This window comes from Cupressus sempervirens, chromosome 5, assembly GCF_028749045.1.
Source record: "Cupressus sempervirens isolate cs-2001-9-10 chromosome 5, ASM2874904v1, whole genome shotgun sequence".
NCBI classification, from domain to species: domain Eukaryota; kingdom Viridiplantae; phylum Streptophyta; class Pinopsida; order Cupressales; family Cupressaceae; genus Cupressus; species Cupressus sempervirens.
In genome coordinates, this window is record NC_143122.1 from 139,986,142 (window position 1) to 140,130,320 (window position 144,179).

At 35.6% G+C, this 144,179-nt stretch overlaps 3 long non-coding RNA genes and 1 pseudogene across 6 annotated transcripts; all 4 read right to left on the reverse strand.

Annotated features, from left to right (window-relative positions):
- Positions 1-25,770: 25,770 nt before the first annotated feature.
- Positions 25,771-110,294, reverse strand: LOC149554885 (embryogenesis-associated protein EMB8-like; annotated as a pseudogene). The gene is made up of 9 exons (XR_016364451.1): positions 110,283-110,294; positions 109,524-109,991; positions 68,889-69,017; positions 61,945-62,076; positions 31,414-31,556; positions 31,211-31,308; positions 31,006-31,100; positions 30,810-30,863; positions 25,771-26,014 (listed from the first exon to the last, which is right to left on the reverse strand). The product of XR_016364451.1 is annotated as an embryogenesis-associated protein EMB8-like (transcript).
- Positions 26,438-30,800, reverse strand: LOC149554886 (uncharacterized). The gene is made up of 2 exons (XR_016364428.1): positions 30,214-30,800; positions 26,438-26,906 (listed from the first exon to the last, which is right to left on the reverse strand). It is a non-coding gene; the product is annotated as an uncharacterized LOC149554886 (long non-coding RNA).
- On the reverse strand, positions 74,387-75,856 carry LOC149554887 (uncharacterized). The gene is made up of 3 exons (XR_016364427.1): positions 75,172-75,856; positions 74,632-75,050; positions 74,387-74,519 (listed from the first exon to the last, which is right to left on the reverse strand). It is a non-coding gene; the product is annotated as an uncharacterized LOC149554887 (long non-coding RNA).
- On the reverse strand, positions 76,561-77,947 carry LOC149554888 (uncharacterized). Of its 3 annotated transcripts, none has more exons than XR_016364424.1 (3): positions 77,244-77,947; positions 76,803-76,858; positions 76,561-76,667 (listed from the first exon to the last, which is right to left on the reverse strand). It is a non-coding gene; the product is annotated as an uncharacterized LOC149554888 (long non-coding RNA). The 3 variants fall into 3 exon arrangements; XR_016364426.1 differs by having other exon boundaries at positions 76,803-76,904; positions 77,244-77,932; XR_016364425.1 differs by having other exon boundaries at positions 76,561-76,904; positions 77,244-77,928.
- Positions 110,295-144,179: the final 33,885 nt, after the last annotated feature.

Here is a 144,179-nt window from a genome sequence, read left to right on the forward strand (position 1 = left end):
AACTTAATCGATCGATCATCTTTCATATAATCTAGAAGTACCAATTTCATAATTTTCTCACCCACATTTACAGCAACAAATTCATAATATCAAGGTCATATTTAGGCATGGACCTAGATCTTTTCATTTGTAATGTCCCTGCCTACATATCACTAATTGGGAATTAGATGCTCCATGGTTCATATGTCAATGACATAGATAATTCATTCTCTCCTTTCATGTGAGGAGTCTAGGGTTTCCTTTAAACCATGATATCCATTATTTTTATAAATTTAATTAATAAATTTTTACAATAGATTGATAGTAGACACATTCCAATCAAGCATAGTTTCATGCCTTGATATTACTATATAAAACACACACCAAACCATAATTCAATATCAAATTAGGTACATGTGTAGAGAAAGTAGACATCTATACTTAAAAGAACTTGTTGAATTAATTATATTTTAATGAATTAAATCAACATGACCATTAAAGACATGTTATCAAGTTAGCCTAGATCATTCATATTTCTCACATGACAATTTTATCAGATCCTTATCTATTGGAAGGATATACCTCTAGGAACTAGGGCACCATTGTGTATGGCACCAAACTCTAGTTATTTAGTTCATATAATATTTGAAGTATTCTTGCACATTCACATTGAGGTAGACCATGATGATGGTGAATCTGAAGTTTTATGCAAGATTGAAGTAGACTCTTTATGTAACACCCCATTCAGGAGCCCAAAAGAAATAAATCTAATATGCTGCAAAGTTCACAAAACTATTTTTTTTAAAGTTTAAATAGCATCAAAGTAACAATGTGGAAGCAACATACACAACATTTACACAAATACAATTGCAATACAAAATTTATTTTTGAAGGGTGCCTTCATGTTGAGTCACATTTAAGAAAGTTTTAATAATAAGTTTTAAGTCTTGATTATAATTCTCATTATCATAAAATGAATAAACACATACATAATATCATATACACATACATAAAACAATTGATATGATAGAGTACATTCAGATAACATCATCCACTTCTCATGTCGTAGGGTATGCTATAATAAATACAATACATCAATATACAATACAATATGTACTGTAGGATCTCAAAATACATGATACATAGATACATCAAATGAATAGAAGTCTCCAAGATAAGAATAAGAATGATAATGGTACAACTATATCAATGAGTATCCAACATCTATCAATCTAAGGGGAACCCAAATGGTAAGAAAACACTACCTCTCGACTGTGTGGTCGCCTAATCAAGCTCCCAATCCCATTGTGCATGAGAGATAATGTATGATCAACACATAGATAATCAAGTCGTAAAACAATCCTAGGAAGGAATCTTGATAGCCAAATCTCCCTCAAGGGTATCACAAACTACTGATAAAGAAAAAATAACCAAAGTCAAAAAGACACTCATCCAAGCCAACATCACATACCAAAATCAACAACAGATACCAAGTACAAATCAAATATCAAAACCAAAAAGATACAACCACCTTCAAATCAATGTCAAGTGTCACAAGCACAATAACCAATAGATAACAACTATCTTCAATAAAAGAAAACCATCAATCACTAACTACAACAATAAAAAATATCACCAATGAATAACTGACATTCATTAATACAAGTTAACTTTCAATGATAACTGACATCCAATCAATAAATAATAACTCACAATAAATACACCATAAAAAGTAATATCCAACAAGCACACCACTAATAAATACACCACCAGAGGAAAATATAAAGAAAACATGAAGGAGACTCGGGCTACATACTATGAAGTGTTATCACATGAGCCAACTCTAAGTTTACCCTAGCAGTCTCTCAAGAACCCGGCCCCCTAGTGACTCTATGTGGAACCATAATATCCTCTCGTAAAGATGAGGAAACTAGTCATACCTCTTAAGGTATCATCGCATTCTTATCCTTAGCCTATACAAGCACTCAAGGAATGGATGAGAAAAAATCTTTAACTTATCTTTTTAATTTATCTCAAGGTGTGGGCGAGGAAAGTATTTTAATTATTATATTATCACTTGTTACACAACTTCCAATGAGTTACCCTGGCAGTCACTTTGGGCCCCGATCCCCATCACAAGCCACTCCCATAGACATACACCTAGACTACCTTCCCAAAAATCAAAAACCACAATTGTGTCCCATACCACAAAATTAATATTGATTGAATTTGGTTCCTTATTAGAAAATCCAAAAAAACATTGGTTTTCAAAACCCAAGTTCTCATAAATGCTTATCAAAAGAAATCTCATAAAAGAAATCTCAATTTAAATCATAAAGTACATCATGACATCTAGTCAAATAATTATAAAATAAATTTTAAACCCCTTTGGTGCATATCCTAACTTGGCCAACTAAACAACCTACAAAGAAAAAACCATCATAAAAATAAACATCACAAGAGTATAAATAGAATATTTAAGAAAACACGTAATTTTCATCCATATGATTTAATTCCGTCATTTTCTCTTGTTTAGTTTGAGCCATAAAGATGTGTTTAAAAATAAAGTAAGAATATACATGTTGATATATATAATTATGCTAATATACTTGTTTAAATCAATAAGTATTTGAATGTCAAATCTCTTTGTGCATATAAAATATAATGCAATATTATCATGTTATTGATTTAAATCATCTTAAATCATGAATGATTTAATTAATTAATACCACAAATGTATATTATTAGATTAAATATTAATATCAATTTTAATTCTAAAACATTATTTTGACTTCTATTTCAGTCCAATATTAATATTTACTTCCTTTAATTAATGATGCAACTAGAGATAACTCAAACATGAAATTATAATTTTAATTAAGTTAACTACAATTTCTCTCATAATATTAAACATTCAAAACTAGATGATTATATACTAAACTCCACTATAGCTTCTCTTAAAATATAACTAAATCACAATTGTAAATTTATTAATTTGTAACTCCAGTTGCATTAATAAATATATAATAAGTTATATCCCACTAAAAGTCTTAAAAGTAATTGATATTAAAAATCCACATATACTAAAATAAATAGTATTTTAAAATTTTATATATATATATATATAATATTAAAATTAATAATTAATCATAAAAAAATATATTATCCAATAAATTCAAAAATTATATTATATTTTTATAAAATAAAAATAAACATACAATTAATTTTTTCGCATGCCTTTGATCTCTCATATCATACAACCATACTACACTTAGTTTTCTATCTTTAGTATATTTTTTTTCACGTGCATACATAATTTTAGTTACAACATGCTTTCCTCTCAATTAATCTTTTATATTTCTAATAAATTTTGCAACCAAATCATTTTAGATATAAGAAGAATATTTATCTTTATTTAAAAAATTCATGATAATCAAATGGTCCTATTGACAAATTTAAAGTTTAAACCTTAGTTGTTCAATTTGTTTTCTTCCAATTTTCCATAATCAATTTTTTCTTATATTAGAAAGGATTTTAAAATAACACAATCATAATAATTTTCTAAATTTTTCTACAATTTTCCTCAATCAAGTTTTCTCGATTAATAAGTATTGCTTTTTCAAAATCTACAACATAATTCTTTGTCCAAAAGCCAATACAATAAATTAATAAGCATTATGCAAGCACTTAAGAAGACACAAAGTAGACATATCTTTCAATAAAATTATATAATGTGTTTTCAAACCCTACCTCAAAACCATAGCTAAATCTAATACAATCTGTGAATGCATGCAAATTCAAACCCTCCAAAACTTTCAACAATTCTTTTGATCCAATTTCTTTTTTTTTCCCCAAACCCTATGTGTGTAAAAATGAGCTCGAATCTCTTAATAAAAAGTTTAATTCTACCTAGGATTTTTGAATTTCGAACATGCAAAGGGCTCTCCTTAAAATAAACTTTTATTATATAATCCTTTCATGCACGCTTAAAGAACTTTTTAATTAAAATATTATTTTCTTTTCTTTTCCTCCACTTTATTAATTAGTGCAAGCACCAATTAAAGTGTAGCTTATTATATAAATTAATAATAATAATTAAAGCTCATTATTTAAATACAACTCTAATTTAATTATTATTAATTAAATATTTATAATAAAGTAATATCAAATCTTTAATCTTTTAATATTTTAACTATCTTTTGATCCAACTTCTTAAATTAGACTTCTTAAATTAAATCTTTTAAATTGAAGCACATATTTAATTAATTAAATATCATCATATTCTAATTTCTCTTTAACCTATTTTTTACATTAAGTCTTTTAAATTAAACATATTTAATTAGTTTTAAATTAATTAAATATTCTCATATTTAAAATAAAATAAAAAATTAAACCAAATAATATTTAAATTCTCAATATTATATGATTAACCCAAAGGTTATAGTTAAATCATTTAACAAATAAATCACATAGTCAAATCCACATAAAATAAACATTACCAAAACTGATCAAAACTAAAAAGTAAACAACACAGACAAAGATAAACTCACAGGTTTAAAATGGTGGAAAGTCAGATGTATGTCCTCCTCAGGACAAGTAATTAGGCTATGGTTAGGATTGGACTTGAATATTATCTCATCATTCTTATCATTGAGTTATTGCGACAAGTCACACTCATCGTGGCAATTCAAGGAAGTTCATGTTTGGTACCTACAAATTTGTATAAAATACAAGCATGTACATGTGCATATATATATCTAAGTTAAACAAACAATGGCAGGGAGTGGTACATCTGGTAGATCCCAACTAGCAAGTGACTACGACTCCCTTCCTCAACTATATCAAGCATGTCAAACATAAATGTAAAATAGAAACACACACCATACATATGCAAGTATGGGGCAAGTATAATAGTAAATCCTAAATAGAAATAACATCATATTCTAACATGAATATCTCATCATTGTGAGGACATACTAAACTTCTTCTAAGACACACCATATGGCATTATCATAAAAGTAATTTCATTAACTAAGAGAAATTAAAGCATCATCACTACCAGTAGGAAATTGTTACAACCTTAAGTAATCAATTACTCAACATATCAAAGTATTACATTTCAAATATCAAATAAGGGCTAATAAATCTATAGAAGATTCATATAGAACTTTAACAATTAAGTCTACAATGATAGCAAAGGAGGGGTATTACACTTCGAATCTTGAATTGTTGTTGTAGTGGATGTGAATTCAACTATCTTTCCTAGATCTATGAGATGGTATATGAAAATATCATTTTCTGGTAATTAGAAGTAATGTGAATAAAGATATACATACTTTGAAGGTGTCTTATTGCAAACTTAGAAGATAAAAGGAAATGATAAGCAATGGTTACTCACGAGGAATCACAAACTAACATTTTGGTTTGATAATAATTTCACATACTTTTTATGGAGATTATGTTGTTTGCTCTACATCCTCTCTCAATTCTTTTTTGAACAAATTAAAATAAATATATTTTATCTTCTCCTTTTTAACAATATACCCTTATTCTCTTGAATGGCATTGGTCTCTTCTTTATATATTTTCCCCTTTATGTGTGATCACTTCTAATCTATAGGTTGCAAGCTTTAAAATTAAAAAAAAATATTACTTGATCATTTCTATTAGGAAGAGATATCTGAGTTTTACATAGAATGGAAGACTTATATTATTTAGAAAAAAAATTCAAAGAGCATATCATTATCTAAATCATTATAATTGATAAATCCATTATGAGTAGTCTCCCATTTATTTTGATAAATATTGTTGGAAATATAAGATAGACAAGATGATGAGAGGGGGATGAATCAATATACTCCAAAACTTTTCCTTTTACCAAAAAACACTTTCTTTGTTCTTATTGTTACTTGGTTAACATTAAACATATAACATTTTTCTTGTAACTGGAAGTAAATCAACTAACTCAACTTCAACACATCAACTCATGAAAACATAACACATAACACATTCTTTTTGGTATTGTAGAAACCCTTGGTTAGAGGAAACATTATGGTGGGGATGGTACCCACAAATCCATCACTATTGTAGTAAGAGGTTTCCTTGTTAGGGCTACAATGTATTTCACTTATGGTGACTTACTCGGTTAGGAGTATACAATGAGATTTGTAAGGATCTACCTTTTCAAAGATTAAACAACACTCATCAAGTGTGTACTCGATTAAGAGATTTACATTCAAAACTATTAAGTCCATCTTTTTCAAGAATTTGTGAAAATACTAGAGTGGTTAAACAATATCAGCAGTGACCTAAAGTAGCAACTTAATTTGCTTGATTATTTCCTATTATGCTCTATAATTATCACCTTCTTGTGATAGATCTGCACTTTCTCTCTATTCTGTCCATAAGTCCAATTTCTAACCTCTTTTATGTATTGTCGCTTCCAATCCTTACTTAGCAACAATCACTTCTACAATTTTATATCCTCAACCATATCATGAGCAACAAAAACATTAAAATGTTCTCAACTCCTCCTATTATAGTATTCTTTTTTTGTTTCACAATTTGACTTAATTAGGGTTTTAGAATCTTCTAGAATAGTCCTTCAATCATGATCAATAGCTTAGGAAACATTCCTTCCTTCCTTCTATTTCACCTTTATTTTTATTGGTATATGTTGCATTGGAATCATCAACAATCACTTCACAATCTTCAAGAAAATCTTTTTTAAAAATTACCTCTATCTATGTGAATGATTTTCCTTTGCTTGGTAGAATTAGGTTGCATTTGAATCTGTACCAATTCAAACTTTGATGTTGTCTCTATGACACTCAATAAATACATTGTTCTTTCTTTGCTGACACTCAATTTATCTATTGCTCAGTGAATGATGACTTGCTTTGTGTATCTTGTAAAACCTTGACTCAGGTAAAGCTTCTACTCAGTAGCTACAATATTACTTGATTTCCACTAGAGCTCAGGTACAACTACAACATTCTTCCATTTCCTCCTTCATTGCTTGAGCAACATGATGACTCAATTGTTATGTTCATTCTAGCACTAATATGTAATATGATTCCACAATTGTCCCCCTTTGACTTTAGTGTCAAAAACATTATATACACAAAGAATTCATCCTTCATTCAAAACTCTACCCTTATACCTATGCTTCTTCTTAGTATAGCTTTTGTGTTTCAGAATCTTTTTCAATTTTCTTTTTTTTGTAGGTATACTTAGAATATCTCCTTATAGATACAAAATGCATACAAACAATTGTATATATAGGGACAAAAATATTATTCTATCTATTATCAACATATTATTGTTCCCCCTTTTTTGACACTTATGTCAAAATAATTCTTAACATAGAAAAACTCTTACTGGGCAAGTAAACCAAAATGTTCCAAATAATCTTTATGATTCTTCAATATAATTTCCAAATTTTTTTCCCAATTGGACTTGATCATGTCTCTAAGCTTTGTGTTTCAATCCTCATCTTGGCCACAAGATCAACCATATGATTGGCAATAGATAGGCTTGGAGCGGCTATGAGATCTTTTGCATCTCTAATGTGAGTTTATACAACCTCCACATGAGGTACAATAGAAAATCTTGAATCCCATTGATCTCGATTCTCATATTATTCTCATCTTGTATCAGTTCATGTTGAAGTCCTTGAAGAAATCTTATTTGAGTATAGTGTTGTGAAACTCAGGTCTTTGTGTAATGCATCTGTGTCGGACTTTATTTCTTCATCTATTTTCCTCAACTTATCTTTGACTTCTTGGGTGGCGAATGCAATATCACATAAATTTTGGAATAAAAATAAAACATTTTGACACACAGTCTCTAGTGTTGTAACAGAAGTAGATGGACTCAATTTTTCAATAGCAATCTCGGTAGAGACTTTCTCCAGCACTTTATCTTTGAACTTCTTCTTATTTCTCTCAAGTAGAAATGATCTTATGTCAACATCTGGATCATTTAACTTGTCTACAATCTGTACTAGATGGTCCAAGATAGGTGTGTTCTCATTCAAATCCATTCCAAGTGTATCCTCCATAATTATATCTTTGACATCATGTAGCACCTACTTTTGTTTCTACTCCTTTCTCAATCTTACTTGTTCCTTCTTCCTTTCACATAACTCTAAGTAAATAGCCATTCGCTCATCATCAAGAGTTTTAGGATCCCATCTTGTTATTATGATTTCCTCATCCAAACTGATTAGGTTCAACCAAAATGCATGGGATTCCTTCTTCTTTTTAGGCTTCTTCCTTTTGCTACTACTCACTGACACACTTTGTAGCTTTGGAAGTTGAATTTCTTGATTTGGAAATGTAATCCTTGTTTTTGTTTATGGAACTTTGTCTTGTTTCAATGATTCAACATTAGATATTGTCGGTGTAGGCACAAATAGTACAAGTACCATGCCTGGTGATGTATCTTTTTACTTCATTCTCCTTATTAGCCTCACTCAACACCTATATTTTCATTTTAGGTAATTTCAAAATAGTTGTGTGCAAATATATGGGATCAATAGAAAAACTAGATAGTGGACATGCAAATGAATTCATCCAATCCAATGTTCTATCCTTGTGCATTAAAAAGTCCCTGACTTGGAGGTCTATGGGTTGGTACTATATCACCTGTCACAGAGATATTTGCATTATGCTCCATGGATTCTCCTCTAATTTGAGCATGTTCAGTATCACTCTTCTCATCTCTAGTATTACCTTATGTGTTTTCCCCTTGTGACTGTTGAGCATGTTTCTCGATTTCACCTTCTTTTTGTTTTCCCTTGGTATTCACTGTAGTATCTACTAACATATACAAGGATCCAATGGGTATCTCACTATGATTTTGATCATTGGGTTTTTGGAACTCATTTATCTATTGAGTGACTAGATCAAATCCAAGTACATGAGCATGTGCCGGTTCATCTAATGTTGTTCACTTTTAATTTGGCTTGATAGGCACTATAATATCCTCATCTCTCTTTATCTTCTTGGCAGTGTCCTCATCATGAACATCTTCAATAGTAACTTCATCTTTTTTCCAATAATATCTCCAACCATTTCATGCACATTATAATCAAAATCTTGTGGGGATATTGTTTCGGGCTCATCATCTCAGTTATCTAGCTCAATTGTTTGATAGGTGTCATCAACATCAATTGTTTCATTTGGATTCTTAATGCTATAAATTTGTTTCCATATCATATTTGAATATTCATCTACTAAATTCAATTGACTAGATAAAACATAAAGAACTTTATGCTTAGAAACAAACCTATTCTCATGTCTCTTCAAAGCTATAGTTATATCCTCCTAACCAAATTTAGGCAAAATATTTTTCTAATGTTTTGCTCCTCATTTCCTTCTTAGTTTCAATGCAGATTTCCATCTACTATCAATCTTCTTATATAGTTCATTAGGAATTTGATTTCCAACTTCCAAGGGCACATACTTGACTCTTTTCGTCATTACTATAAATGCTTCTTCAACCTTATTCTTTTCCTCTTCACTCATCGATTCATATTTATAAAAATTGAAATCACTAAATCCTTTACCATTCATCATAGTGTTAGTTATTTCATCTATTGTATTTGGTCTTTTGGGTATAGGAGATTTAGATCCTCCTTGTAAATCAGATTTTGTTTATTCACTATCCTCTACTTCCTCTTCATCTTCTTTCAGAATCAACTTTCTCCTCCTCTGAGTTGGTCTCTTTACATTTGTACTTGTGGACTCAGGGGCTTGTCTCCTTATCTATGTAATCTTGGCTTGTTGTATAGTAGGCTTTATAATCTTCACAACACCTTTCTTCACTGTGGCTTCTTGTGCTACTTGGATTCTAGATTGTGTGACCTTGGGCTTGTAGGGGTAGAAACAATAGTCCTCTTCTTACCTTTTGATGGTTGTGGCTCAACAATAAATATTTCTTTGCCTTTTCCTTCTTCTTCAGCCCTCGTCTTCACCTTTCCCCTCGGTGATCATTAATAGTTTTTCTTTATCTTCACCGAATGTAATTTCTAACTTCCTCATTATTTTCTTTTCTTTTCTCTCCATCTTTGGTATCACAAGATTCACAGTGATCTTCTTCTTTACAACTTCATAAGTCCCAAACTTAGGTTCTTCAGGTTTAATTGGTTCACTAAGCAATGCTTCAATTGCTTTGGTGGCTTGATCAATATTTATCTCATAATCCATTGGTTGCAACCATGCAACTTTCAATTTAACTGCTTTCACAATTGGGTTACATGTATCAACTAACAAACAAATATCATCATGATATTTTCAACTAGGGTAGGGGGTATCTTGTATTTCTGGTGCATTATTTCCTTGAAGTTTTCAAAATATTCATTCATCACACTCAAAAAATTTACGCAATGTTTAAATGTACTCATTGATTTGGTAAGTGATAGGGATATTAGTTTTCCAATTTACTTCAATGATGCCTAGAAAATGATTTTGCATATTAAAGAATATACATACCAAAAGAGAACCAAATTTGTATGTTTTAGACTTCACAACTCAGATTGTCTTCATGTTATTTTCCAGTTGCCTAATTTGTAACTCGACAATTTCATATCTTTGACCTTTCTTTACAATCTTGTAACCTAAATCAATAGCCATGCAAGGAACATCATTGGGTCGGCTTGATTGAAATATCTTGTAAGAAATTGCATATACACCGAATTTAATTTTCAAATCCTCAATAGTGTCCACTTTCTTTCTTCTAGTGTCCCATTGTTCTTTTGTATTTTCTTTAATTTCTCCCTTGTGTGCCATTCTAATAGTTTTTACCTTGTTAATGATAGGGTATTCAGTAACCATATGAATCACATTTTTGGTGATTTGTATCAATTCATGCAACCATATATACATATCATGTACTCATCTCAGCACAACCCTAACCCAACTTGTTTTTAAATCCTTGGGAAAATGTAGGGTATACATGAGTCTAGTCAACTCAAAATATTTAAACTATACTTTCAATTTTCCTTCCATGTACATTTTTTCATAAACCTCATGTAGTTGTAGGTCTCCAACTTCCCTTATTTTTCAATGGTAAAATGATCAAACATCATTCACAAGTAAAACCCTAGGTGGTATAGAAAATAAGGAACCCACCTTTTTGATTTGCACTACAATCTTCAGATACAAATTTTACTTTGGCTCCTCATATGCTTCATTTTACAATCTAGATTGCCCTTTTCAAGATCGATAGTATTTGGTACACGTTGAGTGGTTGAAAGTGAGTAACACACCTTTCCAATGATTTCTATGTGTATTCCGCTTTCTTCTTTATGCCTAAAACCAGATTCTAAGAGTTTATTCTTTTCTTCACAAACATTCTTCTCCAACCAGATCAAGAAATGGTTCATATATGATAGAGTGGAAAACCATACACACGGAACTGAAAATAGAAACTGGCTGATGACTTCAATTGCATGTCTTCCAATTGAGAGCCACTTTTATGGTGTTGGGCATTTAAATTATTACACTCTGAACTTCTATACTGAAAGGTTGAACTTGACAATTTAAGCTAGGATCTGAATCTACAAATTGAACCAATGAGCCACCTTGAACTTCTAAAACACTTCGAACCACCGCACTTGAACTTCATCTTAATCTGCACCTCTACACTTTTTTGAAGTCATGGAACTAACAAACTAAACCTGGTGATTGCATTGGGATAGAATTCTGAACTTTCTAACTAATCTGCATTTTGAAATACCTTGAACCACTTAAAATAACCTTGAAGGTTTTCTATGATGGTATTTCACTTTTGGGCTGAGGGGCATCTCCAAACTATGACCTCTGAATGTTCTATCCCTGCATCTTGAATCATGGACTGGGGCCGAGCCTTGAACTTTTCTGAATTAATGAATCTACATTTTGAACCCAGGGTCTGAACTTAGCTTGCATTGAACCTGCAACCCAAGTCAATTGAACAATGGAACCACTTTGAACTACTTCGAACTTCAGTTCGAAGTGGTTCAAAGAGCTTCAACATCTAAAACTAAAAGCTTTAAAATTGTGACCATATTGAATACTAACAAGATGTTAATCAGAGATACCCAACTGATAAAAATTGATTGCAAACACAAAGCTAACATACATATTTCCTGACTATGTTTAAAATATAGAACTCCAACACTAAGAAATATAAAATGGGGATTTCATAAACCCTAGATACTCAACTTAATATCTCTAATAGTGACAACTAGCAATGGAAATGGTCGAAGACATACAATAAGTTCTGAAACCCTTCTCAATCATCCATCATGAACAATCAAAAACCTTTCCACACTAAAGAATTGAAGAAGCACTTGTTAAATAACATTGAGGCTCAATTGAAGATTTAGGTGATTTCTTAATGGTGGATTCAAATTCCTCCTATTTAATACATTCTACCTATGCTCATATACTTGTTGATATAGATTCTTCTAAAGGCCTTCCATTGAAGGTTAAACTAGGTAACCCTATTGGCTCTTGGACTTAGACATTATATTATGAGGATATCCCATTTAGATGCAAGAAATGCTTCAATACAAGGCATGTTGCAGAAAATTGTGGAGTTAGAAATCTCAAATCCAACAAGTCCACTTGGTGGCAAGGGGTTTTACAGAAACATTAAACAGTGGTCAAATCTGACGGTGATGATCCACAAGTTATCGTTACTATTCAAGGTCAAATAGTTGATGTACAAGTTGTTGAGGTTGGCCATGATGAATTAATGGCTAGTTATATTACTGTAGATTCTAATGTTTCTACTCTTGATGATTAGATTTTTGGTAATTCTATTGGATCAACCCAATAGGCTATTATGGTTGGTAGTGATGTTGGCCTTGTTAGTTGTGGTGTCGTTTTGGGTTGGTCTTGTGTTTGTGGAGTTTCTTCTACTAATCCTATCAGAATTTTTTCTTGTGTTGATAGCTATGTTGAATCTTTGGCCTAGCATTCTATGGTTGCTAATATCAAGGAGGGTTGGATAATGGTAAAAGGAAAAAATTCAAAAAAAAGTTCCCTCTCATTCTTCTTCTAATCCCCAAAAGTTGGGGATTAAGGGGGAATCTTAATTTTTGTTGTATTGATGGGTGGTCTGATTAGTAAGTGATTATCAATTTCTAGACCACCAGATTGTGTTGTGGGGCTTATTGTTCACCCCCTTTTATCATAGTTTTGTTGTGTTTTTGTCCAGTTTTAGTTAGTTGTGCATAATACTTATCTTTCGAGTTGGATCAGTGGGTGTTTTGTTTTACACCTTCTATTTGGATTTCAGGGCCCCTTCAAAACCTATTTTCTTAATTAAAAACTTTGAGGCCCAATTGTGTTCTTTGTGTAAAATTGCCAATGTATTCTATAGAATGTATCTTTCAACAAACATGAAGAGTGTTGCATGAAAGGGATTATGTCCTTAAAAATCAGCAAGAAGAAGCATAAACCTCCTCACAAAAATAAGCATGAGTGATAGAAAATTCCCAACCACCCAAAATGAGATCCCTATTAATGTGAATTTTAATCGAAACTTAGTATTCCATATGAAATGCCAAATATCCAAATCTCTTTTGAATAAGGATGCTCATATGCAAAAAAAATGTGTTTATGTATTGTATGATAAAATGGGACGACCCAAAGGTTCCTTCTTAATATGCACATTCACATAGTTGAAATGATGTGATATGTTGGTATCATAAAGGGTCTTACATTTTTCATTCAATGGATATCAACTACTTCAACCATTTTTTCATTGATTCTTGCATTTCTAGGACATCCTCTTCTTTGTCTCTTGATGAGATCTTGTCATTTGCAAATATTTTAAGTCTAGAATTATCCTCAAGCTTGTCCTTCCCTCTTCAAGTTATTTATCTTGTGCTCTAACATATTCTAATTACATACATTACAATCCATCAAATATTAATTTTTTTAACTTATGCTATAGACTATAAATTTATTGTCAAAAAAAGTAAATATCAAGACCATGATATGTTTACCTTTCTCATGAACATGTTTCATTAACTTTCCGAAGTAAACTTTCTCATTTCATCTCAAAATTTGACTTTCAATACTATATACCCTTATGCAAATGAGGAACCAAATGATAATGCATTAATTTAAGTTTCACCATTAAGTTCACTTAAGAACCCATCAAGTTTTAAATGCTCTGACATATGACAATCCCCTTAATTGCCAACCAATTATCTTATTGGTTGATGTCTAGATCTAGGCATTAATGTTTAAATCCTTGTAGGATATAGAGTCTAAATTAAATTTTTTGTGCCCATAAATGTGATTCACACCACCTATACTTTTAGTTTGTTGGAAACTATAAGGTTCCCAACCTTGTTTTGATTGTTCAAATGAAATCTGTTGGGTAATTTATTTTGATCTATTATGCTTTTAATTTAAACTACCTTCTTTGTGATTGTTTTGTGATTTTAAATGGTCTCTTATTTTACTATATATGAAACTAAGCCAAGAAACATATCCCTTCTACTAATGATCCAAATGCCATCCTTCAGCGTGGTTTCTCTTGGGAGGACAGGTTCCCCTTGATGGCCAAGCTTTGGTTTGTGGAATTTGATCTGTCGATTGAATCCTTTAACAAGATTCTTTTGTGGGTAAGGTTGTCTAATCCTCCCTTTCACTTATGGTTGGATTCAGTCCTGGAAGCTGTTGGGGAGGCCCTAGGGGATTTTTTATTGGCTGATACCACATCTTTCAATGTGTTTCGGATGACGTATATAAGAATTCTTTTGGAGATAGACGTCCTTAAGGGGCTCCCAGAAATGATTAAGCTAGCCTCTCCTAAAGGCTCTTGGATTCAGCTTCTTGATTATGAGGGCATTCCTTTCAAATGTCAAAAATTTCATAAGACTGGCCACCTCACAATGTGATGCTCCTCTGGGAAGGTTAGATCAAAGAAGTCACCTTCTTGGTGGGAGGGGGTTTCAGATGACAACTACACTATTTAGAAAGTTCCCTTTGTTGGGGGTGGATTAGTTGATTCCTCTCAGGATTCTTTAGAGGCAAACTCTGTTGTTGCTCCTCATGATTTAAATGTTTCCCCTATAGTGATGGCCAATACACTTGCCCCTCCTATTGATGTTGCTATTGTTGATTCAGTTGTTGCTCCTCATGTGGCTCTGGCTCTGAGGGGATCTATTGCCCCTCTTTCGTGTGGTGGTGGTACTTCTTCCTAAGCTAAGAGGGCTTTGGGGATTGTTTGTGGTGTGGATGACTTTGCTTGGCAGAAGGTTGCTGAGATGGTGGAGGATGGATGGACAACAATAAAAGGAAAAAAGGTCAAGCCCTCTATTCCATCATTTAATATATCTTTACATTCTCAAAAGACATGATCTAAATCTAAATCTTGAAGCTTGGATTACTTTTCCTACTGCTCGCCTAGTCTTTTTGAGGTTGCCCCTTTTGGTTTTGGATCTCCTAGTCTTTTTGGCTTGTTGTCTTGTAGTTTGACATGGTTTTGGATTAAATGTCTTCTTTTGTAACCATGGGGTTTCAGGATCCTGTTTAAAACCTGCTTAGGTGGTATTAGAGCATTGTGTTATCTGTGAGGCCACCCTGGTCACCTTGTTTTGTTGGGCGACCTGTTTCAACTAAAGTTTGTTGTTATTATGTTTAGGCTTCATTGAAAATTATAAGATTTGTAAAATGGATCCTTTCTAAAAGGGATGACTTCCTTTGAGGGGAACAAATGGTTCAAAAATTTCTTCCTTTTTATTCTCTAATGTCAACCAACCTTGATTAAACTCATGGTTCTATTAACAAAAATTTATCTTTCACTCAAGAAATAATGAATTCCACATCAAAGCGTATGGATATGATTGTCCACTTAGAATCTTGAAAGCCAATTAGAAAATTTTTGAAATAACATTGTAATTCTGAAAACCTATAGCCTTTTTTAGAAATTTTATCCCCACTGGGCAAGATGCATAATGGTTTTGGAATTTTCATGCCCATTGGGTAAGATTGCCAAGTGAATTTTACATTTAAATCAATCATTAGGTGAGATATAATCATGTTCATTTCAAAGATACACCTTTCATTAGGAAAAGCATCTTGATGTGTTTGGATTTCATGTGTGTATGAAGAACTTAGGGATTTTTCACCCATTTGGAAAAGCCTTCGTCATGCCAAATCAGAAACTTTTGAGGTTCATGTAACAAGATTACAATATGTCAAATTGGGGATTTCACCTTCATGGGGGAATATAATGCAACATGTATAGCTTAATTCAAATATTTGAAGTTTATTGGGAAACATTTACCAAGGTGGTTTCAGAGTTCAAGGCTTGGATGGGCAATTCTATAATCCTTTTCAAAATTCATATGCCCATTGGTCAAGAATAAACAACCCAAAATGTTTGGAAATAAAACCTCTATTAGGCAAACTATCTAGTGAGATTCAAAAATTCATTGTGTATTGGCCAAATTTCTTGGAGAATTCTTGCCTTGCCTCCTCAATGTTGATTCACAAATCTTTTGTGATGGTCTCCCCTACAATTGGAATGATCCAACAACTTTGTCATCCTAGGTTGTGGGTTCTTCCTTAGAAACTGGTATGGTCTCTAATGCTTCAAATATTGTTTAAAATCAGTTGTAGATGACAAGGATTCATGTCTCCTACCTAGAATGTGTAAATAATGATATATACAACTTCTTTAGGTAGGTATCCTTGATCTTTGTAGGAGAACATTGGTTGTGGTGACAATAGAGGACTCCCTCCTCTTTTCATGGTCCAAGGAACTCAAATATAAGATAAGATAAGATAGTAATATTAATGTCCAACAAAAGACCACAACGAGGGTCTATGGTACTGGAATCTTACACCAAGAAAATAGTAGACAAACGGAGCACCAAACGGTGTCCACAAAAGAACAAGCACAACAAAAGAAGAAGAAAGCAGGAGACATCACAGAAAAGATTAGGTTTCCGTCCTAACAAGGAAAAAGTCCAACAGTGACTGATTAGTGTGGCTACCAGAGGCCCTATGATGAAGTCAATATCGTATCTTAGATAACTCTACAAAGAATGAAGAGAAGTCTTCCCAAATTTGTTTCAAAATCTCATTCTAGATTAAGACAATATGCATTGAAAGGAAACAAAATACTATTGTGTAGAATGGTTGATATATAAGGCTTTAGGCCCTTTCAAAACCTAACATGCATATTCGATGTTATTTTGTTGATCAACTATTAATTTATTGGTGGTCTAATGTAATTGGACTTTAGGAATGTTGTAAATGTTATCATTAATGTCAAGAAGTAATATATTTTTCAATATGATGGCAACCATGTTTCTATTGATGTCAAAAGTATAGATAAGATAAGATACGATAAATTTATTAATGTCCAACAAGAGACCAACGAGGGTCTAAGGGACTGGAAATAGTACAAAGGGGCAAATGCTAGCAGAGGGAGCACCAAACGGTGTCCGCAAAAAGAATGTGAAAGAAAAACAACAAAATAACCAAGAAAAGGGAATAACAACAACTAAGAACTCCTCACATGCTTGTGGTAGTCCAGAATGGAAAGGTGGACATTAGGGCAATTAGGTACTCTGGAAGGTCACCTCTGAGGTCTACTAGAGGGATGTTATCGAGTGTAATCTCTGTGGAGTCTCACAAATCTTGTGCGAACCGAGATAGTGTAGAGAGGCCACTTTGATCCTCAGGCAAGAACTGTAGGACTGAAGAAAGAGGTGATAAGCAACATAGGGGTCGATGTTGAGCAAAGTTGGAGTTGCATAGTGTGCTCACGAAGCTACATGGTCTCTTGATTGATCATAAAACCATAATCAAAATTGAAGCAAATCAAATATAGAACATCTTATCAAAGCAAATTTGTAGAGAAGATTATGTCTAAAATTCATTGAAGGAGAATAATTTTAATCTAGACAAAGGTTTCATTGTGCTAGAGGTTGGTGCCTCATTTGTGAGGCCTCACCCGATCCGTCATAGTATAAATGAGATAATTGCATTACAATGAATCTAATTCAACGTTTTGATACACTTTTGAGACTATAGGGTTATGTCATTTTAATATCTGCATTTTGATGATCTGCACTTAGCTCTGCATACAATGACCTAATTGATGTATTTAATTATTCCATTTCGTGTTCTAAATTATTGACATTGCTTTAATATAAATTGAATGGTGGAAGTGCTTGTAATGAAAGAATGTAATGTTTAAGTGGAAATTTGAGTTAAAGGATAGATTGTGTTATGTACTAAGACCTAAACCGCATACCTAGGGATTCAATAGTTGTGAATTCAACATCTTGTCACAAGGATAAAAATAGATTATGAAGTTATTTAAAATATTAAATTGACCATGCTATGTTGATAAGCCAAGTTTGATATTATAGTATTCTGAGCATTTTGCGTTAAAATTGTTAGAAAAAAAACAAGTTAATTGGAAAGAATGAAGTATGGAACCCAAATGTTGAATGTGATATGCAAGTTTTGATATTTTAATATTTTGAATGCTATATTTGAAATGATTAAGAAAGGGAAAGTTAATGAAATATATGCAAGCGTAATGTTGAATGATCTATAATGATTTATTTCACATATGTACTTATTGCTTACATGATTTTCTTGGACTACTGATGCTCGAGTTTAGTGTATAGAAATTTGACCACGGGTTTAACGGGGAACCAAGGCTCAAACTACTACAAACATGATATAGCCAAGGTTGAATCAGTGGATAGTGTGTTTTGCTTCATATACGTGCATTCTAGGTGTGTGTAGTAGCTTAGTTCATGTATCATTAGAGACAAGTCACTTTTAATGTAATGTGTTTTTTTGTGTGTCACTTGACACTTGTGTTGTCCATGTGGAGATGCCATGTCATTTAGGGTTTAGCAAGAAGTAACCTAACCTAAACCTAACCCCAATGTAGTACCCAAGTTAACCTCACATAGAAAAATGTTATAAGGAGTCTCCATCAAGGGAAATTCGAATTCCAACTTCCTACTAACTTTTTAGGGTCAAAAAGAGGTCCTAAGGGGTTATTTTGGTGAAAAATAAGAGCTCTCATGATAGTACTATGGGTTGGGGGTCTAAATCTAACCTTTAATAGGCCTGGGTGACCTTGGGAACCCTCCAAACATGTCATTTTCTTAGAATTTCGAAATTGAAGAGTCACATGGTTTTCTTCCACTTGGTCAATGTGCAAATTTAGAAAGCGGCAAGGATGTAAGAAAAGGGAGGCTTCTTGTTTGGGCCATTTTTAGCTAAGTGATAAGTTGGAGGCTTTTTAGAGGGCTTGGGAGTAAATTTGGGGGTTGTCCACCCACTCTCTAACTTTAGAGACTCTTAGGGTTTGTAAGCTGGGGAGGGAGCTCTTCTTCAACCATTCGTTTCCATTTGAAAAAGAGATTCAAGGTTGGTTTTCTTCTTGCCATGTACTATTTTGTTTTCTTCAAACTTGCATAATGGTATTGCATTCATGAGCTTGTAGGAGTGTGAGTTCATATTGTGAGTAGATTTCATGGCATTGTGTTGTGATGTAGCATTCATGTAAATGGTTTGCATGTTGTTCCTACCATGTAGTTAGTGTGACACCATTTTGTATCTTGTTGTATTGTGTTGTGTGGTGTGAGTATGAAGTTTGGATTTTCCTTATTTTCTTGTTGTCAATCTTCCATGGTTTGTGCATGAATGTGATCATGGGTGTGAGGGCTTCACTCACCCTTGTGGGAAGGGAAGAGAAGTCCAGGGTGAATGGGCATAAGTTGGGCTTGCATGATTGAGGACCTTGGAGTATGGGCTCCATTGTATGCCATTTTCATTCATATTCTGCCTTGGGGTGATAAGGGAAAAATGGTGAAGAAAGGAAGTAAATGAAGTATGGGTTTGAAGGAAGCTAAAGTTGTTGGTAGTGTGTGTGGTGGAAGATGTTTATGAAGCCCCAAAAGGGCATGATATTTTGTTGATTGTGAAGCCCCGAAAGGGCATGATATTGCTGAATTATGAAGCCCCAAAAGGGCATGAAAGTTGTTTATGGCATATATGATATGATATGGCAAACCTCCTTGTGAGCACACCTTCACCCTATGTTCAAGGTTCCATTGGTGAACCTTTGTGAAATATCCTTGGGATGGGGTTGTTGAAGTTTTTGATATGTAATTTATATGTTTCTTGCAAGTGTGTATGTGAATCCTGATTTGAGCCTTGTTCCCCTAGCACAGGGGTGGTCTCTTTGGATACTATGGTTGGGTGGAGAGCACCCATGGTCCTTGTTTTTTCTTGTGATGTATTGCAGATTTGAACTCATGGGAGCAAGGTAAAACATGCTTGGTATGGTCATCTTGTAAATGTGCTTGAAGGACAAAACATTTTTTTTCTTTGTGCCTTATATACGTAATGGAGAACCTCACTCCATCTCATTTATGTTGTGGAAATGGAAGATTGCATAGTATTAATGAAGGAATATGTCAATTGAAATGTATTTAAAAGGATGGAATCCTTCTCCATGTTGTGGTATATTGTATTGTGCACTTTTGAACTCATGATGTAGTTTTTGTGTAATATATTGAAGATGAGATATTTTCATCTTGAGAACATGTTTTTTTTTTTTAAGATTGACTCCATTAAGAGAAATTATAAGAATTGTGAACAATATCATAGGTGATTGCATTGTAAAACTTTGTATTATGTATTTAGATGTATTATAAATAAATAAATAAAAAATGGAGTCTTCCTTCTAGATTCAGTTTGTGAAAGATATATCCATGAAAGGAATAAAGAGATCTGGATATTGTTCTATGTAATTGTATTGAAATATTCAGTGTCCATATAAGGAAATCTCATCTTGCCTTGGAAATATTGTTTTCATGTTTCATTACTGATAGAATAGCTTTACTTATTAGCTCATATTTGCCCTTGTTACAAAAGAAAGTTCATGTGTTGAGTATTATACAAGACTTTTGTAATAGATCCATTTCATTCGAATGTACATCAAAGTATCAAAATAACATCATACTATTATCAAGCTAAGATTCAGAATAACTTGGTTGCATAGAGAAAATGATTCAGATAATACTAGAACAAAAGAAAAGAAAACTAAAGAAAAAAAAATACATAGTCCTAGTCTATGAGGAAATATGTTGTATGAGTATAATTCCTCTCTGGAAAATATATGGGGAGAGAGGATAAATCACCTTCCATAATATAGAGGAATAAAATATTCAGAAAAGAATGTGCTAATGAAAATCCTATACATATAACAATAAAAAATAAGACATAGGGTAGAGCTTCACCCCAATATTAAATTTTAGGCCTATAAACAAGTAAAGGAGAAAGACTCATATGAGTTACGTGACCATGTCACATCCTTCCCAAATTAATACATATATTAATTTTGCTAAAAGATATATGTAAATATGTGACAATACTACTTGACCACCTAAAACACCATTTTGCTTAAGCACTAGGTATTATCCTAAGGATCATGTAAATGTATAATTTTTAAACATATAAACCCAAGAAAAATGGTGCCCATTTTTCCTTGGGAACAGCACTAGATGGGGGCAGCAAACTGACACTATGTCAGACCCAAGTTGCCTAGGCACCTAAAACTCATGATGAGCTTCCCCAAGCGTATCATGATTAAATGCATGTGATACTGCTCTCCTTGAGCCAAGTAATAGAAGCTCCTTTTGTGCCAACCTTTTGGCACATTAAAACATGCCCTGAGCTGGCCTTTCTCTAGCCGCCAACCACTCTTGATAAAGAGAACTAGGCCCCTTGGGTTAGGAAGTGGCAGTTAAGGGAAGGGTCTTAGCCCTCATTTAGCCTTGGATAAATGTTGGGTAGAGTTGTAGTAGTATCTTTAAAATAAGTATGGATTATGTTTTAAATGTTTTAGGATTATATTAGTGAGTAAGATTGAGGGGGAAAAAAAAAGTGAGTGAGTTTTATAGTCCACGACACTATGTCATAGTTTTTAGGTTTACATATGGTGACAGTGATATGGGACTACCTCGTACTCTTTTTCGAGAGGCGCTTAGCACTACAAACGAGGCATACATACCCTACCCCCCAGTGGGATTTGAACTTGTGACCTCTCTTTCAAGAGTACAAGTTCTCCACCACTAGGCCAACTCGGGTTGTATGGGCCTTAGTTAAGGCTATTTGGATTTAAGTGTGGTAAGGGAGGAATAGATAAGGGTAGTTAACAAATTATGAAATGGTAGTTAGTCATGTTTTAAAATGGATGATTAGAGATAGATAATTATTTAGAGTGCTTTGTTAGTAGGACTAATGTACGTAACATTTGAAGAAGAGTGTTATTGCAATCAAGTGCTAATAAGTGAGGTTGAAAGGATTAAGTATTAGACTTGAATAGTTAATTAGGATTAATGTAGAATGATTGTGAAGGAAATTTGCTAGCCTTCTCATTTCAAAATCTAGTTTTTTTTTTTTTTAATAATAATAATAATAATAAATTTAAATTTTAAAAAGAAAATTTATCAAAAGGTAGAATTGGAAATGAATTGGTTGGAAATTTTAGGTATTAGTTCTTTCATTGAAATTTAAATATAGGACAACTATAGTCTGGGATAATTTGCATCTAAATTCTTAAACCTAGAAGATGGTTAGTGGATCGGGAAATAATATAATTCAAGTTGGATCAGATGATGTAATGGGTCGGTTTATAACACAACATGATTTAGATGTTGTAACGGTTTAATGGTAAATGTTGTAATATTAATTAGTTCAAAAAAAAAAAAAGCCAAGATAATACCCAGACTAAGTATGTTATAATTTGACCCTTAGAGGTAGAATTAGACTCTCCTCACATATTGACTTAGCATAGAGTAAGAAGGAATAGCTATATAGTCGACCTAAGATTTGGGAACCCTAAAAGGTATATTGACTTGAGGGCATACCCTTGTAATTTGAACCTAATTATCAATAGATCGACTGATTCAACGGGAACTAAGGGTTCCCGTAACGTTAGGACTTAGGGGTATGATCCCAAATAGTATGTGGAAATGACAATCCTAAATCCTAATGGTATGTATCTATGACACACTTTAATCCTTTGACTTCTTTCCTTAACCCGATCAGTGTATAGTAGACCAAAAAGTTTATTTATTAAAAAAAAAATGGTTGTTTTTTCCTAGTCAAATTTTGGGCATGACATCATTTTAAGCACGTGTTCAATGGTGGTGATTAGTGTCTCTTGTGGGTAGGTGACTAGAAACTTGTTGTAAGATATCTTTATACAACCAATATTTTGTTTTGAAGTTCTTTCAAAAGAGTTTCCCCATATATATGGTGTTCTCATGTTACAAGATCATTATATCTTGTATGATTGATGTTGTTAGGAATTTAAGTATTAAATGAAGACAAATTGATTCCTTATCACTTAAAAGAATTCAATTTTTGTATACTACCAAACTAATATACCAAACCATATACCCCACTTTTGATATACCCATCTTTACATAATAATAAAAATCTTATTTTTTCAATGCATATTTTAGTGTGTGAAAAGAACATTAAAACATGTAATAATAGAGAGTCACATAACACAAACCACTTATGAAATTCATCTTATAAATAAGACTTACTTTGACTCTTTTAATGTCAAAGAGTTCACCACAAACAATTAGATAAATAAAGTCAAAAATATAATAAATAAATAATATCCTTATTTATCCTTAACAATTTATATGACAGCTAACCTGATTGTGGCAATCATGCTAAGCATTGAGCACAATAATTTAACTCTAACAACCTGCTCTGAATATTGTTATTTTTAAAAGTTTGGGGAAGAAAGTGTTGCAAAGTTTGTCATGATAAAAAATTATAGTTTGACTTCTTTACTAGGACAGCTTGGAAGTTGGACATTTTTTCTATTTTTTATTTTTTTGGCAAAGTTTGTCAGGATAAAAAAATTTGGTTTGACCTTCTTTACTAAGATAACTTTGAAGTTCGACATTTTTTTTTTTGAAGTTCGGAAACATTATCGAAATGAAGAATTATACTTTTGAGTTATTTGATAAGAATATTTGATAATTAAAATAATAATTCCATCCTACCACCTTATTCAAAATGACATAATATGAATTTTCACCTTTCAATAGTCTAATACATCCCAAAAAAAAAATTAACACCCAAAGCTGATAAAATATTTCCTGAAATTAAAATTGTAAACCCAACTCGAATCCTCAAAGTTCACAAGATAGCAACGGATGGGAGAAGACATGAATATCATTTATTATACATCTGAATGCATTGAAGACTAGATTTTGAAAGGCTATTATTTAGCCGATAGGCTATTTGTGAGGACTTTGTTTCCGAAAATTAAATTTTTGACGAAAAATTTGCAAAAGTTTGACCGAAAAATTGAAAATCCTTCCCGTTAATTATTTACCGACCAATTTTTAACTCTTTCCACTTTTAACTCTTGTTTTGATATTTATTAGTTGTTATCTCCACTTTTAACTATTGTTTTTCTTTTTTTATTTATGAGTTGTGATCTCTACATTAGCTCATATTGTAATCTATTCAGTTAACTTTTAATTTTTAAAATTGATTTAGATTTTAGTTTTCAAATTATTTTAATTTATTTTTTATATTAATTTAATTTTTTTTTTAAATATTATTTTTTAGTTTCTATAATTTATTTAATCAATAGAATATTTATTAGATATTAATTTTTTTGTATTTCTCTTATTAACTTTTCATAATAGAATTTTTGATGGATTTTTTTAAATGATTATTGTTTTCATATTTGATAAATCTAATTTAAATAAATAATATTTATCAATCTATTTAAAATATTTTAGTAAATATTATGTTATTTAAATTAAAAATTATTAATAATATAATTTATTCATATAAAATTACAATTTAAATATCCACTTTTAACTATTGTTTTTCTTTTCTTATTTATTTAAAAAATAATTACTTGTGATCTCCACATTAGATTATGTTGTGATCTCTATTTATTGAACTTTTGATTTTTTAAATTGATTTAAGTTTTAGTTTTTAAATTACTTTAAATTATTTTTTATACTAGTTTAGTTTTTTCTTTAAATATTATTTTTTCAGTTTCTATAATTTATTTAGTCAATAGAATATTCGTTAGAGATATCGTTATTTTTCTTTTCTTTTTTTTGTATTTCTCTTATTAATTTTTTGTAATAAATTTTTTGATGTTTTATTTTAATGATTATTTTTTCATATTTGATAAATTAAATTTAATTGTAAAATATTGAAATTATTGAACACATTTCTTAAGCAATATTCAAATTTCCTAAATATTGTAAATTTTATATATATGTTTTAATCTTCAATTTTATTTTTTTATTTTTTTCATTTTAACATAACTTATATTTACATTATTTAATGTTCATTCTACATTTTTCTCTTAAATCTCATCTCATCGGCACACTGTTGCTAGTTAATAATAATTTTAGGCACATTGTATCTTATACCCTTCTTCACAACTGTATTTGTGTAGATGAAATGACTACCCAACAATCCATAAGATCTCGGCAGGATACGATCTCGAGTGAAATACATCCATATCATTTAATTGTTTTGAATGTGAATTTTTTAAATAGCGAGACAAACAAATTCTGAAATAATAATACAAAATTATATAATTATAAGTTCAGCATGTTATAGCTAAAAATAACAATAATCAATGTCAAACAATAACATTCCATGATGAATGGCATTTATACTCGTCGAAAGAATCCATTAATATTGAGAGAAGAATTACCACATAGACGGTACCATATTCAAGAGAGGCTCTCCACGGGCTTTTTACTGTCGCTTAGATCTTGTTTAGTATCAAACGCTGTAAGTGTGAATACCATCAAGTGTCCTTTGTGATTGCCGTTCTCTTTAGCTGTTTTCCAAAATCTCCAAGTATTCGATGATTAGAGGATCTGTCCAAGGTGCTCCGAACGGAGCATCGTCTCCCGCAACCCAACCAAGATGACCACCATTTGGTGTAACCACCAATAAGCAATGAGGATTTGCCTGAAAAAAGCAAGAAAGATTACGTAGCAGATAAATTACACAAATATAATGCAGCATGGAAACCTATCCAAGACGACCAACATTTGGAATCGCCACCAAAAGCCATTGGATTTGCCTGAAAAAGTAGGGTACATTCTGTATTTGAAAACCAACCCGTTTTCACATAGGAGATAGATTTCACAGAAATAATGCACTGTAGAATTCTTAACAAGATACATATTGTATACATCATAGTTGGAAAACTCACCAAAGCCAAAAACTAGGCAAGGCATAGAAAGAAAATTTGGCAAAAACTCGGCCAGTTTTCAACAAAAAGTAATGAACTTAAAAATTTGATTAATTTTAATAAAAATGAAGTTTTTTTTTTTTCGCAAAATTCAATGGGAAGATGCATCCAATGAGCCAGTAAATGAGAACACAAAAGAAACAAGCTTATTCTAGATATATTTAAACATAAAGTGGGTACAAAATTGCATTCTCGTGAGGAATGTTGATGGCTGAAAGCAAATTGGTAAATAATTGATGTAAAACTAAATACATGATTACAACTAAATTATCCTCTCCCATCTCTTGTAAAAATTATGGGAGACGTAGAACTAGAAGGTCTAATCCTAGAAGTCTGCATTAGCATGATTGTGCCTCCTCACTCGAAATATCTGACTTAGTTTGTGGCTCATCCTCCAATCTAGATGTAGCTCTGCCTCTAACTTCTTAGAACTAGTATTGATTACTCATTCAACTGAATGCCATCTAGTGTGAAACCAAATCCATTCCCCTGCTCCATAGCCTGCCTCTCAAAATCATAGATGTCACCCTTCTCAAAAAGCACCTCAAATCCGCTTCAAATCGATAGAAATCAGTTTGCAAGTGTTAGGAAGACTATTTTCCTCCTCTAGCAAAATACAAGTTAAGAAAGGAGAAAGGAAATTAGCTTGGGCTATTTTTTGCAAGAGTTATTATAAAACTATGACCAAGTTTTTAACTAAAACTCGCCAAGTTTTTGGCACCAGTAAAAGTCATAAAAACTTGCCAAGCCAAGATAACTCTGCCAGTTTTTGCAACTCGGAGAGTACTCTACCAGTAGTACACCTATGATATACATCTTAACAATATACATGACCCAATTGTACCAAACACGAACCATTTTTGTCAAACTACTAAACCTAAATCTTGAACACAAAGAATAGATAATCTATATTTAAGTAGAAACAAGTCTAACCATCAATAATCACCAATTTGTTAATACCTAAAGATTGATTCTTTATCAAATTGAACTACTATTATACTTGTCGTTGAATGTTCCTGTCTGCAAATGAATTTCTGTGGCATAGGAAAGTTCCAAGGATTCTTAATGTTAAAACCAACCATACCAAACCCAAGAAATATTTTTGTTAAACCACTGAGAGTGAATCCCAAACACAAATAAGACATCAATCCATCTTCAATTACAAACAAGTTTGACCATAAATATAGCCCAATAACATATACATTTTTTAAAAAAAATCTTAATATACAACTATAATAAGAAATATATTCAATATCTATATATAAATACGAATACAAATATAAATAAGAAATCTACAATATATTAATAGAGAATTTTAAAACATAAATATAATAATGTAAACACAAATATAAATAAGTCTCCATATCAAGGAATACATATAGAAGCACTTTCAACATATCTATTTGTATGCGTGTAGTAAGAGAAATTCATTATTGTATTAAAGAACTATCAAGTTTTGCAAAGATGAATAGACTGTATTTCACCTGAAAGGGAATTCCCATGTGAAAATGTTATATATAGTCTTTGTTTTCGTTATTTTGTTTTCAGACTCAAATTGTATTGAACTTTTCTTTCAATTAATCAACCCTAACGAATTGCAAATCCATGGACTACTAAACAACAAAACAAGAGGGGCAACAAGAGGGGCCAAACAAAAATGCTAGCTACTTTTTCTCAGGATGGGCCACAATTCTTCATTCAAATCAAAGCTACCTAGAGTAACTTAGCTCACTGTAAAAACTATCTCGATGAGAAGTTATGCAGAGTGTTTTCCCTCAAAAGGGTTTCCACGTTAATCTTGTATTCTTACAGTTGGATTTGGATGTGGATTTAGATAAAATAAAATAAAAAATTATGTTGATTCACTAAACCTCACTTCTCAATACAAGTGTGTACTCATTGACACAATGAGAAATCAAAGGAAAGTAAAAGGTTGTAAATAAGAAGTGTTGGAGATCAAATAATGAATTCATGGAAAACAGTAACTCAAAGAGCCAAAATTGATTTTTTCAAATGAGAAATTCCCAAAAATAAATAATTCAAAGAACAAAAATAAGGTATTTAAGGAAGATAATATGATATGTAAGGGAAATTGATTGATCTAACAAGTTATAAAATTGAACTATACACTTGTTAAATAAGTTAATTACTTATATAGAAAAAGATTAAATGATCTAATACAAAATTACGCCTTCTTTATTGAGAAAAGAGAAAAAAGGGTAAACCCAGGGAATAATTATAATGCTGAGCAAATGGACAACGAGAGGTGTATACAAACACACATGACAGGTAAAGATGGTGAGATGACAAGGATTAGGATCAGAAACTTGAGATGAAAAGAAAAGTACTCAAGATCTTATCTACGATAGCAAAAATATACTTCGTACGGACACAAAAGAGAAGTCTATAGACATTGGAATGACTCTATTATATTACTATGATAAGCTACAAAAGATGAGCAAGCACTTATTTTTCAAGAAAAAAGTAGGACAAGGTTTTAAGCAAATTGTGCCAATATAGATAAGATGTCGTAATTAAATCGCTACCAAGCTGATAAGGAATACAATATTTCATGGACAAAAAATATGCATCAAGGTACATTACCACTATAATAAAAAACAAGTCTACAACGGATTGATCACGTTAGTTTTCTGCATGGAAACTCCTTAAATCCTAGAAATGACATTTGAATAGTAAAATACATGGAAGCAAAGCCAAGGAGATGAAAACAAGGCCCCAAGGCATGGAGACACATTCCCTTGAATTATAGGCACGGGTACCTCCCCCTATCCCCCTCCACACCAGGAAAAGTTTGGACCGGTTCGCAATTCTGGTCCGGTTCGGACTTGGTTCGACTAGGGTACTGTTTTTGCCTTGTAGGTTCGATAAGGTTCGAACCCAGGCGAACTAACACAAAAAAGTTTGAACCCGCAGCGAACTAGGCCCCGCAGACGACTGGAAAGTGCTTTTTGAGGCAAAAATTAAATGTTTTTTGGCATCCACAACCTTAACAGTTGTTATGAATTTCTTTTGATGGCCTCTCATTGTCATTTTATGTTTCCAAACAAGTTATTGTCATTTTATGTTTCCAAACAGGTTATTTTGTCTTAGGGGAGAGCACATGACTTAGAATATTAATAGTTTTTCTGATTTTCATTCCATTAGTTGAACAATGAACGTGAAACAATGATACTTCAACTTGATATTTATAATGTTATGAATCTTTGATTTTAAAGTTGATTGAACTATATGATGGTATGATCACTATGATTACAAGTTTAACTGTTTATGGTGTTTTTGTTGTTTAAATGTGTTTATGCTACGATGCTACATTCTAATTTTAACTCATTCTTCATATATATATATATATTTTTTTTTTTTTTCTTTTTTTCTTTTTTTATTATTATTATTTTTTTTTTTTTACATGTTTTTGTACTAACGAACCCAAAACACCTTCCAAAGTTTTGACGATCTTGTGAACTAGTTCTTGAACTTTGAACTTAGAACCGAACCCGAACCGGCAACTTAGGTTTATTATCAAATGCATGAAAAAGCAGCAAGCCCAAAATGGGATAAAATGAGGTATTCCCTGAGGAACCAAATCTATGAAAGTAATATTTTTAAAGATACAGGCATAAACACCTTTCATCTAGTTAATGGCAGATAAAAGACCCCGACATTTAAAGTAGTTGTCTTAAGTAGTTATGTTTCCTGCAAATCTCATAATAAACAAGACACGTCAAGGAGAAAAAATAGTCTGTCCCATTGTCTTGGGATATATAATGGCTCTTGTGCACACATAACTTCAACTAAAATTGAAGGTGATTCCTTATGTGATAAATCCATTGATATTAAAGTTAGTGATGAATGACAGTGACATCAACAATCTGCAAGAAATGCTTATGATACTTACGAACACTGGAGAACCAAGAAGAACCAATGACCATGAGACTAATCAAGCCAAATATGACTATGTCTCCAGATTTGAGGCTAAATTGCCCAAAGTCAGTGGTTGTGAATGAGTAGGTAAGATATGCATGGAGGTAGAGGATTTTGAAAATGGCTCTCCAATCTGGTATTTGGAATCAAAACATCAGGTTCATACTATATTAAAGCAAAGACTATATTTAAACGACATTACTAATGTAAACAAGAGAACACAGAAATTTGTAAGTGTGAAGTGTATTGATCACATCAATAATCCAGAATTTAAATTGACTAAATTTGGTATATTTATGCATATAAGTGATATGCAATTCCACATCTGATCAATACATGATCATTACTTTAATTATTCCAAAACCTTTCATATACAGCATAAAATATTGCACATATTATGACATTAACAAAACTTGTATAACAAATTTGACATCTACAACCATATTCCACATACCTTTAGGATTAGCAGCGAACGAAGGAAGTCCAGATTGCTTTCAATAATCTAAAAAAGTAAAATTTAATTACTAGTATTTTAGTACAGAAAACTAATCATATATTTATATCACATACCTTGATATCCTCTCGAGGTATGCCACGAGAGGGAGCTATTGGATCATTTTCTGCCTGCAACAAAGGTCAATTAGTAATAACTTTACAAGCATTTCAAATTCAAATACTAAAAAGTCGATGTAGAAAGTTAGTAAGTACCAATTGTATTATGTTAATGAAAAAATGATCCTTACTGAAACATAAGAAAGTCGAGTACCTGAATGCATAGTAAAGAAGTCTGGACATATTTAATAGACTGGGAGCTGCTAGCATCAGCATAGTAGTCATCCACTGATTTGTACCCAAAGGATACTATGAAAAGATTAAAATCATGCATTAGAATTTGACAATGATGTCATAAGCAACTATATCCCATTCAACATACATGATCTTGTACTAAAATCAGATGTAACAAGTTAAACCTCTTGTTAAGCCTGCATCAAAATCTCGAACAGTTGTTGCCTTAGCTACCAAGGCTAAATTGTTCTCGCCTCCTGTTCCTTCAAAGAGGTGTTCATGCCTGTCATTGTAGTGAAAGAGCTATGAGATAAACTCATACAAGAGAGATGAAAGTAAAATTTAATGCATGACATTTAAGTCCTGAAAAGATTACAGAATTCTTTACTTTTTAAATATCTTTCGGAGCCCTCTACCAAGAGCCTTATCATAGACGTTATTGAAACCCTTGTGAAAATCCTCATCTGCAATGACCAAGTTGAAAGGGTTGTAAAGAGAAACCGTGCCAGAGAGAGGGCAGTTACCAGCCTCCTCCAAATGCAATTTAGAACTCCACAAATTAGTTATATGTAGAAATGATTGGTATTAAGTAAGAAAGGCACCAAAAATAAATGCTGTTAAAGGATATTCCAAATATATAGATGGGTGAGAGCAAGAAAATAAAAGGTGCCAAAGACAAGTGCAGTTACAAGATATGACAAATATGGTCGTAAGTGAGAACAAGAAAATAAATCTCTGGAATGTGAATAGGTGTGAAGATTCTTACAACTAAAACTTGCATGCAAGAGAGGGTGCCGTCTATAGAAACTGTAACACCATTTCTTTACATATGGTGTGATGCGATAGCAACTCAAAAACCCTCAAAATCATGACTGTACTATTGTAAATACAAATCAATTACACTAAAGCTAATAGGAAATGAAGAAAGAAAAAATTAATGTCATACATACATGTCCAAATGCAGTCAATGAGATTGGAAATTCCAAGCTGTAATACATCAAGACAGTGCCTAGAGGCTGTGAAAAGCTATAAAAGGATCCAATTTTAATGTCCAGTATTTGTGGTCGCCCTAGCTTTTGCCCTCTGGAATCTATCTGTGTTTCATAAGTCTTAAATTTCCCTAAGAATACTTGATTCGATCATTTCTCCTGCTTACACATAAAGATATGACTAACTTCTATTTTCCATACCTCTACCTCCCTGGACCGGAAGGGAATTGTTTCATATAAATACCATTGATCACATTGCTAGCATTGAAATTGTCCAACACGGAGACAAAATCTATAAATTGTTTCACTTGTAGTACACAATGCCTAGAAGAGTAGTATACCCTTGCCATGCGAGAGGAGGGAGATGGCTATACAGCAGAAAAAATGCACCTGATGTAACCATTTGTTAAATTTATTAATTAATTTAAAAGTCATAGAACTACTGTTATGTGATCTATAAATTAATCAATCAATTCAGAAAACAGTCACATCAGTTGCATGTTTCCTGTTGTATAGCCATTTCCTAGGAGTTGTTCATGCACTTGAAGGATTTGTGAATCATGAAGTTGAAGCAATTAATGTTGATCACATTGATCTAGTTAAATCTTTTTCTTGCCATTGTTTTTCTTTCTTAAAATAGCATTTTCTTACAACTCTTTTTATAAGAAATTCAAATGGTTTATCACATTATTTACTTTTATCATCATGTTATGGAAGAATAAATTTAGATTCAAGTTTTAATCTAATCTGAAATTAACTAGCATAAGAATTCATAAAAAATACAATGTCACTATTCAAATAATTTCAATATTGTTGAGCTTATAATAAATATTACCCAATAAATTTAACATCCCAAAATAATTATTAGCATAAAATATCTTTAAAAAATGTTTTAATTTGATTATTTTAATCATCTTATATAAAATATAAATCCCAAAAGTTAAAAAGACCATTATTTTATTATAACATTGATGTCAAAGCATCATTTACCTATAAGCTGTTTAATGTTAAAAAAAAGAATTGCATTTATTTATACTATCTTCTTTGCATTGTAAGCATTTTTTCACGTTTGGAGTTATACATTGGACATTCATTTATGAGTTTTAAAATATTTAAAATGCTAAAATAATATTGTGTTGTGGCACTCATATAACACTCACACAGTCGTATCATACTTTTCTTACCCTATTAAATAATCTAAGTTGTGTGGCATGGAACTGAGTGAGTTATTAGCTTCAAATGTGTATTATACATTACTCCACATGGGTATACATGTTTGACATTTTATATTTCAATATTTTTTAACAATTCCTCATTTGATCCAAATTTTATCCAATGATGAAATATTTTTCAAAGGCTCAAGTCTATAAAATATTTATGTAGAAGTAGAATACATGTTGAAGTAAAAGATACTTTATAACAAAATTTCAAAGGATAAGACTTAATGTGAATTATGGAAATCATCAAGATTGAAAACCAACAACTAAGTAACATAACAAAAATGACATACAAATTATGTGAATATGAATATTATTAACTGATATTTATGATAAGAATGAATCCTTTTCACATCAATGACTATCTCTTGAGTGCTCTTGACATCAAGGGCAATATTTCCAACAGTCAGTTTCATTTTGTGTACCTAGGGGTTATCGTTAGGGTCATTGGGTTCATAAGATAGGTTGTCCAATTTCCACCATCATCACTATTCAATGATTGCATGTTTTGAGAATCTAGAGTTATTGAAACCAAAGCCTGTAGACAATTCTATATACCTATTTAAAATATCTTGATAAATAGTATCTTTAATCTTGTAATGTTGTCTCTTCATATAAATCTGACACTTTGCAAATCCAAGATATGACATGATAAAACTTGTCAAAAAATCCTGCTACATCAATATGCAAAACACTAATCATGAATCAGATGATCTTATACACAGCTCAATGCATATTGCAAATCAGCAATAAATTCACTCACAGCTATAGGTTCTCCCAATGCAACCTCAGAGGAAGTTCAAAAGGTCAAAAAAGCCTTGATGCAGCAACCATGCCCTTTGGAAAAGGGCTACAGAAGCAGTGCAAATAAGTAATAATCTATCCCATTAGCCAACCTAAAAGACATACATTCCACAAATGAAGAACATCCCTGTGAGGCTTAATGAAGAAAGTAAATTGCAAATCACTAGAAGAATTTTATAACTCCTAAAACACCACGCAGTTCTTATGGCAGAGCGTCTGGATAAAAAAAGAGATGGCATAATTGTGAAGATTTGGTATTATTCTGTTTGTTAAAGTTGACTAGATTTATAGCAGATTAGAATATGTGAATCTTTTAATTTTCTTGAACAATAAGTTTACTTATTGTTTCTTTTACAGATTATAATGAGAATAAAGATGAGTATATATTTCACAATATTGAAAGAGTTTGAAACAAGAACAATAATTCTGAATAATGTATTTATAATACCGAATATGAATATAGTGTCAGACTCTAGAAATGGCTCTGTACTGTTGTATGTGATTGCCATCTAGGCCAATCAGACAAGATATATATACCTTCACAAACTAGCGACATGCCAATGAATAGACATGTCTCCAAGTGGGTGGAGACATGTCTGTTCACTGACATGTCTCGCCATAAATGATCACCGTTTGTTTACCTTAACAATACCAATTAAAATCAGCACTCATGCATATGAAACTAATGCAGATTGTCATCGGTGATTTGCATATATATGATCCGACTCAGATCTGATGTGTTATTTATAACATTTTGTCATATATCAATTTGATACCAATACACACATAAATGGCAATATAGATCGATCAAAACAGATCAATATCTCAGATTTATACTTGGAAATTATGATCAGAACATTGTGGGTGATAAATGATTATTGTAATCAATAAAATGATTTTGTATTTAATATGTATGTATATGCATTAATATATCAATTTGATACCAATACACACATAAATGGCAAATATAGATCGATCAAAACAGATCGATATCTCAGATTTATACTTGGAAGTTATGATCAGAACATTGTGGGTGATAAATGATTATTCTAATCAATAAAATGATTTTGTATTTAATATGTATGTATATGCATCAATATACACAAAGTTTATTGATGTATATACATGCATATAATCTATAAATCATTGTATCGATTTTATCATCCATTGTTTATCTGACTGAAGCTATTATTTTAACTCTCCCTCTGAGCTAGGGAAGATAAAATCTATCAAAGTATAGATCACAACAATGTCCCCTTACTTGTGATACCAAAATATATGGTATGTTTAAGAATATCAAATCACATGACATTCTTCATAACACAAACATACATATTATGGTATGTGCACTGGCATCAAGTCTCATGATGTCTACCATAACAAATCATGTTATATCCATGGATGCAATGTCCACCATGATTATCTGTAATAACCCCCATAGGTTATAACTTCTTCAAACACCAAAAATCTTTATACTTCAGTTGTTTGACATTTCGTCAAACACTTTGCAAGCAAGAGTCATCTGACTGATATAACTTTTCAAATTGCTGCAGTGATTCTTGTTTGGATTTGCCTCAAAGAGAATGCTTACAAAAGACTCCCAATTGTCTAAACAATGACCTAACATAAATATGCAACTAATTTTGGCAATAGTGAATGCATATATGAGTTCTAATCATGAAAATAATCACCTACAGCCAACTGGTATTTTAACAAACAGTTGGTATGCAAGCTAACTGACTGATAAAAAATGATATATTAACGATCAAAGACAACTATTAATGACCAGCAATTGTATCTCCTTGATTGAGAATGAGTATCCAATACAATATTCATACTAAGTTAGCCAAGACTCTTGGCATTTACAAAGATATCAAAATATGATGATTGCTGGTAAAGTAATATGCACCTACAGCTGCCAATGAAAACTAATGCAATACTAAATATCTAACTTCAATACTCCCCTACAGCAATACGCTAATCACATGCATGATTAAATACAACTAAAGCCATGGATTGCTGATACCATTGTGAGAAATGTAAAAATGAATGATGTATCTATTAATGAATGATAGGTCTGATATGAAATGACAGTTACAACAGCACTCTATAGTGAAAGGCAACTATGAAAATACACATCAGACCTGGCATATGAAGTCACCTTAGAGAATAGATGTATTGTAATACCACTGAACAGAAAATAACCTCCTCAAGTGCCCAAGTCGTGCCTCTCTAGCTGCCGCCCCTGATTGTAGATGGCTGTAATAATTTTCTTTGCTTTTTCGAATTTGCTTTTTCAGATTGCTTTTTTCGGATTGCTTTTTCGGACTGCTTTTTTCAGACTGTTTTTTTCGGACTGCTTTTTGTACTCAAATATTTTTTTCTCAATGTAGCACAAATAGAAGACTGAAGTATCTTCCTCCCAGCTGCAATAATTCAAGTGATATTTCACACCCTCAAAATTGCGTACCAATTGAGAGTTTCGTTCTCAATGGCCAGTTGTGACTACTGCAGAAACCCTAGGCTCCACAATGCACATCAACAAACATCAACATCAACAACAACAAATCTGGATAATTAGAATGAAGCCCGGGGTGCCTATTTATTCTTTTTTTCTCCACTTTCTCCAGAAGCTTCTAGAACATTATTTTATTTTATCTATTAAGTGACTTTATAAAATATTTTATAATTCAAGTCACTTTATTAAATTAATTAAATATAAAGTTAACTTTTAATATTTATTTATTTGATAACTTTATTAATAATTAACTAAATATCACTTATTTATTTAATTAAAATAATTAATTAGTCATCCTCATAAAATATTCATTATTTTGGATAACCTAATTAATTAAATTAATTAAATCAAATTGCCTCCAAAATGGGGACATGACATTATCTCTTCAAGATCACAATGACCTTCAAATGATATCAAGTCTCATGATATCTATCAACCAAGAGATATTAACTATCATGACATGTCCATGGATATCAAGTCACATGATATCCATCATGATAGTAGAACAAATCATTGTAAAGTCATCACCTTACAATGTCAAATACAAGTGTTGATTGTCTAAAAGATTGTCACCTTTCAACAATGGCCACCAAGGCCAATAAAGTCATGGAGTCACCCACATGACAAAAGAGTTTATACATTAAACATCTTTTATATATTAGTACACATAAATAATAATTTGAGACTTAATCTCAAGTTTGACTTACAATTTCAACCATTTTTTTCCGGAATTGTTCAATTTTTACCCTGGAGAGAAGCTTGATGAGAATATATGTTGTCTAATCACTTGTACTAATATACTCCAATTGAATCATATTCCTTTCTACCATGTTTCTTACATAGTGATAAGGAAACTCGATGTGCTTTAATCTATCAAGAAACATTGGATTCACTGAAAGCTTGATACAACTCTAATTATCACAGTGGATAATAGTAGGATTCAAGGACTAGCCAAATAATCCCACAAGCAATTTATGGAGCTATACTGCTTCTCTTGCTCTCATAGAGGCTGCAATGTACTTGGTCTCAGTAGAGCTTTGTGCAACTAATGACTGTTTCTTGTTGATCCATGATATCATTGTTGATCCTAAACTAAAGCAACATCTTGATGTACTTTTCCAATCAGTTGCACTTCTAGCCCAATCTGAATCAAAGTATCCATGTAGATCTAGGTCTATATTTTTTTATTTAAGACCATATCCAATTGTACCTCGAAGGTATCTTGAAACATGCTTTCAACAACAAGATGTATCTCCTTTGGTTCACACGTAAGCTGGCTTAGAGCATTCACTGTATAACATAAATATGGTCTTGTGTTGACCAAATACGTCAATGATCCAATTATCTATCTAAAGAAAGTAGGATCTATGAATTTTGATTCTGTTGTTGCTTCCTTCAATTTGCACATTTGTTTCCATAGCTGTAGACATGGGTCTACAATCCAACATTCCAAATCTTTTCAAAATGTCAATTGTATACCTTAATTAAGAATGATGTCATCTGATTTCTGCCAGACTTCTAAGCCAAAAAAGTAATGTAGGAAGCCCAAATCCTTCCTATTGAATTATGAAGCTAGATCTCTCTTACATTGAGAGATAAGATGATATTCTCCTGTAATTAGCAGTTCATCAACATATAGAATAAGTATTAACATATCACTATTAATTAACTTAAAGTAGAGGTTTGGATATGCATCATTCTTGGAAAATCCTAGTCCCACAAGATAGTGACCAATACTCTCATACCAAGCTCTGGGGGCTTTTTTAAGTCTATATAAAGCCTTCTTTAGTTTGCATACATGTGATTCAGCATTATGTATTACAAAGCCTTCAAGTTTCTATAGATAAACTTCTTCTTCAATTGTCCCATTCAGAAATGCAATCTTCACATCCATTTGATGGATCTTTCAGCCTTCAGATGTTGAAACAGCTATCACTGCTCGAACTAAGGTGTAATGGGCAATAGGTGCAAAGTGTCTTCATAATCAATAACCTTTTTCTATGAGAACCTTTGGCAACAAACCAGGTTTTATGTTTCTCAATACTGCTCTCCGCAGCATGTTTGATTTTGAAGAGCCCTTTTGAAGAAACAACAGATTTCCCTTTTGGTATTGGAACTATGTCCCACGCATCATTCTTTAGAATGGATTGATACTCTTATTTCATAGCATCTTTCCATAGTTATGATTTGATGATCTCACTCATCAAGGCAACATAACTAGAGAATTTGTGGGGTCTCTTACTTTCTCTAAGAGTTCCTTTGGATGCTGCATTATTTTATGCTTCCTCAATCATCTTTCTACCCCGAAGTGGTCTATTTTTGTTATTGTCAGGTTCATCTACTGTAGCAGTCTGATTTTCATTTAACGTTTCTTTAGGAGACTCCCTCTGAACTCAAGAGCATGATCCTCTACCATATCTTTAGGAGGATCTTGTTGTATTTCTATCTCATGAGAGCTCTTGGGTCTTCTAAAAGAAGTGTCTTCCTCAAAGATGACATCTCTGCTAAGTTCAATCAATATCTACCCAAGTATGATATTTTGTAATCTTTTGATGTTTCACTGCATCCCAAAAATATCCCTTTCTTGCCAATGGGTTCTAACTTAGACCTCTTTTCTTTAGGCACATGAATGTAGACAGGACAACAAAAAATCCTTAGATGACTTATGTCAGATTTCACACTGATGAATGCTTCTTCAAGAGTTTTGTTATCTAGGAGTGAGTGAGGACATCTATTTTGAATGTAGACAGTTGTCTTAGAGGCTTCTGCCCAAAATGAGGTTTTTATGTTTTAATCATACAAGATGACTCTAGTAGCTTCTACAATGGTCCTATTCTTTCTTTCAGCAACTCCATTTTGTTGTGGATTATAAGGTAAACTAAACTTCCTCTTAATCTTGACATTCAAACAAAAAAATCTTTAAAAGTTTCTTTAGTGTATTCCTTCCCATTATCTGTTCTCAATGTTTTGATTTTCTTCCCGAACATGTTTTCTGCAAGAGCTTTAAATTCCCTGAACCTTTTAAGGATTTTCTCAAACTCTCTACATTTAAGGAAGTATATCCAAGTCTTTCTAGAGAAATCATCTACAAAGATTTGTTAGAAAATAAAGTACACCAATATAACTAAGCGGGGTGGGGTGAATTAGTTATATGTTTTAAACAACATTTATCAACTTTAACAAATCTAAAACACATAATCAAAAGATATAGCAACCGTAAGATAACAACCATGCAATGTGACACAAGATATGTTAACTAGGGAAACCCTTGATTAGAGGGAAAACCCTAGTGGGAATGATGCCCACACGATGATGCACTAATATAAAGATCCTTGTGAAAGGATGTGACCATGTTAGGAGCAATAGATATACAATCAATACATATGAGTCACTGTTAGGAGACTTTGAATCTATGTTAGAAGATTACAACCCTATTAAGAGTTGTGCCAACCCTATTAGGAGTTACAAGGAAGACAACTAAACCTGTTGTCTAAATTGCTTCAGAATTGAAACCAAGACAAATGAACCCACTATCCAAATTGCCTCAAACAATTATTCAAGATGGTAAATGCAATATATGTTGATGAACTAACCAAACACCAAATTCTTTGCCAATACAATTCCAATACAACAATCCAAATGCTAGTATTTTCCATCTGGCTTTTTGAGCAGGTACTGCAAACCATAATTGAATCATATGACAAGTATAGACGGAGAAGCTCATTCGAATACAAAAAAGACCCTATCACTGTTTTGTTCAAAGCCCACGATTTTACCAAAGTTTCTCGTATTCCAGGACAGGGAGGCCACAAGTGGCAATAAAAAACCACAAACTTCCATAGGACCGGAAGGAATATTGGGTTAAGCTAGTTGGTCGAGAACTTAGAACTAACAAATTTGATTCTATGATAAAAGGCACAAGGAGTCGCAGGATAAGATAGGAGATTGTCAGGGAAGGACCTTGGCGTTGTATCCTAGACATCATGAAAATTCGGCTAACTGGAGCAAGTAGGGCTTCGGATATTGCTCTACCACAGATTTTTTTTATGAACGAGATTATGAACGGAGTGATGTATGAATGGGCATCCCTCCTGGTAGACCAAAAGGAGTTTATGACATAGCATTGCACTTTTTACATGCCCCACCACGCCACCAGATTTTTTTGGAGGCTGCACTTCACCAAATTCCTGTTGATGTGTTAGAGGTACCACAAAAAGGCAAGTTGGCACAAGGAGAGCCTCTCGTCTTTATTGGCGACACATAGACATAGGTGGCACGATGGCTGGCCAGAAGAGGGTGATGCAAGAATTGGGCACCGATGACATTGATAGTAGCTGAGAAGATACTGCTAAGAGTGATGGGATTGCTTAGGAGGGAGGCAGTTCTCCTATGGAGGACGAGGACAATGTGACCCATGCAGTGTCCCCAACTAGGTCACTCTTTGCACCTCCTCTATTACCCACGTTGGCGCACTTGGTACCCACCACTTCCACTCCTTCGATCCCACCATTCAACCAGAGGAGAGCACCTATTGTTATGACACCACCCCCGACAATGACTAAGACTACAGAAATGGTGACTAAGCAAGCAACAAGAGAGAGGGAGGTAGTCTTTCCAGAGATTATGGGAACAAAGATTGTAGAATTGTCATCCCAGGTAGCCGTCGAGACTCAGAAAGCGGAAGTTGCCCAAGATCAGACTAGCCCAGATGTAGTGGTTGTAGTTCCAACAGAAGGTATGATGGAGATGCACTCGGAGAAAGAGGCAGATGACAGCAAATCACTAGGTCAAATTAGAGGTAATTGGCATGGAGGTTGTCATCGCCATTACCTCTACCTTGTTGGCCGAACCAATGAGCATGGCACAGTCGGAAAAACCAGAGGTTGAGGATGTTCAAGTGATGGACCACACCAGTATGTTCTTGCGACAGCAATTCTGACTCACTCCTACAGACATCTGTCCCCAAGACGGGAAGAGGTTTTGGCTAGAGTATCAGCAGCACTACAAGAGAAGCAGAATCCACCATTCGAGGATACACTAGGAGACGAGGGGGTCGCACCGGAGGTGGAAGTTGCTGCCACGGGAGCAATGGAGATAGATACAAACCAAGATGTTAGGCAGGAGGACAAGTAGAGGATATCCTATGGGTCAGACAAAGAGAGATCAATGGCATAAATTAGGTCTCTAAAAGATGTGCTGGAGAAAGGTCGGGTACTTGGACATAATGCCTTGACTAGAATAAGGTAATTGCAGTTGATCCAAGCATACATATGGTGAAGGTGCCCTGAACGTTTCTGCTCTTTCTTTGAGGCAAGAGGGTGGCCAGCAATTGAGACACCAAAGATGCTAGTAGACTGGCCTATAGAACCTGAGTTGGGACCAAGCAACAACACCATGGAAAAGCTTGCACATGAGATAGTAGCGGCATATAAAGACACCTACTATGCTTAGCAACGTGTGGAGGTAGACAAAGTTGTAGCTGAGAGGTCCAAAGGGGTGGAGGCGAAGGCTCGAGAGGAGCTAGCCACTCATTTGGCTAGCCAATAGGCAGCTTGGGTGGCAGAGCGAGCAGCGCTCTTGCAAGACAAGGAAAAGGTTGAAAAGGGGCTAGAGGAGGCTAAAGGAGTCTGTGCACAAAAAGGAAGCATAGGCCATGAATGCAACACTTTTACAAAAGGATGTTGTGGAGGTCAACATGAGGACACAAAAGGATTTGCGCATCTGCACAGATCAAGTCTATGAGCTACGTCGATTGCTAGACACTCCAGGGACACAACCTCCCCCTTAGTCTCTGCTTTTTTTATGTATTTAGATAGTTGTCTCCTATTTTGTAAGTTGTATGTCACCAGTAGACGAGTTATTGGATAGTTAGGCGGTTGGCACAGTCGAGGGAGTTAAACGATCGCAATGGTTCGCCTCGTGACCCCTCGAACACTATATGTAGGCACTATTTCCTTTAATTGAGACATGTTGGTATGGAGTACATTTGTATACGATGATCAATGAATAAATATAATATTACTATTCTCTCTTTTTATTCCATGTTAAGTACTTTACTTTCTGTATACATTAGTCTTTATTACCCCACGAGGATAAACATGCATAACTCTGTTCAGTCTTCATAATTGTTTCTGTGAACATAGACATAGCATCTATACATATCCAAGAACAAATAGATAACGTCACATAACATAACTGTCACTACTCTAACCACGTAAAATAAGTCTTTCTCTGCAACTCTAACATCAGAAAGTTGATATGTTGAAAGCAATGACAAACCAAGTCGTAAAATGCAACACATAAGACCTCAATTGTCTCCAAAACATTCCATATAGTCTCCCATAAGCATTCATGCCAACAATCTCCTCCTTTGGCACTGATGGCAACATATGATGTAAAACATCAAAGTACCATGAATACCAAAATATTTTTCTTCCTCAACTGCCTTTACTCCCCCATTCATGTTGCTTGTGGATGTACATACATCTTCCTTATAGAGAGGTTGTAAAGAGTTTTTCATGTTCTAATCTCCCCCATTAATCAATAACGTATATCTCTCCCTCATGAGTATCTCTCCCCCATGAGCTTTGAAAAGGTATTTTTCATGTATTACTATCCCCTATTGACATCAATGACAAAGGTGTCATTATGCCAACAATAATCATTTCCAAAATAATCTGAAAAATCTGCAACTTCAAAATTCACTTGATGAACCCTACAAGTATCCAAAGACACTGTTTGAATACCTTTACCAAGAGTCCTCAATGACTCAGCTCAAAACTAGATACTCACACATAGGAGAAGCATCAAGCATCTAGTCCAAAAAAAGATAGTGCTCTGATCATACTAGACTGATGCAATTCTGTATCAATTACTCTGGAGAGGGTTGGGGCATAACCCCAAGCATGTCTCACAAGTACTTAAATGTTTCATTAGCCAAAGGTTTTGTGAAAATCTCTGCTATTTGATCCTTTGTGCTAACATACTTCAATCTGATCTCTTTCTCTACTACCTTGTCTCTAAAGAAATGATACTTTATTGCAAGGTGCTTTGTTGTAGAATGTAACACTAGATTCTTAGACACATTAATCGTGCTTGTGTTGTCAGAGTGAATAATAATAGGCTCAACAAACTCAAAACCAAATGTCTTGTAACATCTACTTCATCCAAATAATCTGATTAAAATTGTTTATGCTGCTACATACTTTACTTCTGTTATAGACTGTAATATTCAATTTTGTTTCTTACTCAGTTATGAAACCAATCTTCCTCCCAAGAAGAATGCTCCACCACTGGTGCTCTTTCTATCATCTACACTTCCTACCCAATCTGCATCAATGTATGCACATAAGGTAAAGTCTTGTGATCTGTCATACCATAAGCCATAATTAGGTGTACCCTTCAAGTATTTGAATATCCTCTTTATTGCTGCAACATGTGTCTCTTTAGGATCTTCTTGGAATCTTGCTACAATCCCAGCTACATTAGATATATTAGGGTCTTCTGCGTGTCAAATAATGCAATCCTATCATAGATTTGTACCTTGTCTGTTCTGCACTAGAAGATTCATCTTTACTAGACAATTTGCACCCTATAAACATAGGTGTTCCAACTGGTTTAGAATTCTCCAATCCAAACTTCTTCAACAAATCCTTCAGATATTTAGTTTATGATATGAAAATACCATCCTCATTCTGATTTTTTTGCAATCCCAAGAAATATTTCATCTCTCCATACTCATCTGAAGTACATTCTTCATTTCTTCTGAAAATTTCTCGCTAGCTTCATCACTTCCTCCAAAAATAATGTCATCAAAAAATACAACAATCAAAAAGTCATCTTCACTCTTTCTCAAATATATATTAATGTTTGCATTACCTTTCTTAAATCCCAAATTCTACAAATGCTTATCCAATCTTGCATACCAAGCTCTAGGTGCTTGCTTCAAACTATACAATGCTTTCTTTAATCAGAAATGTTGACTTAACATCCATCTGATAAACCTTAAAGTTCTCGTTAGTTGCATATGCCTAAAATATTCTCACTACTTCAAGTCTAGCAATAGGGGCAAAAGTTTCCTCAAAATCAATTTCCTCTTGTTGTGAATAAACCTTCAATACTAACTTTGCTTTGTTTCTTACCACTTATCCTTTCTCATTCATCTTGTTTCTGAATACCCACTTAGTTCCAGTAACATTCTTATCTTTAGGTCTAGGAACCAATTCTCAAGTTTGTTCTTTTCAATCTACTATAATTCATCTTTCATAGCTTAATTCAAAACTCATCTTTACAAGCTTCATCAATAGTCTTATGTTCAACTTAAGATATTAAACACAGTTCTTCACTAACCTTGTTTCTTGTCATCACTCCTCTATTTGCACTTACAATTATATGATCAATGGGGTGATTCTTTGCAACATATATGTTAGGTGTTCCCTGCTCAATTCTAATTTCTATTCTTGGTTCTAATCTAGGTTCTTCTATGTATTCTTCCCTTTGTAATTCAGTTTGTAAATCAGTATTAGTTTCATAATACAATTCCAACTCAACATTTTGATTGTTAGTCCTTTGATTAGTATTTTCATTAGAATCATAATAAAGAATTATTTCTTGAATTCTGAGCATTTCATCAACATTCTCATTAGCACTGTCAACAATAGTCTTCAATCTTTGATTAAAACATATATATGCCTTATTCTTCAAAGAATATCCAAGAAACATACTTTCATCACTTTAGAATCAAACTTTCCAAATATAATCATCCATTTTTATATGACACTTACTTCCGAAGATTCTAAACTACTTTACAGTAGGTGTATGTCCAAACTAGAGTTCAAAAGATGTCTTATCAATGCTTTGCCTAATTTGCACTCTGGTAATTGCGTATACTACGGTGCTCACTGTTTCTCTCCAAAAGATATGTGACACATATATTTTCAAACATCATTGCTCTAGCTGCTTCATTATTGATTTGTTCCTCCTTTTTGTTATCCCATTGCGTTGTGGTGTCTTAGGGGTTGAAGGTTGTTTCTTTATTTCATTATCCTCACAAAAGATGTTAAACTCATTTGAAATAAATTCCCCTTCTCTATCTGATCTCAAACATTTTATCTTCAAACCAGATTCATTCTCTACTCTTAAATATCTTGAATTTCTCAAAAGCTTTAGATTTGTCTCATAAAGTCATCAACAAGAAGCATAAAGTACCTTTTACCATGAAATGCTCTTGATCTTTTAGGACCACTCAAATCTGTGTGCACAATCTCCAACTTTGTTATAGTAGCAAACATTTTGCTCAGAAATGAACTCTTCTTCTGCTTTGCTATTACACATCCCTTACAAACGATGTTAGCAGATTTCACAATCTTAGGCAAATCTCTAACTGCATGTGTAGTACTTATCTTCACAACATTATCAATGTTAATATGACAAAACCTCTTACGCCATAACCAACTATCATCAACCTTTGCAACCAAACATGTCATCTCTATAGGATTCAACTGAAATACATTACCTTGTCCTTGTACCACTACCAATTAGCTTACCATCCTTATTTTTGATAATGCAAGTATTTTTTGTGAATTGCAACTAATATCCCTTGTCCACAAGTTGTCCAACACTCAAAAGATTATGTTTCAAACCATTAACAAAGTAAACATCCTCAATGTTAGTCTTTTCATCAATTGTAAGAGATCCTTTTCCTTTAATCTGACATGGTGCATTATTTCCAACTCTAACTACTACTTCATCATAACTGTTAAACTCAACATACTTATTCATATCTCCAGTCATATGATGAGAACAGCCACTATCTATAATCCAATTAGACTTCTTATTTTCAACATGCGATACTAAATCTTTTTCTTCTACTACCTCTTCTTTCTCAAGGCTTTCTTCTTTAATAGCAACAAATCCAAGTCTGTCATCTTCAACATCACTTTGTAAGAAATTTACCATCTTAAAATTGAATTCATCATCCTCGTCAACAAAGCAGCAATCTTGTGTAAGCTTTGACTTATGAGGCTTCCTAAGCTTTACCTTCTTCTCTCCTTTAAGACAACTAGATGAATAATGACCAAGTTCTTTGCATGTCCAACAAGCAAAAAAATTCTTATGTTTAGGTTCCCTCTTCATAAGCAGTGCAAGTCCTTCATCAAACTTAGTCTTCTTCTTGTTTTACCGTCAACTCTCTAGCATAATCTTCACTCATACTTGCACTCCTTGTAAGTTTAGCTCTATCTTTTTGTACAATAAAAGTTGTCTCTTCTCTTGTCACTCCTTGGTTTTGCTTCAAAGATTGTTCAAATGCTTGTGACTTCCCAGCTAATGTCTCTTTTGTAAAATTCAGTGTTACAGAGATAATCTCTTCAATGGTCGCAACTTTGTGTGTATAATCAAGGATCAAAGATTTCAATATCTACCATACTACTTCATCATCAGTCTCAATTCCTCCACAACTCTTGATTCCTACAACAATCTCACCAATTCTACCAAAATATGCTCTAGTAGATTCATCTTCTATCATCTTAGCATTTCCCAACATATTCTTCCAATCCTGTAATCTAGATTTCTTTGCAAATTCATCTCCTTCAAATAAATTATGTAACTTAATCCAAAGTTCATGTGCAAGATATAGACCTTTACCTCAACATACTCTGTTTCAAGAAGAGTTGATAATAATGCCTCTCTAGTATGCATATTATACATAAATAGATCTTTGTCATCTTGTGCACAATTTTCCAAATCTTTCTCCTAAATAACAATCTTCTATTCCCTTGTAATCAACCAATAATCTTCTCCCATACATAGCAAGTGAGTCTTCATCTTATCCTTCCAATTGCCATAGTTAACTCCATCAAACATCTGACTTTCTTTCCTGAATGCAGCCATGGATATCCTTAAGTTGTTAAACCTTCTCTTCAAGGACCTGATGCTCCAATAACAATTGTTAGAATGTAAATTTCACCAATATAACTGGGAGGGGTGGGGAGGATGGGTTAATCAGTTATATGCTTTAAACAACTTTTATCAACTTTAACAATTTTGAAACATGTAATCAAAAGATATAGCAACCATAAGATAACAACCATGCAATGTGACACAAGATATGTTAACAAGGGAAACCCTTGATCATAGGGAAAACCCCGGTTGGAATAATACCCACAAGATGATCTACTAATTTAGAAGTTCCTTTTAAAAGGATGTTACCATGTTAGGAGCCAAATGAAATACAATCAGTACTATTAATGTTATAATTTTGTCGGATAAATTATATTATATATATGAGATATATAATATATGACAAATCTTATATATAGAATAATTAACTTATATATATATATATATATATATCTTATTATATAATCATTATAATATATTGAGGATATATTAACTGTGTTATAACTATAATTAATATAAGTTAATATATTAAAGAGACATGTCTCTTCAAAAGGCATGCTTCTTTATATCACATATATATATTCATTCATATAGTAACTTGAAAAACACATAAATATCCAAAAGTGCTATTACAAGTTACAGAACAAATTAATCGATCCTATTTCATCAACATGCTATTAGAACCAAGTTACAATCTAAAGACATATCAACGATAATATTAAGAAGTTGATCATATCTCTGCAAAAGGTGTACATGAAATGAACAACCAATGAATAATATTAATCAATCGCAGAGCATATAGAACCCGTGATAAAGAGATGTTGCATCCACGACACCCTGATTTCTAAATACTTGCAGCAGAAATTATGTTATATGTTCTAGTTTGGTAAATTGTAGAACAAATACATACATGGGCTGATCAGATGATGTTGAATAAAAACACACATTTTCTCTGGTAATCCATAGAATTTGTCAAAACTCTGCTCAATGCCTGATAAATAAGTTCAAAAAGGCTCTAAGGAATGAGAGTATTCCATCGACCGTGGGTTTGGGGGATTTTTATATAATGCAAGCCCTAAATTTGACACAGCCTCCAAGTAGACTTCTCTCCTTGTTCGTCACTCAACACTTAGAACTAAAGTTTTATTAGATAGTTTGGCTATGAATCAAGAGGAATCTTTGGAGGAAAGTTTGGCTGCCTTGATTCATCATTTTATTAAGACATGGCCAAAATTATGCAATGGGCAACAAAGAAAAGGACAAAAAGTCATCTAACTCAGTAGTTACAAATCATGTGGACACCATAGACTGCCAAAATAGAAGAAGATATGGATAGGAAAGGCCATATGCATAGACACGAATGAAGAAAAAGGACAGAGACTTGACAAAACCATATGCAAGGAGCATTGAATGGAATCCCATGTTTGACAAAATACACGACCAGTTGGACAAATGATAGTTAAAGGCCGAATGAAGCTGGCCAGATCAAATTAGCAAGGTACTAAGTCGGATAGATAGAGAGATAAGGGTGCTACGTGGTAAGATCCCTTACTCTCTTATTAACTTGGTCAAATAACCTGGTTGTGGCATCCACCTAACAATTCCCAATAAGCTATAAAGAGTAGGTATTAAGTAATACATTGAAAGAAGTTTCAAATGTATGAGCATTAGGGCCCCACATACTAGAGAGTGGTAAATTAAAGTGAAGTATTAAACCCCATGGAAATATATGAAATGAGAAGCGATCACCAATCATAGTTCATGTTAGCATCGTGACCATTGGTTTCACATCTAATGTTACAAAAGAGTTGATACATGTCCATAGAGCGGCAGTATATTCGAAGAAAGGGAGAAATTAACCAAGGGAAAGCCATGTGATTAGACAGTGCACTCATGAATAAGTTACTTAATGTTCATGCACATTATATAGGCTGCAACTTTTTTTTTGAAATATGTCAGGGGTCTACTAAAGATGTTGGGTGTCGATCTCTTCAAGCAAGAGAATAAAAGAACCATATCAAGGATTGAGAGAATATGAGGTGAGACCAAGTAAGTAAAATTAAATAATATATTCAGAAAGGATATCATCGAGAATATGAGGTGAGACCTAGTAAGTAAAATTAAATAATATATTCAGAAAGGACATCATCTCTACTATGGCAGTTAGAATAAAGATTAAGGAATATTTAAAGGATGTTTGGTTACTTCATACAAAGGTATGTTTCCTAAATACATAGGCATTTGTTTAGGAAATAAATAATTGGGGTGATAAACAATTATTTATACTTATAGATAATATTTTAGTTTATTATAATCAATTGATATTATGAATGTGATTGTATACATATAATGAAATAATATGTTGAAAATGTCAATTGAAGTATCTCTAGAGAAAATGGAATATATATGCATGTATGCTCAAGGTGTATACTTAAATTAGATATTTATTATATTGAAATAATGGTGATCATTCTCAAATTAATGTCTCATAGAATGAAAGATCAAATCCATCAAAGTAAAATGCTTGGTTGCTATTGAGATCAAAGAAATTCTTACTATAAAGGGCTCTTCCAATTAGAGGGAGCAGACTATGATGAGATTTTGTGCAAATATCAAAATGGTCAGTTTGTTCCTTATAAGACGTAATAAGAAATTATGAGACTGTCTTACATGTACACCCACCTTCAGTGATACCGATCAGTGATTCAATGAATGTCGTGATGAAAGAAATGTCATAAGATGCTTCATTTCTAAGGCATCCAGAGTGTTATGGTGGACTTAGGAAGCAACCCTTGTGGAATATCGTGATAATGTAGGAGGTTCCAAGTTTGAGATGTCTTTTAAATTAGACTATGCTTAAGCTATAAAAAGTATGTTTATATGTGAACCGCCAAATGTTACATTTTGGAAGACAAAGTTCAAAAGTTCCTCCCATTTATCATAAGTTGTGAGAGATTAGTTTTTTTTTTTTTCATCCACTCCACATTAATGATGTGAAAGGGCTTCTATAGATGGAGGGCTGCTCTTTATTACAAGAATTTAAACCAGGTTGTTTTGCCACAATTGATTATTTGATGATGTAAGAGTGGGAATTTTACATTGTGGGGGGGATATAAACCAATGTTCCATTCCCATTGTTATATATATATATATATATATAAAAAAAAACCAATGTTGCATTCTCATTGTTTTACAAATGATTATACAGAGGCATTTTCTGACTTGATGGATATGGACCTTCATGTGCAGATAAGTGTTTCTCATCTTTCAATATTACACTTATCTACTCTTTGTAGTCTCTCTCTTATTTGTACTTCTATATGTGATATAAAGAGTCATTTGCCTTAATCTTTTCCTTTGTCTCTGAGGATGTCCTTGCAGCAAAGAAGATTGGAACATTAGGCACACTACCAATATTGTACAAACTCAATCTTATGATAGTAGCTCCAAAGAAGTTGTGATTCATTAATCATCTGATGATTATGTTGAATAATGTGAGGCTCTTGAAGAAAATATCCTTGATGATTATGATTATGAGAGGGAGTCTAACAGTTCATTAGAGGTAGCCTTGGAGAAAGAGAGTGAACAGAAAATAAATGCTTCAATCAAACTTTTGATGATCTCGGTTCAAAACGAGTAGACCGTGTTGCTGGATTCTCCACTAATCAGAAACTATAACAGCTAAAGGACTATGATTCATGGTATAAAATCTCATGTATGTAGGGTGGAAGGCCTTATGCTATTAGGAAGCATGACATGACTTGCTACGAAGAGGTTAGAAGGATGATAACAGATTCAGAGGAGGTCTGACACTTCATCGAAGAGAACCTTGTGCTAAGAGGTCAGAAAAGTTGATATCAAACTAAGAGGGAGAAACCTTATTCTCTGATATGTTTTATGGTGAATGTTGTGACAACACCACATGATAGTATTCGTGGAGACTTCGTGTGAACTTTTGATGTCATACATGTATGAGCTTGTCCCCTGTGTACATCATGAAGAAGTGACGACTTCTAAATGATTATCACTTGTATTAGGAGAAGTTATTGAAAGGTGACAACCTTACAATAACTTGTATCATGATATACATTTTATGTAAATGTTGAAATAAATCATGAAAGGCTTTATCTTATAAATCAACAACTAGGCGTTAGATGTTATTAATTTAACTATCTAAAAGTTGTTTGTATAGATATATTTTAGGTACTTGGTGAATATCTTGCCTTGATATTCTGATAGGCCATTACCACATTGAGTATTTGGTGAATATCATTTAGTTGGTGTTCTGATAGGCCATTACTCAGAGTACTTGGTGAATATCATTTGATTGATATTCTGATAGGCCAATGCTCATGTTACCTAATATGATTTCAAATAGTAATTGGCGAATATCATATGTTGATATTCTGATAGGCCAATACCTATGTGATATCATATACTAAAAATCTTCTAATCAAAGATTTCCTATATGTATTATTTTTGAAATATTACCTATGGTGTAATATCTATGTGTTTTATCCTTCTTCATTAAGAGGGAGTGTTAATGTTATAATTCTGTCAGATAAATTATATTATATATATGAGATATATAATATATGACAAATCTTATATATAGAATAATTAACTTATATATATATATAATTATATAATCATTATAATATATTGAGGATATATTAACTATGTTATAACTATAACTAATATAAGTTAATATATTAAAGACACATGTCTCTTCAAGAGGCATGCCTCTTTATATCACATATATATTCATTCGTATAGTAACTTGAAAAACACATAAATATCCAGAAGTGCTATTACAAGTTACAGAACAGATTAATCGATCCTATTTCATCAACAAGTACATATGAGTCCCTATTAGGAGACTTTGAATCTCTGTTAGAAGATTCCAACCCTATTAGGAGTTGAAAGAAAGATAACTGAAACCATTGTCCAAATTGCCTCAAACAATCCTTCAGTATATTAAATCCAATAGATGAACTGACCAAACAGCAACTTCTTTGCCAATACAGTTCCTTTGAAGCTCACAACTTATCCTCAACATCAAACTCTGCTCTGATCTTCACAAATTCGCATCCTCGCACAGCATAATATTAATAACATATGATCTTACTAATGATTACAACCAAGGAAACATCTTCCCTTTATACCAAGTCCTAATAACTAATCTAGTCAACTTTGAGGCTTTCCTAATGTACAATGAATAATATAGGACCATCGTAAGATATTACAATAAGGTTCCACACACTACAAAGCATAATACATCAATTACAAATTTCAGTCGGCCTCTAAGGAATAGTCTGCACCTTATCCTTCCTAACTCTATCCAAAATGATCAACTGATTTCGCCATGTTAATCATAGCATCACGAACATGTCTTCAACCAAGATCCAATCCCATTGAACAAATTTTGACCTCACTTAAAAGATACAATCCAATTACGAGTACTTTATTTCCTGCAACCTCCTTTGAAAGTTGTTTCCAGAAAACTTCACACAACTCTGTTTAATCTTCATAATTCTTTCTGCGAACATCGACATAGCATCTATACACATCCAAAAACAAACTGATAACGCTGCATAACATAACTATCAATACTCTAACTGTGCAAAACAAATCTTCCTCTGCAACTCTAACAATATGCATCAAAAAGTTGATATTCGACATCAACAACAAACCAAGTCATGAATGTAACACAAAAGCACTCAATCATCTCCAAAACATTCCATATAGTCTCTCATAAGCATTCATGCCAACAAGATTATATAGTGTAAGAATCCTCACATGGAGGTTACAGACATGGGTCCACATAAGTCAAAATTAACTAGTTCTAATACATTTTTAGTTTTACTAATACTATTTTGAAAAGTTCCCTTTGTATTCTTTCCTAGGAAACAACCTTTGCATGCTCCTTTAGGGGATCAATTTAGTTTGGACAACCCGGTCACCATTTTCTCTACTAAAGGTAGAGCGTGAAAATGAAGATGCCCTAGTCTTTTGTGCCAGATTTCATTTGAGTTAGAAATCTCATGGATTAGGGCTTGATTTGAATCAGTGCAAAGTTTCTAAAGGCATCCTTGTCTTATTCCTATAATATGTACTTTCTTTATACTGGAGTTCTTTGGCCATGCCAAAACTTTTCCATCCATAAAGGTACTCTATACCCTTTGTATTCAAGTGCAAAAATGGAGACTCGATTTCTTTTTATCCCTAGTACAAATAATACTCCAATGCATTTAAGGGATAAGCCTGATTTCATATTGATGGTGCAAGTTCCAGTCACCTTTACTGGATAATATAAATCATCCCTAATAGTTATTTCTTCGTTAGATTCTTCTACCATAGTGTAGATGTTCTTTGAATCCTGTAATATGTCGTAAGGATCCACTATCAATTACCTAGTTAAATTTGTTTGAAACTTGGCATGATAAGGCTGAATAGAAAACAAGTTTCTCATAATCATGTTCTATATTAGCTTTTCCAACTTCAACAAATAAGGCTTGTTTTTAGGTTCTATCAAGGCACTTGATTTCATAATATCCATATTGATCACAACTGAAACATTGTATTTGAGATATATCTAGTACAAAGTAATTGGTAAACTACTTGCTTGATATTAACAGTGATCAATAGATCAATATATAAAAAAGAATAAACGATGTTTCTTTAGAATACAATTGTAAAGAATAGAAAAATTCTATTCTAGCTAATAGCTAACTAAATATTAGAAACATTTCAAAATTTACAATAGATTATAGATAGATAGTTATTAAATAATAATAGACATTAATAGAGGCTGTCTATTTTCGTAATATCCTCCCTTAATGGTTAATCTATCCACAACAACAAGCTATCCTCTAAGTTTGACAAACTTATCTGGACCAAGAAGCTTGGTGAGAATGCCTGCAGTCTGATTTGCTATAGGAACATACTGCAAGTCTATTGTCTCATCTTCAACCAACGGCTGTATGTAGTCAAATGAACATCCACATGCTTGGTTCGTTCATGGAAGACTATATTCCATGCTAAATTGATAACACCTTCGTTATCAACAAACAAAGTGGTCAGTCTTGCTAGTGACATCCGCATATCCCCAAGCATCCGACGAAGCCAAATAGCTTCACAACTTGCCTTAACTGTCCCTCTATATTCAGCCTCGATAAAGGAGAGAGAAAGTGGTCGTTGCTTCTTACTAGTCCATATGATGGCAGTGGATCCCAAACTGAACACATCCAGAAGTTGACTTTTTATCGTCAACAGAACCTGCCCAATCTGAATCTATGAACTCACTAAGTGTTGGAATAGAACTCTGAGGGTAAAGGAGTCCATAATCTATAGTGCCCTTCACATAACGAAGCACACGATTTGCTATCATCCAATGATCAGCCTTAGGAATTTTCATAAAGCGTGAGATGCAATTGACTGCGAAGCTGATATGAGGTCTAGTAGTAGAGAGGTAGATGAGGCTGTCTACTAGTTACCTATATGTAATATCATCAACTAGAGGAGAATCAGTCTCGGCTGATAACTTCAGACCTTTCTCCATGAGTGTAGATGAAGGCTTGCAATCCTGCATACGAAATTTGTCTAACAGAGCCTTGGCATATTTGAATCAAGAAATGAATATACTGGAAGACTGTTACCAAACCTCAATACTTAGGCAGTAATGCATGAGCCCAAGATCAATCATATCAAAAGACTGCCATAAACTCGGTTTGATTCCCTATATCAAAGATGCAAAACTACCAATGATGATCAAATCATCCACATAAATCACCCAGAAGGATGATGTCACTGTCAATAGTCTTCATGTACAAATTGGAGTCTAAAGAACTCCTCTAGAAGCCTTGATCACTAAGGTACTTATCAATTTTCATATACCATGCCCTAAGGGCCTGCTTCAAACCATAAATAGCGTTCACTAACCTGAGAACCTGATGTTCTTTACCAACAACCTTGAAACTAGGAGGTTGTGCCATCTAGACCTCTTCTTGTTGTCACCATTCAAGAAAGCACTCTTGATGTCCATTTGATGGACCTTCTAGCCAAACTAAACTACCCTGGCTAGGACTACTTTGATAGTGCTCATTGTTGTTGTAGGAGCAAAAGTCTCATAATCAATGCCTTGACGTTGAGAATTAACGATGAGAAAAGCCCTTTGCAACTAAACGAGCTTTGTACTTATCCAAAGTACCATCAGACTTGTATTTTATTTTGTAAACCCATTTGCACCCAATAGGTTTCTTCCCTGGTGGAAGATCAGAAAGGAACCATGTGTGATTCTTTAGCAGGCTCTAGTGTTCAAATTTCATGTCCTGTTCCCGCTCTAGAATTCCTTTAGCCTCGGAGTATGTCTGAGGTTCAAACAAATTGTGAATGTTGGCCATAAGAGCAAAATTAATTGACTCTATAGGTTTGCTCTTTTTTCGAGCAGTTCTCTCATCAATGAGCTCATCATCTCGAAGATCATCAAGTATTTTAGCTCACCACTTAAGCAAAAATGTGCAGAAATACTGAAAAATCTGAGCACAAAGATGATACTGAGGGCTTTAAAAACCCTGGATGTCATTATTTGGGGCAGATTTGTAGAGAAAAAATGTGGGTATGAGGCAGAAAAAATAGGAATCACATCTAAAGCAAAACGTAATTGTTCAAAGCAGGAAAACGCAACCAAACTGGCTTGAAAAACATAGAAAATGTGTACAGAAGAGAAATGTGGGAGAGTTGCAAAGAGAGCGCCCAACGTTGAAAAATAAACCAAAACAATTCGCATCCAAAAAAACCTACAAAATACAGCCAAGGGAGGAGGAAAATTGTGCCAAGAAATGGCCCAAAACCTGAGATACTGATTTGCAAGTGTAGAGGGTGGATGTGGAGGCAAAGGCAGACGGGCACGCGGAGGTGAGGCGATGCTCTGAGATGTCACCCAAATGCCAATCCACAGGCATCCGGATGTGAACGAAAGCCTATACAAATTTTCATCCACATCCAAATGCCTGTGGATGGCATCTGGGTAGCATCCGAGCGCTTCCAGACACTTCCGCAGCAAACATGAAAAGAAAACACAAAAAATTACCTTTTTCAGTTAAAGTCCAATTAAAACGTGCATTTTAGGCTTATAATAACCTTTTTTTTTGTCAAACCTAAGACAGCCCTAATAGAGGTCTTTCAACCATTCAACCATCATTTTTGTTTGCAGTTGGGTTCACTCTTCTCATTTGGCTTCCATTCTGGCATTTTGAAGGCATCTTGATTATTTCCAAAGAGGAACGATCGTAGGGCGAGAGTTAGCTTCCACAACTTCATTAAAACACTAAGAAGTAAGCATTTTATCCCATTCTTGAGTGTTTCAATGAAATTTTTAGAGATTGTGATGAATTTTTTCAAGTTTGTGAAGAAATTTTTCAAAAAAAAATTCAAAAGAAATTGAGAAACAAGTTTAGGTATCTATTTGAATGGTTTTGTATCATTGTTTTTTACTTGTATGCTTGATATTCATATTTTTTTATTGATTTAAATTTATTTAATTTCTTAATATAGAAAGCCAAAGAAAATACATTGTATTGTGCAAGAATGGCTGCCATCAATAGTCAGAGTTTAGTGGGAGGACAAGGTCAGACTTCAGTGGCAGGCAAGGAGGGGATAATTTCAAAATTGATTTAGGGTCTCCTCTATGGAGACATACAACAAGAGTATCACAAGTTGCGGGAGGTGGCTCCTATATTTGGAGTTGTAATTATTGTCAAAGTAACAAAGGAAAACCTTTCAATAGCTTTTATTCTCGGGTAAAACTTCATTCCATGGGCCCTGTTGGTAAAGTTGTTGATGGGAAGGGGTTGTTTGATGCACAAATAGCTTCGTTTGTAAAAGAACAAGAGGTTGCTGATCATTTGGTTAAAAGATCCAAAAAAAGTTATTATCAACCTCCTTCCTCAAAAAAGAACAAAATGCAACCACCCATTGAAATGGAACTAATTGTATCCTCCAAGCATCCATTCATGCAAGTACCTGTACAAGGAGAGGAGGATAAAGTAGAAAATTTTGCAGCAGCCCAAAAAAGAGGTCCATTGTACTCTGCATTTAAAATAGAGGCAAGACATCGTGTTGATTAAGCCATTGCACATTGCCTCTATGCTTATGGCCTTCCTTTCAACCAAGTAAGATCACCATATTGGAAGGAAATGGTAAGAACCATCAAAGAACCAGATGATTACATTAGTCCTAGGTATGTAAAGGTGCATACCACACTCTTGTAAAGGAGAGAATTTCTAAAAAGAAAGCACTTTAACCCATTAGAAATTCTTGGAAAACTTTGGGTGTGACAATTGTGTTTGATGGTTGGAAAGATGCAAGAACAGGCCATTAATTAATGTGATTGCAGTGCCCCACAAAGGGGCAGTGTTTCTAAAGGCAATTGATTGTCAACAGAAGGTGAAGGATTCACAATTCATCTCTAATATTCTCATTGAGGCCATAGATATGGTGGGTAGTGAGAATGTGGTCCAAGTTGTTACAAACAATGCCAAAAATTGCAGGGAGATGGTGCTTTGGTTGAGGGTTGGTTTGACCATATTTTTGGGCCACCTTGCATTGTACACTCCCTCAACTTGATTATGCAATAGATTGGCACTCAAATAGATTGGGTGAAGCAAATATACGAAGAGGGAGAGGACATACAAATGTTTGTGACTAACCACAACATGTCACAATCCATTTTTAGAACATACTCACAATTGGAGTTGCTGAAGATAAATTAATTTTTTGCAATTATTAAATTTCATGGATTTGTAATTTAGTTAATATTTATAATTTTATCGTCAATTGACATGTTAATTTGCTTAGGTTGTTGAGACCCGTTTTGCATCTCATACTATTGTTATGAGATGACTTCTCAAGGTGAAAGATGCTTTGAGCCAAATGGTCATTTGTCCTCAATGGGGTGCGTGGAAGGCTTCAAATATAGAAAGAGCCCTAAAGATTAGGGGTATGATCTTGGATGAATGTTGGTGGGTTCGTGTGCAATATTGTATTGGATATCACTGAGTCCTTCATGACTATGCTTCGCTTTGCCGATACGGATACACCTTGTTTGGGAGATGTGTATGAAGACATGGACACCATGGTTGAGAAGGTAAAACATTCTATACAAGCACATAAGAGTGACCCTACAATATGTCAAGCCTTATGAAGTAAAGTAGAAACAATAATTATTCATCATTGGGAGAAGATGACTACCCTAGTGCACCTCCTTGCATATGCTTTATCTCCGAGGTATCATACTGAGGCGGTACTTTCTATGCCAAATAGAATTGCACCATATGTTGATGAAGAGGTTGCTAATGGGTGCTCTAAAACTTTTGCAAGAATCTTCCAAGATGATGAGATGCATGAAAAGGTGAGGCTAGAGCTTGGTTTATTTGCTTCCAGAGCAAAGCTTACTCCATTTGCAATTGAGGACCAAAATAAAATGGGAGCAATCACATGGTGGTACATGTATGGTCAGCCATACAAGCATCTACAACCTCTTGCAATTAAAATCCTCTCGCAAGTAAGTTTTATTTTTTGTTTTTAGATTACAACTTGTGTTCTACAATCTAGTGTTTAACATCTGTCATATTGACATTTACTTATTGTTTGTATGTTTAAATTTTCAGAAATTAATTTTGTGAACACAATGCAGGTTTGAAAGTTCTTTTGTTGCTAAAAGGAATTAGAGTACATACTCCTATATCCATTCAGTGAAACGCAACCGGTTGGGGTCAAAGAAAGATGAGGACTTGGTCTACATTTACACCAACTTGCATCTTTTGTCACGTAAGGATGATACGTGGATGGGGCAGCCAAACTTTGGGATGTACTCTCTAAGTGTGCAAACTTGGATGCAACACTTCATGATCTTAAAATGATGATGATAGGTCCATGATAGGTGCATCTAGCGCAAGTGGAACCAATCTTGGTTCAAATGATATGGACCTTGCAACAGTTGGAGATGAGGACGGTCCAGATTATTTTGAGAATCCTTATGATTCTAATTAATGAACATTGAATCATGAACTATGTTTTTTATTTTGTAGTTTGGCCATGGAGTCTAGAACATGAATATTTGTGCCTATGAAGTTTTAGTTTGAAGCCTGAATTATTTAATTGACATATAAAATATCTTTTATCTTGATCAATGGTGAAGTATCATATGATACTATCAAATGATGTATGTATATTTCTAAGTTTCTAACTCTAAGCTCTTGTACTTATTAGTTTCTTGAATTCTTTGAATATATATGAATATTATATATAATATATGTATATATATTTAAAATATATATATAGACGTTTCCAAACACATCTGTACCCAAAAAAAAATCCCGCATCTCGTATCCGCTTCTTGCATCCGCTTCTGATTCCGCATCCGAATCAGTAACTTGGCTCGAAACCCTAGTCGAGTTTTGCAAGAAAATCAATTTTTTTCCCTTTTTGCAAAAAATGACCAACAAACCTAAAATGAAAAATATTTTCAAATAAAAAAGACACTAATAATTTCAAACAAAATTATAATTCAAAAAAAAAAAAAAAGTATTTACTCTGATATAATTGGTAAAATACTTGCTTGATATTAAAAGTGATCTATATCTAAAGAATAAACGATGTTTCCTTGGGAAATGATCGTAAAGAATAGAAACATTCTATTCTATAGAACTAACAGCTAATTAAATATTAGAAACCTTCTAATATTTACAATATATTACAAATAGATAACCACTAAAGTATAATAAATAATAATAATAAAAGCTATCTATTATCATAAAAATATCCTCCCTCTTCTTGGAAGAGCCTTTTCCATATGTATTATTTTTTCGTTTTGAAATTCTTCTTCTTTCCTTTCTTGTGGGAGTTTGTGTTAAATACATGGATATCTTCATTTATAACATTTTGATTGTTTCCTCTAGTGATCAGTCTGGATTCTTCTTGTATGCAATCTGTTTTCAACCTATCAAATTTGGGGAGTACTGACCATGCACTTAATCCCTGAATAAATGATTCCCATGATGTTGGGAGGCCACACAGAGCTGTTAATGTTAACTCTTTACTGTCAATCTGATTTCCAACTCTTGAAAGTTGGTCTCTCAATTCAGTGATTCTCATAAAATATGCAGTGACAGATTCTCCCTTATTCATTTTCACATGATGAAGTTGTTTTTCACATGCAAGGATTCTGCTAGTGTTGTTTATTTCATATGTATTTTCAAGATATTTAAACATATGGTATGCAGTATCACATTTTGATAGAATAGGTACTATATGGTCCCTAATTGCGTTCACAATAAGTTTCATAGCCTTTTCATTATTCTTGATCTATTGAGTTTCTCAGGATCATTCTGGTCCAGGTTTGTTTTCTTTCACAAATGAATCTAAGTCATTTTCTTTCAATATCATCATAACTCTGAACTTCCATGATACGAAGTTGGTTGCTCCTTCAAGACGATCCTCAAATCTAATTATACTTGACATTATGAAGAATGGAATGAGATTATTTTCTCAAGAGAGAATTTATATTTTGAGTAATCTGAACTCTCAAATCTAATCAGATCTTCCTTAGCAAGGCTCTGATACCATGTTAAAATTGACTAGATTTATAACAGATTAGAATATGTGAATCTTCAAATTTTCTTGAACAATAAACTTACTTATTGTTTCTTTACAGATCATAACCAGAATGAAGATGAGTATATATTTCAAAATACTGAAAGAGTGAAACAAGAATAATAATTCTGAATATTGTTTTTATAATACTGAATATGAATACAGAAATTGTACTCTAGAAATGCTTTTGCACTGTTGTTGTATGTGATTGCCATCTGGGCCAATCGGATAAGATATATATACCTTCACAAACTAAGGATATGCCAATGAATAGATGTGTCCACATGGATATAGACATGACTGTTCATTGAAATGTCTCCCCATAAATAATCACCATTTGTTTACCTTAACAATAGCAATTAAAATCGGCACTCATGCATATGAAACTAATGTAGATTATCATCAGTGATTTGTATATATACATGATCAGACTCAGGTCTGATGTGTTATTTATAACATTTTGTCATATATCAATTTGATATTGATACACACATAAATGGCAATATAGATCACTCAAAACAGATCGATATCTCAGATTTATACTTGGAAATTACGATCAGAATATTGTGGGTGATAAATGATTATTGTAAACAATAAAATGATTTAGTATTTAATATGTATGTATATGCATCAATATACACAATGTATATTGATGTATATACATGCATCTAATCTATAAATCATTGTATTGATTATATCATCCATTGTTTATCTGACTATAAGCTATTATTTGTAACAATGTTAATAAGATCAATTTTAAAGATCCAACATCCACAAAAGTTGTATGCTGCTATCTTGAAATACAGAAGTGGGGGATTTATATAAAAATGTTACCATACCTGGCCTAGATACCGCACAAGAATATTTCCCCCAAGTGACCAACCAACTACATATATGTTGGACTCAGGAAAGCAAATGCCCACATGTTTCACCACCTGACAAAGGTCCTTGGTGAACGAGGCAGAGTAGAACTGCAACAAGAACAAAATAGATATATTGATTGGAATGATGAAAATTGAAATGTCCCTTTACTGGTTTTGTATGATATTTCCAACTTCTAATTAGATTTTCAAGATCAAACACCTAATATCACAAAGATCCACCAAATTTCTCAAGAAACCCCAAATCGGGTATGCCAGGAATTGTGCCAAAAGCTTCACAGCTTCACCTATTATTAATAAATCTGAAAGTGGACATTTTTACAGAAATTTCAGCAGCATAACAGCCTACAAAATGACATTTCCAGATCTGTATAGCCTTTACACAATAGTTCTCAAGTGTAGGACAAAAACTATGCTCATCGAGCTCCCGAAATTAATACAAAAATGCCCGGAAACACCACAAAAACACTAATAATCTATCTCAAAAGTTTAATCACGTCCCAATACATATATTCAGCTCTATTTTAACACCTTAAAATCTGAAATATAGAAGCAACCCAAACTAATATGAAATACTCAACTGAAAACACCAAACTCATGCAAAAAACACACCCGAAAACTCACAAATCTGCACTGTTCAGCACAAAGGCAAACTCTATACGAGCATGCACATGGAATGGCTTCAAACTCCCGTCCTTAGCCTTCCTAGAAACCTGCAAACTCCCGTTCTTGGGTCTCCTTCTCCACAAGTTTGGCAGCCTCTGAAGAATAACAAAGAATGAGCAAAAATCAAGTTCTGGAATCAGCCCAAAATGCCTCCAAACCCCTTAAAAGAGGGCATAACCGTAACTCACGTCCAAGAGAGGTTAATGAAACATATTTTAATAATAATTTTCATTTATTAGTCCAACGGTTTTCAAAGATTAACCCCCTTTTTCCGAAACTTCACTTTCTTGGGCCTGCCTGCCTTAGCAAAGATTATTATTTTTTAATTATTTGAAAAGGGGACATGACAAGTCCTCCCCTCCCAAACATTGCTTGTCCTCAAGCAATGGCTGAACAATAAACCAATCAATCCACCTGGATCCCAAATTTAGTCATGAACTATACTACTACCAATTAACACAGGCTCCTGTAATATCCTCTGCAATATGACCAAGAGGAATCCATAATCAAACTGACAATTATAGCTCAACAAAACTCCAAAATCACCACTACCACAGTCAAAAACCCATGAGACACAAACTCTTAGAACATCAGAACCCAAGTAAAGTGAACAAATCAAACTACCAATACAGTAAATACCATCAACGCATCCCACTGGCCTATACGGAATGTACAATCCAACTCTACAACAATGGTGAACGCTCTCGAATGAAATTGTACCAAGTATGGAGAATCCACACACTATACAACTCCTGCAGTCAACACAACTCTGCAAATCACCGGCCACTATCTCATAACCATAACTCCCATGCACTGCTGATGGTGAAAAGACATTACAAGATAAAGAGTAAGAAATGGAATCCAAACCAAATTTGCCTGCCATCAACTCCTCAAAACAAGGATCAAATGCTAATTGATGTACATACCCTGCAATATAATGTTGATTAAAAAAACCAACCTCAATCAAAAGCTCACCATGAACAAGTGATACAACCCACTGTGACTGATCACTAGCTAAGTCAGGAGATGTCGTAGCCAAAGGAGTAGAATCAATAACAACACCCACTAAAGCATCACTCCCAAACTCCTGCTCTAAGTCACATATTATCAAGCTATCAACTGCAGAACCTATCACCATGTCATGCCCATCTCATCTTGAGGCATCAAACTGTCCCATAACTGATGATAAGCACTAGGAACCAAAGTACATCTTTGTATCATCATCTCATCAACATGGTCATCAAAGGTAAATTGATGAGCGTACCTCACAGTGTAATGCCGATAGAATTCGCCAATCTCAGTCAGTGGCTCAGACTGTAATCTAGATGAAACTAACTGCAATTGATCATTAACCATGTTGGAACTGACTACTACCTCCGAAGATATCACCAAGGGAGTAGTATTACTAGCAGGAACCATGCCAACTGCCGACTCACCAACATCACACATGATCTTTGATACATCTCTAGTCTTCGTGCCATCAGTACTAGAGGCCACCACCATGTCAGGCATACAACAATCTACTACAACACCCAACTCAACTGAACTTGACTCTAGTGGGAATGAACCTGATATGCCAATGTTAGTATCAAGGATGGATGCATCCCCATCTCCACTGTCTTTGACAATCTCAGCCATGGACATCCTCGGATCACCAAACACCACAGCTTGTGACTGTATAGAATCAGGGAAAGACTGTAGTCGCTCTAACTCCATGGTCACCTTAGCCAAATGAAACTGTGACTCATTGAAAGCCAACTGTGTACTCTCAAGAATCTCAAAAGTCACCTCAGGCTTCTTAGTAAGCTCACTCACCTCATCTTCCTTGGCCAACAATGCATCATATGCTCTACTACCCCACTCCATAAGATAATCTCTGTCGGCTACCAACTGCATATAATTCTGTCTCAAAATCCAAATAGCCTCCCATAAAGAGTGGAACTCTGTCAAGGAAAGATAACTGCCTCCCTGCTCATCACTAGTAGGAGAACCCCATCCATAAACTGCTAACAACTGACGAGCAGCATCGAAATGCTGGCAAGTGATAGCAATGTCTCGGTCACTAACTCTCAACTGATTAGACACATGATGGCACTGGCTTGACTGTCTCCTACAAACCTCCTCTGATGCACTGTCTAAAGGAGTATCCTCAAAGTTACTAGTCTCTAGAGTATTACCATCCATATCATGTGAATCAAATCTAAAGCTCATATCAACATACGGAGTATCAAAAACATTAGCATTGCTGTCCAACTCCTCTATACCCAAGGAAACTAAGTCTTCAGAACTGCCCACTGCATCCTCCTGGATGTCATCAATGCCAATATGATCTTGGGACTCATCTATACACACTGCCAAATATGAAATATCATCAACACATTCCAGCAAGTATGGTCGACTGGATATATGAACAAAGCCCAACATCGGTGTATAAAAACTAATACCAACATCAGACAAGATACTGGCACAAGAAAAGACAACACCGTGTAATCTGCTAATCAAATCCATGATAGCACCCAAACAAACATTGCTACCAAAAAGTGTTAAAGATCTCCAGTCAACTGAATCCCAAACACCAATATAAAAATCTCGAGTCCATATCCATAAACTAGAATCAACTGGTAACTCAAGCAAACTCCTCACCTAAGTAATATGACCAATACCAACTAACTCCACATGCCTGTCATGATGAGATAATGAAGTCACAATACTATCTTTGTTCACCTTCAGCTGGCTGGACAAATCATGTGAAGTACTACCAGCCTCAACCTCATGTGATGAAGCATCTAACTGTGCCTGGTACTCTTTCTCAGCAAAGTCATGAATGCTCAATGTCTGCTCATCTCTACCAGGTATCTCACCATCCTGCACAACAACATTCTCATAATCATCATCTGAACCCACTACACTGTAGTCACTACCTGTTGTAACTATACCATCCTGAATACTTGTGGCATCACCCTTTGACGACCTGTAAACAATTGTCTCAATTTGAGTATCAAGTTGACCGTTACTATCAATCTATGTAATATCTTTTCCCACCACCTCCTATGGTAGAGTAGAATCTGAGACCTCTACCTGGCTATCAGCTAGTTTCTCAAACTCCTCATGCAAGTTCTTGGGAATTGTGTCATCTGTCCTTGAAAAAATCTGCCAAATAGAAATCCAGTCAACTTATCCACTTTAGCTGGGTCGGACAACATGTCATTCATTATACGATGGTGCTTAATCAACTGTTCAGACATGTCATGGCTTATTTTCATAAGTTTATCTCGAATGTCTAAATAACCATCCTTTCTACTGTTTTGACTCTGGATATCAATTCTCCAAGATCGTGTCCTCTAAGACTCTGTACTATACCTGTCCATTCTGGATAAAGTAGAGTGTAACCCCAATAGGATATAACTTCTTCAAACACCAAGAACTAACATGCAAATGATTAGAAGTAGCATGCAACCATAGATTTTGACATGCAACTGATTAGAAGCGACATGCAACCACCAAATTCACCAAGAACTAACATGCAAATGATTAAAAGTAGCATGCAACCATAAATTTTGACATGCAGCTGATTAGAAGCAACATGCAATCATAAATTATGACATGCAAGATCTGGGTAGTTGTCAAAACTGACATGCAAACTTCTACAACCACCAAATTCACTAAGAACTAACATGAAAATGATTAGAAGTAGCATGCAACCATAAATTTTGACATGCAGCTGATTAGAAGCAACATGCAATCATAAATTATGACATGCAAGATCTGGGTAGTTGTCAAAACTGACATGCAAGATCTGGGTAGTTGTCAAAACTGATATGCAAGCTTCTACAAACCCTCAGGGTGGCAAGATCATGGCTCTGATACCACTGAAATGTCCCTTTACTGGTTTTGTATGATATTTCCAACCTCTAATCAGATTTTCAAGATCAAACACCTAATATCACAAAGATCCACCAAATTTCTCAAGAAACCCCAAATCGGGTATCCCAGGAATTGTGCCAAAAGCTTCACAGCTTCACCTATTATTAATAAATCTGAAAGTGGACATTTTTACAGAAATTTCAGCAGCATAAGAACCTACAAAATGACATTTCCAGATCTGTATAGCCTTTACACAATAGTTCTCAAATGTAGGACAAAAACTATGCTCATCGGGCTCCCGAAATTAATACAAAAATGCCCAGAAACACCACAAAAACACTAATAATCTATCTCAAAAGTTTAATCACGTCCCAATACATATATTCAGCTCTATTTTAACACCTTAAAGTCTGAAATATAGCAGGAACCCAAACTGATATGAAATACTCAACTGAAAACACCAAACTCATGTAAAAAACACACCCGAAAACTCACAAATCTGCACTGTTCAGCACAAAGGCAAACTCTGTATGAGCATGCACATGGAATGGCTTCAAACTCCCGTCCTTAGCCTTCTTAGAAACCTGCAAACTCCAGTTCTTGGGTCTCCCTGGAAACCTGCAAATTCCCGTTCTTGGGTCTCCTTCTCCACAGGTTTGGTAGCCTCTGAAGAATAACAAAGAATGAGCAAAAATCAAGTTCTGGAATCAGCCCAAAATGCCTCCAAACCCCTTAAAAGAGGGCATAACCGTAACTCACGTCCAAGAGAGGTTAATGAAACATATTTTAATAATAATTTTCATTTATTAGTCCAACGGTTTCCAAAGATTAACCCCCTTTTTCCGAAACTTCACTTTCTTGGCCCTGCCTGCCTTAGCAAGGATTATTATTTTTTAATTATTTGAAAAGGGGACATGACAAAAATGTGGTAGGGTCTTTTTGGCATCCCATAAATATCATACATGTGATTTCTACAAGTTTGAAAAAACTCTATGATTGAAAGAATAGCATGGAAATTTGGATTGAAATGAGCTGTATTATTCTCATAAATAGAAGAAAACTACTCAATTGTATAGGAAAACTGAGAATATTTTGTACAATACAGAGTTTGAATGAATCTTCAAAGATGATGATCTTAAAAATTCAAAATATAGCCATTTCCAATGAATAAATTGCTCCATGAATGGCTCTATAGACTTACAACAAGCTAGATAATATGATTTACTAGGAACCAAGGTTGCAAGGGGATGGAGGTACTTGGGTACTTAGGGTACTGGTACAGGTACATGTATGGCTGTTTTTCAAATTAGGGGACGGGGGTACTTGGGCACGTCAAACCTTTTTTCTAATATAATTTAAAATTTATAGAAAATCTGGAATTATGAGCCATGACAATGGTTTTTCAAATCAAGAATAGTGATAAAGTTTGCAAATGTAATGTATTATTTTCAGTTTCAGATTTGCAATATGTTTGTAGTAATAATATATGATAAATGTTTAGATGCATAATAGAGAAGGAAGTCTTTAAACATGAACAAGGTCATAAATCATATAACAATGACATATTTGCAAATGATATTCTTCTTACTTAAACATTGATGAAGTTTAGTATTAATCATTATTATTCAAAGTTTCAAACTGATTATGTTTTGAATTAAGCTTGATAAACAACAAGCTGGTATGAAAACAAAAAACCAAAACAAAATCAGAAGGTCCTTAGCTATGATGATCTCCACTGAGTACCCAATACTCGGGGTATGTGTACCCAGTACTTGGGCATGTGGGTACACATTCCAAGGGTGTGGGTACGTGTACCCATGCAACCTAGCTAGGAACCTATGGCTTAACCAACAATTCCTATCAGTGATCAAGAAAACCTAATAAGAGGAAAAGAAAGATTCCTTTATAGTCCCTAATACCAGACGATCAGGCATTATGTGTACCATCCACTTCAAAGGATGTGAATTGTGATCAAATGTACAGTTCCTTATCAATGCAAGAGATAACAAGTCAAGGATTAAAGATCATATCGACATGTTGGAACCAAGCAATATAAAAAAATCGAAGTAAATGATGCAACTCAAGAATAACTACAAAAGAAAATGGATTCACATTTGCCAATTCCAAGCATCCATTATGGCATCCAGTAAAAAGATGATGAATTTGCGAGATTTTGAATGAAAAATTAATTAACAGATTCCTAATGGAGACGAATCAATTTGCAACTTTCAATCATCTCAATATGAACATTTTCAATAAGGACAATAGACCATACGACGTACAAAAAAGATGCAATAAATAAACATAGATAATCAACTATTGTTTTCAAACTTCATCAAAGATGCAATAATAAACTGTAGGAGGAAGATTACTTGAGGTGTGGTGACAGAACTGTCTGCACAGCCACAGCTGTTAAAAACTACACCATGCCATCCATGCCTTCTAGCTCGCAAAAGCGTGTGCCTTACATAACTATCGCCACTCCCTCCTGTGAGAGCTGGCTGAAACCATCAGTGTTGGAAACATGTTCTGCTCTAAAATTAAGAAAACTTGAAATTTATGATCGTGAAGTCTACACAGAAATCAAAAAAGCCTTTCAATACCATCCATCAATTGAATTTTCTGTGTATAACTTCAATGTCATAAGTTCCCTGCCCCAAGTTAGAACCTAGCATAAAGTAGTTGCATAACACTCAACTTGCAAAATTCAAACAGCTTTTTAATTTACAGGACATTTTTTGCAGCAGTATATATTTTGTGTAGATCTACCTTTATAGCTTAGAATAAATTGCTATAGGAAACCCTTGATACATCAATGAAGCAGCCTTGATAGTTGAAATCTTGATTATGTCAATTGTACATCAAATAGTATACACAATTGTCCCCTTAGCTACACAAAACATATAAATAGGAATGGCTTCTGAAACAAAATTATTGGAAACAAGAAACATATAGAACATAAGGCTCCATCAGCACCACATGATCATTCATCTTCACCACATATTATTACATTTCAAAGACTTCATAAAGCCTTCTAACTTATAACTACCTGACAACTAACTAGCAACTAACAAATAACTAAATAAAAACTTACATATTATAAAATAACATTAACATGTTTTATTATTTATTACAGTAATTTCTGTCATGCTCTATAATTACTAGCACCCCCCTTTAGTGCTCACATAGGAATTTTATTCTGGTGCTGCAATATCAACAATTGGTCTCTCTCATATTTGCCCCCCTTCAATGAAATTTTTCTTTGATTACCAATTTCTACCAATAATGAATCCAATTACAATGTACAAATACAAAATCTATTTACACCCTTATGTCTCCAAAATCCTTATACAAAACTTGGCAGTGACCATTAAATTACCTGTGTCTTCCAAATCCAACTGTGAATTAAATATTGATTGCATTCTCAAATGTTTTATGTCTTTTATGCTCCTACTTAAAACTTTCCAAAACAATTTCATTTTCAGAATTATGTTAAGAAATGAGAGAGAGATTGCAGTTTTACTGGGACTGTATTGAACTGCCATATTAAATCAGAGAAATGTACCAACGACATAATGGTGCTTAATGAATACATAATTCCTCCTTTGAAAATCATGACTATCAATCAAAGAGTTGCATAAGAAAATCATACAGACCTTGAAACAAATAGACCCTCATAACTGAATATTTGAAACATCTTCTCAACCATCTTAACCTCCTAATTTTTCTACAACACCTTTGGTTTTAGTATCTTTGAATATATAAATTTTTATATGAGAAATGAACAAAGTTGAATGATATACTATGAATAAAGGTAAGATGGAGAGATTAGAGAAACCAAAACACATGGATGATTCATACCAACAGATTGAGCTCCTACAAATTGGAGAATAGTATATGGGGAATGTTTGCAATGTTATAAATTACAAGACTGACCCTTTGTTGGTGCGAATGATGTTGTCTACATCACTGGTTTCCTTATAGGACCTATTCACATTAGTCAAGTTTACTTTGGGCATTTAATATTTGTCTCAAGTCTGAAATATCCTTACCCAAGCGTTAACAGATTTGCAAAATTTTATTATTCAGGAAAATTTTCCCAAACCTTTCAGACTTCATAATCTCAGTAATCATCAACTGACTGATAGAGCACCGATATAATGGAACACAAACCGTCCTCAGACTTAATGAGAAATCCTTCATGAATAAAGACTTTGAGTCTCCTTTCAGTGACATCAAGAACCATAACTGCAAGTGTAGTTGAATTTCATACACAAAATTCCCTTCTTTGTGAATGGAGGCAGCTCTACTAAGTGGGTTTAAAACCAAAAGCATGGTCTCTGCTTTAAAAAAATCATGATGAGTTGTGTGCAAGGAAATGTGATTCACAAATGGAAAGAAAATAAAAATAAAATCACAAAATCAGAGCAACAATCAAGACAGGGCAAGAAGAGATCAAACCAACATAAAAACTTTCAAGAATGAAGAATGTCAATCTCCTTGACACAACAGTTTGCCCAATGAAATTAGTCTTGATGTGGGCTCACATTTTTGGCACTGTAAGGATGCTCCAAGTGCTCAAAATTGCATAACTTAACAGTAGCATAGTGAGATGATAGAATGAAAATTGGCTAAGTGTTTGGGTGTTGAAAGAGGGAGATCAACTGGAGGGCTAGGTGGAAGCGTTTATAAGTGCTTTATGACCACATCAACACAGAATAAAGTGCCAAAGACACTATATCCTCTCTTGAACAATGTCACCAGTTCTTTTAGGATTGCACAGATCATAGAGGCAACTCCAAGGTTCTGACTGTGAACTTGCAACTTTAGTGTGGTGATGAGCTCATTTGGCTTGATGTATACTGGTTATGCAAGGGAACTTACACTAATTCACTCTAGACTTATCAACTTTGATCGAATGATATGGAAATGGAGTATTTAATCCTAAACTAACAAGGCTTTTGAAATAAATTGCAAAGAGATTAAGGGTTGAGGAATCCCACTCTAACCAATGCAAGACCATGAATGCATTTGTGAACCCTACTAGACTTGACTTTGTCATCGACTTCCGCTACGTTAGTTCAATCTTCTAAGGTAGGTTATAGATGTTCAAATCATTACTATAACACCCACACCATCAACGGATGCATATCAATGTGTAAGAAACAATTGAAGCTAAGCTTGTATTTTAATTCTAGTTGACCACGCAAAGTGACTTGCAATCAGCAAGCTGCAAGTAGTATGGATTAGGCAAGTTTCACAAATGTTCATCCACGATTCCTTTCATTCATCTAAATTACTCAAAGCAAATTCAAAACTAAATACATGAAGCAAATTCTAAAATAATTTGAGAGATCAAAGAACCACACGATACTTCACAATCTTCAATAAATCACCATACTTCAATGATTTATTTCAATTATGGCTGTATTTTAGTGACAATTCTTCAAAGCTCTCTTTAACAAATGAGAGGAGTGGGGTTTCTCTAGGAGCCCCAAATACAATAAAATGGTCAAGATTGATCTGAAACCAATGGTCCAGATATTTCTAGAGAAAACTCTAATCAGGTTTGCTACAAACATTAAATAGATATCATTAAATATAATGTAGCAAATTGGAATACTCTTCAATTAACCAATGAGAAAATTCAAGATTCCAAGTCATCAAGTTTGATCATCTTCTAGAAGGTGCTTTCCATGGGTACATGTAATCTCCCCATTTAGCAGGCTCCTGTAGCATGGTGAAGTCAGTTCATCATTGCGACCTTCATGAGTTGGCAATGTGATTTGAGGGTCTCTCCTGAGTGGCTTGCTATTTATAGGAAGTCAATTCTGGGCAATTGCTATTTTTAGAAATGCAGTTGAGACACCTAGTGTTTGGCTTCTTCGGTACTTGATTGGGTAAATTGATGAAGCTTCATATTATAAGTTATTTATTAAGACTACATTAATAAATAACTTCATCATTATATTGTTATAATTTGGAAGTGCGTGGGTGAAGCATCTTGAATGAAAAGTGTATTCGAGAAGCCAAGTGGCATTTTATAAAAGAGACTTCATGAAGGAAATGGATTCATTCTTGGCTATTGCATTTTTATTACTTGAGAAGTTTATTGAGGGTTTTGATCATGGATTTGTAAGAGGACTGATTCCTTCAAACCTGATTTGCACTTTGAGTTGTTGCAACACACAATGAATTGTGTATATTTTCTGAATTTTAATGGTAATCGAATTGGTGTTATTGTATACCAATTTGGTTAATCTTGATCTGCATTTTGGGCACACTAAGATTGAAGGGTTTATGACATACTGTTTCTACTGTGAATTCAAGGAAGAATCCTTCAGCAGTTGGGAGTTGGAATTGTCTATAATCTGGTGCAAAACAACACCAATATTGGAATCTCTTAGTGCTGTGATTTATATTCTGCCTGGACATCAGTTTGCTTGCCTTCATTACCGTTCATGACTGTGGCTCAAAGGTGACTGAAGATAGCTTTAAGTGGGTGTTCTTTCTGCACGTTTGGTATTGCATTGGGCAGCTGATCCCTAAAGGTGATGTTGAAGCTGTTGTGGCAGCCATCCCTTAAGGCTGCGATCTGTTTATCTCCAACAGCATATTTCCTAAAGGTAGTGTTTGAGCTTAGAAACTAACGTTGCACTGCTAACAACATTCCATATAGTTGGAAATGTTTGGAGTTGGTGTGGGAAGCCTAGGTCTACTGCAATAATATCACTATGCACCAAGACATTATCAGGTTCCTTAAATTAATTGCATTGTTTATGATTTCTTTCAATAGTAATAATGGTTTGCATCTTAATTACAAAATATTTTGGAATTAAAATAAGGAGTTACCAGGCTGCACAACAACTGTCTGATGAAATGCCAAGCTGTAGCTATGTGCCTCAGTTATATTGAATCAACTAGTATGCATGTCAAGTGTTTGTGGAAATGCTTAGTGGTTGTAGGTGCACTTTGGGATGTGTGACAAGTGTTTGTCTTTATGTCTATTAGCTGTAATAGTCAATTTCAGTCAGGTCAAAGGTCTGAAAGAAGCTAGTATATCATTTCAATAACAACCTTGCATTGGCAGAAGCATAGTTCAAAATCTCATTCTCTGCCACTAATTGGTGAGGCAAAAAAATAATTCTCGGCGAGTATCGGAGAGAAATCAGTAACTTCTCAGGAAAATATCAGGAATTTTTTTAATGACTTTAATTAAAAATGCATTTTTTTTACAAAATTCAATAAGTAGATGCATGTGATGAGTTAGTAAATGTGTAAATAAACCAAACAGGCTGGTCTAGATATATATAAATGCAATAAGTAACAAAATCTCATCATCATGTGGAATGTCGATGTAGACAGAGACTCTGAACTCTAAAGAAAACTACAAATACCGAATTGTATTTGTAAAAAGATAAGCAAATACAAATGTCAAGTACAATATGAAAGTAGTCTACACCTCCTCTTTCCCCTCCCAATAGTTATAGTAAAAACTATGGGAGAGGGAGGGGTTTTAGCTGCTCTAGCCCTAGCAATCGTCTATGTTGGTGCTGGTGTTGGTGTTGGCGCTGGAAATGATTACTCATCCTCTGAAATCTCACTGTCACTGTACTCATTGTCAGTGTCCTCACTCTCACTGCCCTCCTCTTGAATGGTGTCTAGTCCCAATGCAAAACCCTCCTCCTCCATAGCTTGCCTCTCCAAATCATATATGTCATCCTCTGTGAACAATGGAGGTTGCTCCTGTGTTGTCCAATCACCAAAAGGATCTATGTCATCGAGATCAAGTGGCTCAACTAGTGATGACTTAAGGTTTTATTGCACAAAGACAAAGCCCTTTAGGCATTTTTGTGCCAACTTGTTCCTCTTCTTTGTGTAAATGGATTCGAATAAGCTCCAATTATGCTCACAACTGGATGAGCTACATGGCTGACATAAGATGTGAAGAGCAAGTTTTTGCAGATTTGGCACATTTCCACCCCAATTTTGCCACCAAGCATCTACAAGATAAATATTAAAGAGTTAGAAGGCAAGGTGAGGACAAGTTTTTGTAGCTTAGTATTTATCTACTTATCATGCATGTGAAAGACTTCAAAATACCAAATATTGTACCTTGGATTTGCGTGTGTCTACCTTTCTTTGCCACAACTCAAGAGAATAGAGAATAGCTTGCATGTTGCATTTTGATACACTTCCATCTCAGCCACAATGAGGTCTCTCACCACAATGTCAAGTACCATCCTCTACATGCATTCACTGAAGCCCTCCATGACTTCTCCATTGGGATCCCTATATGTTGGAGAGAAGTGGTAACAAGGGTTGAGGAAACACACTACTGCATGAATGGGACGGTGGAACTGATTCCTCCACCTCCTATCAATAATATCCCATATGGGCTGAAATTTTAAGCTGTCCCCCCTATATTTATTTCTTACAACCTCTTTGGCTCTATCAATGGCCTCATAAAGGGACCCCATTGGGGTTTGTTCCCCATCTACCAAGTAGAGAACTCTAACCAAGGGCTTCACCACCTACAATTGAAACGTAGAAAACGATTATTAATCAGAGAGTAGGTTTATAAATTAATAACGAAAGACTTGATTAATAAATGCAAAAAAATTAAAAATTCAACTTTTGAAGTTTCCATGTTACCTCCACAATTTCTGTAGCATGATCAAAAAAGTGGTTGTCAAAGACAGTGGAAACAACACTCTATCCATTGGACTTGTTTGAATAACTTGACTCTAGCCATGGTGGACTCACAAACATCTGCCTCAAAGGATTCATTTGAATAACACTTTGCAACGTTAAAAAAATCATTGCAAAACTTGTGACTGCGAGTCTAATAAAATCCTTCTCATGGGTGAAGTCTTTCAAAGCGAAGGACCCAAGGGTGATTGTAGATATATTTTGTTATCTTCATTGCATCCTCTACAACCAATTTCACCCAATCCATGTTTCCCTAGATCCTCGAAAAGAAGGTCAATAACATGCATTGTAAAAGGAGACCAAAAGAATGTGCTATGCTTTTCTTGTAAGATCCTACCCGATGCTTTTCTTGTCGGTTATGATTTGCACCACATTTTCAGCCCCAACCTCCATCACAACATTCTCTAGCATTAAAGCAAAAGTTGTAGACATCTTTACCTTGTCTGAGGCATCCAAGGATTTAAGAAAGAAAACTTGTTCATTGCAAGGAACCAAAAAGTCAATGATGGTAGGGTTTCTTCCATCCGCCTATCCATCTAAAAGTATGGTGCAGCCATACTATTTCCATTGTAATTTTTGCTCTTCAACCACATTTTCAGCCCTAGAAACATCTTTCAGCAATCTACAAGCAAAAAATGGAAAATGACATTTAGTACACAACTTTGATTAAAAAAAATTTACATTCAACAAAAATAAGTAAATTCTAAAACTGTAAAAGTATTAAAGTTTGAAATTGTGATTTATCTAATCAAAGCTGAACAGCAGCCCCTAAAATTCTATGGCTATTGAACCCGAAGTAATTTAACCTCCCACTCAAGTCTATAGGAGTAGGTGGTTTGTAGCCCTTTCCCACTACCGTACAACCAGTGACAAAATTTAGAAAATATGGACTTGTTGCAACATTGAAGGAGAGGTTGTTAAAAAACCAAAAATCGACACATTGAATGTCAACTTGTCGATGCACAACATTGTTCCATCTAGTACCCTCCAATGATGGTTGTGCTTTAGGTGTGTTTCTATGTACAAAATAACCATCAATAGAAGATTTATGTGGTCTACTAGAACCAACGGATGTGGAATTTGAACCTAAGGATCTAGCATTGGTAGGTGTGCAGATCCGTGGACCACAAAGAGAGCCCGCTATCCCTTGTATCTTCTTCGTCAAGGGTGATTGGGGTGCTTGGTCATAGCCCACATCATTTCATTATTAATCATGATCATTGTTTTAGCACAATCAAACTAATAATGGTGATTAGAAAATAATAAATGATTCTTAAAAGGGATACATACTTTGCAACTCGGAAATGGATGCCCTTATGGCCAATTTTGCCCTTTTCCTATTCAGCTTCTTCTCTTCTTGGGCACCGAGCAAAGCAATCATCTCTCTATTTATTTCCTTTGTAGTTTTATCACAACCCTTGTGTCACGCTTTCGTATACCTGCAAGGTGGTACTTCAAATGAGATGTGCCTCCACGAATTTGTTTTTTGCATTTTATGCATATCACACTATAATATGTTGTTCCTTCAAAGCCATATTTCGATGCAAAGTCTCTAGCCTCTTTATGGTGTGTACCCATGAATCCAAATGGAAATGCATCTATGGGGCCACTGCCAGATGCTGCAGCTGACCTAGATGTAGAGGAATCCATATTTGCCATTAAAATGTAAAATCAACCTATACATACAAAATAAGCCACAAATTTAGAAATTTAATAAACATATTTAGGAACAAACTATATTAGATTAAAACTTCATATAAGTTTAAACACAAGCTGAAACTTGAAAGAATAAAACAAAAAATGTAATAGGTTATAAAATTATTGAGAAAAGTAAAAGACAATATGATTTATTTTGGAAAATTTGCTAAAACATGGCGTCGGATATTAGTCACTACACTCTAAAATGTGTTAGAGAACATTGCAAATGGTATTCTAGAATCTCAATTAAGTTAGATGAAACTAAGGCAAGAAAAAATTATTTTTAACTCAAAAGAACAAGAATTTAGGAAACTTACTTGTGAATCCAGATTTGCTTGAAAAGAGCTTTGAATCCGCTCTAAATCCACTTGCAACCACTCTAGATCACTGCCAAACACTTCTTTTCTGCTCCTAAACCCTTTTCCACTCTCCAAGACGCTCAACGCACCAAATGAATTATGTTTTGGCATTTTATTGGGCATCTGAATTTTACTAGTAAAGCCTGCGAGAAATTGTTATCGTCGATAAGGGGCAAGTTATCACTGAGAAGTTTCCAACTTGTTCCTGATTTCTTGCGCTAAAACTTTGACTTTCCGCACGGCGTCTAGCTTCTTGCGAGAAGCCAATATATTAGTGCTATACCTACGCGATTTTGAGCTATGGTCAGAAGCATTCAATAACTTCATTCACAGCCCACAAACTTAAAGAAGACAAACAGATAATTCATATAATTTGCTAAATGTTTGATAATATTCCTTGGGCTTTCATAACAACAAATTGCGATCAGATTTACTAGGGACATTTTGGAATTGAAGTTAGAACCGGTTGGGCAATACACTTGAAAATACTTGATTGGATGAGGATGAGTGGATGACACCTCACCATTTAGCAATCCTTATTTCGATTTGCATCCTCTCTTGTTTGGAAATCTTCTCCTTGGGTTATTTCTTGGAATTGATATCTGGGCCTTGATTGTCTTGAAGTGGTTATGCTTCTTTCAAACTTGACCTAATATCTTAACCTAATTGATGGTTGTTTGGATCTAATCCTTTCCTCCTAGCCTTGCCTTCTATATCTCAGCCTCAAACTTGATTTTTACTTAATCCTTGTTATTTAATGGTAATGTAATGTGATTTCATCTCCATTGTACAATCCACGCAAATGTGGAATTAAACCTTTTTGCCTCTTAGGGAAATTGGACCATCATAAGGACTTAAATTTGCATCTTAATTACATCTTGTGGAGGATTGCTGGCTATAAGGACAATAGATCTCACGAATTTGCATTTAAAATTCTCCCAAGTCCCAAAAATGGGAAAATCAATGTCTATAGAGACTATTTTAGTTCCCGATTGCCTTTAGATTCATCTTGAAACCTTGTCCTAGCCCCCTTAGTGGAAATTTGATGCTTATGGGGACAAATCCATGTTGCAAATTCACTTCCATTTAAAATTTTCCAAGGGGAAACTTGATCCTTATAGGGGTAAACTAGTCCCTTTGAAGTTTTTCCTTACGAGTTCATTTAGTCACCCAAGGGGGAATTTAATGCCAATAGGGACAATTTTGGTCCCAATACAACTTCATTTGCAAATTTAAATCTTGAAGGGGAAATCAATGTCCATAATGACAAGTGGAAATTTTAAGTGCATAGGGACTAGTGGAAAATATGTGTCCATAGGGACAAATTGGGTCCTATTGTGAGGTTTTTAAACCATCGCCCCATTGTGAATGGGGACCCCCTCTTTTTGCTAGTAGGTTTAGATAGTAGATAACATAAGATATGTTTTTAATGTCCACCACATTACCACAAAGAGACCAAGGGACTATCAAAAAGGAAAAAGACTAGCCTACACCAAGATGCCAAACGACATTCAAGAAAAGAAAGCAAAGCAACAACAAGAAAATAACTACAACCAAGAAGGTGAGCAACCTACTAGTTGTCCTGGGCGACGGAGAAGAAACCCAAGACCGAAGGGTAGGTCCTCATGTGAGAAGAAGCCCCACATTGTCACTAAAGAACTCTATGAGAAGAGGAAGAAGAAGATCTCTACACTGCCTCGCCGATCTAGAGTAGCTAGAAGGGGGGGAGGACCAAGTTAACGCTTAGTACCCCAAGCTGGCTGAACCATCTTGAGAAAAGAAATAATGAGTTAGTTGGAGTGCAATCTTGAGGGGAGTTGGTGCTGAATGGAGTGGTCCTGAAGTCTCAAAGCCTCCTAGAGATAAAGTGCAGGGCATCACTGGTCAACGTATCTAAAAAAGGTGGAAAGGGATTGAACTCCTATAAACAAGCAGTAGAATCTCCCTCTAATCTCATAGTAAATAGGACAACAAAAGATGGAGTAGAACTTTGTCTCGATCTCCCCCAAGGTTCAAAGTTGCCAGATCTTGTCCTCTCTAAAAATTTGATGGTTAGTTTGGATTTCGAGCCAATGAGATCTCACTCTGAAGGAGCCAAGAGAGATGCAGAGAGCATGTGAATAGAGGTGGTATAGATACAAGGGGCACACAAAAATCCTGTCCTAGACCTCAAGAAATTGCTCCACATAGAAGGCTACCATAGGGCGAAGCCCCCCACTAGAATGGACCTACGTGATGTAATATATTGTTTGTAAATGTCCAATCTAATGTATTAGTTTAGCTCCTCTCATAGGAAAGGAAATGGGTAGGGGCATCCAAAGACTAGCTGAACGAAAGGAGTCAGTCAAGCTCTATCCCAATCGAGCCAAGAAGAGTTGCAACCTAAGCATACTAGCACCTGGCCCTACCACAAGTTTCAGACGTAGCAATAGATTCCAAGGAGTGGTAAGCAAGATAAGAGTACCTTTATCACCCCGCCAAGGAATCCACAAAGCACTGAAGACAATATAGGAACCAAACCAAGTCAAAGATCGTGCCAAACGTTAAGGGGTGGGCACCAAACTCAACAAAGACAATATTGTGGGACATGTGCTGCCTACACCTGATAATGTGTCGCATAAGAAGGGAGTGCACTCTAAATCCAATAGAGACCCATTCTAACTCCAATAGAGAGCAGCCCCAAACTATAAAGCCATAGAGTACCCTCGGTCTAATCAAGGTATCCATGAGAGTCATCTTGGACAAGGTGTCTTAGAAATGGTGTCAAAAACACTCTCCCCAAAATAGCCAGGGAACCATACCCCTTATTTTTACACGGTTTAAGGATTAAATGCATGCTGAAGTGAGGGCCAGAGAACATGACCCCTAAATAAGTGTATGAAGAAGAGATCTCCACCTCACTGCCCTAGAAAAAGAAGTGGAAATGATAGGTCTTAAGGCCATTGAAAACTACCTTGGTCTTTCCCAGGTTTATTGTCAACTGGCGAGAGTCACAAAAAGAAGCAAGGCCATCAAGCAGTCTTTGTAAGCCCTCAGGAGAGAAGGCTAGGTGGACCACGCCATCCACAAAGAGCAAGATGTATATCAAAACCTAGTCCAAGTAACAACCATCTTCAAGGAATGCTCCTGCATAAATCCCTCAAGACCATCAATATATATCCTGAAGAGGGTAGGACAAAGTGAAAACCCCTACTTCTCGCCAATGGTGCTTTGAATGAAACCTGAAACTATGGACTTATTCAAGATTCCTGAGTGGCTAAAAGAAGGCATAAAGAAAGAAGGGAAGAAAAGGTTCCTCCTATTGAACATATTGATATATTTTTTATAGAATTGGGAAAACAAGGGAACATGAACGAGCAAAGAAGATTCATAGGATCACTAGGGATGAGACAAGGTCTCGCACGGTGCATTTGGTTGTTCCTATAGGAGACAAGAATGGGGATGAGATCACTCCTAATGATTACCATACCTCCTCATTCAATGTTGGACCAACACCTACAAAGCAAGAGTTTGAGGAATTGAGGGGCAATGCAAATACTATAGAAGAAAGAGTGTGTAAACTGACAAAAGAAAACAATACAATGATAGAAAATTTAATGTTGAAAGAAATCATAAAGAAATATGTGAATCCAGCAAGGCGTGAGAATTCACCACTTGTCCCATATGTTACCGCTTCGCAGGATTCTCAGTGTGCTTGCAACATAGTAAAGAAATTGTTACATCCCAATTTTCGACCTAATTTTAAATATAGCCATTAAGGTTCACATGAAATCAGTTGACAGTTATATTTGTTATAATCCTACGAAATGGTAAGATGGTTAGTCATTATAATTTCATGTGAAGATAACATGCTAGTTGATTATTTATCACGAATTCATGGAATTGAAAAGGTGGTTAGCAGTTATGATTATTTATGATTAAATAACCTGTTATGGTAATATAATTTAACTGCAGAGAATTTCTTTGTAGGAAGCACGTCGAAGGGGTGGAAGCATTGTCAGAAAAGAATTGGACACAAGAGCATCACCATCACTAGGCAAATTGGTATGAATCCTGAATCACCATAGTTGAGGATTTAATGACTTGAACATCAAGATACAATCAATGAAAATGCACAAGCTATTAAATAAATAATTTAATTAAAATTAATTAATTAAAACATAATACGTACCTTAAAGGGTTGATTGATCTTTCTCAATATTATTTTAATATATACACCTATGTACGTACACATAGAGATAAATATAAAGTGAAACTATAACATAATGATGCCACCTCACAAATAAATCTGTGTACGTAGATAAATATAAAGAATAATAATTTTGATTTTTAAACCTTCAAATTTTCTTCCAACCTTTATCTTTCCTTTTTCCTTATTTGAAACCAATTGAACACTTCACGTTTTATATTGGCAAATATTATTAAGTTACGGAAGCCAAGGAATCACGTTCTCTTCTTTTTTAATAAAAGTCATTGGTGAGAGGTGGATATCCTTTTCCAAGCACTCGACTACCTTTCTCAAGATCGGCTTCCTTTATCAATTTTGACTCCTCCATTAATTTTGTCTTTCTTTTGCTCATAGTTTCTAAATTCATTCACCAGTCGAATCTCTACAAACTTCATTCGAAATCTCTGCAATTTTTAGCAGCATCCTTCTTGTTACAAGTCGGCTATATATTGTTCTTTGTTGGAGTTAATGGTTTCATATGCACACTGTGATTACGCCTGGTAATCAATTTGAAGAAGAGTTGAAATCCCTATTGTTACCAATCTATACCATGGCAGTAATCCTTCCCACAATTTCATGCCCATTTAGACATGCTGCCAGAAATCGTGAGTGTTATTTTGGTAAGAGCTGTGACTTGATCTTTGCAAATAAGGTGTGGCGAAGTAGCTGAGGGTTCAGCAAGACAATATTGTCAATTTGTCCAGGTTATTTGAAACACCCATAAACAATATTTCCAATTTGATTTCCTTGTATAAAAGGTACAATAACATCGAATTTCATAGCAGCAAGTTTCAGCATTTATCATCATGATATCTTGTTTACTATCTTGTTTGATTTTACAGATTGAACTTCTTTTAATTTAGCTTGTTCATGGCAAGTGATAGCCAAGTAACCTTAGTATGGATCCATAAATCATTATGCCAATGCATATTAGAATTAAACAATAAATTCTGCAATCTTTAAAAATATAAACTCTCAAATCACAGATTGTGAAATGCTGGAAGTACATAATCATCATGAAATCAATAAGAGTCAATTGCTCTAAAAATTCCGACACCTAGGACTCACCCGGTTGTATAGCCAAGGAAAAAGGTGAAGAGGTGAGAGAAAGGAATCTGCAATAACATGAAACAGAATTAGTTATGATATAACAATGTTTATCTTTTTTAAAAGGAATCATTTAATAGCTCATGCATGGTCATGTTTGTTGTATTCTCCTGTTGTCAAGTCGAGTGGTGTGATTAGATACCAGGATGCACAATGGATGACAAGATGTTCCATGTCTATTCCGGGTAGGGAGGGTCTTTCTCGTTAGAGATTGTGTGGGGATAAGTTATGGTCCGAGGTTGGGTGGTTAAGCCCCTGACAATGTTTCCCCTCTCCACAAGATGTCGGACGTGCATCAAATAAAGAGAAGCTATGCATTCAATGTTTGTCGGAAATAAGTTTTTTTTTATGATGTATATTCAAGTTGAAAGTAAGATTAATTGAGTTGTATCATCGTTACAGTTATTTCTTTAAATGAAAGCAACTCTTATCATCAATATAATTGGCAACTAGTTAGATCAGTTGATCTTCTAACTTGGCATGGAATATATTTATTTGAGAGATAGATTTATCTGATGGATTGTTATTTCAGTGTTTCATTTATAAGAGTAATGATTATGAGCATATCATCTAATCTTATGTTAATGCCACAGCTAAGCAATAGGAAGGAAAGGAATGATACAGTGGTATCTGATGTCCTAAATGATATAGTGGTATTTGAAGCCCTAAATGATACAATGGTATTAACGCCCCAAATGATTCAGTAGTATCTGATGCCCTCAACGATCCAATGGTAATTGATGCCCTAATTGAAACAGCGGTATGTGATGCCCTAATTGATATGGTGGTATTTGATGGTAATCGTCATTTGATTTTGATATAGTGGTATTTGTGAACTAACTTGGGTGTTTGCAGAAGCAATCCTAGATTGATTTCGGTTTCGAATTCCATGGTATGTAGATTTTAGTTTCCATAGTAAATTTATTGATGGTGTTTTCAAATGTTAGTTATGAGTTTTCTGTTTAAGTAATTGTAACTGTTAAATCTCATTCACATGAACATAACTGAATTAACTGTCTTCCTATGAAAATGAAGTAATAACTGTATTATTTGAATATGTTAGTTTTTAATTAAGACCAGGATAATGCGGTTGTTACATATGGTATCAAAGAGTTGGGTTCAATGTTGAAACCTTGGGCCCAACACTATTTCTAGAAAGAAAAAAAAAACTGAGAATGTAATTTTGAAAAAAAAATATTTTACATAACTGGATATTACAATCAAAACTAGAAAAATCACACCGAAAAATCATCCAGAATAACCGGGGAAGGGCTGAGATGAAATGGACAGATGGATAAACTACAAAATCATAAAGATGAAACAAAACTAGGGAAAATTATATGATTGGCAAGTCGAGCAATGGTGATTGGGTCGTTGAGCCCATCGGAAATCCTTGGCCAAGGTAGTTTATAGGCATGTTTGTCCTCTAATGACCACTTGATGTCAGTAGCGCTAGTTATGCAAGCATGACCGTTTCATAACTGTGTAGACATTTTGAACACCGGGATGCTCGGGTAGCAAGACCAAAATGATACATGTGCTTTATCCCAGGAGGGAGGGCTATTCTCAATAGAGAATGAGAAGATTAAACTTGATCCAAATGCCGAGGCTAGGGCAATCCAACCAGCTCCTACAACCTTGATGAGATGTTATCTTATGTTGATTAAACGACAAGGCCATTTTGTGCTCCAGTATGGAATAAACACACTTGCATCATTGAAACGATCAATGCTTATATATAAATGTAACTTTTGTTTGGCATAAAACAATTACATTGACAAGATGGGCATGAAAGCCTAGGTCACACAAATGGAAAAGATAAACTTCCAAATATTTACAAGTGACTGGTGAGCTACTCAACAAGAATCTTATGAGAATTTGTTTCAGATGCTTATGATCTTGAATAGATGTATGATGATCTTGCATGGTATATCATGTTTTTACCCTTTGATACACTATTATACATGTATAATACACATGCGATGTTGACTTTACATACTGAGCTATTGTATATTGTTTTGGAGATGAAGTGTATATTCTATCATGAGATGATTATTCTAATGAAATGTTATTGTGATAAGATGGGCATGAAGGCCGAGGTTACATAAATGGAAAAACATGGATCTATTAATTCTTTTCAGGTGATCTGTAAGTTTGCAAGGATGATCTACTCATTAATGAGTGTCATATGCCAGATGATATGTATTAAGAGACTTAAACTATGTGATCAAGTTATGATCTAGAACTTGCTAGTTGAAGGATTCCAATTTTGAATACTTATCTTACTTTCAGTTATTAAACCCTAAAAAATCCTCTTATATGAAGATATCAATATGGGAATCGAACTAATGATATGGTGAGTGTCTACATGAGTATGACAGGAATATGAAATAGAATATCCTACAACATGATCAACACAAGTGATGCTGAGGTAACCAAAAGTATGGTAAAGTGAACTCACGTGAGTGTGTGTTTAATTTTATAATATCATTCTGGAAGTATTTAAGTAAAAATAGACCTTGAGTTTTGGTCATGATTTAGATTTTGATCCAATTTTGAAAAGAAATGATATCATGATACTATATATGCATCTTGTATTTGGAATAATCTTTTAGTGTCTAAATTTGCAGAAATCATTGAGGACGATGAAACACAAAGGGGAATGGTACGTTATATTCCAATTTTTAAAATACTCCTTTATAATGTTCGTTACAATTTCAAGTTCATCGAGGACAATGAAACACAAGGCGAATGGTATGTTACATCCCAATTTTCGACCTAATTTTAAATATAGCCGTTGAGGTTCACATGAAGTCAGTTGACAGTTAAATTTGTTATAATCCTGCAAAATGGTAAAATGGTTAGTCGTTATAATTTCATGCGAAGATAACATGCTAGTTAATTATTTATCACGAATTCATGGAATTGAAAAGGTGGTTAGCCGTTATGATTATTTATGATTAAATAACTTGTTATGGTAATATTATTTAACTGTGGAGAATTTCCTTGTAGAAAGCATGTCGAAGGGGTGGAAGCATTGTCAGAAAAGAATTGGACACGAGAGCATCACCATCACTGGGCAAATGGGTATGAATCGTGAATCACCATGGTTGAGGATTTAATGACTTGAATATCAGGATAAAATCAATGAAAATGCACGAGCTATTGTTGTCGGTAAATATTGTATAGCCGACGGGTAGATTAGAACCGAAAGGTTGTGTGATAGTTAAGTCACCCCTTCAGACAGATATATGTACTTGAACAAAAAGCAAACATTTGGGGGAATCATATCGAATATTGTAGTATCTTCTGTATACATGCGAATAATAACAGGAATACTTTTGTGTTACATGTTCTTGTCTAATGTCTGTGATGACATGAAGAAATAGATGTCTTTTTTATCCTTTTTGTGAACATTTGTTTATAACATGCTGAACTTTGTCATCCTTTAAGTATGATATTTTGTACTTTTTAATGTATAAGATATGAACGTATGGCATAGAAATGATAATCGGAATTGTGTCTAAAAGGGTTCATTTTGTTGATAAAAATCTTTCTTCATGAATGTTTGGCATGGGTAGATCTTCCTGCAATCGAAGAGATTGCAAAGACTGTTAATTGAATACTAATGCTTTTTCTTTATAAATTAATAAATATAAATAAATGTTTGTAGGAAGTCTTGTGTGCATTGAATGATGACCGCAGGTATCCAAGCCAAGTCGGAATCAGTCAAAACAGCTCAAGCGAAGGTCTAGCATTTTGGAATCGCAAGTATTAAAGGAGGTGTGTCATGGCACCATTATAGCTAGGAAACTTAGCAACAAAACTAGAAGGGACTTGTTCGGTAGCATAGAAAAGGGACTTGTTCCAACAAAATAAGAGGGACCTGATGAAGCGGCTAAACGGGAGAGCAAGCATCTAGGCAATCAGTTAAACATGCAAGGAATTGTTGCACGATACCTGGATTCCTAGAAGTCATTCAAGTCATATAGCAGAGCAGATCTAGCATCCGCTATGCTCTGTATTTATGGGAACTTAAGAAGATACCCGGTGTTTACTTATTATGTTGCATGTTTGCATGAATCTTGAGCTGTAATGAACTATCCTCTATGAGGAAGTCGTGATTGTAAGAATCTGTTATTTCCTTTCTTTTAAATAAGACCTTGTCTGTAGCTCAAAGGTCAAGTAGGAATGAACTAATAGAGTTAGGCAAATATTCTGTTGTTTTTAAAGTGTAACATTGCCTACTGAATGAATACATGAGTTTATTGAGTTTCTACACTTCAATCTGAGTTGATCTTTTCTTCACTCTTCCGTGGGGGCCCACGCGAGAGGTGGAGTTTACTTTAGCAATTAGGAGTTAGACTCAACTTTCTAAGTTAAGTTTAGAACTGCTTTTCCTACAGCAACTAGAAACAGAACCAGTCACTGTTCCTGCAGCTGTACGTGCATAGATGTATGGTTAAGTAGTTATCTAAGGTTTCTTCCAAACATAAGATAGTTGTCTTTTTTTTTGATAAAATAGGTTTCCTTAATGGTTATTTTATTCAAGGTAGTAGTGACTTTTAGTAGAGGCTAGAGCATATACTTTGCAGACACCATCTCAAGTTCACGCTCCCAAATTGAAATTTAATGAAGACCAGCATGTTACTTTGGTAGTAAAGGATGTCCAATCCTTCAACTAAAAAGGTGTTATATTGGCTCGACATTTTTGCCGCCGTTGTCGGGGATGGTGTCAGTCTAATGTTCACTATCGAGTCACTTAGTTTCATTCTTTAGTATTTTGCATGCATAGGAGAAGAGACCACCTTGGAAGATTTCTTCCCAACTTCAATCACGAAGATCCCTTTCATCCTGATCCTAAAGCAGAAGAAAGAGAAGAAGAAGAACTATTTGAGAACGTGTTTGCAAAAGTACCTGATCAAAGTACAATCACCAGCCACATTTGAAGAATCCTTTCATTTAAATGATCTTTTTGCTGAGCTAGAATATCAAGATAATCCATTAGCTCTAGTCATTTACCAACCACCACTAGGAAATCCACAAATGGCAGCTGCTCAGGCTACCTTTCCCTTTCCAATTCCCACTCAACAGGGTAATCAAAATCTGAAAAATATACCCTCAACTGCCCTTCCAAAGTTCTATGGCCTCATTACTGAAGACCCAGAAACCTTTCTCTTTGAGTTTGACATTCTTTGCCGAAGTTATGATTACACCACAGATGCTCATAAACTGAAGTTGTTTCCATCAACTCTAAAAGAAGCTGCCTTGAGATGGTTTATGAGTCTAGGAGCTAATGCTGTGGCAAATTGGCCAACTATGAGTAACTTGTTCCTTACTAAATATAAGGACTATTGTAGGGGCCATGACTTAAAAGGGGATGACATTTTCAAAATGTCACAGAAGGAGGATGAAACTTTGGAGGACTATGTTGCACAATTCATGTTCAACTTGCAGCACAATACACAGCATCAGCTGAATGAGGAGTCTCAAAAGCATTTCTTTTTAAAAGGAGTGCATGAAAAGAGTATGGAAGCCTCAGACTTAATGGTTGGAGGTGACATTACACAGAAGACGTGGGCTGAAATACGGAACATTTGCTTGAACTATTCCAAAGCAACAATAAAAAAAGGACGAGGCTTGAGGGACTTACTCCAAAAATCTCTTGGTGCCAGAGTATCCAAGACAAAGCTGTCAAACCTCTTATCAGATTTTAAGCAAGACATCATTAATGATGTCGCTACACAACTGGACACCATGCAAGCACGGAGGAAGGAGGATGCTAACATTATGTTAGCCAAATACCACCCTCACTACAGAGAAAAGAAACGTAAGTGTCGATGCAAGCCTATTGCCAGTCTAGAGTCACAGCACGTGCCTACTGAATTCAAAGCAATTGATGAAGACGGAGAAGTCCTCTATGTTGCTCAACGAAGGTCTTGGGCTTCAAAATCAGGTATTCCCCAAGATCCACTTCATAATTGTAGTGGTAATAGTCAATGGCAATAGCAGCAACATGGTGGTTATAATAATTGGCAGCAGCCTAGCCAAGGTTGGCAGCAACCCAGCAAGGTTGGCATCAGCCTAGCCAAGGTTTGCAGCAACCTAACCAAGGTTGGCAACAACCCCAGCAAGATTGGCAGCAACCTAACTAGGGTTGGCAGCAACACCACCACCAACAAGCCTTGATGCAGCCTCCTCAACAGCAAGCCTTAATGCCTCCTGCAGCCAATACAACCCCTCCAAAACAGCCACAGTTGCCTACACGGCCTTCGCCTAATCCCAATAATGCAAAGCCTTCAACCCAGCAACAAAGCTATTCCATCACCTTAAATGACATTCATTTACGATCTAGAACGACACTCGCATCACCTCAGCAACCCATTATAATAGAAGTTGATGATACCTCTGCTAAGTTAGTTCAAGAGCCTGCAACCACTGTTTCTCTTGCAGCAAAGAAACCACCATTTCCTGGTAGGCTAACAGAGCAAGCTCCACGGGTTGAAAACCAAGCCATACTGGATTTGCTTGAACAGCTTAAGCAAATGACAGTAAAAATTATGTTGCTAGATGCAATAAAGGAAGTACCCATATATACAAAAGCTATCAAAGAAGCCTGTACTAAAAATCCAGGTAGGAAAAAGGATCCAAAGACTATCCATGTCCTTGGCCAGCTTTCTGATTTTATGCTTGATAACCTTAAGATACCCAAGTATGTAGACCCTGGAAGTCCAGTAGTAACACTTGCCATTCAAGGAATACAAGTGCAGAATGTCCTAATAGACTTAGCAGCATCCATTAATGTAATGACCAAAGAAGTCATGTCCAAATTAAATATCATTGGTCTCAGAGAAACGCCAACAATTTTGCAATTAGCAGATAGTTCAACCATTATTCCTGATGGTATGTTAGAAGATGTCACTGTTACACTACATTCATGGGATTACCCAATTGATTTTGTGGTACTCTCTCCAAAGACAAGTATTGAAGGGTATCCTATCATTCTAGGGCGACCATGGTTAGCCACAACAGATGCTTATATTGCATGCCGATCAAGGAAGATGACCATTTCAGATGGTGTGAACACTAAAAACTTAACCTTGTATTCTCCCGCTCAGCCTTTGCTGCAGGATGATCAAGTTGTCTTGCCAAATTTAGGTGATTCTGATATGGACATAGATTCTATTAAACAATTGATGATGATCTCAAGGGACTCATTTGTAAATATTAAAGAGGATGATGTCATTTCCTCTATCATATTGAATGAGTATGGAATACAACCTGCAACATGTTCCGAAAAGGATTGTGTTTTAGAAAATATTCTGCCACTACCATGTGAACTTCACTATTCTGAGTCTGCACAGCTTCTACACTCACTCCTGCCACATGAAATAGACTCACCACCAATTGCTCAGATTTCAATGGCTAAGAAAGTAGATAGAATAGCAATTGCCCCAGAGTGAAAACTAAACGTGAGTAAATCCTTATCTCAGGCACAACATAGCGACATCCTACAACTGTTACAAAAACACCAAGATGCTTTTGCTTGGGATTATACAGATATGAAAGGTTTGGACCCAACACTTTGTACTCATAGAATCTATATAAGTCCCGATTGCAAACCTGTAAGACAACCTCAGCATAGGATAAACCCAGCATTACGAGATATTGTCAAAAATGAACTCCAAAAGTTACTCAATGCTGGCTTTATATATCCTATTTTAGACAGTCAATGGGTTTCACCATTGGTTATTGATCCAAAAAAGGGGGGAAAATGGTGAGTCGGTATAGATTATAGAGAACTCAACTCAGCTACCAAGAAAGACCATTTCCCGCTGCCATTTGTAGATCAAGTTCTTGATAATCTTGCAGGAAAGTAGTACTTTTCCTTCTTGGATGGGTTCAGCAGCTATAATCAAATCCAAATAGCACCAGAGGATCAAGACAAGACCACATTCACATGTCCATGGGGAAGGTTTTCTTATTCAGTCCTACCATTTGGTTTATGCAATGCACCTACAACTTTCCAAAGAGTTGTTATTAGTATTTTTTCTGATATATCTGCAAATTGCTTGGAGGTATATATGGACGACTTCACCACATATGGGCAGGCCTTTGAAGAAGCTAAAGAAAACTTGGAAAAAAATTTGCAAAGATGTAAAGACTACAACTTGTCCTTAAACAGTGAAAAGTGTTTCATGATGATGCAGGAAGGTGTGGTGTTGGGACACTTTATTTCCCCCAAAGGAATTGAAGTAGATCCAGCAAAGATAGAGGTTATATGCACATTTGTCTGTACCAGCTAAATTGAAAGATGTCAGGAGTTTTCTAGGACATGCAGGGTACTATCAGCGTTTTATCAAGGATTTCAGTCAAATTGCAGCCTCTTTTTATAATTTGCTTCAAAAGGATGCAGAGTTCGTATGGAATTCTAATTGCACAAAAGCATTCCTGCAACTTAAGGAAGTACTCTCAACAGCACCAGTTCTCCAAGGACCAAATTGGGAGCTACCTTTTCACATACATACTGATGCCTTAGATCACGCCATTGAAGCAGTACTTGGCCAAAAAATGGATTCAGTGGACCATGCAATTTACTATATCAGTAAAAATCTCCAAGGAGCCGAGTATAATTACACTGTAACTAAGAAAGAATTGCTCGCTGTAGTTTATGCTCTAAATAAATTTAGACATTATGTTATAGGCTACCAGATATTTGTACATACAAATCACTCCGCCATCAAATATCTAATGAATAAACCGACAATCTCTGGACGTTTGGCTCAGTGGTTACTATTGATGCAAGAATTCGACATTATCATTATTGACAAACCAAGTAAGGCAAATGTTGTAGCTGATTTCTTATCTCATCTTCAAACACCTAATGATCCTGCAACCATAGAAGACAGCTTTCCCGATGAGCATCTCTTTCTTTTGTCAGCACAAAACCCTTGGTATGCTGACATTGCCAACTACCTAACCACTGGTAAAACACCTTCACATTTCTCTGCAAAGGAAAGACGGTTGTTGGCAGAGAAGAGTGTCAACTTTTCATGGATCTCTGGATTCATGTTTTATACTAGACCAGATCAGGTGACACAAAGATGTCTCAGAGAGGATGAGACTTATGATGTTCTCTGCACTTGTCATGATGAGCCCTGTGGTGGCCACTTTGCTTCCAATAGAACCGCATTGAAGATTTTAAGTAGAGGCTACTACTAGCCCACACTTCACAAGGATGCAGCTCAATATACCAAAAGATGTGACAAATGAAATAGAATGAGTCGACCAACGAAAACAGATGAGATGCCCCTGCAGCCACAAATAGTGATAGCACCATTTGATAAATGGGGGATCGATTTTGTTGGCCCTATTGAGCCACCTTCAGAAAAAAAGAGTTACATTCTGGAATGCACTGATTATGTCACCAAATGGGCAAAAGCCAAACCAATGAAATAATGTTGCAAAGTTCCTGTGCGAATGTATCTTTACAAGGTTTGGCGCTCCAAGAGAATTACAATCAGATCAAGGCCCTCAGTTGACATCTAATTTGATAGCTACTCTCATGGAAGAATACAAAATTCGGCATGGCAAATCCTCTCCGTATCATCCACAGGCCAATGGATAGGTTGAAGTGACAAATAGAGAGCTGGAAAACATACTCACTAAAACAGTGTCCTTGCATAGGAAAGATTGGGCGGCTTGACTTCCAGAACATACAGAACAGCATGGAAATCTACCACTGGGTTTATGCCTTTTGAACTCCTATATGGAAAGACAGCTGTCATGCCCATTGAATTTGAGCATAAAACTCTACGGACAGCTTTGGAACTTGGTATTACTCTTCCTGCAGCACAACAGGATCAAATTTTGCATCTCAATGAGTTGGACGAATGGTAGAAGTCAGCCCTTCGCAACACAGAGCTAATTTAGAGTCAGAGGAAGCAGTGGCATGACAAATTTATCAAAGATAGAGAGTTCTATGTCGATGATTGGGTGCTCCTGTATGACTCCAGTTATCAACACCACCAAGGGAAATTTTAGACCAGATGACTTGGTCCATATGAAATTGTAGCAATTTTTAACAATGGAGCAATTCAACTGTCAATAATTGATCCGATCAAGTTCAAACTCCTGGTTAATGGGCACCGCCTGAAGATATATCACAAACCAGCAACCCGGGAGGAATTTCTTCAACAGTTCAACACACAAGCAACATCACTTACTGTAGCCACTCTGTCTGAGTCTTCCACTCAGACACCTGCAGCCCCTTGAATTTATTTCAAGGCGTTCATAATAAAATTTCGCATTTTATGTGAAATCCATTTCCTTTTCCGCTTCACTCCATCTCATCTTCTTGTCTTTCCATAACCACTCCACTTCATTAATTGCTATAGTACGGTACTACTTGGAGCACCCTCCCTATCGCACATCAGGTCGGTTACACTTGACCCCTCTGCATTTATTTAATTTATTATTTATTTAGAAAATTGTGTTATTTCGATTTTCAGATTTTGCAATCTCTAAGGTCTGGTGGGACCCAATCTCTGATAAGTTGGGGGGAGGGAAAATCGAAATCATAAATTGAAATCATAAGTTGATCTTAATTTGGCATGTATAATGTATGGGGGAAAGGTCACCTCAGTGATGAGCTGGCGGACCTTTGTACTTCCGTGGTGTGCGAGAAATAATTAAAAAAACCAGCCATTAAATTATGATTTCATACAAAGCACATAACCCCTCATTAATATGGCGTATGTTTTGAGCACGATCTTCATCTTCATTATGTTTTGGTGATTAAAATGCCGTCATGTAGTACTGAAGAATATGATATTTAGAAGTGCTTAAAAATTGTTTTTTTCCCCCAATACACCATTGTTCAAACTGAAAACCCCTGTAGCTATTTCCACTCAAATTTTCAATCACCCACAGTTCAACTCATCAACTATAGCATTCCTCAAAGGATAACATGGGTGGAGAACCTCAGAGGCATGAACCAGGGGATCACAGAGTCTTGCTGGCAAACCTAGCAACATGCAATTTGTTCCAACAGCAGGGTTGGCTAGCTTACTGCCTCAGCCTCAAGCAATTTGATCAACAAATTGCGTTGCAATTTCATAATACGCTACGGGATGGATATGAAAATATCAAGGGTATCAGGATAGAATTTACAAAACAGGTGGTGGCAGAGGTTACTGATCTACCTACAGACGGGGAGCGATGGACAGAAGATATGGATGCACAAGCCGCAAAGGCACAATTCACAGTGCATGGAGACCCTCTGCTGGAGGAAAACAAGAAACAAGGTACATTACGGTTATCTCTTCCCCTCCAATTCATTCAACCTGTTGAGTTTACCATAAGGTATTTTACCTATAAAGGACAGTATACCTATTTACATGCTGTTCATTTCAAGATTTTGAGTGGTCTGCGACATGGTGACTATCCTGTAAATCTCCCTAGTTTCCTTTACAATATTTTTAAAAGGCAAGCTGCCTATGTGCAACAAGGAAAGACCCAGTCGACATCCCACCATTGCTTAATAAGAGCCATAATTGAAAGGGAACTGGCTAGGTAGCATCTAGGGGCATGGAATGATTTTGTAAAACTCAAAACAGTGGGACCCCAAAGGGGTGGACCTAAAGGGCAAGGAATGGGGACAAGAGAGAAAACTACCGTAGGAGTTAGAAAGGTAGTACATAAAACAGTTCAAGAAGCTTCAGCTTCTGTGTCCACACCCAAGACTATGAAAAAGAGAATTCCACCTTTAGAGGCTTCAACCTCTAAAAGGAGAAAATCACACACAGATACCACAAGGAAAGGTTTAGAGGAAGCACCTCCAGTGCCACAGGAAACCATACCTAACCGTAATAAAGGAAAATCTGTTGATAATAAGGGTAAACAAGCAATCTCTACCTCTGTAGTTGTTGATTTAGAATCTCCAATGCATACGCCTGCACAATCTCCAAAGCATGCAATCCATACCCCTGAACATGGAAATGTTCCTAAGAAAGCTTCTCCAAAGCCAAATAGCCCTAATATTAGCTTTGTTAATATTAATAGTGACACGAACTCTTCGGAGAAAATAATGTCTGGTTTTGAATAGCAAGCACCAGAGGCCGAAGATTTGCCACTAGAAGAGTACCCATCATTTGCACAGGAAACAGTCCAAGAAATTTTTGAGACATTTCAAACTAATAAGGCTATGGTGCTATATACTGCAGCCACTGTGCCTTTAGAAAATATGCCTTCAGAAAATGTGCCTTCACAAAACATGCCTTCAGAAAAAAATGATAGCCCTGTAGTTCATCACCACTTGGAAGATGACAACCTTGTTGCTCATCAAGATGACAACCCTGTTGCTCGTCACCACTCTGAAAACGACAGCCCTGTTATTCGTTGCCACACACCACTAAACATTTCTACTCCATTAACAATCAGTCTTAGTTTGTACCAACAGTTTCAATGGGAAAAGTCAAACTGGGACCTAGAAAGGAAACAATTGCTCAGAACTATAAATGAACAAGCACAGCAAATTGAAAAAAAAGATAGTGAAATCACGGTCCTGCAGCAATGTGCCACAAAGGTGACAGAGCTCATTCCAGAGCTTATGAACTGCAAGTCACCATACCCAGTTTATACACTGTTCTTAAAGGAACAAATGATTAATTTTCAATTGTCTCAAATTACCCGGGGGTTGAATCCTTCTTTGCACACTCCCCATGATTTTTATGCAGCATTCAAATCAGTCCCAATGGCTCTGCAGAATCTTCTCTGTGAGCTATATGTCCATAACATTGTTGTTCTAGATGATAGGGATTGGAATTCGTTGTTATATGTGGGGGATGTACAATTCAGAGCGATCATGCCATGGATGCAAAATGAGATCAGTCAAGGGAATCAGGCTGCCCCTTATAGGGAAAAAGAAATGTTGGAACCACTGTACATTCGGCCTGAGGTACAAAATACTCACAAGGTGTTCTTTGATTGGCTCTTTGTTACTAATAATGCAAGTGGTCCTGCTAAGATTTACCCTATCCGAGAGAAGGTATTTCTAGATTGGGAACAGCATTGTTCCAAAATTACTCCTGACGCCATAAGGGCTTCTACTCAAAGATGGGTCCGATTGTCACAAGATCTGAAAACAAGGGAATTACACTCTCCACAAAATTTGCAGATGGCTATTAGTAGGATGCCCAAGTATATGATGCTAGGCAGAAGTCAAAAGAATTATTGGGTTCCTCTTCGTTTCCAACCACCAATACTCCTGCATCCTATGCTTGAAAAGCATGATTCTTTTGCTGATTATAATATAGCCATTGGAGATCAGAAATGGGAAAGGTTAAAATAGAACCATGGATACTTCAACTACAAGGCTAATAAGTCAGGTGAAAAGATCGCCAATGATCTTAGGCTGCGGATGAGAATCAGGAATTTATAAATGCTGAAGGGACCAGCATCAGGTTGGTTGGGGGGAAAAATGATGCCATGAAGAAATAGATGTCTTTTTGATCCTTTTTGTAAACATTTGTTTTTAACATGTTGAACTTTGCCATTTTAAGTATGATATTTTGTACTTTTTGTACAGCCAGGAAACTTAGCAGCAAAACTAGAAGGGACCTATTCGGTAGCATAGAAAAGGGACCTATTCCAACAAAATAAGAGGGACTTGATGAAGCGGCTGAACAAGAGAGCAAGCATCTAGGCGATCAGTTAAACATGCAAGGAATTGTTGCACGGTACCTGGATTCCTGGAAGTCATTAAAGTCATATAGCAGAGCAGATCTAGCATCCGCTATGCTCTATATTTACGGGAACTTAAGAAGATACCCGATGTTTTCTTATTATGTTGCATGTTTGCATGAATCTTGAGTTGTAACGAACTATCCTTTATGAGGAAGTCGTGAATTTAGGAATCTATTATTTCCTTTCTTTTAAATAAGACCTTGTCTGTAGCTCAACAGTCAAGTAGGAATGAATTAATAGAGTTAGGCGATATTCTGTTGTTTTTCAAGTGTAACATTGCCTACTGAATGAATACATGAGTTTACTGAGTTTCTACACTTCAGTCTGAGTTAATCTTTTCTTCAGTCTGAGTTAATCTTTTCTTCACTCTTCCGTGGGGCCCACACGGGAGGTGGAGTTTACTTTAGCAATTAGGAGTTAGACTCAGCTTTCTAAGTTAAGTTTAGAACTGTTCATGTAGCCACTGGAAACAGAACCAGTTACTGTTCTTGCAGCAGTAGGTGCATAGATGTATGGTTAAGTAGTTATCTAAGTTTTCTTCCAAACATAAGATAGTTGTCTTTCTTTTTGATAAAATAGATTTCCTTAATGGTTATTTTATTCAAGGTAGTAGTGACTTTTAGTAGAGGCTAGAGCATATACTTTGCAAACACCATCTCAAGTTCACGCTCCCGAATTGATATTTAATGAAGACCAGCATGGTACTTTGGTGGTAAAGGATGTCCAATCCTTCAACTAAAAAGGTGTTATATTGACTCGACAGTCTGCATGCATTAATAAACCATTTACCCTGTACGGTAAACATTTGGTGTTGTTGCCTATAAGGACCGGGTGCTATGAATGCCGAACACATTGAATAAAGATAGAAATAAGAATCCAGAAGATGACAGCATAAGTGTGGCATGGGAAATATTAAACCACACACAGCAAAGCGATCGGAGGCACAGACTCCAACAACTCGTCGAAGGGTACAGCAGTGGTGTCACAAAAGGTGACCACGGTACCACGGGAGCACTGATGAACGGAGTGCAGTCACCAAGTCGATCAAGGGAGAGGTTGATAGAAGAAGCCCGAGAAAGGCGAAGGGTGATTGAAAGAACAAAGGAAGCATTGGCAAACTGTTGTATGCCAAGGGGGAATCCGGACAGAAGGGAAAGGACCAGCACAGCTCAGAGTGTCGAAAGAATTCAAGCGTGGGGTGAACTCTTCATCCCTGATACACCTGATGAGTAAATACAGTTTGGTCGAAACAACCAAGTACTTGAGGAAGCCTTCATGCCACTCAAGAACGTAGGTGTCCGTAACGTGGGTGTTTAGAGTGCTACGAGAGTACAGAACAATGCGGGTACCGACAGCAACACACAACAAAAGAAAGGGTACCGATGGCCAGTCCAAAGGAAAAGTTACCAAAGTTCAATAGGGATGGCACGGCTGACCCAATCAGACACTGCAAAACTTGTGAAATGATTTGGACTAGGAATGGAGAAAATGACCATGACGAATGGGCAAGGCAATTTCTAGCCACCTTACGAGGTGTAGCAATCGATTGGTTTTCGGACACCAATCCGGTAAAGCTAACCACATGGGAAAACATAAAGGAATTTATTACAAAGTTTCAACTGCTACGAGACGACAACAAGATAGTAGTAGAGATCTACACCACAAAACAAGGAAGAAATGAAACAGTCCGTGTATATGCTAGAAAACTAAAAGAATTAGTAAATAAAAAGGAAAGTAAGCCAGTAGACAGGCTGAAAAAGAGATGGTTCATGAAAGGACTACGCCCGAAGTTAAAAAGGAAAATGAAGATTGTACCACCATCGTCGTACACTGAAGCGTACAATTGAGCGATGGACTTGAGAATGAACAAAAAACAAAAAAGAAGAAGAAAAGCAGAACTTCTGAGGATAGCAGCAGTGATGAAAAAAGCAGTAAGAAGGTCTAAGCCCTCCAGAAGGATATGATCAAGATGATGAAAGAGTTTAAGAATATGCAGAAAGGGAACAGTCAGACCAAAGAAAACGAGCTATGGTGCACACAATGCAAGACAGAAGGTCACACTAAGGGATCCTGTCCGAAGAATCAGTTCTGTGATATCTTCCAAATTGCGGAACATTCCACAAAGGAATGCCCGTTCAATATGAAAACAAGAGGGCATCAACAAGTGCTCCTGACATAGCATCCACGTCAAGAGGGAACGGAAACACAAACAATGACGATGCCACCTCGGGTGGGTACAGAAAAAAAAAAGAGGACAAAACAACAACACCAACAACAACAATAATAACAATAATAATGGGGGTCGCAATCGGATTCAGTATGATGCGAACGGCCGACCGATGGTTCAATGTCGAGCATGCAACTTATGGGGCCACTTTGCACAAAACTATATAACGAAGAACACACCGCAGTTGTTATGCAAATGGTGTGGTCCTAGAGACCATGAAGATGCCAAGTGCTCGAAATTGAAATCAAGAGTGAATTTGATCAACATCGAATCAGGAACGGACAAAGAAGTCCTGGCAATTACACGTAAACAGGCAAAGTTGTACGCAGACCCGACGGAAGAAAAAAAGAGACTAGAAGAAGCACGGGCAAAAATTGAGAAGGGGATGCAGACAGAGAAATCACAAACGGAGAAGGGGGACACTGCGGGTACCTCAATGAGGAACTATGCAGAACAGAATATCATAAGACGGATGTTACAAACTAAAGTGCCAATAAAATTAAATGATCTGATCCTCACAATGCCCCAACTACGAACAACACTCACAAACATGGCTCTGGCTGCTAAACTACCAGAAGAACCTGTTGTGAGGTTTTCACACCATCGCCCCAAAATTTTTTGGGGACCCCCTTTTTTGATCGCCTCGGCAAATAGTTTTTGAAGTTGTCCAAAAGTTTTTTTGTGTTTTGAAAATTTTGAGCCTTGGACACCTTCAAGGTAGTGGGAGAAACTTAGCTTATTTTCACCTAGTTTTTTTAACTTGATTTTCCAGAACCACCAATTCTATCCTTAGGCCGAACAAATTTCAAAGTTAATTCCAACTTGGCAAGATAAAATTGTAAATTTTGTACTTAGACGTTTTCTTTTGAAAATTTGGATATAATTGTGTAAATTTGGATAATTTTCAAAAAATGAAAATTTTGTTAGATCTGGTCTTTTGGAAAACCTTCAATTTTTGGTGAAGAAATATTAATTTTTGTGAAGATGAAATCAAATTGCAAAATCAATTTTAGACTTCAGAGAAATAATTTTATATGTGTTAAAATGCTAAAATTGCTTAGCAAAATCGATTTGGAGGAAAATTGCAAAAATTGGCTTTAATAGATTAAAATTGCCTTGAAAACCTTTAGCCTTTAATGATATTGGTAATTTAATATGGAAAAATGGCTTTTGGTTAGCCAAAATCCAATTTTAATGACATATTAATTACTAAATCTTCATTAAATGGAAATATTTAACACCTCTAAGGCATTATTTAATTTCTTTTTGCAATTTGGAACTAATTGGCAATTTAAAAAAGTTAATTTTCATCATGGCAAAATTAATTTTGGTTAAGTATTTAATTGTGGACCATAATTTTGCATTAATTATTTGTTTTCCTTTCTCCGAGGGTCCAAGTCGGCCAACTAGGAAGGGTTTGTCGAGTTGGCTATAAGAGGAAACTCCTTCCTCTTCTTTCCTCACTTCTCATCTTCTCCTCTTTGCTTGTGGGTGATTTTTTTTTAAGAGCAGATTTCTCCTAAGATGGGCGAATTTTCTTCTTGGAGCAGCTTTTGGCGTTGGGCAATTTTCCTTGCATGGCAGATTTTCCTCCATTTTGGGTGATTTTGTCTTGAGGGTAGATTTCTCTTCCATTAGCGATTTCTTCATTGGGCAGATTTGGCCCTTCCTTGCTTGGCGATTTTTATTGGAGGGCAGATTTTTCATGGTGTTGGCGATTTTATACAAATTCTGATTTTTGCAAGGAGCTGCGATTTTGCCCTAGGTTGGGCAATTTTGTTTGGAGGTGAATTACATGGTAAATTTCTGATTTGCAAAGGATTTGAAGTTCTTGAAGTCTGATCCTAAATTTCGAATAGTTGTTGTCCGGTTATTGGTTAAGGTAAATTTTAATCATTTAGAGTTGAAAGGGGTCCTTAAGCAAACATCCTTCTTTCGTTCTAGTCTAAGGATTGCTTCCCTTGGTTCTACTTGCCTTCTGGTCCACCACTCTACCATCCCGTAATACGGCGACGAGTATGGAGGATGTTAGTGCAAGTAAGAATCCCAAGCGGACAAACACTAAGAAAGACAAAGAGGATATGATGCCCAAAACACCCTTCTTCTTGAAAATGAAGCGAATAACCGACACTAACATCGGTGCAATGGATATGATACGGATGAAGGACGGACTAAAGGAAGGACAATTCCCCTTGGCAAAGAAGATACAGAAGACGGTGGTACATCGCAGCCCAAGCGTCGACACTTCCATATCAACCATGATGAGTGACGTTGGGGTGGCGCTTGATTTTGAAGACATCAGAGGAGAATATCAATGAGACAGATCTTGGATCGAGATTGGATGAGCTAGGAAAGGTTGCTATCAAAAGGAAGCATCTAAACACCCTTTCCTCCCTAAATGCTATTATTGGATTTGCGAAAGAATATGAGAAGGATCGTGAAAAGATACTACAAGCAACAAGTCATGTGGTGAAGTCGGTGGAACTCAGGGCAAAGCACACACCTTGTCCTTCTATGGAGGAAGTCAACGAAAGGCTAGCTAAGTTCATTGCCTTAGCTAAGAAAATGGAAGAAAAGGGAAGATTTATATTAGAGGATCATTTGATGTAAGCCCAAGTGGCAATTTCTCTTTCTTCTAGAATAGGACAAGTGTCTATTTCTAATTGGCCACCATTTTGGTGCCTTCTCATTAGTTGCCACTTTTTGCACTTTTTTCATTGGTCCATTGACGAGGTAGTGTCTTCTCATTGGTCGATGGGGTGGCAACCCTAATTAGGATTTTTAGGATCCAATCTGGATCGTTGATCTTGTTTTGATCTCCATCGTCCGTTTTATTTTTGGCCCCTATATAAGGCCATTTGCTCTCATTTATAAAGGTTCCGAGAAATTGTTACTAACATAATACCAAAATTGCTCTCTTTTTCATTGTTGTGACTTGCATGGTGATTAAGAACATTGGGTGTTATTGCATGGTTTCTACTTCCACATAGTTAGATTTCTTTTCAAGTTGTTAAAGTTGGTTGGATTTCAAGTTGCTTAAGTGAAGTTAAAGTAGATGGATAGTTGCATGGTAGCATTAGTAGATGTTTGATAGGGATCAATACTAGACCACTAGCATCCTAGCGGCTAGTTGGGAAGCCTTGTGTGGTAAACTAGTTCATTTTCCTTTGAATCATTGCATCTGTGGAGGTGGCGCCGCTGGTTAGCCTTCATTAGATTCAATCCCCGTCCATTTGCCAACCTTCCATTCATAGGAGTAGGAATAGAATAGTGAGTAGCTGAGTAGTCGAAGTTTAGAGAGGGAAGTTAGAGAAGTCAAGTATTAGAACACATCCATTCACCATCCACCACCATCGCTTTCCCATCAACATCATCATTGGCAAACACATCATCATCACCACCATCAACATTATCTGCCACTCGCATATTCCACAAACCCATCACCATCACCATCATTCCACCAAAGTCCAAGACATCCTTGAATAAACAACGTAAGGCCGCCTATGTGATTACCAACAAATCACATCGATAAAATTGAGCAAGTATCCAACGGTGTAAGGAACATTGGAGTTATACTCATGTCTCATGAGCATTAACTTTTCAAGAGAGGAGTTGTATGTTTGATATCCCATATCGAATATTCAAATCCTAATATGTTATGTAGTGATACAAAACTTGCATCAACAAAACCTAGGAAGGAGAAGGGAAGCGGAACAAGCGCAACAGACCCAATGCTGCTAGCCTTCACATCAGAATGGCATCCGACAGTCATAGAAAGGGGTATATTGGGAACGATCCTCTCAGACACAATTGTGGACGGAGGTTCAGGGGTAAATGTCCTACCAAAAGATACCTAGAAGAAGTTGGTACAGTTAGAAGGTGGATCAAAGGATGAAGATCTGGATTCGGTGAACGGTCTATTTCACTAGCAGATGGAGGATTATGAACTCTTCCAAAGCTGCAACATACTAGCAATAGAGGAAGAACACAATGGAGATGGATTTCCAAAAGAATTTAGGGAAATAAAAGAAGGGAACACACAGCTGGATGAAACATCTACACATGTATTCAATACGAAAAAGCCAATAAAATATGAAGAGGCCATAGTACAAACCATGAATCTGGGAGATGATACCGAACCAAAGAACATACTGGTGGGAGATAACTGGAATCTAGTATTAAAAGCAATTGCATTTAAAATATTTTTAGAATACAAAGATGTATTCGCATGGACATACAAATATCCGAAAGGAGTTCCACCGGAGTTGTGCATTCACCGCATTCCGCTAGTAGAAGGTGCACTAACCGTACAGAAGCGACCTTACAGGATAAGGAGTCAGCAAAGACAGCCCATGATTAGAAAGAAGCTCAATGCCAAGAGGTCACAATGATGCTGAAGGAGGTAGTGAAAGAGAACTCCTAGATCCAAGCTGATTTAGAGGTTCGTACCCAGCAACTGTATCAGCTAAGATGAAGCCAATCTACGCACTCAAGGACGCATCCTTCCGAGTCTTCTTAGTTAATTTTTGTTTTGTCTTTAATTGTGTCATCCGGAGACGACTTTCTTTTTGGGGGGAATGATGTTGTCAGTAAACATTGTATAGCCGACGGGTAGATTAGAACCGAAAGGTTGTATGACAATTGAGTAACCCCTTCGAACAGATATATGTACTTGAACAAAAAGCAAACATTTGGGGGAATCATATCGAATATTGCAGTATCTTCTGTATACATGCGAATAATAAAAAGAATACTTCTATGTTACACGTTCTTGTCTATTGTCTGCATGCATTAATAAACCGTTTACCCTGTACAGTTAACAGCTATTAAATAAATAATTTAAAACATAAAACAATTTAATTAAAATTAATTAATTAAAATATAATATGTACCTTAAAGGTTTGATTGATCTTTTTCAATATTATTTTAATATATATACCTATGTACGTACACATAGAGATAAATATAAAGTGACACTATAATATAATGATGCCACCTCACAAATAAATATGTGTACGTAGATAAATATAAAGAAGAATAATTTTGATTTTTAAACCTTCAAATTTTCTTCCAACCTTTATCTTTCCTTTTTCCTTATTTGAAACCGATTGAACACTTCGCATTTTATATTAGCAAATATTCTTAAGTTACGGAAGCCAAGGAGTCACGTTTTCATTCTTTTTAATAGAAGTCATGGGTGGGAGGCGGATATCCTTTTCCAAGCACCCAACTACCTTTCTCAAGATCGGCTTCCTTTATCAATTCTGACTCCTTCATTAATTTTGTCTTTCTTTTGCTCATAGTTTCCGAATTCATTCACCAGTCGAATCTCTACAAACTTCATTCAAAATTTCTGCAATTTTAGTAGCGTCCTTGTTACAAGTCGGCTATATATTGTTCTTTGCTGGAGTTGATGGTTTCATATGCACACTGTGATTATGCCTGGTAATCAATTATAAGAAGAGCCGAAATCCCTGTTGTTACCAGTCTATACTGTGGCAGTAATCCTTCCCACGATTTCATGCCCATTCAAACACGCTACCAGAAATCGTGAGTGTTATTTTGGTAGGAGTTGTGACTTGATCTTTGCAAGTAAGGTGTGGCGAAGTAGTTGAGGGTTCAGCAAGACAATATCATCAATTTGTCCAAGTTATGTGAAACACCTGTAAACAATATTTCCAATTTGATTTCCTTGTATAAAAGGTACAATAACATCAAATTTCATAGCAGCAAGTTTCAGCATTTATCATGCTGATATCATGTTTAATATCTTGTTTGATTTTATAGATAGAACTTCTTTTAATTTAGCTTGTTCATGGCAAGTGATAGCCAAGTAACCATAGTATGGATCCATAAATCATTATGCCAATGGATATTAGAATAAAACAATAAACTCTACAATCTTTAAGAATATAAACTCTCAACTCACAAATTGTGAAATGCTGGAAGTACATAATCATCATGAAATCAATAAGAGTCGGTTGCTCTGAAAATTCTGACACCTGAGGCTCACCTGACTGTATAGCCAAGGAAAAGGGTGAAGAGGTGAGAGAAAGGAATCTGCAATAACATGAAATAGAATTAGTTATGATATAACAGTGTTTATCATTTTTAAAAGGAATCATTTAATAGCTCGTGCATGGTCATGTTTGTTGTATTCTCCTGTTGTCAAGTTGAGTGGTCTGATTAGATACCAGGATGCGCAATGGGTGACAAGATGTTCCATGTCTATTTCGGGTAGGGAGGGTCTTTCTCTTTAGAGATTGTGTAGGGATAAGTTATGGTCCGAGGTTGGGTGGTTAAGCCCCTGACAATGTTTCCCCTCTCCACAAGATGTCGGGCGTGCATTAGATAAAGATAAGCTATGCATTCAATGTTTGTCGGAAATAGGTTTTTTTTTATGATGTATATTCAAGTTGAAGGTAAGATTAATTGAGTTGTATCATCGTTACAGTTATTTCTTTAAATGAAAGCAACTCTTAGCGTCAATATAATTGGCAACCAGTTAGATCGGTTGATCTTCTAACTTGGCATGGAATATATTTATTTGAGAGAGATAGATTTATCTAATGGATTGCTATTTCAGTCCTTCATTCATAAGATTAATGATTATGAACATATCATCTAATCTTATGTTATTGCCACAATTAAGCAATTAGAAGGAAAGGAATGATACAGTGGTATCCGATGCCCTAAATGATACAATGATATCTGAAGCCCTAAATGATACAGTGGTATTGACACCCCAAATGATACAGTAGTATTTGATGCCCTAAACGATCTAATGGTAATTGATGCCCTAAATGAAACAACGGTATGTGATGCCCTAATTGATATAGTGGTATTTGATGGTAATCGTCATTTGATTTTGATATAGTGGTATTTGTGGACTAACCTAGGTGTTTGCAGAAGCAATCCTAGATTGATTTTGGTTTCGAATTCCATGGTATGTAGCTTTTAATTTCCATAGTAAATTTATTGATGGTGTTTTTAGATGTTAGTTATGAGTTTTCCGTTTAAGTAATTGTAACTGTTAAATCTCATTCACATAAACGTAACTGAATTAACTGTCTTCTTGTGAAAATGAAGTAATAATTGTATTTCTTTCAATATGTTAGTTGTTAATTAAGACCCAAATAATGCAATTGTTACAGAAATGGGCAAGAGATATTAGAGGGCAAGGGGAAAATATTTTCACATGGTTCAAGCGCATGGAAAGACAATCATAATTATAGAAAAGGCTTGAGGATTAGAGGAAATATCGAAGGAATTTGAGCCCATCAAATAGAAGGTCATTCCTCGTCTCAAGACATTAAGGGCTATCCCCACATCAATCCTGATGCAGAAGGGAGTCATTGATAGGGGAGCACCTATGACTTTGGCTATTGGTATCTCTCATTGCCTACCAAGAAGACTACATGTGTGCACGCTCGCGCACAGTGCATTGATATTGAAGATCTTGTATTGGGAATATGTTCGAAGGTTCTTATTGCAATTAAAGAGCTACTTGATCTTGATTTTGATGTTGCTAGTGAGTTAGATTTGGAAAAGTTAGTGGAAAGATTGGAATCACTTTATTTCACAAGCATGGATTCTCTTGAGGAGAGTCACTTGAATGGCTTCCTCTCAGTCATGCTCCCTATTACTGAGCTATAGAGGCATTCTTTGGATTGAGATAACACGCTAGACACGTACAGTTAGAGGTTAGAGATGCAACATGGAAACCTTCATAGTATTGACATGGAGGAACTTAGTAAAATTTTGCTTAAGTTCTTGATTTTGCTAGAAGGGAGAGAAAGAAGGAAGTCGACATCTTGGATGATGACTCAGCAACTTCTTTGCTTCTTATTGGTCCTCAAGCCTATAAATTTTTTCATTAAAACATTTTGTGGTGCTTCATTTCTATTGGCTACTTTTGGTTGCCCTAATTAGGGTTTGTAATAGATTAATTTGGGCCCTTGATTTTAAATCAATCTTGGTTGTTCTTGTAATTGGGGCTCCTATATAAATCCCACTCCCCCTCATTTGTAAAGGAGGGTTGTTGGAGAATTGTTGCTAAAATAATATCAAATTTGCTCTACTTTTCATTGTTGTGTCTTGCATGGTAAATTGTTGTGATCAAGTTTGTGTTATTGCATGGATATCTACATCTCATTTAGAATAGATTTTCATTTCAAGCTGTTAGAACAGATTTTCCTTTTGAGTAATTAAGTTTGTGGATGGAAGGAATTGGAAATAAACACTTGTTACACTCGACCAAATCTAGGCCACTAGTTTCTTACGAATTATAAGAAATACCTTGTTGTAATATCCCCAATTTTGATAAACTACTTTAAATAATTAATCGTCCCAAAAATTAAATAATATTATTTAGACCTTTAATTATTTAATAAAGGGGCCCAATTTTTATTAATTATTCCTAGGCGTTTGTTGTATCGGCATTCTTTTGTAAACCCCCAGGAGTTTTCTTTGAAGGGGTATTTATGTGCGGCATGTTGGAAGTTGTTAGTATGTGATTTAGATTATTTTATTGTATGCAAATTCCTATTGGAGTTTTGTGTTGTTCGCCATTTTGTAAGTGTGAGATCTTCCCTACTTGGCTCTTGCAGTTTCGGTGGGTATCAACCCTCACCCTATTCCGTCCATTGTACTACCTTTCTTCGGATCTAGCACATTTGGAATACAATCTTTGTCTGCAAATAAATATTACTTGAATAGATTATTTTATTGTATGCAAATTCCTATTGGAGTTTTGTGCTGTTCGCCATTTCGTAAGTGAGAGATCTTCCCTACTTGGCTCTTGCAGTTTCGGTTGGTATCAACCCTCACCCTATTCCGTCCATTGTACTACCTTTCTTTGGATCTAGCACATTTGGAATACAATCTTTGTCTACAAATATATATTACTTGAATGACTTGCAAATACTTGTGTTGGTGTCTATTTGTGTGTTTGGAGAATACCTTATTTACATCATTGTCTCAGTTTACTCTCAATTCGGCCTCATTGGAATCACACAACGTCAGTTAGTCTATGGCGAAGGTATATTTCCCTCTATGTGGGTGCTAGTCATACGACTAGCAATCACTCTCTCATTGTGCATCCATTTTCCCTCCTCTTTATACTATACATCTCGCCCCTCTCTCCACCTTGTCATACGATACCCCTATTGACCTCCTCACCGAACCATTTTTTCCTCCCTTTGTACCACAACCGTAGCACATCATTGTCTCCACTGTACAACAGCTTCCCACCATCGTACAATCTTTCTACCCCTACTCCCTACATCTCCCAAGTAATTCAACATACACCTTTGACATCCTCCCACCATACAGCCAATATTCAAACACCGTACTACCTCCCAGTTTCAGCGTACGGTCAAACTGTGTGTAGGTGCAGTAGTTTATTTTGACATCTTGATTTTTTGGGGTTTAAATAGCCATAGGGAATATTACACTTGTGTGGTAAGTCAATGATCAAAACCCATAACTTCAATTAATATGAAATCTTTAGTTTGCATTCACTTGATGGGACTAAAGGTGAAATATTGATTTGAAAATCTTTAGTATCTACCATGGAAGCTTGCACTAGGTGGATGCAGTCGCTGAAAAGATTACACTTAGCAGAGTCCAAGTCCATCAACATTTCCTTGCATTCTTTGTTAGAGGTAAAGTAGTAGCAGAATTTAAAGTCTAAGTTAGAATCCAAGAGTTAAAAACCAAAGCATATTTTCATTGCATAGTATAAAGCCAAATCATTAGAGTCAAGTTGGCAAGTCTTGAGTGAACTAGAGTAAGTCCCCTTGATGATCCAGCAAATCACATCATTTCCACTGAACAAGCATCTACAGTAAAAGAACCTTTAAGTCACCTTGTGATCTTACTTTGCAAGCTTAGCATATGAAGTGACTTTATATAAAGAGAGAGTTAAATATTTGGTGTTTCACTTTGAAACATTAAGTCTTTGATTCTGCACGTTGTAGTGGACTAAAAATCACATCAACAGTTTAGTTCTGATTGAATTGTGTTGTTGAGTACCTCTATGGTCCCTAGTAGACTCTTCTAAGCCTATCGGGTAACCAATGAGGTGTTAACCTATACAAGCTAGAAGGGTAGCCTCATGGAGAGTAAGAGCATGAACATTGAGTCCCCAGATGTAATCTAATGCCATGTGTACTTGTGAAAGTAATGAAGTCTTGCAAACCTAGTGAATTGTGGGATTGCGGCCATTAGCTTCCAGCAGCTCTGCATCAGATATCTTGAATTTCGGCCTTCCTATGGATAATGTTATGGACCCCTGTTTTCAAGTCAGCTCTCCAATTTGGAGCTTTCAAATCATATTATTATTTTATTTGCAAATTTACAATGATGTGTATGACCCCTAGGCCAAATTCACCAGTCAAAATAATAAAAATGATTTTACTACTGTTATTAATCACATCCATCTATATCCAGATATATAGGACTAAATGAACAGAAGATGAACATCTGTAATTGTGGCTACCATAAATCAAAATGTAGTTAATTTATTTCTTCCTCACCAGAACAAATGTAGAGTATAGAAAGAAATGAATTAAAAGTCCATGGGCAGTTAAAACAGCTGAAAATGTTATTTAGACAGAACAAAAAAGTGCCATAGTAAGATTTTCAGCCTATGATGGGCATTCAATCATATCCAAGCACATATAATCTTGTTCAAATTAAATAACAAAATGCTGAAATGTCAAATAATAGATAAATTAATTTTAAAAAGCTGTAAGTAGAAACAGCAATGAAGTTAGGGCAGGCCACCAGAGAAATCAAGAGCTACTCTAGGATTTACAGCCTATATTGAAAATTCAATCCAATTTGAACAATCTAAAACCTTTTTAAAAAGGGCTTCTACATAAAATTGTGTAAATTAATAATTACCAACTATAACCAAGATACTAACCAGTAAAATAAGGATAGGGGCCCTCTCTGGCAACTCCCGGCTCCAGAGATCAGCATCCTTTCCTCCAACCGGTAAATCCAGTGCCACCGTACCCCCATCTGCCATATGTAAGCCCTCCCTCCGAAACCTGATAACCGGCAGCGACCTGAAAAAGGCAGCAAAAATAGTCTCAACGTGCCAGTTTCCCATCAGTGGGAATGGCACGTAAAGGCGTTCCAGAGTTGTGAGCTTAGACAAGAGCTCTGCATCCTGTCCTATGATCTCCAATGGCTTTCCAGGTCGCCGGCCAGGGGCTCTGGAACTGCCGGGTACATCATTCCCTGAGCATTTGACGGGTTTCCCAACCCGGAAACATTGTCTGAGCTGCGAAATTCGCCAGGAATGACTTTTTCTGCTGGCCTGGGCAGGAATGATTTCTGGCAGAAGGGGAAGGCCGCCATTGCCATTGTCAGTTGACGACAATTTTTCCTGCCGTTAATATTCCGTCACCAGTTCTGTCGTTCAATAATATACGGAGTTTTTTATATTTTTGGAGGAAGATTTTTAACATGTGGCATCAACATATTGAACGTTATATATAATTTTATTTTTTATTTTTTTTGAAAATAGACTATGGAGAAGTAGCATATTATATGGAATGTATATATGCATTTTCAATGAGTTTTGGCCGATAGAGGCTACAAAACGTCAACACTTTCTTAGAGAGGATAGCAAATAGATTCTCTAAGAATGCAAATATGGACATTTTTAACAAGAGACTTGAAGCGTCATAGTTCCTGCCACCTACCATATGTGTGGTGGTAGTATTGTTGTAAAGCAGGGTTGGCATTAAGTAATAATCAGTTAATTTGAAAAAGCAAGAAATATAGTTAAAGCTTTGTGTCCAAGCCAAACAGTAGTACATAAATCAACAGAGAAAATATGTTAGGAAATTATAACCCAGGCAAAAAGAAAACTACCAACACATGCAGCATGTTTTAAAAGATCTCAATCCGATTTACGCATAGAATGTAAAAAGAAATAGTTAAAGACAAAATGCTTTGAGCCACTCTTAAGTAATTACTAGAGCCACCAATGTTGGGCTACCATTACCAAAGTTCATAACCAAATTTTAATGGCAATGGCTTCCAAGAAGAAGGTTCTAGTTCTAAAGAAGGCCGATGCTCCTGACCAGAAGGCTTCGGAGCCCCCTTGTCATTAGCGGAGCAGGATGGAAACGAGAAAACATCTTTCATAACGATGAAAAAGAACGAAAACAGAAGGATGGAAATCCAATTCCCGGTCATTCCTTGGTGAGCGTGATATGCCATAATATCTTTGATCCTCGCATGAATATGCCTACAAACAAAACCATAAATTAAAAGATAAGATGGCTGCAGAGAGCATACCATAGTGTTGTAGATGGTTTTGGCCCTAAAATCCTCGAGCATGTTCCTTAATTGATTACGTTGCAGAAGGTTTTGGACCTGAAATCCTCGAGCATGTTCCTTAAAAGATTACATTGCAGACATTGGCATTTTCCCAATGGTAGATTGGTGAAAAATGAAGCTTCTAGGGTGAAAAATGAAAAATGAAGCTGCCCTAATGTTTTCCATTTTTTTCCCATTGCACACTAGTGAAAAATGAAGCTGCCACGGTGAAAACTTGGAAACTCCTGGAGTTTTCCATATTGATCGAAGCAACATTAATTGTATTATCGCCAAAGTGTGGACAATTTTTTTCGATAATTTTTGTTTTGGAAAAATGATTTTCTCCCTTGCTATTTTTCAATACACCTAATAAGATGTCAGATAAATGATATTTTTTATTTTTTAATAATATATGTGAAGTTTCAAACTTTATCATAAATTGAAGTCTTCAAAAATAATTAAATCTTATTGGTTTGGCAATCGTTTTTATTAGTGTTTTAGTGGACTGAATGATTGCATTAGTATTCCTGCTGTCGACAGGAACTAATAATCAAGAGGAGTTCTTGACTGGTGAGGTTTGTCATACTCTTGACATATATATATTTGTTGTTTCGACCACGTCTTTTGTTTGGTCCTTACGCAATTTTTGGTTGTTGGGTTTCGATAGCCAATGAAATTTGATCTTAAAATATGTTTTTTTGAGAGCTTTTTAAGTATACCAATTGTTAATAGATATCATCTTATATTTTTTTATTGATCTTTGACTATTTTATGTTCAAACAAATTTTCCTTTTATGTTTTTAGTGGACCATGTTCAATTTATATTTTTCTCCTTTTGATGTCATATTCCAAAGTTTGGAAAGCAATTATTGAATGCAAAATACTAATTTATGATTGGAAGAATCGACTTTCATTGGTCTATTTGTTCTTTTTTTAATAATTAAAAATAAAATGAAATTGTGAAAACACAAGGAGGATGAGAAAAAGTCACGTTGAATGTGAGAAGATAAAGATGAATTTAGAAGTTGGAGTAAAAATCAATTGTAAAAGTTGGAGAGGACCAAGCGAGGGATTTTGGAGAGCTGAGAAAGAAACTAGATGTGTTGCCAACTGATGCAATGTAGAGGACTTTGATTGAACAAAATGAAATTTTTGTGAAGGGTTTTGGTTGTTTCTACTGCAGTTTCAATTTTCAATCAACCATTAGTACATTTTATGGTAATGCCTTGAAATGCTTTTCATTGTCGGCTTTGTTGTGTATTTTACATTAATATTTGCTTACATGTTAAATGTTAGAACTCCAGTATCAGGTGTATGTATGCAAATGTTCGCAAAGGGTTGAAGAAATAGACTCGAAGTTCTCAAGTCATTATAGCATTGCTCAATATATGGGTATGAATCTCCTTTAGAATCTTTGTAACCTATCTTAGATTTGACCACAATAATTATTCATTGTCGGTTTGATATTTTATGAAATTTAGGGAGCTCAAACAACTTTCATCAACATTTTTTCCTGTTACCCATCAGTGAATCTAGGAATTAGGATACATTGGTGAATTTCGGGATACGGACTAGCTATGGGCTCAGTCGACCCTGTATCATGGGTAAGCTCGCAATCCTTAGCTGACTTAAGAACATTTATTATGTTGGGGCTCAAAAATCTGCAAGAGTTTTGAGTACCATGTTTGAAAACTTTGTCAAAATGAACCCCTATAAATATTTTTTGTGTCTATGTGCCTAACTATCATTTTGAGACCTATGATGTGTTTCAATTATTTCACACCTTGCATTTAATGTGTGCATGCATCTCAGGTTGTTAGGTTGCAATTCTAAATCATTTAGTGAGATGTCATTTAAAGCATTTAAGAAATCTACTTTTTTGGTTTAAGTGTCAAATAGTGTTTAGAGGGTTAGTTTCCATTTGAATATGTTGTACCTAGTAAATTTTCATGACCAACCACTTGGTGAAATTTAGTATGCATATCAGAGAACCTATGTTTCTAATTTTGAATCATTTTGATAAGTTTTAATAAGATTTTGAATCTCCCAAAGTTGGTTGTTTACTACTATCATGTATTTCCACTTGCATTAATCTGGGAAGCCTTGTTTGGCAGTGAATATTTTATAACTCGTTGAGTGTTTTGGAGAAAATGTCATGTCACTACATTGTAGTTATAAATGACACCCACTATATGCAATTTAAAGTCTTGATGAATCCATCTGATAAGTTTTCCAAACCAATTCCATTTATGAAAAATTAAAACTCCTCAGTTGTCGTTTTGACAGTTAATTAGAAGCCCTATTTGACCGAGTATGACTTTGACTTGGTTGACACTATTGAAAAAATTCCTTCACCACTATATCCTAGGGGTCAAAGACATGTTATGTTTCAAATTTGAGCTTATGATGAATCTGTTTGATCAGTTTCAAACATTATTCTATTTGCAATTTCTAACAAGTTGATGTATATTTGTTTCATAGATTAATTGGTAGCCCTACTCAAGAGGTTATAACTTCAAATTCATGATAGATATGCACAAACCAATTGCACCATTTTGTTCTACACTAAAAAATAGTCCAAGCGTGCCAATTTTGCAAGTTTTCATCAATTTGTTTGCACACTTTCCCAAGTTCATTCCATATGCAAGTCTTTGTTTTACTAGTGTACCTAGTTTTGCTATTTTTGAAAGATAACTTCGCATGCTTACCAAATGTGTCATGTTAGTCATCATGAACCAAAATTACAGATGTATACTCTCAATATAGGGAAGAACAGGTGCCCCAAGTTTCATCTCCCTAAGTAACCATTGAAGGATTTGATTAAAACAAATCCACAAAGCCTTCAAATCCCTGCATGCAAAAACCTGTCACATAAGAAAAAGACAAGAGGAGGCAAGGGTTTTGCTCTGAAAAATATGCTAATGTATTTTCAAAAATAGAAGAGATAAAAAAAAAAGATTACAAAAGATCAATCCATATAAAAGGAGATCAAAACTCGAAAGGGTAACCTAAAAAGAAAAGGTAGGTTGCACATTATAATTAATATAAAATATTAATTATATGCACCTAAGAGATAGCTTTAAAAAATTAGTGTAATAGGCAACTTATTTAATTAAATCAAGGTGATTTAGTTAATAAGTGTAAACAAATAATTACTCTAACACCCCCCCCCCCCCCCCCTTAAGCGAAGCTCGGGAGGTAAGCTAACCTAGCACAACTATGAAAGCAGGAAAATGGTCCTAGCTACAAGGCCTAATTAGGTACGCAATACAAGAAAATCTTTGTAAACCAGAGACAAAGGAGAAAACCCAGTGGGAAAAACTCCTCTCCAAAAAGAGATGAAAAAACAACAAAAAAAATGGCTCAAGAGACTCTCTCAAAACCATAAGTACAACTAGCCCCCCCATGAGAGAGGAAAGATACACCAAAGCCCCCCTAGAATGACGGAGCCCTAGTAAAAATCATCGAACTAATGGAACTCCAATGCGGAAGAAACAAGGGCATAGAACATGGAAACCCCTAAAAGACTGGAAGGCCTAATTGATGCTCAAATGAGAAAACATGAGGATCGGGAAAGGGAATCCCCAATGCAGGTGTGCTGAAACTGTCATGAAGGAGGAGATGAATGTCCTCTGTAGAATCCTCAACAAGTGCACCTGGAGGCTTGATGAAAGGAACTGGAGGTCTAGGCAGAGCTGAAGAAGAATCACGTTGAAGAGAAAAGACCTTAATTGGATGTGGTGTGGTAGTCAAAACAGGAATCTCAGGAACAATACAAAGGTTCAAGTGTCCTGACTGCACCACATATGATGCTCTTGTGAAAGAGAAGAGTTGTGCTCCGACAGTGGAGATGGTGGACCAAAGTGCGAGAAAGTGTAGAGACGGGTGGTATGATCAACTGTCCCTGTAGAAATAAGGCCTCCTATTGTAGTATCCCAAATGAAGACTGAATTTGCAATGAACTCAACTGTCTTCCCTGATCCACTACGTGTAATCTGAGAAATCGAGAGAAGGTTTGTATACAGAAAGGGAACATACAATACATCATTGAATATACCATCCTGAATGCGAATTGAACTTTTCTCGCAAACTGTTAGGGTAGTGTTATTCCCCATGAGAATATGAGGAATGGGAGAAGCCATAATAGAGGAGAAGACCCCTTAAGAAGATGTCATATGGTGAGAAGTGTATATGAGAAGTATGTTAGCAAGAAACACTAATCTATCAAGAGAACAAAAGCATTAACTAGCATAAAAATCATAACATATATGAGAGACAAAGTGAAACCCTCAAATGAGAATATGAACCATGGAATGGCTCTCCCAATGAGGATGATCACTTGATTTAGGGATGAGTCTACTATGTGGATGTAGGATGTATGCTCAAGGTCCTCAAAATAGCTTCAATGGAGATGGAATGGAAAATTGGTAGCTTGAGAGCTCTCAATTTGGCATTATAAGGGTATGGTTTAAAGGCTTTGATTCTCAAACTAGCATTATAACTTTAGCTCAAAAGTTGTGATGAAATGGCTTGGGAGGGGATTCAATTTATAGGCTAAGGGCTTGAGGGATGGAGGGCTAAGATGCAAGGAGAGATGAAAGCTTAAGGAGGGCTAGGATGCACTCAAAGGGGAGCACATGGATTGTGCTTGTTTAGCACCAATCAAGGAGTGTCACATGTCACAGGGTGAGTGGATGGAGGAAAGGGGAAGGATGATTCAACAAAGGAGGCTCAAGGGATAATATCTTCATAAAGACCCTTCATTATGGCTTGTAAGAGCTTGTAAGATCTTTATGGCTTTTGTAAGAGCATTCATTGTTTGGTGGTTGGGATATTTTGGAGGGAGTTGAGATTATTGACTTTCCTTGGCTTAGGAAAGTCTTAAGCTTGCTTAGGAAATGTGACAACATTAGGGGGTGGATTAGGTTTGGGTTTAGGATTATATTAGGGATGTTAGAGATTTGCAAGTGGATGGCATTCATGAGGGTGGGTGAGTTAGTGACTAAGCTTAGTTAGTATGGGTGGATGGGGTGGATTAGGCTAAAAAAGGGGGATTTAGGATAGGTTAGGGGTTATTAGATTTGAGGGTTTTATTTACCAAATAGATTTATTTAATAAATGGTAATTTTGGAACTTAGATAGAAGAATAGGATTAATTGATAAATAATAGGTTATTTGATTTATCAATTAGGACTATAGATGATTAATTAAATTAATAAGCTAGGGGATGACAAAGGATTAATTAAATAAGACTTTAATTAATGATGCCTTTAGAGATAACTAAATAGGATTACCAAAGCGGTGTAATCAAATTTAGGTGTCTACATTTTGCCCCTCTTTGACATAGTGTTGAGACAACACTATTTCAAAGAAGTTCGAATGAAGAAGATACGAGGAAGATGTTTTAGCAACAAGGTTGCCCCAGTCTCAGATAAGAAGAGGAGAGACTAGACGTAGATACGCCCCCTCAAGAAGGCAGCAGGGAGAGAAAATGAGGCTCAACGACTTCTTGAAAAATACAAGAATCCGGGATGGGAGGACGAAGAGTGGCTGAAGAGAAGAGGCTAGATTAGCTCAAACTCTCACTACGGGAGAATGATAAAGGGGAAAACCAAAGGCACAAGAGTAAATAAGCTTAAGACTTTCAGGATTGGGGGGAGGATGAAGGAGCGGAGCACTATAAAAAGGAATCCAGGATAGAGAGATGGATGAGGGGATGATAAAGCTGATGCAATAGGATTTCAAAGAGTTAGATTGGTGAAAGATGGGTTTCGAAGATCCCTAGGACTAGGATTGTGGATCTCGAAAGATGAGGCTTGGTGGATTGATGTGGATTGGTGGATCCCTAAGACTAGGATTGTGGATCCCTAAAGCTAAGAGTGATGATGGATTCAAAGAGATACTGATGCATAAGTTGGGATAGGTGTCAGATATGGATGCGGGATAATGGAGATGAAGGGATTCCATTGAAGCCTTTTGAGCAGGGGGATACTTCAAAGAGAAGTACCACCATGTAGTTGAGCACTAGATTTGCTATAGGACTGTTGGTTAAGTGCCAAGGTTACCAAGAACATCAAGGCCTTTTCACCAACTATCTAGTGGACTGATAGACTAACTCAAAACAAACACGCAAGGATTGCCCTAGCATCACACATGAATCTCGAAAGAATCAAAGTGGAACAGACACTAGGTAACCCACAAGCAGAAAAAAAATAAAAATAAAAGACCTAATCAAGACCTTGCACTTAGATTGCCCCATTCTCAATATATCATGATATGGAAGATCGTGGCAACCTTGAGGAGGGAACAAAAGGATTGCTTGGAAAAGATACTTCAAGACCCAAAAGGGAAGATTCCAAATCAAAAGAAAGCGAAAATCCAAAAGAGAACCGTTTGCCAATGAGATGGGTAGGACGAGGTACTAACAGACCAAGATCAGACATGAGGAAAGCTATATCCTACAAGGATCTATCGAAGAGCACCTAAGCGGATGGATTTGGATGATACGTCTGGCAAGCTGAACTAAGAAGGATAAAACTTTGGTTACAGGAGGTCTAGCTAAAGGATGCATTGGAATAGCTAACCAAGGTTTGTGCGATGTGTGCAAGATCCTGATCAAGGAGGAACTGACACGAAAGTTGGATAGATACAATGGTACTAAGCTAAAAAAGATGTACAAGCTGACAGACCAAGATATGTTACAAATGTATAAGGTTGTGTTCATGTTTGGGTTTTGTGAGATGGAAATGTTTATGAAGGGTGGGATGTCTGCAATAGTTGATAGGTAGATAGGTAGATGGTTTGCGAAAAGCTTAAGGAAAATGGGATTCTTTGTGTGCATGTAATAGGATACAAGCTAGGATACAAGATTATTTACAAGCTGGAATATGGTACAAGCTTTGGACAAGATTTGGATATACAAGCTATGATACAAGGAGGGATACAAGATTTACAAGCTGGGGGACAAGATTTACAAGCTTTGGTACTAGATTTACAAGCTATACAGGAGGTATTTACAAGCTCCATTAGATTTTGGATATTTGGTTGGAACATCAAGGGAACAAGCAGGTGTTTTATGGGATGGTGGGTGAATGGATGAGGGATAGGATAGTGATAGATAATGGATTAGTCTTAGTACACAAGGCACCTGAATTACCAGGTTTTCACCAAGGTACCTATCCAAGGTGCTTGAATTGCCAAGTTTTCACCATTGGACACTTATTTCTCTTTACTATTTTTTTTTTTTCAAAAGCTGGGTATACCAAGGATCTTCAAGCATAGAACTTCTTGAGATGAATGATGTTAGTAGGATCATTCAAGAGTTCTCCTTTCGGTGTAGATAGCTGATAGGCTAAGGAGCCAAAGGATGCAGTGACAACATAAGGACCAAGCCAGGTACGTTCAAACTTGCCTTTCTTTTCTCGATCTTCTTGGACTTTCATGTTTTCTTTGAGGACCATGTCACCTGGCTAAAAGTGTCGTGGAAGCACCTTCTTATTGAAATTCCTTTTAAGACGAGTTTGATAGACTGTGAGATGATCATAGGCTTGTTGTCGCTTCTCGTCTAAGAGATCTAGCTGGGTGAGTCGAGCTACTCTGTATTCTTCATCTAATATTTGCCCCTGCAAAGATATGTGCAAGGAGGGAAGTTCAACCTCTATAGGTAGTACCGCTTCGGCACCATAGACTAGGGAGTATGGAGTTATGCCTGTGGATGTATGAAAGGAGGTTCGATAGGCCCATAGGGCAGGATTTATTTGTAGGTGCCAATCACGGCCGGAATCATTGACAACTTTCTTTAGGATTTTGAGGAGGGTTTTGTTAGTTGCCTCTACTTGGTCATTACCTTGTGGGAAATATGGGCTAGAAAAGCGGTGATGGATGTGGAGGGAAGTGCATAATTCTTCCATGTTGAGATTTTCAAAGTTACCTACGTGGTCGGTGAAGATGGTGGATGGGATGTTGAAGCGGCAAATAATGTGGTACAAGATGAACTTGGAGACTTGAACTCCTGTAGCTGAGACTAGGGGGACTGCTTCCACCCATTTAGTAAAATAGTCTGTAGCTGTTATTATCCATTTATGTCCATCAGATGAGAGGGGTGTGATAGTTCCAACTAGAACAAGGCCCCAACAAGCGAAAGGCCAAGGTGGTGCAATAGGCTGTAGATCCTGTGTTGGAGCGTGCACAAGATTTGCGTGCTGTTGACATGGGAGACACTTTCTGACAAAGTCACAGGAGTCTTCTTCAATGGTAGGCCAATAGTAGCCTGCTCTAAGGATTTGTCGTGCTAGGACAATAACACTTGTGTGGGCACCGCAAAGTCCAGAGTGTACTTCTTTTAACACCATTGCGGCCTCGTTTTGGTCTAAACATCGAGAGAGAGTATCATGATAACCCCGACGATATAGGGTATTGGCTATGATAACATAGTGGGATGATTTTCGGATGAGGTTCTGGCGTTGAGTACGTGTGAGGTGAGGGGATATGATACCATCGTTAAGGTAAGCATGAATCTCATGGTACCAAGGGGATTGGGGACCAACCAAGATACAAACAAGGTTTGAGTCATCATTCGCATAGGTAGGTGTGAGGAGCTACTCGACTAAAAACTCATACTGTGTAGCTGCTTGGGGAATTTTCAAGAGTGAGCCGATAGTAGCCATAGCATCTGCTACTTTGTTTTGTATTCGAGGCACTTGTGTAAACTGAAGCTTTGTAAAATGTTGGGTTAGCTGATCAACTAGCTCTTTGTAGGGTAATAGCTTTTCATCTTTGGTTTGATATTCATTTAGGGCTTGCTTGATGATGAGCTAAGAATCGCCAAAGATTTGTAACTCAGCAATGTTCCATTCTGCAACTATCTTTAATCCTGCTATGAGGGCCTCATATTCAGCTATATTGTTGGTGCAAGGGAATTGTAGCTTGAAGGCTTTTGGAATGTAATCTCCTTGAGGTGTGACCAACAATATTCCTGCCCCTGATCCATGAGATGTGTATTAGCCATCAAAATAAAGTTTCCATGGGGGCTGTTCTTCAATTAGACAAATATGCTCATCTGGAAATTTTGTGATCAACGGATAAGCATCTATTAGAGGTGCATCAGCTAGGTGATCTGCTATAGCTTGCCCTTTGATTGCCTTTATGTCCACATACTGGATGTCAAATTCACTAAGGAGCATAACCCATTTGGCCAAACGGCCTGTAAGTGCTGTTCTGGAGAGCATATACTTGAGAGGGTCGATCTTGGAGACTAGTTGGATGGTATGACTTAGCATGTAGTGGTGAAGCTTTTGAGTTGAGAAAACAACTGCCAAACAAGCTTTTTCCATAGGAGTATAATTGAGTTCATAACCAACTAGGGTTCTACTAATGTAGTAGATGGCTCTTTCTCTGTCGTAGTCATCGAGCTGTGCTAGAAGTGCCCCTAGAGCAGTAGGCGTTGCTAATATGTACAAAATCAAGGGACAACCAGGAACTGGTGGAACCAAGATAGGGGGATTGGTGAGATACTGCTTGAGCTGATCAAAACTGCTCTGACAGAAAGGATCCCACTTGAAGTTCTCATCCTTCTTTAGTAAATGTGAAAATGGTGTACACTTATCTACAAGCTGGGAGATGAAGCGTCAGATGGATTGAAGCTTTCCCTTAAGAGAGCGAAGCTGTCACAGTGTCTGGGGAGGAGGCATGTCTAAGATAGCCTTGACCTTCTTGGGGTCGATCTCTATACCTCGTTTAGACACTATAAAGCCTAGAAGCTTGCCAGATGTGACCCCAAAGACACACTTCTTGGGATTCAGCATGAGATGATATTTGGCTAACCTATCAAAGGCTTTCTCCAAGTCAGCAAGATGATCCATGAAGGTATGAGATTTGACCAAGATATCATCCAATAATCCTCCAAAATGCTATGGATGAGATCATGAAAAATGGCTGTCATAGTTCTTTGATAGGTAGCCCCAGCATTCTTTAGGCCAAAAGGCATCATGTTGTAACAAAAGGTTCCCCAAGGGGTAGTAAATGATGTCTTATGCTGATCCTCTTCTGCAATCTTGATTTGGTTATACCTAGAAAATACATCCATGAGGGACATAACTTCATGTCCAGCTGTAAGATCTACAATCATATCTATGTTTGGCAAAGGAAAATCATCTTTTGGACAAGCTTTGTTAAGATCTCTGAAATTAGTGTAGATTGTGATGTCACCGGAAGGTTTAGTGACGGGGACCATGTTGGAGATCCACTCTGAGTAGTCGATAGGTTGAATAACCTTAGTAGCTAACATTCTTTCTAATTCAACTTTGACCAATAATGCCACCTTGGGGTGCATTTTTCTAAGCTTTTGTCTGACGGGCTTGATCTTTGGATCGACTGCAAGATGATGAACTACAAGCTTTGGATCAAGCCCTGGCATGTCCTGATATGACCATGCAAATCGACCAATGTTCTCTCTTAAGACCTCAAAGAGGAGGTCAGCTTGGTCTTGTGATAAGGATGCAGCAATGTGAACAAGTCTGGGGATCTCTGAAGAACTGATGTTGACTTCTCTAGTATCCTCAATTAGAATAGAAGACACCTTTGATCGATTATCTTGAGGAGGCAATGCTAAATCCTCATGTTCTGCTTGTGGCTCTAGATTTTCTTGCTGAGGGGCTTTCTTCGCTGCCTTAGCTAGTCCCAGATTCACCTTAGTTCTAGTTTTGGGTGTATCGGAACTAGGTTGGGGATTTTCTCCAAAATACCCCTTGGGATCTAGCTTGTAGATATAGGCAGAATCTGGCTTTGTTTGCTTATGAGGAGTTTCGGCTCCCATGAATCTCAGAAGCACTTCCTCTAATGTGAACTCATCAATGTGTATGACGCTTGGTTGGTCCCAATCTATGAGTTGTGGATGGGCGAGTGGTAGGTCAATGAGGTGGATGGATAGTTCTTGGAGAACAGAGTCTCAGAGGGAGATTTGGTCTAGGATATCGTCGTAGGCTCTCTTTTCAACTTCCTTAGGAATGTCTTCGATTTCGACAAGGTCGCGGTGAATGTTCAAAAAAGCGTGACCATTCGTATTGGTGCCCCCAGTTGTGGGTATGCCAAAGCCAAGACCTGACTTCGATTCCCACTTGTGTGCGTCGATGGGGCACTGCATGCCTTTTTCTTCTGGTCCTAGACCACCACCTTAATAGTTCCATTTGTCAGTGATGAGCTTATGTTCTTGGGGATACTTCTGGCTGAAGTGATCAAGGCGTGCTTGATTTCTTTGAGGTTCATCCTTATGTAACCAATTGTTGATATCTGGAGTGAGCTCCTCATGAAGAGGGATTGTCGAGGATACAAAGGTTGTTGGGCCAAATTGTTTGTATTGAGGAGGTGGAATCTCCTTAGCTTTGTGATATGTTGGTTGTCCATGGGCATGTGGATCAAGTGGGAATGCCCCAACAGCAAATGCATCCGACAGACTATACTCTCCACAGCCTTTGTTATTGATCTTGACGGTAGACAAGGTGGAGGCGAGGATGGTTTCTGAGTCATTACAAGTGTGGGATGAGCTGGCGATGGATGTGCTGATATCAATTCCAGGGCAATGGTTTGTATATGAAGCTTCAACCGCATTGCAATAAGCAAAGGGTTTTGGATCGGCATGGACGGTTACCTCAGTGCCTTGATGCAAAAATTTGACGCACTGATGGTAAGTGGATGGAACGGCTTTCATGGCATGAATCCATGGGCGACCGAGGAGGATGTTAAATGGTAGGTTTAGATCAATAACATGGCAGAGTGTCTCTTAGATGACTGGCCCAACCTTGATTGGTAGAAAAATAGTTCCTTCTGTGGTTCTTTCCAAGTTGTCATAAGCTTTGATGGTGATAACCTCACTGATGATATCTGCCTCAATATACCCAGCTTGTTTTATGAATTTTAGGGTGCAAATATTCAAGGCTGATCCATTATCTATCATTACTCTTTTCACGGAAAAATTGGATACCATGATGGCTATGCGAAGCGGAAGGGTGTGATATGGCTCGACCATAGGTATGTCGATGGGTTTGAATGATAGGGCGCATGAGGAGGATAGGTGTCCAATGAGATTACAAAAATTAGTAGCGTTGATATCTGAAGGGACACGATATTCTATGAGAGCACTATCAAGGATGTTCTTGTACACAGGACTAGTGCGAAGAAGGTCTAAAATGGAGATTTGTGCTGACATGTTCCCAAGGTGTTCCAAGATATTGTACTAGCTTTTTGATGGAGCGGATGGTGCTGGTGGAATGGGTGGGCCTGTGATGTTAAATTGTGCTCTTCGAGTGGTGACTGCACACTCATTGTTTGGTCCTTGGATATTGATAACATTGACAGAACGCTCTTTTTCGGATATACGACCTATAAGGCTACCATAGTCTATATAGGATGAAGTGTGGTCATTGTTCTTCCCATGCTGTTGGTTTGGCTGGCGGTTGTTGGTGTTGTTGTTGTTGTTTTGGACAGGTGCTTTTCTAGGATTTTGGTTATTGTGAGGAGGAAAAGCATTTTGATAGATCTGTAAGCCTACATTGGGAGAGGTTTGGGCACCTACAGTGATTTCCTTCCGATCAATGAGGTCCTGCACATAATCTTTCAGTTTCATGCATCTGAGGGTAGTGTGACCTTTTACCCTATGAAATTTGCAGTACTCATTGTCTTTGTACCATGCAGCTTTGGATTGGCTTGGGTCGATTTGTTGGGTAGGAGGAAATTTGATGAGGTTTTCGTTGACTAATTTCTCAAAAATGACATCCAAAGGTTCACCAAGGGGTGTATAATTTCTAGTTGCAAGTTGGAATCTGGGCTTTTGTCTTGCAGCTACATTGATGGCATTAGCTTGATTACTAGACCCTTGGAAGTTGGGTCTTGGATTGTGGTTTTGATAGCTTTGGTTATTCTGTTGTTGGTAGTTGATAGCTTGCTAATTGTTTGGTTGATATGGTGGGTTGGACTAGTTTTGCGAAGGACCAACAATATTCACATGTTTGGTGTCAGTGACGCCATTTGTTGCAATGTGCTTGTTTTTGTTCCAATACCTAGACTTGTCATTGGAATGTGATTGATTTTGGTTGGCTTCCTTGTAAATCTTGACCACACCATCTTTAATGAGTCCTTGCTCAAGGATCATTCCTTTCTCTTTGATGTCTTTGTAGGTCTGCAAACAGTTCATGGTCATGTGGTGAGCCAAGCTAGGATGGGCATTATCAATAAACATTTTCACCAAATGGCGCTCTAGCAAGGTGCAAGATATGCGGGTGGTAAGGGTTTGCCATCTTTGCAGCTATTCAGGAAGGTTTTCTCCACCTTTTTGCTTAGTGTGGACAAGATCAACTACTAATAGCTCTGTTTCAACAAGATGGGCATATTGGGCTACAAATGCCTCAGACAATTCAACAAAAATTTTAATTGTGCCATATGGTATTCTATAAAACCATTCAAGAGCTAGTCCAACCAAGCTTTTGAGAAAGAGGCGCAAGAGGAAGATGTCATCATATGCCACTTCTTGGCAGTGCATGTAAAATTCTTTGATATGTGTGACAGGGTCTCCTTTCCCTCTGAATTTGTCAAACTTGGGTGTCTCAAAATGCTTGGAAAATGGTGTCATGGTAATGGCTCTGTCAAATGGGTAAGGACACACATTCTCAAACTTGAAGGTTTTTGGATCATTTCCCTCTTGGATGTTCTTCAAAGCTATTTTCATGGCTTCCCATTCTGAATTAATGGGTGCTGGCTGGGGTGCCCCCAATGTAGGAGTGCCTTGAGGTAGGTATGTGCTAGATGGGGCAATGGAATATGGATGGCTTTGAGGTATGGGCTGGTAGGGATTATACATGGCTTGGGCAACTGAATGGTGGATGATGGGTTGCTGAGGTGGAGGTGGCACATATTGCTACATGTGTTGTGAGGCTTGCTGTTGATATTGGATTTGAGGTTGGGATTGAGGAACATAAGCTGGCTATGGGATAAATGGATTGCTTTGTGGAGGTAAGGTATAAGATGGTTGTGAAGCTTGGGGAAAGGATTAGGGAGCTTGTGGAACTTGGCTGTGGATTTGAGGAGTTTGACCAATATATGTGGGTTGTGCCCCTATTTGGGAAGGTGTCTGCATGGCAAAAGAGGCCAAGTAATTGGTGGTTGGTGGTGGTGGATTTCCTCCTAGAAGTGGCATAGAAAAATAGTTGATAATAGGAGGTAATGGATTGGTTGGTGGTGGAGGTGGTGGGAATTGAAAGCTTGGGAATGGAACTAATGGGGTTTGATAGCTTGGTGGCTGGATTTGAAAGCTTGGTAAAGTGGTGGCAGGAGCTTGGGTCACTTGAGAGCTTGGTAGAACATTGGTAGTAGCTTGTGGGGTTTGATAGCTTTATGGAGTGAGGGTAGTAGCTCGTGGATTTGTGGTTGATGGCACTGAGCTCCAAGGACCTAGTGGAAATGATGGAATTGTGTTCTGAGCTGAGGTAAACAAGTTGGGGGTGATGAAGGGTTGATTACTTGGCCCCATGGGTGGCATCCCAGTTGTGTATTGCTGAGGTTGGCCAAAGATACTAGCACTGATTTGGGATATGGGTGGATTTGGAAGGCTGGGTTGTGGAGCAGCAACAACAATAGTGAAGGGAGTGAACGATGAGGTGTTTTGGACGAAGGGGGTTTGGGATGAAGTGGTATGGACCAATGCTGGAGTGGTGGTGGCTGAATTGGCTTGTGGAAGGGAGATTTCAACTTGAGTGGAGGCTCGTATATTTGGGTCTGTTAGATCATATGGGGTGGGTTGAGGCTCTTCTTTTGGCACATATTGAGGATAATTTGAATCATAAGAGCCTATGGGTGGTGGGAGTTGTCCAAACAATGGGTGAGATGGCTCTGATAGGGAAGGAGGTCTTCCAAAGTCAAAGGCTCCAATGTTGTCCCTTCGAAAGTTAGCCATGATTGTTTCCTTGTTTTTGTCTATAATGGCATTCACCAATACTGCATTTCCTGGTTGGTTCATGAAAACTTCAATATCAGTAGGTGATGGTATGCTCAAGGGGAGCGATGCTGTTGGATCCAAATGATAGGGCTCCATTGTTTCCTTCTTCTTCTTGCCTAAGCGAGTGACGGGTGGCATAAAAAATGCAGAATGTTTCCTAGGTATGAGATGCAACAATGCTGATGGATGCAAAAGGGGAAGGCTTTTCCATGCAAATGATCTCCTAGGTTGAGGCAAAGCTATATGACAAAACCTAAGGAGGATTTGGTTGGGGATTCTAACTTCAAAGATATGTTGCCAAAGCACGAAAGGTCTGCTTTCCTATGTGCAAGCTTGGTGGTGATTGTGTCAACTTAAGGATAGACTGATGATCCTTTAGGAAGAACACGAGATTGACCACTTATGGATCCCAACCTTTAGCTCAAGGTGATGAGGGATGACAAGTGGCAAAGCTAGATTACCCTAGACAAAGCTCTGTCAAAGGGATAACCTTGGTGAGATTGATGGATTTGGAAGATTGTTAGGAATGGAAAACTTTTGGCAAGGTGACAACAATTTTAAAGGCTTGGATGTGAAGATTTTGATTGCTGGCTAGATGGTTTGATTCTAAATGAGATGGATGAGCTAAAAATGCTTAAGGGGAAGGCTAAAGATGGCTGGCTTTCCTACAAAGATGACTCTAATGCAAAAGTGAAGCTTATGCAAGAAGATGTGGAGAAACAAGGAGGTCTAATCATAGAAATCATGCCTAGTTGGTAAGGCATAAGCATTGTTAACTCCTGGATGTTGGTTAAATTGGATGGTGCGATCTAACCAGGCATCTTGAAGGGCTTCATCAGCAGCTTTGTCCTCTGCTTTGTGGAGTTTGGCAATTCGAGGACTTGGTGTTAGTTCCTTTCTCTTGGCTGAAAGTTCTTGGTATGCCTGAGATGGTTTGAGTTTAACTTTGTGAAACTTTTGTTTGGGTTTGGGTTGTTCTGACATGAATTCTTGAATCTGCTTGGCTTTGAGAGATCTCGGTTATTTTGCTTCAACTTGTTCAACTTCTAGAATAGGCAATGACTACGCTAAGTGTGCCCTAAGCTAGGATTGACCAAGTTTGGCAAACATTCATTCAACAAATAAAAAAGAAAGCAATAGATAGGAACAACCAGATAGAAGTTTTTGATTCTCAGAATGTGATACTTGTGCTGAGGAGTGTGTATGTTTTACAAATGTTTCGATTAGTCACTTCAAACACATTAACACTCTAGATGGTTGTCTATAAGGCTGACAATTGGTTTAGATAGGGAGTCCTCGATATACCCAAGGTACATGAGGCCCAAATTCGTAGATGAAACTAAAAAGATGTCACACAACTGAGAGGAGCGGTAACCCACTTCTCCTCTTTCACTTCTCAAGGGTATAAAGTTCCTTGAGGCTTAGCCCGAGTGACAAAATCTTGATCCCAAGAGAGGTGTCTTTCGATTTACCTCCCGGTTCTTATACTCTACCGGAACGCTAGAGTTGAGGTCGTCCAAGGGGTGATGAAATTCCCAAGCAAGCCTCCTAAAAAGAAACAAGATTTTGGATCCTAATCTTATGCACCCAAGATGGCCTCAGAAGACGACAAGGGGAGAGAAGACTTGGATGACCTTGGGCTAAAAAACACGCTTGTTCTTTTTACCAACTGACTCTTATGTGTGCTGATCTAGACTTTGCAAACACTCATGTTTAAGAGACAAATGTTCAATTCCAACTTTGAAATGCACCAACAAAGCAAAATCGAGTGAAGAATGAATACGAGAAGAAGAGTTAGGGTCAACAAAAAAGTAAACCCGCGCGCCCAGAGGCCCTCCACGTCATGTATCGATTAATTTTCTTTAAGGCATTCAAGAGTTGGTGTGATTTTGTTTTTAAGCCCAAAACAAAGATGTGTGAGATTTGATTTCAAGCACGCGCCCGGAGGCCCTCCACGTCAATAGTTGTTCAATTTTAGTGCCCAAACTTGAAGTGTGATCGATTTAGTCTAGAATTTTGGTCATTTAAGAATTTTGATAAAGTTAAAGCAAACGTTCAAAGACCAAGTGAGTGAGTTAGATTGTGAAACATTTAACACCTTTTTCAAGTAGACCCATCCCCATAAATGACACTGAGATTGCAACCAATGGTTGAATTGATGGGTGATTAGAAAAGAGGTGAGTCCAAGGAACTACTCAAATTGATTTTTGCAAATTTGTATTTAACTTAACGAAGTTTCTTAAATGTCCAAAAGTCAAACTTTGCCTAAATTGCATGTGAAAAAGAGATTTGTTTTGTTCAATTTTAAAAACTTCAAATGAAGTGTTTGATATTGCAATGGTTAATTGATCCTTGGCATTCAAGATTGGATTGTTTGTTTTAAGCATACATTCCAAGAAAAATGTGTTTAACCATTCAAGTTCATTCCATGAAAAACTTAAAAAACATGATTAAATCCTGTTGCTCCAACCTGTAATAAGACAAAAAAAATAAAAAATTGATTAGTCACCCAAAATCTTAGAAAACGAAAGCTTAACTATGAGAAATTTTTTTAAAACTTTTTTTTGTTGTTTTTCCTATGTGTAAAAATGCTTAAAATGGTCTAAATCCTACGGAACCACTAAAAGTCAAATTTCAATTTATACTTTTTTTTTTTAATAATACAAAGTGCAGAAATAAAGATTTTAAAACAAAGTGCAATAGAGACAGGCGAAGACGACAGTTCATCAGGCGCAGACGCCAAACTACGGAGACACTGATCTGCGGAGACGCTAATTTGTGGAGACGACAGAAAAAGAGGTGAAGATGACAGATTAGGTTGGCGGTGGCGGAGACAACAGTTTAGGATGCAAAGACGACAATTTGATTGTTGGTGGCAGCGGAGACGATAGTTTTACTGATGGCGGCAATGGAGACGACAGAGTGTGTTTTGAATAAGAAAATGGCTAGGTGGAAATGATGGTTAGAGGCGGAGAAGATGATAAAAGCCAGGCAGAGATGCTAAAACTCGGAGACGCTGATCTGCGCAGACGACAAAATTCACTTCGGAGATGATAGTTCCAGATTCACAAATGACAGTCGTCCAGTCAGAGACGTCGATCTGCGGAGATGACACTGCGCAGAATTTGATTTAAAACACGCAGATTTTCTTCAGAAAAATTTTGGAATTTGATTTTTGAAGCTTTTTTTTTCTCCCTAATGCTTCCTTTAACCTACAAGAACAAGATTAAATCCTACAACACACTCAAACAACAAGAAACATTAGATTATTAGCAAAAAACAATATATAGATAGAAAGAGATGATTAAATGACCCATAGTGGGGTCCCACCGGGCGTGCCAAAATGTATATGAGAAGTATGTTAGCAAGAAACACTAATCTATCAAGAGAACAAAAGCATTAACTAGCATAAAAATCATAACATATATGAGAGACAAAGTGAAACCCTCAAATGAGAATATGAACCATGGAATGGCTCTCCTAATGAGGATGATCACTTGATTTAGGGATGAGTCTACTATGTGGATGTAGGATGTATGCTCAAGGCCCTCAAAATAGCTTCAATAGAGATGGAATGACAAATTGGTAGCTTGAGAGCTCTCAATTTAGCATTATAAGGGTATGGTTTAAAGGCTTTGTTTCTCAAACTAGCATTATAACTTTAGCTCAAAAGTTGTGATGAAATGGCTTGGGAGGGGATTCAATTTATAGGCTAAGGGCTTGAGGGATGGAGGGTTAAGATGCAAAGAGAGATGAAAGCTTAAGGAGGGCTAGGATGCACTCAAAGGGGAGCACATGGATTGTGCTTGTTTAGCACCAATCAGGGAGTGACACATGTCACAGGGTGAGTGGATGGAAGAAAGGGGAAGGATGAGTCAACAAAGGAGGCTCAAAGGATAATATCTTCATAAAGACCCTTCATTATGGCTTGTAAGAGCTTGTAAGAGTCTTTATAGCTTTTGTAAGAGCATTCATTGTTTGGTGGTTGGGATATTTTGGAGGGAGTTGAGATTGTTGACTTTCCTTGGCTTAGGAAAGTCTTAAGCTTGCTTAGGAAATGTGACAACATTAGGGGGTGGATTAGGTTTGGGTTTAGGATTAGATTAGGGATGTTAGAGATTTGCAAGTGGATGGCATTCATGAGGGTGGGTGAGTTAGTGACTAAGCTTAGTTAGTATGGGTGGATGGGGTGGATTAGGCTAAAAAAGGGGGATTTAGGATAGGTTAGGGGTTATTAGATTTGAGGGTTTTATTTATCAAATAGATTTATTTAATAAATGGGGATTTTGGAATTTAGATAGAAGAATAGGATTAATTGATAAATAATAGGTTATTTGATTTATCAATTAGGACTATATATGATTAATTAAATTAATCAGCTAGGGGATGTCAAAAGATTAATTAAATAGGACTTTAATTAATGATGCCTTTATAGATAACTAAATAGGATTACCAAAGTGGTGTAATCAAATTTAGGTGTCTACAAGAAGCACCTAAATCCAGTATCCAAAGGACTTGGGAAAGGGATGTGATGGAAGCTCGTAATGCATGACCCTGTCCAAAATTCGGTGTAGATGACAAAGAGGTGGAAGAAGACTGAAAGGCAAACCCTTGTGAGGTAGAAGAGGATGGAGAGGAAATAGTGCTCTTCTGAAGAAGAGCTTGCAAATCTGCAATTTGTTTCTCATAGCCATCAAATCTCTTCTGAAAATAATGTGACTCATCATGAGATCCCTTCTGACAATAGGAACAGGTAGGAGTCTTAGTCTTCTTTTTCTCCTTCTTAGAACAAGATGATGAACCAATAGAGTGCTAAGAAGAGGAATATGATATCTGCTTCGGCTTCTGCTTCTATGTATCCTGAGGTGACTTGGAAAGCAATGCCTGTGATTGTGAACCTATAAGTGAATCCATCTAAGTGAGCTTGGACTGCTCACGAGTTAACCTATCATAGAATGTCTCAAAAGAGGGCATAACATGTCGTGCACCTAGAGCATCCATAGTGGAGTAGAAGGTAGAAGTGAAAATCTGATAAGGACCTCGAAGCTTGGAGAGTATCAAGAAGATACACTCATCATCTAACTTTGTCTTTCCAACAACCTATAACATAGATCAAAGAGACTTGAATTTCTTCAAGAAATCCTCAATGCTGGTGAATGATTCAGGAACCAAGGAGGTAAACTCTGCATCTATCTGTAGAACCCTGAACTAATTCATTATGCCAAACAAGGTGGAAAACTTGTCCCACATAGCCCTGGGTGTAGTCAAACCATCCAAGTGAAACAGTAACCCATCTGAAATATTCATTGCAATGAGGCCCATTGCCTCATCCATCTTATTGCGCTACATAAGAAGCTCATAAGGCCTCTGTAGAACTGGTTGAGCCGCATCGAGACATGACCATAACACCTTTGCCGTAAGCAATCTAGTCATCTGTCCTTTGCAAGTATGGTAGTTGTGAGGTGTAAGGCAGGTGACATGTAGTGCCTGCCCCTAAGTCGCATTTCAGTCATCCTTGCCAAACTCTTTTAGGCCAGTTTTATACTTGATATTTAGTAGCATTACTTTCAGATTTTCAGATATTATTTCAGACTTAGTTGATTATATGATGAGATTACTTGGTACTCTATATTTCATGCATGTATGATGATTATTCAATGTTTTCAGTTATCAAGGATGATTATTTAGATGGTTTATTATCACATGCACTTTCTTATGGATACTTACCCCATACTGCATGTGTATGGTGTGCATGTTTGTTTTCTTTATGTATGGTGTTTCTGATGTGGTTAAGGAAGGGAGTCGTAGTCACCTGCTCGTCGGGATCTACACAATGCACCACTTCTTGCCATTGTCTGTTTAGCTTATAATATTGTGTTTGTACATGCGTGGATTTTATGCAGGTTTCAGGTACCAGGTATCGACTTTTCTGAATTGCCAGGATGAGCGTACCCTATCACATTATCTCAACGGTAAGAGAGGGGAGATAAACTCTTAAGCCCAAATCCTAAACCCTTTAGCCAATTGTCCTAATTGATAATTAGGACAAGTATCTGAGTTAAGTACCCTCCGAATGCATCAAATGATGTTATTGCGTGATTATAACCCTTTGTTGCTTTAGTATGTGTTTTGCTATGTTGGGTTTTCGTATATTGTCTTTATGAGTATTTGGTGTATTTTTCTATTAATTAAGTTTAATTAAAAGATTAATTAATGATTTAATTTAATAGAAGATTATTATGATATTTTAATATTTAATTATATTTAATTAATTGAGAAATTAATTAAATAAAGAATTAAATTTGGAGATAAAAGTTTAAGGATAAATTTAGAATGTGATAATATTTATTTAGTTTAATAATAATATATTTAGAGTTCATTTTTAAATAAATGATAAATATTATTATTTAAGTTAATTAAATATTCTATCAATTAAATTTCTAAAATAAATTGAAAGTTGAAAAATATTAAATTATTAAAAGATTCCAGATCGCATGATGTATGCATGAGGTTAAAATATGAGAAATTAATTAAAAGATAAAATAAGAGAAAATAATAATGTTATTTTAATTTCATATACTGGGCATGGGTTTAAAAGTAATAAAGATTAAAAATAGAAGTCAAGTGGAAAATTAAATAAAGTTATTTAATAATTCAATTTAATGTGCATAAAAACATGAATGCAAGATAAAGCAAAAAAAAAGAATAAAAGTTAATTTGGAGTTGAGACTTGTGAGCAAGGAGTCCTCTCGGGTGAATGCACAATTAGTGCCCTGATTTGAGGAGAAAACTCCTTATCACAACTTGGGCGTTCATTTTTGAGGGACGACGAATTTGGGAAAGATTTTGGGAGACAGGAATTTTGGGAGACATCTTTTGGCAGTGAATTTCAGAAGGAGAATTCTAGGAAAGTTTTTCAAATGAAAGTTATTGAAAAAGAGCAAATTCTCTCACAATTTTTCAGGGTTTTCGTATTAGCATCAGGCTTAGGTAGGGTCTTGTGTTTTGATCACTGAATAATTACACATTTATCCTTTCCTATCTTCTTCATGTCTGTGGATTGTAAATCCGAATTCTTTGTGATAAAAGTTTAAATTTTTCAATATTGTGAATTATTTATTGCTTGTCAATAATTTATGTATACGTGAAGAATAGTAGAGTTATCAGAAACCCTCATTTTCTAGATTAAAGAAATAGAATTCAATTTGGGAAGGGTTCGAATTTAAAAATGAAATTCTAAATTGAAAATTTAGATGGTTGGCAACATTTCCTTTATCAGAATAATGTGGTGATCAAATATATATATATATATATATATATATATATATATATAGATACACATTTTTAAAAGAGAGTTATTTAATTAATTTTTATATATTTATAAATCTTGTTAATTAAATAACAATGTTCAATGGTCCACATTATATACATTTTAAAAGAAAAAAAATTAAATTAAATTAAATAAATAAATTTATGGGTGGGGGCTATCCTACGCACCCCCCCCACTCAACATTGTTATTGCAAGCCGACTGCGACAGTAGCCTGCGCTGCAGTCTTTGCCATCAGCGATTTTAATATCGCTTGACTTGTGTTTTTTTAAAGAGAACTCATATGTATGTTAAATTTGGTTTGTGTTAAATTTTAATTATTAATATATATTATTAAATTTTAAATTATGTTTAATATTAAAAATTTCATTGTTAATTTTATTAATTAATAGTTATTAAATATTATTTAATAAATGAATGTTAACCATAGTTATGATTATTGAATTAATTAATGATTATAAATATTATTTATTAGAGAATTTTGTTAAAAGACATTGTTTATTAATTAATTATTAATTATTAAATAATTAATAATTATTAATTTAGTAAGGTAAATTGGTATTGGGATTAACTAAAAGTAATAAGAAATATCATAATTATGTTATTATTTAAAAAATTGATTATTAATGAAATTGAGATTACTATTATTTATTTAATAATCAATTATTATTATTTTAATAATGAATAAATGATTATTATTGCTCTTAAGTCATGATTTTCTAAGAACGAGAATGAGTTAACTCATAGGGTAAACTATGAAACTTAGTGTCTTAACATAAACATTAAACTGGAAAACTGGAACTTTACTTTTAACTCAAACAATGTGTTTTCTAGATTAAACCCAACTATGACACTATGATGTTTTCCATGTTCTATCTATGCTTTGGAGTATTGGGGGTTGTTTTAGTGTTGACCAGTCCTAGGTTGTTACCAGAGGCTCTGGGGTTATGCGATTGTGATATTATGATGATTTATTCTCAATCTTTCTAAAACCAACCAGGGTGTTGGGGTTGATATGCTCTATGATGGATATTCATACTGTTATTATTGCTTTCCAATTTTCCTTGTGTGGAGTTGAGGTGCTTTGTTATGCTCTTGATGATGTCATGTCATGACATGTTTGACTTGACCATTTTGGAGTCTTTGATCAGTTTTGTGAATAATTATTGGGATTCTTTCTAGTTGCTCGTTGGAGAACCATTAGATATTGTGATTTATCATGGATGCCTTCAGTTGTTGATAGAGAACTGTTGTGATCATTATGATTATTATTTGATGCTTTCTAGTTTCTCATGGAGAACTGATGTGACTATTGTGGTTTATCTTTTGATGCTTTCCAGTCGCTTGTATAGGACTGAGGTGATTTTGTGTTTTGTGATTTCATGAGCCTAGGGTAGGTTATCTATGTGTAGTGTCGGGAAGTGGCTTGCAATGAGGGACGGGAGACCCGAAGTGGCTCTGGGGATGAATCATTGTAAGTTGTTTATTTTAATAAGTGAAAACATCTCACCTAAATACTGACTTAAATGAACCTAATAAGATAACTGTATGTTCTCTCCCATGCCTTGAGTGCTAGTACAGACTAAGATGGGGTAGAGAGAATGCTTGGTTGCGACCTTGCATTCCATAGTATGCCTCGTCAGTACGAGAGGATACTAATGGCCGTAGGATTACTAGGGACCCAAGATTCATGAGGGATTGCTCGGGTAACTTCCAATGTGATTCATGTGATGACACTTTCCTGCTTGCATAGTAGGTTTCCTACGTGTCTTGTGTGCCTCTAGGTCTAGATGTCTATCTATGTTGGAACGTTTGAGTTAGTGTACTTCTAAGATTTCCCAGACTTAGAGAGTACTTGTGTTTTGTGTTTTGATATCTGTTTGGGACTTGAACTATCTCCTCAGTGCGGTGGGAGTGGACCATTTAGGTTCCACACGGTCGGATGGTAGTGCTTTTTACTCTTACCATTGAGATCTGTCTGTGGTCACCATGGTTGGAGCTTTCTTGGTTGGCATTTAACTTCATTCTATTCATGGATTATTATGATGGATGGTTAGATTTTACGATGGATGTTTTATCATTAGGGATGTATGGATGTATCATGTATGGTGAATGATTTCATTTATTTTATTATACGTGTATTATGGATCTGAGGACGATGATGTATATCTATCTTTACTTATGTATATTCTTTTAAGCCTTTCATACCCTGTGACATGTATAGTGGATGAATGAGCATTCTGAATTAATTTGCCAAGTGGCATTCAGAACAAATGTATATTAAATGGACTTTGGACCTTCTAATTATTCTTTCATGTGGATATGGTAGTTGGTTGACTTAGAATTAATTAAATTTAAATGTGACTCAACGTGTTGGGATCCTTAAGGAATGTAACCTGTTATGTATGTTGATGATTACATGTTATTGCTTCCGCTACTATGTGTTTGATGTGTATGTTATACTTTCTTACTTAAAAAAAATAAAAAATGTTTAGCGAACTTAGTAAAAATTTAGGTTAATTCTTTTGGATCCCTTGGCGGGGCGTTACATGACATAAGAGTCTGCCATTGAGAGAAGAAGATGGAAGTAGAAGGGTCGATTCTAAAGATAGAAAGGAAAAAACACCCCCCCACAATGTAATAAATCTCTCCCCAACTTACAAACTGATTTGTAAAGGAGAGAAGAGGAAAAAAGCTTCAAATATGAATCAAAAATACCTGATAACAAATATTAGTGAAAAGACTAAGAATCTAGAAAGTGCTCGAAAAGAGCTTTCTGGTACTTTTTTTAGATCGAAAAATGGAGCTATAATGAAGAAGTTATGCCCCCCGAAAGATAGAAATCATCAATAGACTTCAAGTGCCAAAACAGGTATCAATCTGAAAAAAAATCCCAAAAAATTCTTCTCCATCATCGTCGTCTTGGAACTAGCTTTCTAACGCTTCATTTGGATCACAAAAATACCCTCGTTTGCTCGAGATATTGTAAAAAAATTGACAGGGCCCTTAGAAGCTTGAAAAATTATTTTTTTTTTATAAAAAAATAATTTAAATTTTTTTAAAAAATACACCGCCACAGGTGGTGGCGGAGTAGAGAATGGGTGGCGGTGGAGCAGAGCATAGCCAGTGGAGTGGAGCACTGTGAGGCAAAGCTACTCGTCGACAGTGCTTGGGCCACTGATGCCAAAAAAAGAAACTAGGTGCTAGGAAATGTAAAGATGTCAGCCATAGAGTTAAAACGATCGAGAAAACATGTCGACACCCAAAAAATTGATCTACAAGCCAAAAAATGGCCTAGAGCCAATTTTTGAATTTAAAAACAAAAAAAAAAAAAATTTGCCTCGGACCACATGCAGGAGGCCTATGGCCTTCTGGGTAAAAAAAATGCCTCTCAGATCAACATTGTCCAAAACGGACAAACTCCATATGGAAACAGGGGGTTTTTACGCCTTCTGGATCCATCCATGATGTTCATTTGGCCTCAACCTACTCTGAAAATCAGTAAACCCCTTGTTTTCTCAAAAAATACTTGAAAAATTTCAGATCTGTTCTGCCAAACCCTCATTCTCCTTTTTTTTCCAAATAATGAACAAGTTGCAGCAAATCTAGCTCTAATACCATGAAGGATTTGATCAAAACAAATCCACAAAGTCTTCGAATCCCTGCATGCAAAAACCTATCACAGAAGAAAAAGATGAGAGGAGGCAAGGGTTTTGCTCTAAAAAATATGCTAATGTATTTTCAAAAATGGAAGAGATAATTTTTTTTTACAAAAGATCTATCCTTATAAAAGGAGATCAAAACTTGAAAGGGTAACCTAAAAAGAAAAGCTAGGTTGCACATTATAATTAATATAAAATATCAATTATATGCACCTAAGAGATAACTTAAGAAAACTAGAATAATAGGCAACTTATTTAATTAAATCAAGGTGATTTAATTAATAAGTGTAAACAAATAATTACTCTAACAACCATTTGACTAATTTTAAAAGAGTGTCTTCAATAGTTAATAACTTTTGACCTTTAATTTTGTCATAAGGTAAAAATTGCATGATGGGAGATTGTCAACAAGAGAACAAGTGTGCCAAGTGCCAAGACTTGATTAGGCGTTGTTGTTGGTTTTTAAGGTTGGTTCCATGGCCTATCAACACAAAAATGGCATGTCTCATAAAGGATGAAAATGAGATTTCAATATGAAACAGTGATCAAATTTGAATTCAGTCAATATTAGGAGGTTTATCAGATCAATCTCAAACTGTCAGGTGTTTGAAAATGAAATTATTTTTTTTCGGACCCACTTTGGGGCTTGACTAATTTCATCAGATTGATGAGAATTTGTGGGGATAAAAAATGTTTGAAAAGAAGTTACAAAGATTTTAATCATTATAATATCTCAGTATGCACACATTATCATCCAAGATGAAATGGGCATGTGGCATTGTGCACATGTTAGGTAATAAAGGAAGGAGTTGATCATCACATGGAGCTCGAAAAGCTTATGATTTTTGATGTTGTTATCAACAATGGTTTCTCATCGAAATTGTCATCTAAAATATTTTCATGGAAAATGTTTGTGAGTTCTTCATCAGTGGAATGGAACCTTAATGTAGTAGGTAGTTGTGCCTCAACCATACATGTTTGTAATTAAGATTAAGAGCCTCCATTATTGACCTACCATAATGGACTCATCTTACATGTGGACTTTCTTGGAACTCCAAAGCACAAAAATGCAGAGAGAAAATGGATTATTTCCTATGTCCATTGCTATAAGCTTGGATGTGCTGCCAAATTGCCAAATTACCCACATAGTTGTTTGTGTAAATCCAATACATGGGATGTGAACAGAGGTGTTGCTTTTGTATGGAACTGATTGAAAATACATTGCTTATTTTTCCTTTGGCCGAGTGGTGATGTATTTGTATCATTTTTAAGTCATTTTGAAGGGGGCTCAAAATAAATGCCCTCCACACTTGTCATTCCAATGGAGATGGGCCAACATTTCCACTATATGCAGTCCACAATTTACAACATATGATTTGGAACTTATATATGTTTATACAAATTCAAACAACTACTCTCGATAAAGAAACCATTGAACCTTTCCTCGATTAAATAGTCATTCATCCTCAAACAAATTATCTTATGTTCTTCAATTGCATAAATAAACTGTTAGAGTAATAATGTTTTTTTCTTATTAATTAAATCATATTGATTTAATTATTAAGTCACTTATTATCTCTAGTTTACTTAAGCTAAACTTTGGGCATATAATAATTAATTCTTTTATTAATTATTATCATGCAACCTAGGTTTTACCTGTTAGGGTTTTGATCTCCTTTTATAAGGATTTATCTCTTTGTAATTATTCATTCACTTTTGATCATATCATTTTCTCTTTTTTCTCATCAAGAATGTCTCATCTGTGGATCTAGGAATTCCAGCCTCCATAGCTTTTGCTTCTCTCTTTCTGTGACAGGTGTTTGCATGTAGGTGCTTCTTTGGAGCTCTGAGGTTGATACTTCATCAACTTCAACAATAACTATCCTTTCCTTTTACCAAATTTTGGTCCTCTTTAATGAGATAATCATTTCCCCAATCTCATGTCATTGTATGATGCCCTATTTTCTGCAACATCTGAAAAATATGACAACAATGTGCTTCTTTCACTTCTAACTTAATGTCCTAAAGTAGGGAGTCCATTCAATCTCTATCTCTAAGATGTTTGATTTCTTCATCAATTATCGTTCCCTCTAAATTTTAGCTATATAATTGAGCACTTCCATCTTACTAACATAGGGATGTACATAAAACCCATTCTTGATTACTACTAATCATTATCGTGACCACCTTTAGTTTTAAAATCTTCATAAGATGGGTCTACTAACTTCCACATGTTTTACCAATGCTTCACCAATCATGCATAATCGTCATTGATGAACTCACTTACTAAAAATCTATGACCATTGTGATTCATCCATTAATAGGACATCTTGTTAAGGCTTGTTTGCAAATAATTGAGTCAAGAAATTGGTTCCTTGGTTTATGATTCCAAATTTTGCATGCATCTTTGTAGCATCAATTCTATCACCAAAGAAGTGTTCTTTATGCCTCAATATATTTCTTGTATTTATGATTTGATGAATCTGTATTCCACATTTCGAGGTTCCCATCTTAACACGACATTTATAAATATTACATCAACCAATTGCTTTTGCTTGGAAGTTCTTGTAGTCTTCAACAAATCAATTAGAGCTCATATTTTGTGCTCTTTCATTTGTGTGGCCATACAATTTTAAGACATTTTGTTGTATAGTTCACATTTCCTTCTACCTTGTTGTTAATATAACTTTTACCTACATACCCATCAGTACTCTGTCAAATGGTTACCATGCTCAGTCTATGATTTTACATTTTTGTCTGTATGTTCACACAAGCCTTTCCAACAAATCAATTATGAACTATTCAAATGTTGCAGCCATTTTTATGAGAACTTCCTTTTAAATCATACGTTCATGTTGAAATTCTTCCATCATGCCTCACAAAAAATTGATGTCATGTCCCTTCTTGCAACTTCATAATTTCTTACTTATGTGGCAACCTTATCGATTTGACTTGGTCAATTTGGTTTGGAACCTTGGTTATTGGAAAGGAAATTAAAGTTAAACTTACCTTAATTGAAATTCTAGATTTTATGTTCTAGATAAATGTTATATTTTATTATGATTAAGGATTATGTTAGGATGCCATGGGAATGTTGTAATGATGCAATATTGGATACAATTAAATGATGATTAGTTATATGCTATGAAATGGTCATGTTTTAATTTATATGCTTATATAAGATGTTTAGGATATGATGATGTTATGGTTAATGATGGAATACTGACTCGTGGAATTGTTGTGAGTGTTGAGTGGATGCAGGTTCGACAAGAAAAGAGTGTGGTTGAGGTAGAGAGGATTAGCCTCTTGGAAGGGGATGGACGGATAGTCCTGTAGCCACACACACCACTTAGAACATTAATGATACATTTACTTAGAAATGGAATTTTATTTTATCTCTACCCTAACTTTTAGAATGATGGATTTCATTTTTATTTTAATGACAAAAAGGACATAAAATACTTTAGATGCACATGTTACTTGAAACCATGCTACAGTAATCTTTACTAGATACAAAAAGAACAATCTATTTTTATTAATTTTACTATAAGAAACTACATTGTTTACAAGAGAAATGGGAGTGAAGTTGAATAATAAGTTTTAACATAATGATATCTATGAGAAAAATACAAATTAGGGCTTTGATTGATGTAAATTGGGTCAATTACAAAAAAGACAAGGAGATTAAATAAGAAACTAATTGTTGGGAATGGGGGTGTGGAAGAAGGGGGGATTTCTTGGGAGAAATCGACTCAACAACCTTGAGATTTAATAAGTTTTCTTTCATCTATTGTTTTTTATTTTCCTTTAAGTTATGTAGGATGGTACATAGGTGTGATAAATTGGTTAAGAAATGTTTAAATTTTATTTTTTACATGGCTTTTGTAACTTGTCCCTATTTGATTCTCACCATGAATAGTTTTGATTAACACTGAAACACCCAAATCTGCATAACATTGGTAGATGAAAAACCCTGTATCTTGTCGCCAATGTTTTGGAATGGGTGTGGGAAACCCAAGCTGGGAGCATAAATTGGTTTCTGCTTTTTGAAAATATATGTATTATTGGTATGAAATATGTTATATTGAACCAAAAACTTTGAAGTATAGATCACTTGTTCAACCATTTTCATAACATTGTGTATTAGATCATAAAACATTTCCTATATCTTCAACAACTAACACACACACTCAGTGAACCTGGGGAAATAATAATATAGACTGGATTGACAATCAAGTCATTTTTCAACAATAAAGGTAGGACAACTTTCAAATTCAGGTTTGAAAAAATAAAATAAAAAAATAATTAAATAAATAAATAAATAAATAAATAAATAAATAAATATATATATATATATATATATATATATATATATATATATATATATAAACACATTGAGATGCTATTGCATTTTGTTTGTTCATTTAGACTAAGTATTGTCTTTTCAACAGCTCAAATTATGCATCTTTTGGTTACCTTTCTTGAATAGAGATTGTATGTTTTTTTAGACTTTTTTTTAGTTCTTAGTTATTCTTATATGCAATATTCCATATCAGTCTAGAATACATAAGTTGTGAACTAGGGTTAATGTTTGTCCATGAGTAAAAGGTTGTTTGAAGAAACCAAATTTAGTAAACTTACCGTAGATTCACTCTAAACCCATGTTATGTTGTACCTAAATGTTGTATGCTCATAGGAAACTGGGTTAGAGAGTTCTTGTGGTAGACTCACTACTCTGATTATTGTATGAACAATAACTTTTGAAGCTACATTATAAGACAATGCCTTTGTTGTTTACAACATATTATTGCATTAGAAAAGTGGGTTGAAGCTCTATGTTCCATTGTCAAGATGAATGTAGTAGGACATTGTGATCCCCAGATTTCATTGATTTTCTAAATAGTTCAATACTATAGATAGTCCTCCATTTCATTTCATATATCATAAACAGTTGTAGTGTTTTTTGACAGATCATTATTTTAACAATGAACTAGAACATTTTTTTGATGTATGATCAACCTCTATAATGTTGAGACATAGAAGTAGTCTTTTGGATTGTGTGATGAATCTCCATACATTATTACACCTGGCTACAATTAGATTACTTGATAAATCCTCATTCATTACTATACCCTAGTTGAATATATTTTATATTCTGAATCTTTAAATTTCAATATTATAAGGACCATAATGAGATCACTATGTGTTGCCCTAGTGAGAGATGAGAAAACATGTACCTTAACTTATGAAGGAAAGGGAAAAATCTTCTAAACTAAAAGTAAAACATTACTATAGTTGGTTGTTTTGGTTACTTCCCATATAATGCTGATAGGAGTATTATTCTAGAGCTAGCCTATTGTTGGGCAATTAGGAACACTTATCTTGTTACTTGTGGTTGATTTCATGGTGTCCTAAGTGTTGATGTTTAGCTTCCTTATGGATGAGTGTAATGTGGCATAAAGGAAGGTGGGGATGAATGCATTATGTTTTTGCTTCTCTCAACCCCTCAGGCTTTGATAGGCATGATTCATTACGTTTTGGCTCTCCTTTCAGTAATACTGGTGAATTTAGTGCTTGGCCAATCCATTTATCTATTTGCATCTAATTATGTTATTTTGATGTAATGCAAATGTGTGTGACTATGCCTACTTTATCTTGCATATGAGTAGATATGCTTAAAATGTTACATATGGGTAGATATGTTTCAATTTTTCTATTCATTGCATATGAGTAGATGTGTAATGTTATTTTCTTTTCCCTACTACATTCCATGAATTGTGCTACTAGGCACATAATTGTATGTTGTATATTTCACGAGTGCATCGAATCCATCTGATCCATCTTGTTCCCAGAAACTAGGCTTCTTGTGATAGGGTTGAGGCATTCTTCATGTTAGGAAGAACCCTGGGGAAGTAAACACTCAATGGTTGGCGTAGCAAAAGCGCCTGGGCCACACTCCCATCTCAGATAGTAGATGGATGACATTCGATGACTTTGGAGGGCAGAGCACATAGAGGACACATGTCAAGGTTTTGTGAAGCCTATTTAATGATTGTACATTAATTTCAGATAAACATTATGATGTAATTATTTAAATGGATAATATATTTACAAATATCTTGATATAATATTGATTAAGCTTATGATGGGAAAAGGATGGATGTCTAATGTGTAGATCAACATCTTAGTCATTATGCTGCATTATATTTAGTTTCAAAAACTAAGTGTTAAATCTTGATTATTGGATAATGACTAGTTATTGACTTTTCAACTCAATTTATTTTGTTAATTTTGCTTTCTTAGCATTTTGTTTGATGTGACATTTTTTTCTAGGACATGGTTCTTACACTCCAGGACATATTATAATTTGAAATTTGGCATCTTACATATGTAGGGAGTGGTGAGTTAGGAAGATGCTAGCACATTCATCACTCGTCACATTCCCTTTAATTACATCCCCATTAGTCATTTTCTTAAACACTTTTCTTGCATCTGCAATCTTTATATAGTTGTAACCAATGTGGCGGCAGTGAATTTATTCACACTACTTGTGTAATAATTAAGATTCACCACCTTCATTTGTGTGTAATCTCCCTACATTGTGCACATCATCCAAGTGTTTACCCAAGATACTACCATCACCTTTTCATGTGATGTTGGCTAATCTCTAGACAAAATGCACCAAAGACAACAAAAAAAAGTCAAACATGATTCTTTTTCAGATTCACAAAAACACGACAAAATTTTCTTTAAAAAATTGTTGTTTTCAATCACAAAATATATAGATTATGAAGATCAAATGCTGAAAATTTCAAAAGAAATCATTGTGTTTTCATTTTTTTGAAATTTAGTCAATGGTGCAATTTGTAGGGAGGATAGTCGCATCCTTTTCATGCTCGACATCTTCTACAAACTATCGATGTCATTTGAAACAACCACTTTGCTTGTTATTGATATTCAAACCAACAATTTGTATTGCCCATTATATCCCATGGACATGACTTGGTATTCATATTATTGTTTGAGTTTATATTGGCATGGTTTATCACATATGAAGGAAGATCTGATTTCATTATGGATACTTGATAGTTTGCATTCTTTATGTTCAACGCACATTTCCCTTAAGATGGTGTTCCAAAAAAAAAAAATTCTTCCATTAGTGATTCTATATCCCATCATCACTTCATATCGCCATCATGGTTTTTTATGAAATCTATTTTCATTGACACATTGCCAATGACTTGGTGAGTTGAGTGGTATTTGCTAAGCATCCA